Source organism: Mastacembelus armatus, chromosome 16 (genome assembly GCF_900324485.2).
Source record: "Mastacembelus armatus chromosome 16, fMasArm1.2, whole genome shotgun sequence".
Classification (NCBI taxonomy): domain Eukaryota; kingdom Metazoa; phylum Chordata; class Actinopteri; order Synbranchiformes; family Mastacembelidae; genus Mastacembelus; species Mastacembelus armatus.
Window position 1 is genome coordinate 11,159,190 of NC_046648.1, and position 121,896 is coordinate 11,281,085.

At 38.7% G+C, this 121,896-nt stretch overlaps 3 protein-coding genes across 15 annotated transcripts; 1 reads left to right on the forward strand and 2 right to left on the reverse strand.

Annotated features, from left to right (window-relative positions):
• The first annotated feature begins 39,261 nt into the window (after window positions 1-39,261).
• Window positions 39,262-68,937, forward strand: cep162 (centrosomal protein 162). 11 transcript variants are annotated; one of them, XM_026293746.1, is made up of 31 exons: window positions 39,262-39,352; window positions 41,480-41,581; window positions 42,048-42,186; window positions 46,515-46,574; window positions 47,489-47,764; window positions 48,321-48,443; window positions 49,703-49,862; window positions 51,191-51,291; window positions 51,386-51,447; window positions 51,935-51,965; window positions 54,651-54,725; window positions 55,138-55,338; window positions 55,651-55,732; window positions 56,790-57,039; window positions 57,452-57,683; window positions 57,927-58,090; window positions 58,984-59,118; window positions 61,435-61,566; window positions 62,231-62,343; window positions 62,564-62,663; window positions 62,751-62,877; window positions 63,035-63,198; window positions 64,003-64,110; window positions 64,212-64,448; window positions 65,062-65,274; window positions 65,448-65,733; window positions 66,778-66,910; window positions 66,999-67,140; window positions 67,227-67,325; window positions 67,676-67,810; window positions 67,928-68,937. In XM_026293746.1, exons 2-31 carry the CDS (start codon window positions 41,522-41,524, stop codon window positions 68,132-68,134), a joined length of 4,347 nt encoding a protein of 1,448 aa, XP_026149531.1. In that variant the 5' UTR covers window positions 39,262-39,352; window positions 41,480-41,521; the 3' UTR covers window positions 68,135-68,937. The 11 variants fall into 11 exon arrangements, with proteins under 11 accessions (XP_026149531.1, XP_033181518.1, XP_026149530.1 ...); XM_033325627.1 differs by having other exon boundaries at window positions 39,269-39,302; XM_026293745.1 differs by having other exon boundaries at window positions 39,291-39,544.
• Window positions 68,938-70,097: 1,160 nt separating this feature from the next.
• Window positions 70,098-99,343, reverse strand: cyb5r4 (cytochrome b5 reductase 4). Of its 3 annotated transcripts, none has more exons than XR_004463257.1 (17): window positions 98,894-99,343; window positions 98,442-98,595; window positions 96,954-97,054; window positions 96,283-96,367; window positions 93,578-93,659; window positions 93,415-93,472; window positions 92,612-92,705; window positions 92,193-92,225; window positions 91,976-92,098; window positions 91,521-91,661; window positions 91,137-91,283; window positions 88,647-88,797; window positions 88,308-88,394; window positions 87,402-87,563; window positions 86,660-86,764; window positions 80,084-80,183; window positions 70,098-70,141 (listed from the first exon to the last, which is right to left on the reverse strand). XR_004463257.1 is itself a non-coding variant. In XM_026293775.2 (15 exons), the coding sequence occupies exons 1-15, from the start codon at window positions 98,975-98,977 to the stop codon at window positions 86,710-86,712; spliced, it is 1,557 nt and encodes a 518-aa protein (XP_026149560.1). In that variant the 5' UTR covers window positions 98,978-99,343; the 3' UTR covers window positions 85,820-86,709. The 3 variants fall into 3 exon arrangements, 1 of the variants encoding a protein (XP_026149560.1); XR_003294861.2 differs by lacking the exon at window positions 70,098-70,141 and adding an exon at window positions 78,489-78,981; XM_026293775.2 differs by lacking the exons at window positions 70,098-70,141; window positions 80,084-80,183 and having other exon boundaries at window positions 85,820-86,764.
• Window positions 78,549-82,440, reverse strand: mrap2a (melanocortin 2 receptor accessory protein 2a). Its single transcript, XM_026294191.1, has 3 exons — window positions 82,323-82,440; window positions 80,084-80,183; window positions 78,549-78,981 (listed from the first exon to the last, which is right to left on the reverse strand). Exons 1-3 carry the CDS (start codon window positions 82,438-82,440, stop codon window positions 78,549-78,551), a joined length of 651 nt encoding a protein of 216 aa, XP_026149976.1.
• Window positions 99,344-121,896: the final 22,553 nt, after the last annotated feature.

Here is a 121,896-nt window from a genome sequence, read left to right on the forward strand (position 1 = left end):
TCATGTTTTTTTTTTATTTCCTATTGCTTGGACTTTCTGTGTGTGTTGGAACATGGCTAAACTGCAGATTCACTGGTATTAGCAGAAGTCTTACCCCAAGGCTGTTTGCTTTATTCACCAAGACATACTCACTGTTTTGGTGGTATTTCCCCTATTTCCAAAAATTCTTTTAGTTGTAAGCAGTTGTCTTTAGTTTTTTATTTTCCAACACTGAAGACAGTGTTTTGGAACTACTATCTGACTCCATTTCTGTCAAATTACAACAAGGTCCTAATTGTTCGTGACTTTAACTTTCATGTCTGTTGTTCCTCAAAGCCTATTTGTAAAGGACTCTCTTAATCTTTTTGCTTTGTATGACTTGGTGCAGTCTGTGATTGGCTCGCTGCACTTGGTTGTTAACTCCTTTGATTGCACAACTTTCTGTTGCATTTAGTAATGCTAGATATTTATTATTTGATAAAATATCCTTTTTAAATCCTGAAGATTTAACTTTTTTCACTGTCTGTCAAGGCATTTTAAATTTAATTGCCCCCCTAAAGCCAGTCTATAGAAAAAAAAGCAGGTCAGGCCTGGCTTAATGATATTACTTGTGCAGTTATATGTATTTGCTGTAAGGCTGAAAGAAAGTGGAAATAGGACAAGCTTCAGGTTTCTTTTGAAATGCTGAGTGATAGCACAGTTAACAGAAGATCTCCAAGGCAGAAAAGATTAAATATTTCTCCAATATCATGGAGAACCTGTTTAAGCTTATCATCCTGAATGATGTTTCAAATCCCCTTTCTGACTCCCTTGACCCTACACCAGATGTTTGTGAGAAATTCCTTTTTTTTGTCGAGACAGTACTCAATATTAGACCTCAGATTTCTCCTGCTATTCAATTTTCTCCTACTGCTCACTTACTGGTCCCCCTCTACATACTCACTTTGAACACAGTGGATCTCTCTTTTTTTAAAGGTGACCATTATTAAATTCAAACCATCTAACTGTCATATAGATATTTTCCCCTTCACCTTCTTAAAGAGGCTTTCAAGGCATTTCACATCATGCCACTTTTAAATTGTAGCCTTACCTCTGAGATGGTTCCTTTAGTGTTTAAACATATCATTGTCCACCCACATTTAAAGAAACCTAATGTACACATCTCTCTCCTCTCTAACTTCAGAACTATCTAAGGTCTTGGAGAAGGCAGGTTTGTGCTACTTTATTGTTTACCTTGACAGCCATCGTATAACTGAAGTATACCAGCCTGGTTTTAGCACTTCTTAAGGTATTTAATGATGTCTTGTGTGGTACAGGTACAGGTTTTTGACTGCTGTCCTTCTTTTGGATCTTAGTCTTTTGGATAAGATCCTCATGGGATCCCCATGGGTCACTTCCTGTTCAGGCAAATGGTGAACAGAGCAACAGTGGTTAACTGCAATGTCATGTTGCTCCCTGAGTCTGCTGTTCAATCTTGAAGAGCTGCTGTTTCTGACTCACTCCTGAGCAGGCATTGCTGCATCCCATCTGTCCCTGGGGTTTGTGATCTATTGGAAGAAGAACTCCCCCTCAACGGACTCAGGTCATTGTTTAGCTCAGAGTGGAGCTGAAATCATCCTCCCTACAGAGAGAAATATTATGCTCCTCTCTCTTTTGTAGTGCTTCTCTGACCACAGGGTGGTGACAGCACTGTCTGCTAGGAATGATAGCGACGACTGACATGATAATTCCCCATGGCGTCCTGTATATGAGACAATTATAGTGGTGGTTTTCTAGAAGGAGATGCGGCACATAGTTAAGCTGGAGTTGCTCACCATCTGAAAGGTGGTATAGCACTCTGCTCCGCTGCTAGTGGGCCACTATGTTGTGTTTTGGATGGACAACTTGACAACAGCAGCTTACATCAACAGGGAGGGCCAATGCTCATCTCCTCCACATTGCTTGGCAGTTGCTGCTTTGGGCAGACACATGTCATTGTCATTACTGCAGTTAATTCATTACTAGCTTGGCCAAATAAAAGAAATATTTCATGTCCCATCCTGAGGAGTCCCTAGACTTTATATATATATGACTAGCCACACCATCCAGTATTTATATTTTAAGACATACTCTATCTTGGTTTATTAAAACCTACCTTAATAGTTTGTGTGATTTTTCACATTGCTCTCTTGCCCTGTCTGACTTATTTAGCAATTTCCCTGGCATTGTTCCCAGACCTTTGCAAGAATAGACTGTGTAAAAATGCATTTGCACCTCCAGAAAAATAGAAAATAAGTATTTTTTTGTTTTACATCTGTGAATGTTCAGAAGAACAAAACAGTTACAACAGAGTTGCATCACAGCAACACAGTTTAGTGATAAATCTTCTATGGAACCAGGTCTCAAAACACAAGTGATTGAGTAAAGTTCATATCAGCCTCCAGTACTGGTTTGTATTTAAATTTGTACACAATATACATGTCAAACATGAATGTGTTGCCGTCAAATTGCACTGTGGAGGATACCTATACTGTGGTATGTTCAAAATTGTCTAAAGCCTGAGGAGTTCAGTGAACATTCACTACATTTCACAAACTTCTTTCAGCTTTCAGAAGCATATAATGACTGGTCATTACAAATACTGTTAGGGGACCCCTCTCCCCCGTGGCAATTACATGCTTGAGTACACTGTTATTACAGGCCAAGATGACAACCAAAGCTATTAAAAAATGCCTCAATTTGTCCAAACAGTTTTAAGAAGGTGTTGGCAGACTTGTCAAGTCTCAATATCCCCCATGTGTGTTGTTATTCTCAGCAATGCCAGAGACTGAGACATCCTTTGTGCTCTCTACATAAATGATAATATTTTGTGTAGAGTCTGCAGTATCTGGGAGGTCTGAATTTGGCTCAGTTCTCTGGTGCAAGTACCTCTCAGAAGCAAGGACCATTGAACTAATCAAAGCAACCCTTGGAGGCATGACTAGAACATCCCGATTGGGTCTGGGGGGCCAACTTTTAACTATTTTCATTGCATTCTATGATGATAGATTTAACTGATAATAGTTTACATTTCAAACAGTTAAACAGGCAGATATTATTAAATGTATTGTAATATGACTGCACAGCATTGCTAATCTGGTAGCAGCTCATGAGATTTCATGTGAATACTAATAATTCTCCATTTTGGTACAATATGTCACTACGTTAAGGTGACCTTGATCTTTCAGTGCATATACAGCAGTTCAGACTTTAGTGGTTATGTTGTTTAATTTATAAATAAAATATCCAGCCTTTTCACATAATCATCACATTTTCACAGACGTGTAATGAATACGGATAGGGAAGCAAACAGGGGAATAGATTGTAGAAGGAGAAGAAAAAAATTAGCTGCTGCAGCTCTATGTGTCCAGCTCTTTGCCTGTAGACTCAGCACTATCCAGTGTTACAGCCAATTCAAAATGTCATACTGATGGTGGCATTGCGTTCACCTGAACCTGAACCATTCCAGTTATTTAGTTATTGTTTTGATTCCTCCAATGACACACACAAGTGAAAGGTATAAAAACACTATTTTATCTTGACTTATGTTTTACCACTTCATCACTCTGCAAATGTAAAGCGCATTTGTAGCGAAAATGCCTGGGTCATGTATAGCAACAGTCTCAGTGGGACCTTCCCCCCTTAATATAATCCAGTTTCACACATACATATAATTACATACATTAAATTTTTTGTATCTCATGAGTAATAAGTGATCAGGACTGTTACTATACCACATCTAGGGTCATGCAATCTGAATGTGCTTTTAGTCTGAACAATCTGAATTCTTGGCTTGTCCTGCGAATTATATGTGTCTATTCACAGTAATTTTTTGAGTCACTATTAGTCACTAGTGTTAGATGGCACTCTTGGCACTCTTGAGTCAACTGAAGATAATACTGTACTGCCAAAAAAGTTAAAAAACGTAGTTAACTCCTAGTGTAACACAAGTGAAAATGCTGCCCAAAAGAAAGCTATACTGCAGATTTAAAAGTTCAGCTAATAAAGTATGCAGCTGAAACAAAGTTTGGAGTGAGTGTTGGCATTCACACAACCTGAGAGAGGAGGAGGACACACTGTTTCATCTTCCCCCCTCCCAGATATTGGCACAGTTGTTTAAGATTAAAGGATGAATAAATTTTATAATGCACTTCTTGTATGCCTAGCCTACATTCTTCATAGACTTATTTAGACTATAATTAGTATAATGTTTTCCTTCTTGCTTTTTTTCATTTTTTATTTTTTTGAGAGGTTTAATTACCTGGAAGCTATCTTTGTCACCAAACTCAATGCCTGTAGGTGCAAAAACTAGTTAGATAAGGTGAGGCACAAGAATGATGTTTAGGTTGGGGTGGCATAAAAAGTAGGTTACAGATTGTGGTTTGACAATATTTAATTCCTTAAACAAACAGCAATCAATACATATTTGAAAAGTTACAATTTCTCTGTATTCCAGCACATTAGACTTCAATTCAGTTCAACTGTGCCAAATCACAATAAAAATCATCTCATGGCACTTGACATGGTGACAGTGGAGAGGAAAAACTCCCATTGATGGAAAAAACCTCCAGCAGAACCAGACTCAGTTTGGGCGGCCATCTGCCTCAACTGGTTGGGGTGAGTGGATAGAGGAGAGAGAAAAGAACAAGAACAATACAACAAGTAAACAATGTGCAGCTTGGTGGGACCAGTAACTGCACATCAGCAATATACAGCTCCAGGACCAGGGACACCTGCAGAAGGTACAGAGAGAGAGAGGACGCAGAGAGCACAAACTACAGGAGAAAGAAGGCACAAAGTTAGTGACATGAAATGAAACAATGCCTGAGAATAAAGCGCATGACACTGAACTTTAAGGGACCTTATGATAACTGCACTAACAGGAGCAGCAATCTTTTTTACACAATTACAGTTAAAGCAATTAAAGAGTGTTTATGATCTAGCAGTGGACTATTATTGAGCAGCAAAGTTAGTGAACAAAACGTTCACCAGATAGTGGCTTATCACTATCAGGATTACACGAATCAGCTGATGACTGTATGTCATAGATTTCTAGTGTTTTACACAAAACATCAGTGAACCTTGGGTACCCATGAACCTGTCTGGTTCACCAGATATCCTTCCTTGGACCACTTTTGGTAATTCCTGTTGGCTGCATATTCTGAATAACCCACAAGACCTGCTATTTTGGAGGTGCTGTGACCCAGTAATCTAGCCATAACCATCTAGCCCATGGCAAAGGCGCTCAGATAGTTATGTCCAATCCTCTTTCTTCCAAGACATTAACTTCAATACTGTCCACCTGTTGCCTAATATATCTCACCCCCTGACAGATGCCACAGTAATGATGGTGTTATTCACTTCACCTGACAGCGGTTTTAAGGCTGTGGTTGATTGGCTTATGTTTTTTCTCGCAACATAACAGCCCCTTGTTGTCTTGTTCACTTGTGTCACCCTGATGACCATTACTCTGGCTGAAACCCTAACCTGTCGAACAAGAATACTGTATGAAACCTGAATACATGCAATATTAACACAGACAGCAGACAGCAGGGGGCAGCTGGGGTGCCAGTTTTTCAGTGTTTCAGTGAATTGTTACTCCAGGTTTAAACCTCAGAGCTCATCTCAACAATATCAGGTAGTAAAAGAAAATAAAACTGAATATAACACTAGTAAAACAACAGTAAAGAGACAAAAATGCAAATGTTGAACACCAACAGGTCATGCTGATCATTAAGTAATCTGTTTACTGTAATTCAAAGTTTGACCTTGTATGAAAATAACAGCACCTATATCTTTAAGTTAGTTCACAGGTAAATTGTCCTTCTACAGATTTGAGCTTAAAAACTTACTGATGGGAGTAAACCTTCAGATAAATGTAAAATGGATCTTTAACCTGTTAATAGTCAAACTGATGTCACCAGGTTTGCAATTGGAGAGAACCATCCAACAAGAGACTATTTGTCCAGCATAAGACAGGCAAAATGGCCCCCGCAAAAGAATGTGAACCTGTTAAGAACACATAGAAATAAGAATAATCCATGGCAATGTGTAAATTATTCTTTCATGATTAAGTAAATTAGTCTTTAAATTTTGGAATCACAATTGTCATACATGGCTGAAGTACTGTAAGTACATCTGTAATTTCTGTGTATCCTTGATGAAGCATTGACACTGACTCATTCAGACGGGTAGTAAAACCTCCCCTGTAAGCCAGTCTGACACATCTATTGAGGAGCTGCCAGGCACCCTGGGGCTGTCATCCCTTTACTGCAGTGTCAGCCCACTGCGCAGCCACTTCTGAAATTACCCCACACACTGAATTTACACCAAGTTTTCCTGCTACAAAATGTACTCCAATTAAATCTGCAGCATGTCAGCCCCATCAATGAAGCCTGAGTGTTTAGTGTCACTGCACATGATAAGACTGCGATGTGAATGTGTTTATACAGTACTCTATCTTTGGAATACACTATATGTGTCAGATAAGTACTTTTTGTACTATACATCATACAGTTGCCTGGAACTGGATTTGCACCCATAGTTCACAATGCGAGTGAACTGTGGGTGTGTAGGGGCAATATTTCACCAATCCACTATAGTCTTTGTGAGGTGTGTTTGTTAATCACTACCACAAATTAAGAATTAGGTACAAATTTGAGTTGTTTGAGCTGACAGAGCATGAGACTTGACTAACGTAAAAAAAAATCACCTGCCCTGAAATGTTTTTTTGATCACATGTATCAGAGCTGAAGATTTAAACCTTAACAGTCTGTTTGTTTCTCTAAGCTGATAATTAAACTCAAAGCAGAAAAAACAGCAGTCATCAAGAACACGAACATAGAAACAAGAGACAAAAAGAAACTGAGGTAGTGACAGTGTAGCAGCTACCAGTGTGTGGAGACACACATGATTTACACATTTAAATTTTGATAATTATTCCATTATATACAATTCTTAATGACACCAAAAGTTCTTGTTTTGTCGGTAGCCCAGATGTATATATCCTGACACACAACCAATGCCCTTGTTTTATATAGGGTTTAAAATAAAATTAAAAAGTTCCTGTCACCAGACAGTGTCAGCATAATCTGTTCTCTGCACTTTCCACGACACTCTCCACGATGACACAGCTCACTCTCTGTGTGTGACGTACCTGTCTGTCTGGTTAAATCTCTGACTGACTGATCTCACCTCCCTGAAGCACACACTGCTTTGATCACGTATTAGGGCTGAAGATTCAAACCTCCACCTCTTGTTTGTTTCTCAAAGGTGACGATGAAACTCAAAGCTAAAAAGCATTTATTAAAAAACATGAGGGGGTAAGAGCTTTCAGAATCATAATCAGCTTTATTGGCCAAGTTTATGCAGACAAATAAGGAAATTGACTCCGGTTCACTAAGCACTCTCTATGTACAAAAATTAAGTGAAGTTAAATTACAGACTTTTGTATTTATATACAATATATACAGTTTATGAACTAGTGCAATAGGAGTCCAAGGATTTGACTATAACTCTAAGTATAGGTTTGATAGTGGTGTGACACCTTATATGTGACTGTACTGTATTTTAAGTTGGCATGTTTGATCTTGTATACTTTCGATATTTACCAACAGACCTGAGCCACACAACATCCTCTCCACATTAAGGCCTGGAAAGAAGACTGACTTCAAAAACAGTAAATAGGCAGGTTTATCTAATTTTGTTTTTATTGTGTGACCTATTTATGGTTTATTTCAGTTGTGCTACTTTTGTTGTGTAATGTATTTTTTACAGTTCATTACTAGGTGAATTCCTGTCGGCTGAATATTGAGAATAAATAGTGTACAACTGCTGCCCAATCAGCCATATTGTGTTAACACTGGATATTATTTTGATGTATATGCCATTGGAAATTTCATCAGTACTCAGCAATTTAAACTCTACGATATGAAGCTGGCATAAGAATAACAAACAGCAGGTCAATTATTACCATTGCTACCTAAAACTAACTCGAACATTAGTTGACTTTTTATTAGTCACCTTCCTAACATTACGATATGGAATCATTGCTACAAACTGAACAGGAAGAATGTACGTAAAATCATTGAATGAGCCTAAAAACTTCAACATAATAAGCAATTCAGAGCAAATGTCACTATCAGATGTTGGGTTACCAGTTACATAAAGCAGATGTCATCAATTATGAGTCTATCCAGAAACCTAGCTCTTTTCATTGCATCTTTCCATTATGTCACTGTTGAACCAAGATCATTCTTGTCTCACGCCGACATTTGTGACTTTGTTTTTGACCTGCTAAACATTGGTTGATCTCATTATTTTCTTATTGCTTTAAAATTCTAAATCCCTATGGCTGTCCCCTGACATGTGTTTGTGGTCAGCCTTCTTGTTCTTCCTTTTTATGTTTTGTGGTGGCCTTTGTTTATACATCTTTCATTCAGTATATCTGGAGAGTGGTCATACCCAACCATTTAAAAAAACTATGCTGTTGCAGCTAGAACAGATGCAAGGGTGCATCTGGTTCACTATTTCTTTGCTTAGAAATCCAACACAGTTAACTGTAGTTATTATCTATTTTGAAGTTACATAGCTATTACTCAATTACAGTCTCTACTGTGATCACTTGATCACCTCACAAACTACAGGCACTTTGTGAATAATTATGTTTTTACATTGTGATTGTATGTTCTCTACACAGAAGTCATTTATTGGTGCCTAGAGAGACATATACAGACCTGCATCAGTATAGTCTGACTGCTGCTGCCAGTCCTATTTCATGCAATGTAACTGCACATACACATCACCAACGGGTGCTGCCCTCCGTCTGTCTGGATGATTAGCTGTGCATTAACTAGGCAATTTATGTATGAGGGCACTTATTATGACCTGAGCCTCTTACCACAGATTGCCATGCCACATCTCATTTATTGTGAGCGACTGCCAGAGTCCCCTCAGAGCAGCCATTTCTTAGGCTGAGAAAACAGAGAGCTCTGATACAACGATTGAATAGCACACACAAATAAAACCATAATGAAGAGTGTTACTGGGGGAAAAGGGAATGCAATGGAAACAATAAGTGACATTTGCTCTTACAACCACTCTCCATCTGCGCAGAGTATATGAAGGCATAATGAAAAATACAATTTCAATTTAAGATCCATTTCTCATGAGCTCAGTTCATGAGTGTTGTGTCACATGAGCAATTAACTTACAGCAATGAAAACATTTTGTTGGACAGAGGCTTTGAAATATGTAAATATATCTCATAAAAACAAAACTTAAAAATGTCTCAAAGTTTAACATTGTCAAAGGTCGATAAACCTGAAACGTAAGTACAAAGAGACACAGAAATGAAAGCAGAAATTTATCATGTGGAAAATTTGACTAATGTCAAAGAACAAATCTTAAAATATGAAGAACAATAACAGGCATCAATGACATCTTTCTTCATTAATTTGTAACAACGGCATTTATGAAATTGAAAGGTCAGCAGGCTCCTGTAGAGACTTTTAATGGACTTTAAGCTTCTTGCACACACACTTTCACTCAGGTTTGAATTGTTCTTGGACCAAATAAATTGGGAATTTTTTTAAAATGGGACAAGCCAAATAAACACTGCAGCGTTATCACTGTCACATGAGTAAGAAAACCGTCTGCTGTCTGTCCACCTCTGTTGACATGAGAAGTGGCTTGTGATGTATTGTTAAAACTGACAGTAATGTGATACAAGCATCAAAACCGACAGTACTGGGGTAGCCAGCTTTAATGCGTTATGTTGAATATGAAAGAAATCGTTCATTAAAACAAACACATTGTCATGGCCATATCACTCACCTAGATCTTCTCCTGGTTCTCATGTCATGTTCCTAATAAAAAAAAAAAAACAATGAAAGACACTGTGTTGATAAAAGCTCTTGTAGTGAATCTATAAACATATTTTATTGTTATACTAATAACGTGCGTCCTTGAACATAGCAAACTGATCAATGATCAATTCAGAAGCAGTACTATTAAGACTCTATTTCTATTAACTGATGTGTGTTAGGCACATACACTAGAAAAATAGCCTAATCTCTGTAATGAAGTAGCATAACTCTACTGCAGTGTAATGTAATACATTTTTTAAATGTGTCTTTGTCATCATGAATGTCGTTGATAATAAAGTAAAACCAAAACTCAGCCACAGTGCCAGAATCATCCTCCACAGTAATGTTCTCCATCCTCAGCACCCTATAAGTTGATGTCATTTTTGTGGTTCTCATACTGCACCTTAATTATAATTTTGCAATCTTTAATTTGTCTGTGGAGTAAGAAAGGACAAAAGGGACATTTATTAGATGTCACAGTATCACAGTAATGCTACAGTTTAAATGATATTTTTCCCTGAAGTGGCAAAAACGTTTAGCAGGTTCAAACTCTCTAATCAATCAATAGGTCTAGTATGCTTTTTGGAACTGAAACTGGCCAGAATGAGATCTTCTCTTCCTGTCTTAGTGATCTAGAAAAGGATCTGCTCATCATAGTTGTTGTGCTGGCTGCTGTACTTTTTTATTTTGTCTAACAAATGTACTGAAACACCATTGTGATTATAATTAACAAGGGTAGCACAAGTCTAGAAAAGCTTAGACTACCACGTACAGCACCCTGTGTATGCACATACTATACTGTAGTCCGTCCTATAATGAATGTGTACTTAGTAAAGGAAAAGCCCTGTGGTCAGGGTTTGCTGTGAACTGTAATTAATGTGTGTGGATTGATCCATCCATCTATACCCACTTATTCATTTATAGGATCACGGGGCTCTGCTGGAGCCTATTGAAAAGAGAAAGGCAGGGGTACACCCTGGACAGGTCACCAGTCCGTCACAGGGCTGTGTTTGGATCTTTGTCCCCCTCTTTTCAGGGTCACCTAAACCAGCTCTAACTATAAGCTTTGTCAAAAAGGAAAGTTTTAAGTCTAGCCTTAAAAATATAGAGGGTGTCTGCCTCCTGAACCCAGAATGGGAGCTGGTTCCACAGGAGAGGAGCTTGATAGCTAAAGGTTCTCCCTCCCATTCTACTTTTGGAAAATCTGGGAACCACAAGTAGGCCTGCATTTTGACAGTGAAGTGCTATGAGTTCTGTAAAGTATAAAGGAGCTTGATCATGAAGGGATTTGGATGTGAGAAGAAGGATTTTAAATTCTATTCTTGATTTTACAGGGAGCCAATGAAGAGAAGCTAATTTAGGAGAAATATGATCTCTGCTGATATTGCACAAGTGAAAGAAGGCAGATTTGTTTTATGTGTGAATTAAAGCCATATCTTGGTCAAAAATGTCCTTTAGACATGATTGAAATCTGGCTAACTGCTGTGTCATTAGGTTTCATAGACAGATACAGCTGAGTGTCATCGACATAACAATGATAATTACTAGAGTGCTTACTAATAACATTGCCTAAGGGAAGCACGTATAAGGCGACGAGAATTCGTTCAAGATCATCAGAAGGGGGGTTTAGAACACAATTAATTTTCTTTGTAAGTATGAGTCATTTTTGGTATTGTCTGGATCATCTGAAGAATGGCAATGTGCACTGTGATGTGTCCTGGCTTTAGTGTATACTGTACATGAAATACCACAGGGCAATTTTGTCTCTCTTCTGTTGGTTAAAGACAACTTTTGACCTTTAGCTATGGCACTGACAAGAATGTTCAGTGCCACAAGTCTAAAATATACTTGCAGTGGTAGCCAGCACAATGGACAAGCATCACCTGTTGGCATAAAAATGGTCTACTACATACAACAAACATGACCTTTAACACAATAATTTTGTTTATTCGATAGTTCACAACTGAAAGATAAAACCTACAACCCTTTTCTTCCAATAAAAGTCATTTAGTCATTTGTGAAGAGTAGGAAAAAGTAAAAAATTAAAAATTCTTTTGTGTACAAAGATGGCACTGTTGGTCAAAGCACTTAATCTTCCTGGGTTTTTCAAAGAAGAGCTTGAGTGCCTGCACATATAGTAATGTCTCTGGGACATGCAGCCACCCAGTTTCTTTTAGTCTGTTCCTCAGGTCAGTTTTGACTTGAGAAACAGATGGAAAAACACTGATTTTAATTAAGTAAACTTGGCCTTTGATATTTGACTTGAAATGTTGATATTTGATACTGCAAAATAGTGTATATTTAGTGTGCAAAGTTAAATTTCCCATCCTGTGATAGAATGTCACTGAATAAGGTGACATGCATCAGCAATTTGCTTGTTCTTAATGCTTTTTAAACTTTTCTGTCTAAAGTCTAATAAATCAGAGGACGATTTTTGAGGTTTTAATCATGAGATAGCTATAGCACAGGGAACTGAGTATAAATATAAAGTATATTTATAAAGACACAATTGAAAATCTGTTGAGCTGTGGAAATTCATGCCCTGCTTGGGAGGGGGTTAATGTAATGGGGATGAAGTCCCAAAAATGTACTGTTACTTTAAAAAGGACAACTGACAGCTGCAAAAGGTCCCTCATTCTTGGAATGACTCAATAATTCTTCCTGTGCCTAAGAACACTACCACAAAGTCACTCAATGATCTTAGACCAGTGGCATTTACATCTCTTGTAATGAAAACCTTTGAGAAAATTATGAAGAATGCACTTTTAGACATTGTACAGGATAAATTAGACCCACTTCAGCTTGCTTATAGGTCAGGCAGAAGTGTTGACAATGCGACAGACAGTCTTCTGAATATGGTTCTGGAACATCTTGCGGGGCCCAAGTCCCTTATTGGTTTGCTTTATATTGATTTTTCCTCTGCTTTTAACTGTATCCAGCCTCATGCTTTAGCAGATAGGATGAAGCGGATGCTCAATATTGATACTGGTATCATTGATACTGATTTCCAGGCTCACTGCATGTGAGAGCAAATGTTGTGTTATCAGGTGCCATTTTTTATTCCACTGGATCTCCTCAGGTATTCCTTCACCTTTGTAATTTGTTTTATATACTAATGAATGGCAAAGTCATTGAAACGGTGTCACATCATTCAGTTCGTACATAATAGAGTTATTGTGTCCCCCATCAATAGTGACCACTCTGAGCAGGGTCCTGTTGTCTGTGATTTTATTGATTGGTGTTAATCTGTTTTAAACATTAATGTGGGAAAAAAAAGAGATGTGTATTATTTTTGGTAAAAGATCCACTTTCCCCCTGTTTGTATGGATGGTCAGGCTGTGGAATAGGTGTAACAGTATTTTGGCATGCTGTTTGATGGTAAATTGCATTTTGAACCCAAAGTGAATGCTATATGCAAAAAAGCACATCAGCATATGTACTTTGATTAAAAGCTTTGTAGTTTTAAAGTTAATAGCACTTTAATTCACTTTCAGTCTTGTTTCATTGTATATGTTTTGAGTTTTGTTTTATCTTCTGGTACAAGTTACTTTCTGTCAAAAAGAAAAACTGCCTGTGGGTATTGTGAAGGAGTGTGGTAAAATTGCTGGTATACTGCTGGATGACCTTCAAGAATGCTTGAACAATATTGACTAATCTGAGCCACCCCCTGTGGTGTGAATTTAGGCTGCTACCATCAGGGTGTAGCTATATCCTGTCATGGTGCAGTATGTGTTCATTTATTCCTGCTGCTATTGATCTGGGGAATAGTATGATGTAATTTTGTGAATGTTGTGTATTTGTTTCTTTATGTTTGTGTTTGCTGCTGGCAGTAAATAAAACAGATTACCCTGACCTGTTTATGGTTGAAAAATCTCTCTCGTAGTTAACAAAAATGGGGATGACTGGTCCTGCTGCAGATAGAATGCAGAGGTTTGGGTATACAATGCAGTTAGGAAGTATTCAGACCCTCTTCACTTTTGATATGTTGCAGACTGATACTACAGTTGTTTAAACAGGTTTTTGTCTTATTAATCCACACTCAGTGCCACATAATGACAAAATGAAAACAGAATTTTAGGAATGTTTGTCAATTTATTAAAAATTTAAAACTGAACTATTTAAAACTATCACATTTACAGACCCTTTACTCAGTACTTAGTTGAAGCACCTTTGGCAGCAATTATAGCCTTGAGTCTTTTTGGGCATAACAGAACAAGCTTTGTACACCTGGAATGGGGGATTTTCAGAGCTCAGTCAGAGTGACCATTGTATTCCTGGTCACCTCTCTTACTGAGGCCCTTCTCCCACGATTGCTCATTTTGTCTGGGCGACCAGTTCTTGAAAGAGTCTGGGTTGTGCCAAACTTTTTCCAGTTGCTCTTGGGAACCTTCAGTGCAGCAGAATTTTTATTGTAGCCTTCCAAAGCTCTGTGCCAATCAACAATCCTGTCTCTGAGCTCTGCAGGCAGTTCATTTGACCTCATGGATTTTTTTTATTCTGATATGCATTGCCAGCTATGAGGCCTTCTATAAAGAGGGAAGTGCCTTTTCAAATCATGTCCATTTTTACCACAGGTGGACTCCAATCAAGGTGAAAAAACATCTCAGCAGCAATTAAGAAAAATGGTGCAGTACAGTACACTTCAGTACACCTCTCATGCAGTAGCAGAATAAACAGGTACAAGAGGTGCAGATCGAGAGGGAACTGAGCTTGTCTAGTTGATTGCAAATGGCATTGTTTTCTTGGTCTGATTTCAAAAAAGGACAAATGCACTCGCTGTTATGGTTCCCTTTTGGGACTTCCTGCCGGGGACCTTTATTTTGTGTTGGCCTCTGTTTTCCCTGTACTGGTCCCCGGCAACCTTATGTCTGTCAACCCTGATTGTTTTCATCGGTTCCCGCTCTGCCTTTTGTCTCGTTCCATATATATATACCTCCTCCTGTCTTTTGTGTTTGTTGGAGCATTACCTGATGTATGTGGAGGTTAAGTTTATGTTTGCCTTTCTGTCCACGCCAAGTGGCATTTCATTCTCGTACAGACTCTTTGTTTTTTGCCTGAGCCTGGTGGAATCCAGGAGAAATAAAGACTTGTGTTTGTCCTGCATTTGGGTCCTTCGCCTCTCCTTCACACTACACCCCATAACACTCGCAAAGTCTGTAACAGCACTTATTAACTCATCAAAAATAGTTTCACTAAGGTATCATGATTCTGTAACAAAGACGACAAAGCCATTACTGTGGCAACAATAATGACTAACCTCAAACCTGGAAGTGGGTTTGCTATGTCCATCCCTTCTACCGTCATTGGGTATAGTGCTACTTGGCTCTTAAACTGTCAATGTCTCACTGACTCTCAACCTCAGAAAGATCTCATGCATCTGCTCTCTCACACTAAGCAGTTGCTTCACCAGCACAGTCAGCAGTAGTAGACTGCGACAGTTATTTTCAACTGATACAACTTAATCAGTAAAGTCTGAATGACTTGCATATTTCCTACTTTCATGTGCATTAAATTGATGACTACACAATTGTACTGTAATTGCCGTTCTTAAATGGGCATGGACACCTTATGACCTCATTAAATGACCGTCTGAGGACTACGTAGAGTTTCCTCAGAAAAGGGATGTTTAAAATCCCCAAATTTACTGGAACGCCTGAGTTTGTTTGGAATTCTTTTGAGAATTGTAGCAGGAGGAATAAAACACGCTGAGGACTACAACAAGATTTACCCTATTTGCTCCTCTGTTGAGCAGACGTTTCTGGATCCCCCCTCTGCTGTTAACAAGGACACAGCTGCTCAGGTGGTGAATCTAGTTTCCTCAGTTCATTCCTTGCTGCAGCAGTGTGAGAAGCAACATATACCCATTGAAGCCACGCGACCCTGTTTTTCCTTGTTCATTACATTCACTCACTGTAACACAGCCTCTGTGGTCTCTCTTGCTTCTCTGCCTGAACAACACCTCTGCCAGGTTCTCCAGTCCAGCCTGAACTGCAGCCTGCCTTCCAGTTACCCCAGCTAGCTATCCAGAAGCCATTCCCCTGACTAACTCCCTGCCACAGCCTGTTGCCCTGGTTCTGTCAGTTTGGTCAGGTTTATAATGCCTGTCATGACAGCCTGCCTTCCAGATACTGCAGTCTGCGGCTCAGCCACCATCTCCAGCCCAATTGGCTCAGCCACTTTCTGTGACAAAAGCTTGAGCCATTTGGTGGGAACTTAAATCAACATTATGTAACTTTTGCTCACGGAAGCGATCAATTTGCCTGTTACCAGTGTCATAAACACTGTTGCTGTATGAGCTTCCCTGTGGGCAGTGCAATACACACGAAATTGTTGACCGAATCTAGAGTGTAAGCCTTCCCGATATTGATTTGTGTTCGGGCTGCTGTTGCAATCGATGCGAGGTCGCTACATAATACTGCTTGGGTTTACAGTGTGATAGGCACATGGACAGGACCTACCAGCTCGCTTAACTGCTAGCATATCCTTGGGGGATTGTCTCCTCAACCCAAGGACACAATTTGCCCCAAAAAGGAAAATCTGCCACTGACCCATAGGTGAGATCATGGGGAATCCATCCATAGTCAGGCCAGGCACCTATATAATTGATGGAAAGGTGGGGCCCAGTGCCTCAAGTTTTGCCAGTTCTGCTTTTGCAGCAGAGAGATAAGCCAGGGAGCCTGCAGCAGATGAATTAAGTTTCTTGTTTCTCCTGGATCAGCTTGAGGGGAACCAAAAGCCAGAAATACAGTGACCTATAGCAGCCCAGTCTGCAAAATCATTGTTACATGTATTTTCATCCATCCATCCACTATCTATACTCACTTAATTCAATTTAGGATCTGCTGAAGCCTACCCCAGCTCTCTTTGGGCAAAAGGCATGGGTAAGTAAGTATAATTTGAGCATTAAGGGCTTGTTGAAGGGTGTAGACAGTGTGTAAAGTCACCACCTGTTGGCAGAAACTATAGGGTTAGGTTTCTTTTTCTGGTATGCAGCTTCAATTCCACTATACTGTTAAAAAAGATGCACAGCAGAAGTGAAAGCAGAAGTTCAGCATTTAACCATTCATGGTCATGACCACATATTTCTGTGAACTTCTGTCTTGATATGTACTTGCCCCCCTGCTGCAATGCAAACACAGTGCCACAGTTGAAAACAACAGAATTTATTATAAAAAATCTTTTATTACAGACTTGCAGTCTGACACCTCTACATGGTTAATATGGTTAAGATGATTAATCCAAGCTAAGGGTTAACCTGACTAAATTATAATAAAACTTTCCACAGACCCCAGCTGTGCAGCAGCCACTTCCTCTTTCATGTTAATTAATAGTGAGAATGTGAAATGTACTGCTTTCATCATTGACACAGAAGACAGAGCGAAGTCAACTGCAGGGCTGCAACTGGAAGCACTGATATAATCTGTAGTTGCAAGCGCATTTGAAGACGCACGCATTTAGTCCTGTTATTATCAACAGAGGTAAGTCATCGAAGGTGACAACACTTTAGGATTCACTGGAGGTTTACTGTAACATTTGAATCTTTCTTTATAGACAACCTCAACACGGCAAAGAGATGAAGTTCATGTTTTACTTCACGTTGGTGTTGTCATTTGCTCTGACTTCATCTCTGAAAACCCTCGACTCAGAACAAGAGCTACAGGACAGCGGCTTTGGTCAACCACCACCTCGACACGGCCTGAGGTTGCTGATGTGGTACGTCAAGGAATGCATAGACAACAATATGCTGGCTCTGTGTAATCCCATAAAAGGAGAGTATGGGTTTCATGTGTTTAAGAACCTAGGGCATCTGCTTCCAGTGATTAAGGATAAAACGCAGTACACGTACTATACCATTGGAAATCTCAATTTTCCTCATGCCAAAGACCTGCCATATGAAGTCAGGAAGGACTACAACCCTAGAAACCCTGAAAGTAACAAGGACAGAATTTTGGTGAGATTCAACAATAACAATAAGCACATTGAAGAGATCTATATATCTGCACATTATGTGAAAAGCGAGACATACAAAATTGGCCCCAGACTTCTTTCCTCTCTTAGGCAGCCAACAGCCTTTGCTAGTGTATTATATGTGTGAAATACTGAAGAATTTTTCTGACGACTTTAGTACATAAATTCATGATAGAATCTGGAATGGAAAACATATTTAAACAAATTTTGTTCAATATATTTGACGGTTTTCTTTGTGGTTAAAAAGGGAAAAAAATGTGTCAGAGTACTGTAATAAGCACATTTCAAGACGTGTGTGATTCAGAAAAGCCTATGTAATCTTGCTCTGCTTCTAGAAAATATAGTATCCTTAGGATAATGTTTTTTAACTCTAATCTAAGTATTATTATTCATATTATTAATCAATCATATGGCCTCTGTCACACCACATATTAGTCACCCACCTCCTGTTGTTGTGCAGCTTCTTTTTGTTTTTTAAAATTACAATTCCAACTTAGAGTTGTACTTGTAACTACCATCCTTTTTTTAATGTACAGTAAATAAAAAAGACATATCACTCTTTTTCTTGGAAAGTTTTCTGTGCCTTGAAATGATTTGTATTGTGATTTGGCGCTATACAAATAAAATTGAATTGAATTGAATTGAATTGAACTGATAAAGTTTTAATGGAATTTTTGATATCACATTGATAAAACAAGGTATATTTTAACAGTTATGTCGAAAGTGTGAGATATGCAATATCAGTAGGATATTGCATATATGTCATTGGGATGAATACTTAATCATCAAAAATGCCCACAAAATGAATTACTAATTAGACCAATCAAATTTGATAATTCTCTGTGACCATTAAACAGTAGTGAATCTGCCACAAAAAATGGGCAAAAAAAGATCCAACATGTAGTCTCTCGTTCTGCCACAAGGTGGCACAAAGCTTAATGGCCTGTTTGTGGATGTGCAAATATACAGGCACTCCAGCAGATCAATAATTATAATCTGTCACACAGGTTTTCATGTATTTAGTATATTAAACATGGAGCACAACACCGTAACTTACTAAAACAGTAAACACCACGTACAGTTTGCTAGAGTGAAAACATCTTTGTGAACACTCATTTCAAATCTGATATGTCCCACAACCATATGTTTACTAATTTTATCATCAAGAATATTGTCCACTGTGCTTCATTAAAACACAATATGGCTGATCACAGAGGGGTTAGAGGTGTACCATCTATCTTAAATCAACTCTCCCAAATGACTATTTTCTATTCTACTTTTTCAATCTGAGTTTTTTTTCTTGACAGTAAGTTGGAGGTCAATTCCATCCATCCATCCATTTTTTTCCGCTTTATCCGGGACTGGGTCGCGGCGTCACTGGCCTAAGCACAGATGACTTCCTTCTTCCAAGACACTTCCTCCAGCTCTTCTGGCGAAATACGGAGGCCAGGCGAGAGACATAGTCCCTCCAGCATGTCCTGGGTCTTCCCCAGGGCCTCTTCCCAGTGGCACATATCCAGAACACCTCCCCAAGGGGGCATCCAAAACAGATGCCTGAGCCACCTCAGCTGTCAGTGGCTCCTCCAGAGCACAGGAGGAGCTGACTCATTTCAGCCGCCTGTATCAAAGATTTTGTCCTTTTGGTCATTCGCTTTGGGCCAGAGCAAGAATATAGATTGACTGGTAAATCAAGAGCTTCGCCTTTTGACTCAACTCCTTATTCACCACAGCAAACCGCATTGCTGCTTCTGCTGCACATATCCGTCTGTCAATCTCACCGTCCATCCTTCCCTCACTGGTAAACAAGACCCCAAGATACTTAAACTCCTCCACTTGAGGCAGGATCTCTCCTCCAATCCAGAAATGGTAAGCAACCTTTTTCCAGTTGAGAACCATGGCCTCAGATTTGGAGGTGCTGATTGTCATCTCAGCCTCTTCACACTCAGCTGCAAACTGCCCCAGTACATGCTGAAGGTCCTGGCTCAATTAAGCCCACAGGACAACATCATCTGCGAAAAGTAGAGATGGTCCCCAAATCTGGACTCCCGTCAGCCCCTGGCTGTGCCTCGAAATTCTGTCCATAAAAATAATGAACAGAACCAGTGACAAAGGGCAGCCCTGCTGGAGTCCAACATGCTCTAGGAACAGTATAACATTGATTTACCCCTAATCTCTACTCTTTCTGTTTTCAATTTGACGAGCGCAGAGGAAGTGACATGCTGTATTCTCAAATCTAAATCTACTACATGTTGCTGGGACCCTGTTCCTGTTAAAGCATACTTACCTTCTCTCTCTTTTTTAATTACTAAGATCATACATTCCTTGCTTGTTTCTGGTACTGTTCTGCCAGTACTCAAAACTGCTGTAATAACTCCTATACCGAAGAAACTCAAGTAATTTTGATAATCTGAGGCCCATTTCAAATTTACTGTTTCTTTGTAAAATATTGGGAAGGATTGTTGCTGCACAGATTCAGGATCATCTTTCGGATAATAGTTTATATGACCAGTTCCAATCGGGCTTTCGTCCTCACCATAGTGTTGAGACCGCACTGATGAAAATTTCTAATGACTTGTCTGCTGCTGACTCTGGACTCTTATCTATACTTATCTTGTTAGATCTGAGTGCAGCATTCGACACTATTTCAGATAGTATTTTGCTGAACAGACTTGAATCCATTGGTATTATGGATACTGCTCTGACCTGGTTTCGATCCTATTTAACTCAGTTTGTGCAGTTGATGCAGTTTATAACCAAGCCATCAAATGTCACCACTGGCGTTACCTATTGGTAATATTTTTAAGAAGTATGGTATTCAGTTCCATTGCTATGCTGACGACACCCAACTTTATCTGTCCTCCAAAACTACCTCCATGATTCCTCCTTCTATTCTCTCAGACTCTGTAGCTGAAATGATGACTGGTATACATCAAATTTTTAAAAATTAAATAATAATAAAACTGAAATTCTCCTGGTTGGCTCAAAAACAAATCTTGCTAAGTCAAATTGTTTCTCAGTAAACACTGATAATATTCTAGTGCCTGTATCTGAACAGGTTAAAACTTTGGGTGTCATCCTTGCTAGCACATTGTCATTTGAAGCACACATTAACAGTGTGAACCGATCCACATATTTTTTAAATACGTTACACAAACATTAATCGACTTGACTATGTAATGCTCCTCTTTATGGTCTACCTTCAAAACTTCTTCATAAACTTCAGTTAGTACAGAACTCAGCTACACGAATTATCTGCAGATCTCCCATATCTGAACACAGTACTCCCGTATTACAACTCTTACATTGGCTCCTGGTTAAATACCGTATTCAATTTAAAGTACTTCTACTTGCGTATAAGGCACTTAATAACCTCGCTCCTTCGTACCTGTCTGATCTTCTTCATATTTAATCTCCTACTCGTACTCTAAGATCATCTTCTCTACCCACTCTTGTCATTCCTTGTATTCGCACAATTTCTATGGGCTCTCAAGCCTTTAGTTATGCAGCTCCTTATTTATGGAACTTGTTACCACAAGATGTGTGAAATAGAGAAAGTCTTACTGTTTTTAAATCCCGCCTAAAGACACATCTTTTCAGGAGGGTGTTATGTGATTGTTTGTATTTAGTCTGTTATTTTGTAACAATGATTTTGTTTCTTCTTGTTGTAAGGTGTCCTTGAGTGTCATGTAATGCGCCTATAATTAAAATGAAATAATAATAATAATAACAGATCTGACTTACTGCCGGCAATGCGAACCAAGCTCCTGCTCCAGTCATACAGTGACTGAACAGCCCTTAGCAGAGGGTTCCGGGCCCCATACTCACAGAGCACTTCCCACAGAATGTCACGAGGGACACGGTTGAATGCCTTCTCCAAGTCAAAAAAACACATATGAACTGGTTGAGCAAACTCCCAGGGACCCTCAAGCACCCTGGAGAGGGTATAGAGCCAGGTGACCACATGTTGATCAGGGACCTCAGAAGGAAACAGGAAATCCAAACGGTGGAACGGTCCACTTCTTGTCACCCACATCACAGTAAAGATCACTGAGAGAGTCACCCGTTGTGAAGACAGCTTCTTTAAGTAAAGTTCAGCAGTGTGTGCTGACCAACAAGAGGGGATGCTGATGCAAAGAGCTCCGCTTCATCAGCAAACAAATATAGTGAGAACATCTTGGGGACAGCTCATGTTAGATGTATTGGAGAAAAAGCCAGGGAAGCCAGATTGAGGTGGTTTGGACATGTTCAGAGGAGGGACAGTGAATACATTGGTAAAAGGATGGTGAGGTTAGAGCTGCCAGGAAGGAGGAGGAAGTACTTGGATGTAGTGAAGGAGGACATGAGGGTGGTTGGTGTGGATGAGGATACAGAGGATAGGGTTAAATGGAGGCAGATGATTCGAGTTTGACCAACTCAGAAACCTTCAAGAATCCTAAATTACACTAGACATAAAACAACATCTCTTTCAGACATGCTATTAGCACTAGACTAATGCATTTCTTACAACCAGTAGAGATTAACAAAACAACTCCTAAGAGAAGGCGACATACTTGAATTGCATTTTGAATTGCTGTTTCATGATTCATGTTATACTTATGTCCAATAACACAGTACCTGATGGTTCTGGGACCTGTGCTCTGGAAGGACTGACATTTCCCTGTCATGAACTGGCAGAGATGCCAAACATTTTGACGCCAGCATTTGGGGAAGGTTTGACAGTGTTTGGATGGTGGAATGCTATTCCTAACTAGAGTTCAATCAATCAAGCTTCAAATGCTTTTATATTGAACATTTGATGACATCTTAAGCTGGATCAGTGTTAATGGGACATTTAGATTTGATTTTTATGTACAACCTGTGTATACTTGAGTGATCAGTTAATAAACATCAAAAGAGAGGACTGTAGTGGAAAATCTACTTTATGAACCATATGAAGATGCCCTTTGGTATGGAATTATTGTTATGGTACCTGTTCCTCTTTGTTTTGCATTTCTGTCTAGATTTGAGATTCGCTTAATTAGTCTGTTCCCTGTCAGGGACAAAGACTAGCCCTTTCATGTTCTGGACTTCCTGTGTGTGGACTTTTATTTTGGGTTTTATTTCCTGTATTCTTATCCCAGGTAGCTTTATGTTAATCTGTTTTTATTGTTTTCACCTGTGTCTGCTCTGCCTTGTCTATGTATGTGTCTTCCCTAGGCAACTAGGTGATTAGCTCTACCTGATCTAAATTATTTATCAGTGTAGTATATGGACTAGCTCTTTGAGTCACCAAATTGCTGGATTGTCTGTTGTGCTGCCTACAACCTGACGTAATCCCTGTGTGGCTTTGTCCTGTTCACTGCATTATGTGAGTGTTTGTTGAGTGTGTGTGTGTGTGTGTGTGTGTGTCTGTGTGTGGCTTATAGACCCCACAGACCCTGTGCTGTGACCTCACCATTCCATGTGTTTCTCTACCGTTTCCTGAGCTTCATCCTGATTCCTGATGGCCTAATCTGATTCTTGATGGTCAAACCTGACTGTTGAAGGCCAAACCTAATCCCTGAAGGTATAACCTTACTCCTGGTGGCCTTACTTGATCCCTTTTCATTGGATTTCAACTTCACTGCCACACTCTCCTGAATCTTCTAGGTTCTCCCTGTGTTCATATGTTCTGCATCCGTGGATACCAGCTTCCCTGGTTCATGTTTTCTCTTGCACCCAGTTCCCTACTCCAGTTTTCCTGGCTCCATGATTTCCAGATTCTCATGTTCCCTAGTCCAGCTCCTGTCTGACCGTGACCTCTTTGCAAAGAAAATAAAATATTCAAAAGACATTTGGTTCTGTTTATTTCAGATTCTCCATAGAAAGTTAAAGTTTCTTAAAATGTCCACAACAAAAGACATTGTATTAATGCTGATAAAACAAAGCTCTAGTGGTGAATCTATAAAAAAAATCTTCATTTTGACAATATAGGCTGCTTTAAACAGTTTCCTTGAACACAAACTGATCAATGCTCAATTAAGAATTAATTCTAAGACAATCTATTTTACTGACAGATAAATGCTAGATGATTGAGCAACAAAACAACAATAAATCCTAAAACATTGTAAGAGAACAGAGCATATAAACGGACCTGAACCACAGAATAACCTTTACTAACCCTGCATTTACACTGACTCACAGAGCTTTCAAAAATTACATCCATACAGAGCAAAATCGACAGGGTTAAATAAATTTAACACTAAAACTGGGGTTGAGATCTTTTGCTGAAGTCAACTTGAGCTCTTGCCAATTATCTCATAAAAACATTTATACAACATTTATACATACATACCTTTATGTTAAAAAATGATTTTTCTCATGATTACTTTTTTCTACATACTTTTATTTTCTTCTAAGGACATTTTCTCATAACATGAGCGTGGCAGGGAGCTTAAATCCAGGTACAATAATAAATCCAAAAATTAATACATAAATGTTCATAGTTCACTCTGCAGATCACAGGCTGACCTCTCTTTATCCTGTCTTGAATTAACAGTCAATCACAGAAACATTTTGTCTTGCTCCCTTTATTTTCATGTCAAGTTTAAAGACATTATATTATATAACTTTTAGTTACAGTGTTTCAGTCTGTCAGGTTTCATGATCTGTCTGTACTTTAAAGAAACATTTTGAAACTTCATTCGTAAATGAAAACACATTTTCAGTTTATTATATGATAAAGCACATAATTGTGAAGTGGAAAGAAAATGATAAATAGCTTTCAAAATCTTAGACAAATAAAAATTGTGAAAACCGTGGCGTGTTCAAGGGGTATCAAAACTTTTGCAAGGTACTCTCTATATTAATGAATTTTATTTGAATGTCCTCACTACAATAAATGGCTTACAAAATACTATTACTGAAGATACACGATACAAAATACTTGCACATCATAGATACACCACTGCAAAAGAAAATTCTATCGTAACATATCATAACATCTTTTACAATAGACACATCTTACTTCAGTCAAACATCTCCATGTGCTTCACTCAACAAGATAAAGCACTCTCCATTCTGAAATTTTGCCGCAACAAAAGATTAATTTTGGAAATGCCAGCTCAAAATATCAATGTCCTTTTAAAAAAAACAAATCTGGCTTTTTCAATGAAACATATTCAAGCATTCACTTTCTTGAATCAAAATACATAGGACAATAAAAAAAAAGTCATCTTCCAACAAACCAAGGTCACATGAATCATGCAAAGAATTTTCCTCAGGCAGAGCTTTATCTGTCCACCTCCAGAGCTAGTGGCAGAACACCAGCCCTTAACTAGGCTTATAGTGACCTCTTTAGACCTCTGACCCCCTCTTTGGTTGTACTCTCTTTGAAAGCCTAGTGGCTCTGTGGTTAGCACTATTGCCTTACAACAAGAAGCTCCCTAGTTTGAAACCCAGCAGGGGCCTTTCTGTGTGGAGTTTCCATGTTCTCCCCGTGGTTGCGTAGGTTTTCTCTGGGTACTCCGGTTTCCTCCCACAGTCCAAAAACATGCATGTCAGGTTGATTGGTGACTCTAAATTGCCCATAAGAGTGAGTGTGAGTGTGTGTGGTCCTGAGATAGACTGGTGACCTGTCTAGGGTGTACCGCTGCCTTTCACCCAAAGAGAGCTGGGAAAGGCTCCAGCGAATCCTCATGACCCTAAATAGGAATAAGTGGGTGTAGATCAGGGGTCACAAAACCTAGTCCTCAAGGGCTACTGACCTTCCAGTTTCTGATGGACTGAACACACCTGATCCAGGTAATCAGTAGTGGGCAGGGCAGGGATATCTGGAAAATAAGCAGGACAGTGGCCCTCGAGGACCAGGGTTGGTGACCCCTGGTATAGGTAATGGATGGAAATCTGCATTAATTTTTCTTTTATCATACAAATTCTGCATTGCTAACTGTGCAAAAGCACAAATTGTTGACCAGCCATCAATAGGACAACAGAGTCCTCTTGAGCCCATGGATATCTGTGTGCTCTGTCCCATTTAAAGACTTTCCTGTTGAATCTGTATTCTGACATTCGTACAAGTCAAATCACTGCTCATTGCAGTTATTGTTGATGATAATGCAATTAATACATGCTCCCTGCCTGACAAAAAGAGAGTTCAAAAAGTTAGGCAGAAGATAACTTTGCATGCAGCTTTATTGAAATAAATGAGAAAAGTACAGGGAATAAATATATTTGCTGTATTTATGGGAGACTTGTTTGACTTACCTAAATGTGATTAGCTTACTCTCAAGGTCAAAAAAAGTGGCCCCCAAAATATAAAAAAATCTCAATTAGAAAGCTCCACAGAGCTTTAGGAATTTGTATGAACTCCAATATCTGCTCAAATAGCAGGTAGTCAATCAAAATGTTGACTCTAATGAGTTGTGAAACAAGGCAGTGCACACCTTCATGGCCAAAAGGCACAAATTCTTGCAAAACTCATTTTCAATATTATGATGACAAAGCACCCTCATGCCGGCAGTCCTCAAAACCCACAGAAAGGCCTCATTCATCTTCTGTTCTCCTGTGTTCCCTATGGGAGGACACCATTTTGAGTGCTGTATGCTCACAGGTTGAATTCAGATTTGATTTGATACTCCCACTGAAAATATTAGAAAGCTCTTGAAAGCGCCCCGTGAACAAGCAGGGCCAATCTTAGCAGATAAGAGAGATTTATAGGGCTCTTGCTCTGTACAGATATATGTCGAACAATAAAGACATACACCCTGATGTTGTTACAGGACCCAAAGTGTCTTCTCTGAACTGTTGTATACATGTCCAATTAAAGCTATAATACACCTACACCTGTGGGTACCTTTGAAAATGGCCATGTTGCAGTGCCACACAGAATTGGCAAACCAAACATTGGCTTTCGATAGAGAATCATGTTTTGTTTTAAAGGTGAAGGACACCGTATGACTGGACATGTAGAGCGGGGTGGTCAGAAGGTTACATTCTGCAGTCTCACTACCACTACCGCTAAAGCTTTCACATTTTACACATTGCATCTTTCACATTAACTCCAATTTTCAGCATTAAAGTGATGAACACAGTAATGCATAGATAATTCTAGTCATATAATAGCACAGTATACTTTTTATTTTGGTTTAACAATTTAAATTTATGCTAATATTTTTGTGTTTTTACTGAAATAGAAGATATGAGTAATGTTGCTGGCAACACTAAATCAATCATTAAAAAGTGTGTTTTTCTCTTGGCTCTAATTTTAGTACAATAATTACAGTACCAACAGCCAAGTAGCAATGACTGTCTCTCTCATATGTCCATTGCCATTCCCATTGTAGGGATCCCTTGAGAGTCACAGATAAAATTCATTCAAATACACTATGGGCTTTGAGAATGATCACATTTTTATAAACACTAAAGAACAGTTTATGCATCCTTTATCTGTGAATCCTCTTACATGTTTGTATGCAGTTTCAGTCAAGGAAACCTGGACCTTGGCAGTAACAATTAACACTTTGATACACTGGTAATATAACTTGAAAAAAAATAAATGGATATTGATTAGACCAACGTCTGCATAAATAAGTTTAAATTTGGAACTAACTATTCAGTGTTATTCAGGTTAACATATACAAATACGTAGCTGGACAGACAATTTAGTTACTGGGACAAATAATATTGCCACAACTTTTTCTTCACATGTCATTTTGTTTTGTTAAATTATGACAGTTCATTATTTAATAACCATTTCATGGTCAAAGAGCATAACGTAATACTGCAGCAAATACACAGCATAAACTTTTCAGTTTAGGCTCATGTCACAAAATGTTGTGCTTTTTATAATGTTTATGTAGAAATTTAAGATAAGATAAACTTTGTTAATGCCCGAATGGAACTTCTGGCAGTCTTATAGTAAAAGCAATAAGTAGTCAGTAGTAATGGTAGTCAGTAACAGTCCAGTTGATGTCGATTAGTCATCTGCCATTGGCTAAGGTGTTGCAGACCCTGATGGCAGTGGGGATAACGGAGCTCCTGTATCGTTCAGTCCTGCAGTGCTGTGAAGACGGGGATGCCTAGTCCTGTTGCAGTCCACTGCCGCTGCTTCTCTGCTCCATCAGGACATTGTGAAGGGGATGGTCGGTGTATTCCAGGATGGCCTCTACCTTTTTCTGTGTGCGTCTCTCCACCACAGCCTCCAGTGAGTCCAGCTTCATTCCAACAAAGCATGTGGAGCATTTTCCTGCAGATGGCTATGGACCTAAGCATTTTGAATTTTGTGAAATATATCTAAATATTGGCAGATTCTTTTTATTATAACTGTATTCATCAGAATAATAGGTTCATAAGTTACTCAACATTCGTGTGCTGGCAAAGTACAGTGCATTCCAGTTGAGCTCATAGTAATACTCAAAAAAATGAACTGAAGTTAATTAAAGATTACCGTATTTTCTGGATTATAGATTACACTTTTTTACTAGGCTTGTCCTGTGACTTATATTGTGAAGTGACTTATATGTGTCTATTTACATTTATTTTGTCAAGTAGTCACTAGTAGATGGCACTCTTGATTCAATTGAAGATAGCATTATACCGTCAGAAAAGTCAAAATGTTTATGTTCACGCTAAACTAAAGTGTAACAGAAGTGAAAATGCTGCCCAAAATAAAGAGCTATACTGTAGACTTCAAAGTACAGATAATAAAGTCTGCAGCTGAAACTAAGTTTGGAGTGTCGGCATTCAAGCAACCGGAGAGAAGAGGAGGACACACTGCTTCATCCACTCTCTGATGTTGGCACAGTTGTTGAATATTATTTGACACGGATTAATGAATTTTGTAATGCACTTCTGCTTGTTGTTATATCTAGCCTATGTTCTTCATAGCTAATTTAGACTATAATTAGAAATGAAACTTATACACCGAAGTGACTTATATATGTTTTTTTTCTGTTCACCAAGGATGATTTGCTAAAAGCGACTAATATTCCAGTGAGATTTATAGTCTGGAAAATATGGTACATGCACAAATTTTGCATGTGCAAGTCTGTCAGCTTAGGACGTGCACATGCACGGCTCTTTGCTCCATGACATGCAAGTCTCTTGCTCGATAAAAGCAGCCGTCTGCTGATAATAACACTGATTTACACTCTGCACCTTTGTCCCTGTGTTTTTTTTTTTTTCATCTTAAATGGGCTTGAATGGAAATTAAATTGAAGGCGGCTTTTAGAGGGTAAATCTGATGTTTCACTCTGCCTGTCCATGCTTAACAGAAGACAGGTTTTTCTTTGAATGGATGGGTGGTGGTGGTAGTTGGGGGGGATAGAGTGTCCCAGCTCTTTGACAGAATTGTAAAGCGGCAGAATGAACAGATGTCTCCCAATGATTAATGTTCCTCCCTGCCTTGCCTCAGAGGAGCTGTGTGTCCATGCATCTCTAACCTATACCTCCTCCCCAGCACTCTATAAAGCTAATTTCTTTAACTCAGAGCTCTCTCCATCTTTTCTTTAGGTTTGTCTCGCCTCTTCCTCACTTACATTTCTCGCTCTACAAACTTCAATTTCTTGCATAGTTTTTTGTGAAATTAGAAAGGAGTTATACTACTCCTGACTAATGAATTTCACAGGGAAACATTTTTGTTCCAATCAGTGTGTTTAGAGCTAAAGAGCATTACATACAGCCTAATTCTTACTTACTGTAAGTTTAAGTGGAAATCCCCTTGTACTGTTATGCGGCAAGACTGTGTGTTAAAGGGATCAATCAGAGATCAGAGATCAATCAGAGAGAAACAAAACTGAAACAGCCAGGCACATCTCTCTCTCCCTGCTGTACAGTATTGTGAAGCCTAGAACACCTGAAAAACCTTTGTCAGGTAGTATATCTATGACCCCTGCTGGCTGATGATGGAATGTTTATTTATTTGTTTGTTCATTCATTTATTTTTGCTTGAATGAACAAAAGATAAATTAATAATTTCTGATTGTCAGTTGTTCATGTATCCTCACCTGCTCCATGTATTCAGTGAATGACATGAAAACATGCTGAGGTGATCTGCTTTGTTAGAAAAATCTACTCCAGTATTCAATAAACGTACAGCTGTAGAATTACCTCAACGCTAGACATTTTGACCTATGACATGAAAGAAGAAATAAATAACTGCAAAAACTGCATCTTTTATTTTCTCAAAACATGTCTCAATTCATCTCCTCCTTTTTTATAATTTATTTTGTTTTCAGATGACCTCACCAAATAAAAAAAGAAAAGAAAAGAAAAGAAGTGGGGAAATAAAAGAAAACAAATAAAAAACGCAGCTCAACAGTGCCCCCTGCTGCACACACACTTATACACTTTGTGAAAATTGACCATTAAAATCCAACACTGAATGGTAATGAATACCAGGCCTATGGTAAAGGGCTTGCATTAAATATTTACACTCTTGCTTAATATTTCATGTGGTAATTTTGTATTTAAATTGGATTTAATATTTAATATAAATACAGAGCTAAGTGGGGTATGCTGTTCTCAAACACCAATTCAGACACCTTCTATATGACCTGGGGAGTAAATCTGGCATGAACTGCATACATATGTCTCTACATAGCTCCTCAGAGCTAGAACACACACATCCACTCCTCAGGCAGAGAGGAGTAAGGTCATATCAGCTATTTTAATTGAGATATCTTAAGAGCAAGGTGATCCCAGTGAGACAATATTTGGTGTCTCAGATTAATCAGGATAAGGGGATATGAAATGTTAACATATTTCAGCACATGATGTCTAATGGGAAAATACAGAAAAGTCCACAGATCTACTACTTCCAACAGGACTTAGGCTTATGCTTACAAACTGTCAAAGCATTCTGGAGGTACTGTAACAGATAGGTTGTATTAAGCAAAACATTACACCAAATAATATGAAATTGCAAAGTTAGACAAAGTAGGACCCCGTCCATCCATTATCTATACCTGGTTATTCCAATTTAGGGTCCCAGGGATCTGCTGGAGCTTATCACAGCTCTCTTTGGATGAAAGGCAGGGGTACACCGTGGACAGCTTTCTAGTAAGGTAGGACTCATTTCCTTGAATTAACTCAACCAGTCTTGCATGGTGACTACTAGGTAATTCAATCTATTCTCAAAACAATTCAGACTAGGTTTGAAATCTAAATATATGAATATTTGACTCTGGAAAACCAGAGCTTCTGGTATGCATGTATAATAGGGAAGCCCCCTTTTCAGTCCTTGTCATTCTTTGAGACAACACCTATCCGTAAATACCCTTCTCACCTTTCCCCATGCAGGGGAGGGAACAATTCACACATTAAAGCTTTCTCATACAAATCATTCATTGGTTGAACTGATCAGGAATGTGAGAAAATGCTGCAACTACACATTAAACCCTCAGCTTGATGGTACTGCGTGTCTTGAAACTTCAGGTGCCATGTTATTCCTGTTTCTTTGATAAAACTGAATTACTATATTCAGTGTAACTTTAGCTGCCATCAATTTACCACTCTGTGATGAAGCTGGAAGGAGTACAGATTATGTACTTATCTTAGAGGTATAGATGCATTTACACCTTTTTAACATCTAGCTAGAATGCTTCTCAAACTACCTCTCTATGTGGTTTAAACAATTGGATTTCAAATCACCTTGACTGGTTTCTGGCAGTATTTATACTTACTATAGCTTTCTTAAGACTAATTAGCTATTTGTCCACTGATAGTGGCTATGATCCATTGCTTGATATGATCTATCGCTCTACTGATTCAACTCTTCCCAGAAAGCCAAAGTTGTACAGTCAGCCAATATGCAAAATACCAGGACTCTGTCACTGAAAAAGCTAAATGGAATTAAGTAATTCCTTATTTTCTTATTTACACCAGAAAAACAGATTCTATAAGCTAAATTTTTTTAGCATTATGATGGAAAATTAATCCAGATGTCATTACATTTCCTATAAAACATATTTATTCATGCAGTTATGTTATTAGTATAACATAATTGTTAGTAGACAGGGAGGCATCATTAGTCATTGAGAGCATCCTTCTAACAGTTCAGCTGCGTAATTGCAGCATTTAAAAGCAGTGTTATTTATTTACACCTGTATTAATCAATATAATTTATATTAATAATGAATGAAATAACTACGTGCAATGTAAAAGTATCAGCAGGTGGAAACAACATCACTCCAAGTGAATACTAACACATGAATATTAAGTTTAAAAAGGGTTGTCTTGCATTGAAGTAGACAACAAAAAAAAAAAAACATAATCAATTAAATAAAATGAACAACTTTCAAAATGTGTATTCACATCACCAATTTTATTACAGTTTTCAGGAAACAGAAGGCAAATGGCACCACTTCTTTATCAGCTTTAATCACACCACTGTCCCTTAGGAAAATAAAACTAATCATTTCCCCATGTGGTATTGGCAGGAATCAGTATGAATAAGAAATGGTAAGAGATAGCAAGAGGGAATGTGATCTGCTTTTGATAAAATTTCTGTTAGTAATTTCTTGGATAGTACACACAAACAGCATGGAGTTTGCACAGATTGGTCAGGATTACTTTGAATAAACATATGACCTATTTGGCATAGCATTATATGTGTGGCACAGCACCAAGAAAAACTGAGTGACAGCATCAAGAAGATTTTTCAACACGACTAGAGCTGAGATACTATACGAGGATGTCTGAGGGTATGTCATACACGTCAGTGGCCGTTGGGTAAGCTATTGCAAACACTGAGCCCAGAGGAGGAAACAGGCAGAACAGAGGAGCTCTGTCTCTAGGGAGGAATGTGAGGGAAGCTTCCCTACAATCAGCTTTTTTTTTTTTTCGCTCAGCAGACATTATGTGGCTTGCCCACGAAGAAAATGTTGGAAGAAAGTGATGGAGAGGATTCGCCATACTTGAGCTTTCCCATCAAAGTGAATAGTGCAGACAGAACTACAGCAATCTATCACTGGAATGAGCTTCAAGTTGATGAGGTCTAGACAGATTGTTAGTTCTCTAGTGTGACACATTTTTTTTCACCCATTTATCTCTTCATTGTGTCATTCATCTTTATTTTATCCTTCAACTTAAAGATCAGTATTTCAGTATTGGTGTCAAGAACAGATCAGATCAAATCTAAAGTAAGGGAACATTTTATATTCCCCCTGTTATGAGCTCCATTTTTTGTTAGTTATTCAGTACAGTTTCTTGCTCTGATAGCAAAATGATTTAGGCCTCATTAGTTTAATTAGTTAATCTCTATCAGTAATGAACCCATGCATTGTTTACCAGCGTCACAAAATGTAAGGGCGTGGACACTGAAACATCTGATTATAGCTAGACCCCGTCAAAAAATGGGACAGATTAGAGATTTTAACTCATTCTTAATGTAAACGAATCTGTAATATAGGCAGAGCACAACTCCATCTAACCATACTTTAAAGAATAACAGTAAAGAAGAAAACACATTTTTCCTCCTACCAAAAGGAAAATGTTGAATTCTCTATAAACATAAAACACTTACAACGATTCAATATGCTTGTGGGTAGCCACTGTTCAGCAAAAAAAGTCTCACTTTGATCTCTGTGTTTAAGCTGTTGTGTTAGGAACATAAATCAACTCAAACAAATTATGATACCAGGGTATATTTTTCATGTTTTCCCTAATGAAGAAAAATGTACTTGCTACATCATGAATACAGCTAGTCGGTTCTAAGCAAGGCGAGATACACTACATGTAAAAGCATGATGTTCAGATGACACAGTAGCTTTAAAGGACAACACACAATTTATTTTCTGTTTTCTCAATTGTGATAATTAATGTTGCCTGGCCAGCCAGACCCACTCCTTTCTTAGCGAAAGAATGTGGGTCTGGAACCTCTGCCATAGAGAGGCTTTTCCTCCGGCTTCAAATGAGCCAGGCCAATCACAGCCATTTATCTGCAATGGCGCAGGCTTTATGCTCTGGCTGTTCAACCAGATTTAAACAAACCTAAATCTAAAATATGCACAGAACTGGTGATAACACCATGTATTATCATGTTTTTACAACAAAAACAACAACAGTCATTCATTCATTTCGTTTATTCTGCATCCACTGGCCCACTCCTGGAATTCGATCTCAGCCTGAGAACTGCCAGACTAATTCTTTCTATAGAATAGAAAAGAGTTAGTCTGGCTTGCCAGGCTAGAATTTATTGCCAACATCAGAAAAAGATCCAAGAAACAGAAGTGGTCAGACAGCATGTTATAAACAAAAGCCCCTGTTACACTACCTTCACTAATTTGGAAAATAATATAAAGGTGAATGGGATACTATTTGTTTGTCGATCACTTTACAAATCCACTTTTTGCTTTATGTTTAACTTGCTCTGTATTTGCTTTAAGGTTCATATTCTGCTTGATGCCCCCGAAATTCTGGGTTTTGTTATTATGTGCCACAAACCATGCTGCAGGTCTCCTTTCCTTTTACTTTTGTATTCAGCCAGTGTAGTATTGTATAAAATTGGATAATGTGATGGTGCTTTTCCCTGTTTTCTTTCAGTGACCAGCATTTCTCAAGCAGCACTTTAGTCTGCTCTGCAAATTCAATAGGTCTGACCTCCACACATGCTTCACGTGTTTTTTTTTCTATTTGAAATTTCCTTGGTGTTTTCACACTGTATTTCATGGCCATATCAAATTACTCACATTTTAGGACATCAGTTATTTAAACCTTTACAAGTCCAGGCTTTATTTTGTATGTATACCAAGTTATCTTCCTGTTTTCCCTGTTTCAGTAGATTGAAAAGTTTGAAGTTGAAGGGATAACCTGAAAAAGGTGTTGCTGCCCCCTCCAAATGGCCAACCTGGAAGTACAACTCAAAGCCGTTAAATTAATCCAGTGTTGTGAGGGTGTCTCAGGTAAAGCATGCAATCTACCAAACTGCCAAGGGTAGTCATACATACAGCCTCCACTACCTTAAATTACAAACAGGAAATTGAATGCTGAAGGTAAACTTATATCTCACTGAAGGTCACTCCATTTATTGGTAGTGTATCCTCAAAAGCCACTTTTCTACAAGAAGCATCTACACATGAATATAAATCAGAACCGGTGGAGGATGAAGGTGTCCAGTTTTCACAGTGAAGATGGTGATCCCAATGTCAGTGTAGCAGCAAAGGACAAAGCCTTCATTAGGGAAGAGAATGGGTGAATTTATATCAAACATACACATGAAATACTACTGAGTCAACTGAGCAGCATTTCCATCTCAGTCAGTCAGCCCGTTAGTATAGAGCATCATGCGGACTACGATACTGATGGCGCTATCCAGCCCTGGAATGCAATATTAGAATACATTAGGCATTCATTTAGATAACTGAGGCGTGGTAATCATTCTTAGTTTCCTCTGTTGTTGGTCTAATTTCTGTGTATCACTCTTCCCCCTTAATCACCTACTTGGGTTTAGAACAGCTGAAATAATGCAGCAGGTGAAGGAAAGTATATTTTTGTCTGGCTACTTAATGAAAGGTAAGGGGTATTTTAGGAATTAAATGTTCGTAGAACACCTGACTTGTCTCTATTCAAATTTAAATAGTAAGAGCCCAGTTAATTAAATAAGTCACAAAACCCAGATTCTATTAAATTTTAATGGGCTATATTTAGAGCAATCTATTAGCAAGAATGGAATATAATGTTCATAAATATGTTGTCATAGCAACTGTTGCATTTGCTTAGTCCTAAAATAAGCCCTTTCACAGAGGCAATCATGTTGCACCACCATGTTTCTACAGTACCTCTGAATGGACAAACCATGTTCTAGCACAGCGAATAACATTTTGTCTTAAAAGTGACAGCCACCATACAGTCCCTCAGGAGTGTGGAATGTGAGGGGTGCTCAGAAGGTTGCATTCCACAATCACACCACTAGATGCTGCTAAATCTTTCACATTTTAGACAGGGCACCTTTAAGTAAGCTTTTTATGTGAATCTGTAGATTGCATAGAACATGACAACTAGTACGTGATGGGGTAACAGCAGCGCATACAACGCGCACACATACTTACCACACTTTTTCTTTCAGTTCTTGATAACTAGTTCAGAAACTGCACTTTTGTCTCCATTTAAAGGACACGGGCCACTCATTTGAAGACAGTGATGTACATAATTTGGACAGTGAAGATAAATGGTTTGATAGAGGAGTCAGAGAGGTAATGCATGTCCACGTGTAAAAACCCCTCCCTTAACAGGGTGATGGGGCTCAGACAGAACTTGTCTTCAATCTACCAGGGTGCCTGTTCATCCATTTCCAGGAAGTTAAGGAACACATCAAATGTCTTTCAGGGAGGACACATGTTATACCAAGTTTATGGATCAGAGTCAACCATTAGATCCTAACAACCCTCACTTCTGCTTTCTTCCATTGTTCACCTAATGAACCTCTTCAGGCCAGGTATGAAGTGAAACCAACCCAGAAGTGTGGGTCTAATGACTGTAGCCCCATTCACATAGTCTGTGTAACAAGTCTGTTCAGGCTAAGGGTGGAGAGAAATCAACCCAGAGGATAAATTTAAGATCTCTAACCAGCTTCGTTTTAGACTGAAGACGCCACTTGGATTAGTGCTAAAATGTTTCAAATTTACCTTAAGTCTAGTTGCCATGACTGAGCTTCTAGATAACTTCACCTGGACAACTGAGATTCTCCACAGACATATTCCCCGACACTGATTTACATTAAAGCTGAGCTAAGAAACTATTTTCTTACTAATTCCATTAATTTGTTTAAAACTGACATGCAGACATGCATGCTAAAATGCTGATGTTAAAAAAGTAAGATGTCTGTTAAGTTCGCCATCTAAGTAAGCTACTATTATTACCAAACAAATATTTGCTCCGTAGCACAATATAGGAGATATAGATGAGACGGGAGATGGGAATGATATAGTTTTTGCAATATTTTATTGTACACCAAAGTACTGGACATAATCAAAATTACATCAAAGGTCATCCAGTTGCTGTGTGTTGGATTATGGGAAATGCAGTACTCTGTTTTAACTTTCTCTTATATCAGGCACTACAATTGAGGATATCCTGACATCTATTGCTTCAGTTCTGAATATTTTTTTAAAAATCTGACTCACTTGAGTTCATAAACATTGTGTAAGTGCAATTAAAATAACCAAAATAAACCTTTGAATAAACAGGCTTAAGCATTAAATATATTTAAGTATCCCTTGTATACTCATCTTAAACAATTCTTCCTTTCAGAGAGCTACATTATTGATATCACCCTGTCAACAGCATTTGGTGGTCCAGATGCTACTCTGTCTGACTATTTCATAACGTTTGATAGATTTAAATGCAACCATCCCTCATATTTTTGACTTTATCATATATTTTACATATTAAGTGTTAATCTGTAAAGTCACGCTACAATACAATCTGTAGACTAATACAGTAATAATGTATTACATGATAAAACACTTTAAAATAATAATTTCCAAGCACAGTGCAGCAGTAATTCTCTTGTCCAAATAAGTCCAACTGTGCTATATACAGGACAGATCTTCTGTCTATTTTCTTTCTTATACCCTTGACAAGAGGTGTGAGTGTTGGAAGATTTTGTGCACTGTTATGAGCCAGAGCTATACACAGAAGCATGTGAAAACGGAGTTTATATGGATCTTTCCTGACCTCTGAAAGAGAGAGAAAAGCAAGCAAGGCAGAGTTTATTAGATTACTACTGATCTCCACTGATGGACTGCCTTTCGAGACGCATAGACACAAGAAGGCAGACTAATATTTAGCTCAATACAGCCACCAAGTGGAGAAAATAGGACAGGTTACTTCCACAACAACTTCCCCGTTACTTAACTGCAGTCAAATCCAATGCTATTGAAAAAAATACAGTAATACCTAGAGATACTATTAGTAGCCTAATTTTGCTTTGACACTTCAAGAAGAAGAGCTGAAGTACTGTTGGAACTTCATGGGGCTACAGCGATCTGACAACTTTAGATTAAATAATAATAATCAATTTTAGATTTGTTAAGTGTTTTATTTTCTGTATTAAAAGACTTGTTAGTCAGTTTGAGAGTATCCCCAGTGTCTAATCTAGGTATGTTTACAAGTGTGTGCACAAAGGCTTATTTGCTCACTACTGTCAAATTACCAGTTCTGGTCTTCCATAAACGTGAAATCTAAGTGCAAGTGCAATCTAAGTGCCAAGCAGAAAGTAGAGAAACATATCCATCATGATTTCTCAAAGCTTCAATCAGTATCTTGTGGTGTTTGACGAAAAAGTACTTACATGTGAGGAAAACCAGAAAAAGTTTAATATTTTGCCAGTCTGTCAGTTAACTGACTAATCATTTTGGTAGAATGCAAGACCGTGCTTTATTGTGTATGTGTGCATAGTTTTTTTTTTCCATCTGATATGTCAGGGACTGATTCAGGCTGTCTCTGTGTGTCATCCCTGTGATGCGCTGGTGATCTTTGTAGGGTGTACCAGATAGAGAGTGTATATGAAGTGACAGACAAGCAACAATGCAGGGGCCCAGACGAAGGCATATAGAGAATGCATTAAGAATGTGAATTTGTTACATGCATGTGGGTACCAGCATGTTTTGCTAACCCAGGAAATAAATTTAAAAAAAAATATATATATATATACATTGACAAAAGAAGCAAAAGAAACTGTGGACTAAAGGAACTAGAGAAGTAAAGGGTGAAAGCATAGTTTGGAGAAACCAACAGTGGCAATAATTCTGGGATAGGACAGAGCATGAAAAGGACAACACTGACCCACAGCCCAGAATAACAGAGATATGAAGAAGAAGGACAAATAGAAAAGAGCAAGTAATAAGCAGATAAAGAATTGGACCTAACAAATTTAACATCCCACTATTCATCACTGGTACTGCAAACATAGGGCAGAGATAAGAGAGCATGTCCTAGCACTGTGCAGGAAATTTACAGAACAAAGGAAAAAGATGGTAAAAAAAAAAAAATATATATATATATATATATATATATATATATTTCTGCATATATATCTATAAATAATTACTTTATTACTTTTCTACATACAAGTAAATTGCTTTATTACTTTATTAATTCCTATTAATTTATATAATTTAAATAATATAAAATTTTATAACTTTAAATGAGAATAACTGCTGTAACAATTTAATTTTATATATATATATATATATATATATATATATATATATATATATATAAATAATATGAAATGTAATAAAATATAGTTACTGTGTATTGAGGGTAGAAAGGCTGTTGGGGGTATTTAATAGCGAATTGACCAATTGTAAGAATCTAAATATTGAGGAGACATTGTGATGCGCTTTATTGAGGAGGACGGAGTGTAGTAGGGGGCAGTAAAGCAGGATAATGGGTACGAACCCCAAAGAAGAAAAAGAAGCAGAAGAAGAAGAAGCAGCCAATCAGGTTGATGTTGCCAGTCGGATGATGTCGCGGGAACAGCCAAGACCCTCAAAACAACCAACCGAGAAGGTTGTGTGTCAACAAACGACCTGTTGAAAGAGCTGCTTTAGCCTAGTTATGTGAGTTGTGTTGACACAACACTGATACACTCTGCACGGTAACGTTAGCTTCTGTTCTAAATAGTTAACGTTGCCAGGGTTACATAAGGAGAATGTTTTAATTGGCTTACGTTGTCAGGGTTACATAAGAAGACGCAGCTAGCTAACGTTACTATTAGCTGCAACTACCGGCTTTCCTCCAAAACATCGGAGGTAAGACAATACTACGAGGTCCATGCTGCTAATGTACATACTTTGTGCTCTCTTAAGCGACTATAAAGCATTTACAATAAAAACGTAATTCCAGAGTGTTTTCCTTTAATAACGACTGCACTGGGAAAATAATTAGCTAACTTCAAATTGTACCATAGGTTAGCATTGTAACTTAACGTCTGTTAACGTCACTGTTCTTATTTTGAACGTAGGTTAGCGGCGCGGAGTTCAGGTCCGTCCTTGAGATGTGTCCACAGCTAAAGTGGAATCCAAATTGAATTGATTGGACATAGTTTAGAAAACCACACACCTCACACCTGTGGATGCAGAGCCCCGTTGGTCACACTGTGAAACTTACATGAGACCCAAGGAACTTTGCTGAAACATAGCGTTAGCTAGATCAGGACAGGACTAGGAGTAGACTATAAACAATTTGTAAACGTGTGTGTAAAAGTGTTCCACTTGGAATCTTTATGGAGTGACTGTATTTTGACTTACCATATCATAAAGTCTGCAGGTGTAGTAAATAGAGTTAATTGTGGCCGTATTGCATCCAGGTGAATCAGTTCCTTGGCTCCAATAATTGTGATTCAAAGAGGAGCCAAGCTTACAATCCCACGCTTTATGCTGTATTTGTGTCACAGTTCATAATTTAACTATTTCTGGTTGTGATTGTGCCACAGTAAACTGTATTGTACAGATATAATTGTGCAACCAAAAACAAAAAATTGGGAGGTGGTTGAATAACTACTGAAAGTATTGCAGTTACACAAGCAAAACTTGCTTCAACTCAAATTACCAAGTGTGGTGAGATTCAGTGTGCCTATGAACTTGCTGAAAGTTTTACAAACCTTCCTTTTCCTGAAGACCAGCTCATCACATCACAGATACAACTGTGGTTTAATGAGGCCTTGTTTGGGGTGGTCATGTGATTTATGGCCCAATGAAGTGAGGCATCAAAACACACATGGAGTTTGCTTAGTCCAGTGCTTCCAACTTTATCTGCAGGGCCTCCCTTTTTGGCCTATAGTTTGCCCTCCTTTCTATTGTATAGAACTTGGCTTAATACTTGGCTTAGTACTCAAGCACACCATGCACCCCCCATGCAATGGCTCCACGTCCCCACCCACCAATTTGAGAACCACTGGCTTAGTCAGTTGTGAAGGAGTTGACATGGCTTGATGATGAAAGGTCCTAACCTTAACAACTAAGAAATCTATTCACTGAAGAAGACAATGAGATACTGTTGAAATATCCTAAGAAGTTAGTAGGTAATAGGGGTGGGAATCTTAAGGCATTCTACGGTTCATTTCGATTTTAATTCAGAGACCCATAATGTTGATTCAAAAATAATGCATTGATGCATACACCAAGCTAAGCTGCTTAGCTGGTAAATTGTAAAATGCAAAATGAAGCAGGTGCTACTCATATGGTTCTTGTCTGTTCTGCGATTTTCATACAACAACATATGAGCCTAAACAACCTTGCAACAACGTGCATTTAGGCCGTTTGTAGTCTGGTAGATGCAAATAGAGAATTATTTGCATTCTAACATGTCTGATTGGCAGATTTTATTCAATCAAATATTAAAATTGATTATTAACTTTTCCACATCAATTCAGAATCATTTTAAAGTGAATGACAGTGCATTGAAAATATGATTCTTTTTTCCACCCCTAGTAGGTAGGCCTTTGTTGTTGTTTTTTTTGTCAGACTATTTTAAACTTTATGTTGAACTGTATTTTCAAATGTTGTTTTTATATTTACATATAGTGTGTTATATCTCAGTATTTTGTTTTGGTGCCCTAAATGAAATGACCCTATGGTACTTGTAACATATTGAACCATCCCATTTAGGCATTTTAATGTTTTCAAGATATACTACTCACATCAGGTGTCATTTCTTTCTCCAAATTGTTGTTGTCCTTACGTCAGCTGTCTGGATACCTATTGTCTTATGAAGTGAAGCGCATCACAATGTCTCACAGACTGACCCAGGAGGATCAGGATAAACAGTTTGAGCTGTTCTTAAAGGAGGTAAGAACATCAAATTGGCACTGCATGAATTGAACAGTATGAAATGTGTCATTCATTTGTGAGGGTAAATATGCTTCATGAACAACTTCAGAAAGATAATGTAGCCTAGAGTGTGTGTCTCTGAAAGTATGTGCTTCCATCTGACCAGTCCACACCAACTACAACGCTTTTACAAATTTAAAAACTGACTGGATGTTAATTTATTGTTATTTAAAAGTATGGAAATCCCAAAAGGAGAATAAGTAGCTGACTTTTACTTAATGTCAGTCTTTGATAGCTGAGATTCCATATCAAAGCAATAGCAAAGCAAAACTATCTTGCTGATATGATTATGGCTGGCCAAAAGCCACAGTTATGATTAATCTTTTCAAAGGACAGAAGAGTATTAACATCAGAGGAGACAAAAGTTTAAAACACAATCTTAAGCTAAAAGATTCTCTCTGACTCAAACCTGATTCCCTGTCAGTCTATTTCAGATGACTCGGTGGACTTGGGGGGCTCTGACAAACAGCCCCTTGCTAAAGGCAGTCAAAAATCAGCACAGAAACCAACAGTATCATGGTGGCAAGATGACAATGAACTCAGCAGCAGGGGAACAGGGGAAGGTAATAATGAGGAAAAGACTCCTCATGGCCACACTGGACATGTTAACCTTCAACATTTTTTGGAATGACGGTGTAAAGTCAGTGGCTGCATCAATTCAATTCAATTTTATTTGTATAGCGCCAAATCACAATACAAATCATCTCAAGGCACTTTACAAAAACTAAAACTAAAAACCCAACAATTCCCTTATGAGCAAGCACTTGGCGACAGTGGAGAGGAAAAACTCCCTTTAATGGAAGAAAAAACCTCCAGCAGAACCGGGCTCAGTTTGGGCTGCCATCTGCCTCGACCGGTTGGGGTGAGTGGATAGAGCAGAGAGAAAAGAACAGCAACAATAAACAACAAATAGACACTGCAGGTTGGTGGGACCAGTAACTGCACATCAGCGATATATAGCTCCAGGACCAGGGACACCTGCAGAAGGTACAGAGAGAACAGAGAGAGAGGGAGAGAGCACAAACTAGGGGAGAGAGAGAGCACAAGGTTAGTGACATTCAATGGTGGAATATACATGAGGTGGGAGGAGAGGAAGGGGGGGGGGGTTAGGGTAGGGGACCCAGGCTGGGAGCTGGTTCCACAGGAGAGGAGCTTGATAACTAAAGGCTCTGCCTCCCAGTCTGCTTTTGGAAACTCTGGGAACCACAAGTAGACCTGCACTCTGAGAGCGAAGTGCTCTATTGGGATAATATGGTACTATGAGGTCTTTAAGGTATGACGGAGCTTGATCATGAAGGGATTTGTATGTGAGAAGAATGATTTTAAATTCTATTCTATATTTTACATGGAGCCAATGAAGAGAAGCTAATATAGGAGAAATATGATCTTTCTTGCTAGTTCCTGTCAGGACTCTGGCTGCGGCATTCTGGATTAATTGGAGGCTTTTTATGGAGATATTGGGACATCCAGATAGTAATGAGTTTAAGTAATCTAGCCTTGAGGTAACAAATGCATGGAGTAGTTTTTCTGCATCATTTTGAGACAGGATGTTCCTAATTGTGGAAATGTTGCGCAGGTGAAAGAATGCAGTTCTAGAGATTTGTTTTATGTGTGAGTTAAAGGACATGTCCTGGTCAAAAATAACTCCAAGGTTTTTTACAGTAGTGCTGGAGGCCAGGGTTATGCCATCTAGCGTAGCTATAATTTTAGAAAAGTTATTTCTGAGATTTTTTGGCCCAAATATAATGACTTCTGTTTTCTCTGAGTTTAAAAGTAAAAAGTTACTGGTCATCCAGGCCTTTATGTCAGTTAGACAGGCTTGAAGTCTGGTTAACTGGTTTGTGTTAACAGGTTTAATAGATAGATATAACTGAGTGTCATCTGCATAGCAGTGGTAATTAATAGAGTTCTTCCTAATGACATATCCTAAAGGAAGCATGTACAGGGTGAACAGAATCGGTCCTAGCACAGAGCCTTGTGGAACTCCATAACTAACTTTTGTTCGTGTGGAAGGTTCATCATGGACATGAACAAACTGGAATCTGTCCGATAAATAGGATTGGAACCATTTTAACGTCCAGTCCACGATACCAGTCACATGCTCTAGTCTCTGTAATAAGATGTTGTGGTCAATGGTGTCGAATGCAGCACTAAGGTCTAGGAGGACAAGTGTAGAAACAAGTCCATTATCTGAGGCTAAGAGAAGATCGTTGGTAACTTTTAACAGTGCTGTTTCTGTACTATGATGAGCTCTAAATCCTGATTGAAAATCTTCAAATAGTTCATTCCTGTTCAAGTGGTCTGATAGCTGCTTAGCAACAGTTTTTTCTAGGATTTTAGAAATAAATGGTAGGTTGAATATTGGTCTATAATTAGCCAAGACTCCTGGATCAAGACTAGGCTTTTTGAGTAAAGGTTTGATTACTGCAGTCTTAAAGGCCTGTGGTACGTAGCCTGATACTAGAGATAAATTTACCAAGTTCATTAATGGCAGGGTGTCTTTAAGCAGTCTAGTCAGGATGGGGGTCTAAGTGACACGTTGATGATTTCGATGAAGCAACTACTGATGTAAATTCAGAGAGATCTATGGGAGAGAAGCAGACAGAAAGTCAGGGAATTCAGTTGAAAACTCTGAGTAAGGGACAGGTGGACGGTACACAATGACAAGTAGAACTGGTTTTTGTGTTTTCCAGTTTGGATGCGAGAGACTAAGAGTGAGGCTCTCAAATGAGTTATAACTGTTCTGAGGATGAAAGTTTAATAATAAGTTTGAGTGGAAGATTGCAGCTACTCCTCCACCTCGACCTGTGCTTCGAGGAACATGATAATTTTTATGACTGAGGGGGGTTGATTCATTCAGACTGACATATTCATCCTGCTGTAACCAGGTTTCAGTAAGATAAAGTAGGTCAATTTGGTGATCAGTTATCAAACCATTTACTAACAGAGATTTAGATGAAAGAGACCTGATACTTATTAATCCACATTTGACAGTTCTGTTTTTCTGTTCAATAAGAGGAGTGGTCTTAATTTTTATTAAGTTTTTATGAATAACTCCTCTTCTGTTAACTTCTGATTTATTTGATTTATATGTTCGAGGGGCAGACACAGTCTCTATGTGGTTTGAGGGCGGCGGCGGCTCTAAGGAAACTGCAGAGAGGCGTTTTAGACTGAGTCTCTGCATCCCGGTCCCTACCCTGGATTGTCAGGCTTTAGGTCGGCTAATAAACTCGGCCAAATTTCTAGAGATGAGAGCTGCACCATTCAAAGTGGGATGAATGCCGTCTCTCGCTACCAGACCGGGTTTTCCCCAGAAAGTGGCCCAATTGTCTATGAAGCCCACATCGTTTGCTGGACACCACCTAGACAGCCAGCGACAGAACGACCACATGCCCATCTGAAATAAGTGCCTTTGGATCAGTTTACATGAATGATTTTTACAGGTGTGATTTTTTTTTTCCTGTGCTCTTGTCAGTGGTGTACAGGGCCTGAAGAAGGATTTCACTACATTTAAATCAGAGAACACACAAATGCCTACCGCACTTCTTGTTGTTGAGTCAAAACGCTACACCACACCAACTCTTCAGATTTCTTTCAGGGAGGACACTACACCCAGTTTGTGGATTAGAGGGGTTACAAGAGTTGACCCTTTGATCATAACAACCCTCACTTCTGCTCTCTTCCATTGTTCACCTAATAAACTTCTTCAGGCCATGTGTGATGTGGAACCAGCCCAGAAGTGTGGGTCTAATGACTCTCTCCCCATTCACATAGTCCACATAACAAATCTATACAGGCCATGGCTGGAGTGAAACCATCCTGCAGGATAAATTTGAGATCTCTAACCAACTTCCCCTTTGACTGAAGAAGCTCCCCAGATGAGTGGTGAAACTTTTTGACTTAACAACCAGAAGTCCAGTTGCCATGACGCATGTTTTGCACATGAACTAAACTGTGGATGATCTGTTAGTATATGATTACCAGACCCTACTTAACATTCATTTTTCAGTCAAAAAATTTCTTTGGACCATAGACAAGGAAAGCTGCCCCCACCACTGCTATCAGCTGTTCCATCACATCATTGTAATGGCATCGACCCTTCATCCCTCCTTGCAATAAACAGCAAAGAATACACTGTTGGAGAGGAGGAGTACTTAGGAAATTGAAGCTCACCTGTGGCTAAGTTAGGCAAATGTTCCTATGCATTTGTATAATGAAGAAGGACAGCTCCTTCCTGCAATGATCTATGGAGTGCTGTCATCAGTGGCTCTGCCCGGTGGTGAATGTCACTGAGTCATTGTTTTCATGTCGTTGGTCCCTGAGGATTCACAGGCAGAACAGTGATCTGAGTAATATATGGCAGTTCAATCATGCTTTTCAACAGCCAGAAAATCTGTGCCTCGTTTGGTTTACCCTACTTGAAAACAAAACCTTTATTTTAAACAACTTTTTTATTTCACAGGATCTGTATCTCCCCCTGTTGACTGACACCTGAGTATAGGAACGTGATGATAGCACGTTTTCTGAGATTCTTCTACCAAATTTTTTTGGTCTTTAATTCACCATCAGTTTCATGAGTTGTTTTATACAGGAGAATAATAATGGTTTAGAAATGTTTTTTTTTCTCTTTCACTTTTATTTATTTTCTCTCATAACACTATCCCATCTACCTGCCTAACTGGATATTAACTTTCTTTCCATTAACAGTTTTTTTTAACTATTTATTTACAGGGTTGTGAAAATCTAGCCCTTTTTAAATGTTTATCTTTCATTGTCTTTCTTGCATACTGTGACTTTATGTCCACTGAACAGTGAAACATGTGTTCTTTTCATAGTTCTTCCAACAGTCTCTTAATTTGAAAACTGTCTTTTTTTTTTGTTTTACCTGCAGAGACGACTAAAAGCAGATTTATCAAAGCCAAAAAGTCCCAGCCTGAGACTGAGGGTGAGAGTAAGTTGAGAAAAAGTCCCGTATTGAGAGTTCTTTTACTCTTCACCACATGCAGCTAAAATGATTTGTTTGAAATCAGCAGTCATCCACAGTAATGTTTCCATGTTGTTTCTGTAAAGATCATGATCAATGTGTTCCAGTCAGACCCTTGTTCAGTTCACACCTGCTTGCTGACCTACACGGTTAATTCAGTCAAACTTATTGATTTGATCACGTTTACATTTTTTTTTTGTTTCTGATCTAATTCAGGACAATGACTATGAATTTGTGATTTGTTCTCACTTTTTAAATGCTACTTGTTAACCAGCAGTCACTCCTAAGGTAATGAAAGCACCATTATGGTTTTGTTATAGTGACATTGTCTGACAAAATCATTGCAAGTACAAGAAAGTGACAAGAGTGAGATTACCACTAATACCACAGCTGTTATCTCTCTACCATTATCTACAGTAATCATGCCATAACTATAGGAAGTTGCAACAGTAATTTTGTATCATAGCTATTGTTTATAGTCCTAGGGTGGATAATTCAAAGGTGATTTTAATCCAATCTTGCGTTTTAAGTTATCTCTGCAGTAATAACGTTGCAGTTGTTTCTTTATACCACAAATGGTGTAGGAAGTTATATCTGCTGCTTCTGTCTTCATTTTTACACTGCTAGCCATAGAGGTGGCAGCAGAAACCTGTTGTTTGAAATGAAATTAAAAATGATACTGATTATTGTTTTTTTTTCTTCTCCGTGTTTTCAAATGGGCAATCCCATATTGTAAAAGCACATTTGATTGCAGGAAATGTTAATGAATGATGGCTACCATATGACTTGTGTAGTTCAGAGATGTCACATTCAAATTACACAGAATTTACCTGGACTGTGTGCCTATTAAGTTTGTTCTTTTTTCTCCTTGCTGTCTGAAGTTGTCAGTGTGGAACCCTTTTATAAGCCAGTCCCCAAACCTCGATGTAAAGCTCTGGATAAAATGAAACAGTTGAAAGACACTCACAGATATAGAGTTTCAGAGGTTTCCCAGACTGTGGAAAGACACAGAACTCTAACAGGTGACTCCGGCTCTGACACCCTGAGCAGTTTTACTCATGAAAACCTTCAGTGTGCGTCAGGAGAGAGCAACCCACACCCAGATGATACTCCGCCAGCCAGCACTTATAGTCATTCCCAGGGGGACAGTGAGGATGGTAACTTAAACTCCCAGCCCCGCTTGGTAGTGTCATTTTAATCCCTTAGCATTAGTTATAGACATCAGTGACTAGTAGTCACTAGTCATCACTTTCTGAATCATGCTTACATAGAAACACCCTGAAAAAAAGCAAAGGCATCAGATGTAATTCAGTGGACATTTTTTATCAATCTTAACATAAAAGAGGACATATAAGGTAATTGTGACATTTTCACCATTTAGTATTTTTTTATTCAGTTGGAAAGGAAACAAAGTCAAAGAACATAGATATTAACTGATGGACCAGTTACAGAATCAGTTGTGGATGCATTTTTGTGTTCACAGTCAATCACTGTGTGTTATATTTATCTTTATGTAGAACCTGTATTAGTAGTGCCAATGTAAAGAATCAAACACTGGTAATTTTAATAAATAGACTGTATTTATAGTTTGTAGAATTGTAGATTTGTTAAATCAGCTGCTATAGTATGACCTACATGTCTTGTATTAACTAGCACATGCTTTGTTTATGGTTTTCTTTTTTTTTAATGTATGCGTTTCAATGACATTTTCAGGACTGCTGGGATCTGGGAAGTCTTTAAGGAACTCTCAGACTATTCGAGAGGAGGATGAGAATCCAGGAGTGAATAGATTAAACAAAGAAGGTCTAGAAGGCAGAGGAAACACAGAGTCAGAAGGTCAGTCAGATTCATATCGTCATTTTCAAACATATACATACAGGGAATTAGAATTTTGTTCCTTGTGAACCTCAGAAATGGTATATGGCAGTAATACTTGGATGTAAACAAGATCCAGTTGTACCCGTATGTTTCTGTTACAGAAAACATACTGCTCGTAAAACCCTATTTAAATTTTCAAATCCTGCATTCATTCATGGCTTCAAGTGTTACTGGCCAGGCTTGATTTCTTATTCCAGCAAGTTAACCTGTCTATCTGGATGGCTATGTCTTGAATGTTCCTATATTTGAGTGAAGACAAAGATGTAATTACAGTTGAAAACAAGTGCAACAAAATCATTTTGATGTGTGTACAACGGACTTCACCTTCATAATTATGATCTTGCTAGGCAACAAAGAGACAAGGAACAGAAAAAGGTTAGGAGAAATAACAGTAAAAAATTGAGTGAGGGGACTATTTGCTGTTCTTTTGTAAAGGATAGCTATGCTGATTTACAGTGAAAAATACTTAGTAGATGCTGCTTCTCAGGATTTAAAATCATTATGTTTACAAATTTTTAAGTCTTTAAGCATTAGAAAACTAATCTTACTGTGCATACTTTTTGTGTTTGCTGGATCTGTAATTATTGGCAGTACAAACTGCTACTGAAAGTGGAACTATTTGTACTGAAGGAATTGCACCAGCTTTCAGTCTCACATGGTTCTGGCTTCGACATCCCATCGCAAACTCCATAATATGGTTAGGAATGTACCATAATCTTCCTGTCTAAAATGATGACAAACTGCGCAAATGGACCCAATTATGAAAGACACTTCATTCCTCTTCCCATTAAGGAAACTGGAATTTATGGGTAGAGTTGTGCAAAACAACAATTCACCTGAAAAATTATGTAATAAAAGAAAAGCAAGCAACACAAAGAAACTCCGGCTCACTAAATTTGAAGTGCTTAGACTTATTACCACCCACTACAATACAATGTGCTTACTCCTTTTAGTGATGTAATTAAATGCATTGTGAAAAAAGTGGTTTTTATGTCCTCAAAATACCTAATACCTAATTATCAGAATGACTACCATTTATTCTCATGAAACCTCATCAAAACTGCATTTACTTTTCAAAAAATGTCCCCCAGTTTAATGATTCATATCCTATTTGATTCTGTAATGTTGCACAGTAGAGTTATCCTGCTTCATCTATATTTTCAGTTTTTCTGTTCATCAGTAGTGATGCACTCATTACATGTATGTGATGGTTCCAGCTGTGAACGTAATCAGTATGGGCTTGGACACTCTGGAGGAGGAAGAAGAGAAAGCCAGGTTTTTTGCCCAATTTGAAGCAGAAGCCTCATCGACTATAGATTATTCTAAGCTGAACCAAGAGCTAGACCTATCTACTTCTACCACTGTTACCAGTCTCAGGTATGGAAATTTCCTTGGTGTGATGTTACAGTGACTAAAAGACTGAAACAGATACATTTAGGTCAACCAGGTGACAGTAAAATACACAGAATTTGTTTGGTGCCACCAAAACATTTCCCTTAACCCACAGTTGTTTCTTTTTTTGGTCATATTTCATACTTAACCCTTTGTGGATTAACCTATCTGAGGGTTAACCTATCTTTTTTGGTCATATTTCATACTTAAGAGAGCATTGTTCATTTAGAAGGCCATATTGGTTTCTGAACTCTTCCATAGCTTTTCATTCTATTCAAGTTACTTTTATTATGCCAATTCAATGTTCACTTTTAAAATTTGATTAGCAGAGCTGTGAATGGCTTTATGCACAAATCAGGCATCATGCAAGACTGTTGTCGTACTCTTAGCCCTCCTACTTTTGAGACTTGTGATTTGAGAATCACAATTGCTCATTCTCACTCACATTCATTAGGACTGTACCTTTATCTGGGTTTTTCAAACTATTCTGAAATATCAATGTAGGCTGCATATTGAACTTATTAGTCAAATGGATAGGTCAAGGCTGTTCCCAAGTAGTAGTACAGTTCATCTGCCAGCTGTTAACCTATGTTTCCTTTTGTACAGTAATACAAAAAAGACTGATTCAACTAAGAAAATTAGGCGTTGACTCTGAGATGCTTCAATTACTGAATTGGATAATATTTACAATTAAAATGTATTCAGATTACTGTAATTGATACCTTTTTATGATTCTGTAACTTAAGACAAGAATTAAAGTCACAAGTTTAACATAATTAATACTTCACACTAACCACTGGACACTAAACACAAATCCAGCAAGCTCCCATTACAGAGGATCTTCAACCTGAGTCTACATTTGGGTAGGGTCCCAGCTCTGTGGAAAACATTGTATTGTTCCAATACCTAAAGTAAAGTGTCCATCTGAACTAAATGACTGCAGGCTGGTGGCTCTCAGATCCCATATTATGAAGGTCCTGGAGAGGATAATTCTGCACCTACTGAGACTCAAGGTTAAACCTGCAAGTAATGTGAGGATTATGTTCTTTGGTTTTTCAAGTGCATTGAGTATCATCCAACCAGTTATCCTCAGAGACAAGCTCAAAGGGATGGGGGTGGACCCCTCCTTTGTTTCCCAGACATCTTAGCTAATGGCAGATAACAATGGACTACTGACTACTCTTTACTACTGACTTACTAATTAACTACAAGACTACCTGAATTCCTCATTGGGCATGAATAAAGTTTATCTTATATTATTATCTTATCTTTGTAAAAAGTTCAGTCCCTGAAACCTAACTTTAATATTATAGGGATGGCTATTTTCTCTCCAGGAAAACTGAGAAAGCAGTGGAGCTGAGTGAGGATGATCACAGTCAGGTCAGAGTCACAGAGACCTTAAGAACATATCCAGGTAAGAGAAACAAACCCATGAAAAACCTCTTATTTTTTTATCACTCTGTGTGTCTCAGTGTCTTAACTAGGTATTTTCCTGTTTGCATTTACAGGCTCTCCACAATACAGTGATGATTTTGAGAATGAGGAGAATGGGAAAGAGCCATTGAAAGAGGTTTGAAGTTAGAATATAGAGTATGATGAATACACTCAGAAAGTCCTTTTAAGTGACTAATCCAAATGGTAGAACCAAAGTTCTTTCTTGATCTTGGGAACACTGTGGTGACAAAATAACCTAAGTTCCACATACTAGAGAAGTTCAATCACATGATCATAGATGGTCATAAAAATTGTGGGAGATCATGAAGCTCGTTCTCCTCAAATCTGGTTGGTCACACAACAACCAGAACTGCTCAGCCCCTCCTGAACTTGACAGTTTAATAGTCCAGTTTGTTCAAAATCAGCATATTCCAGTCATTCACTACAGCTGGTAAAAACAGCTACACATCGTAGGTGTCCATTTATCTTTGGACTCCAATATGCTGATACTGGCTGGATTGATTCAGCTTTATCTTTGTTCATTTTGAAACATCACAAGCTGACATACTTCAGTGTGTGACATGGTTTAGTAATTCATGCTTTCACATTCATCTTTTTTGTAGAAGTCTAAGATGTCTCCAATTCTTGCTAAAGGTAAGAAATTGATGATTGGGAAGAATAACATCTTTTTGTCATATAGAATATGTAATGGATTTTCATGGCTGTTACATCATTTGAAAACATAAGACAAGCTACACAGTAGTAGCAGTTCAAAGTGTGACCCTACCGCGCTAAGTTGCCACTTTTACCGTGGCTGGTTTTCATTTGGACCATGGCTCTATACACTATAATGTCTGTAGGTGGTGCTCAGCTTACACTCTTATATACAGCACCCTGTGCATTCACAGACCATACTGTAGCCCATATTATAATGAATGTGTAGTTGCAAAATAGCAGTAAAGAAAAAGCCCTGTGCTCAGGGTTTGCTGTGAAAGATGGTTATTGTGGGTAGATCTTGTGTTACTTTACTTTAATATTTTTGAAAAGTTTCATTTGACATCATGACAACAATCAGCAAACCCTCTTTCCTAAAACATCCCTGTGCATCTAAACTGAAAATGTAGATACAGATATTTTGGCAACTTGGCAGTAAATATGTACACAGCAAAATCACCAGTGCTAAATCAACAGTATAATGTGTTTAGGCCTATATCTCAACAGTGAAAACATATAAACATGTGTTAGGGGAGAGAACATTTACAAATTATCATGAATGAGTACTTAAAATTTTTGAAGTGTGTAAAAAAAAATTTTCCATGTGAGAGCCTAATATAGATAGATAGATAGATACTTTATTCATCCACAGTTCTCAGAGGGTCCAACCCCCTGCCTAGCACAGAACTGGCCTTTTTCACCAGTTTGTCCAGGTGCCTACAGTCTCTGTCCGTAATGCCACTCCCTCAACAGACAGCAGCATAGAACAGTGTACTTGCCATGACAGTGTGGTAGAACATGCACAGCATGTCACTGCAGACACTGTACGAACCGAACCGGCTCAAGAAGAGGGGCTCTGCCCTTTTCTGTACACTGCATCCACATTGGCAGACCACTCTGGTTTTTCATCCAGTACCACCCCCAGGTACTTGAAGATCTGTACAGTCTCTATCTCCTGTCCATCAATGCAGACTGACTGGCATGGTGCTTTTGATCTCCTGAAATTCACCACCAGCTCCTTAATCTTGGTGGTGTTCAGGAGAAAATTGTTATTCTTGTTCCAGTCAGTGAAGGCCTCCACTAGGTCCCTGTAATCCCCCTCCCATCCACCACGAACACATGCCTCAACAGCTGTATCATCAGAATACTTCTGAATGTGGCAAGTCCGATGTGTAGACCGTAAACAGAAAAGGAGCAACACAGTCCCCCTGTGGAGCCCCAGTGCTGCATTCCAGTGTCCCAGAAACACATCCCCCCAGCCTGACATACTGCATTCTGGATGTCAAATAGTCCATAATCCATGACATCAGGGAGGGGGCCATCCCCATATATAGAAGCTTGTCTCTCAGTATGGGAGGGCGTATAGTATTGAAAGCACTGGAGAAGTCGAAGAACATAATCCTCACATATGAACCAGGCACATCCAGATAGGCATATGCTCGGTGCAGCATGTAAAACACTGCATCTTCCACTCCAATGTGTTCCTGATAGGCAAACTAAAGGGGATCAAGATCTTCCTCTACCTGCATCCTCATGCGACAGACAAGGAGCCGCTACAAGGTCTTCATGATATGGGATGTTAAAGCCACCGGTCCATAGTCATTTAGCTCCACCAGCCGCCCTGTTTTGGGCACCGGTATTAGATAGTAAATCTAGATAGTAGATTTAAGACAAGAGGTCTTCCACAGCACCGGGACTTTTTCCAGCCGAAGACTCGTATTAAAGAGCCTCTGAAGAGGAACAGCTAGTTGTCCTGCACAGTCCTTCAGAAAGCCCTGGACATACTCCATCTGGTCCAGCTGCCTTCCCTGGCCAAAGTCTCCTGAGCTCAGCTCCAACCTCTTCTATTGTTAGAGACAGAAGGAGTTGTTCAGATTGTAACATAGGGATGGTGGAGGTAGAGGGAGCAACCATACAGGTGGAGATAATAATAATATATAAATTATAATGATGGAGGTAGCAGCTATAGAGTTAATAGTGGAGGGAGCAGCCGTGGAGGTAATGGAGATTCATAGATTTTGGCCAGTCTTTCCTTCGTGTTGAAAATATTCTCTTTCTTGGGCTTTGACAGTGCTACACTTTGTACCTTCACCATCCTTCCGGACTAAAAATCGAAACATCTGTACACAGCATTTAAACAATAATGTACAACACTTCTACAATCACTTTAAAGGACAAGGCCATTATTTTGTGTGTTTTATCATTTTCATCAAAACCCATACAAAAACTAAAACCAATGATGAGCTTGGTGTACTCCTGCAATATCTGTGAATCCAGAGCCAAATTTAGCTTTTCATCAGAAAATAACTGAGCTTACATTTGAATAATACCAATAAAGACCTTACAACCAACATTGTGTGACTAAAACCAACATGAGTAGGATTAAATCTAGGCGGGACAAGTAAAGGAGCAGGGTCTCTGATCGTACTCTGTGTGCCTGTGATCAGGATGTTAGAGGTAGCCTCTTTCCTGACTAAATGTTAAGGCAAAATGAGTGTGCGTGTGTGTTTAAACTTATGTCTCAGAAATTCAAAATAAAGGTTTACTGTATAAATAAACATTTTTAGTATATAGGAAGTTAAGCACTTCTTTAAAATGATTATCCTAATTCAACATTTGTCTCAGTTTCTTTGTATGATTCTTTGGATGACACTGGAGGAGAAGAAAGTAGGAAGGACAAACTAGGATTGCTTGAAAAAGGTAAGATATTGCAAGTAAAAGTATTTACAGTGGGGTTTTTTTTGTTTTTTTTCCTTATCTTTGTTAATGTAAAGGGTGCATAGGGCATAAGTAATAGATAAAGAGTATTGGGCATATTTATTTTTCATTTTTGACACTTCTCCACCAGGTGGCATCCTAGGCTTGTGCATAAGAATTCCTGTGCCCCTCCAAGTATTCCGGCTTCCTCCCACAGTCCAAAAACATGCCTTTTAGGTTTATTAGTGACTATGGGTGGAATTGGTTTTCTGTTTGCTCTTTGATTGACTGAAAAACAGTCACTTACAAAGAATCATTAATCTGAGCTTCTTCCTTTTAACATACATGTCCAAAGAAGACTTTTTTAATTTTGCATTGTTTTTTATTGAATGCAGTAAATTTGTTTTTTGTACAGACATGTCATATGTGCAGAGTGGGGGTTCAGAAATGGAGGCTCTTCATGAGGCCTATAAGCAGATCCATGTTGCAGAGGATTTAGATGACCATAATCATCTTTATATACCTGTGGAAGAGAAAATTCACAGACCTGTGTCTCCATCCTCCCCTCCTCATCATGCCAGACAGTCTCTTCAGCCTGCTTCTACTAATGAGTCAGGTAAGGAGCTACAGAACTGGTGGAATGTTAGAGTCCCTTGTACAGTATGTTTGTCTGTACAATTCTACATTTTAAATGGTTCATTTATGTCATAAACCGTGGGTGGAAACCCCTAAAAGCACTGTGACAAAATGATTGGGGTAGGTTGAAGGTTCAGCCTACCAGCTTTTGTGTCATCCAAGGGTTCCACAGCATTATAGCCTATGTCAGTATAAGGAAGCAGTCTTTGAAAAGTGATACACTGTGTTGACATTTTTATGAATACCAGTCATGACAGGATGTATGTGGAATATTTTTTTTGTGTGTATTTAGAAATTCCCACTGCAGAAGAGCTGATGAGGCCTATCCGACTAGATAAGGACCATATCAGAGGGTTTACCCTGCAGCCTGTCAGGTGACGACTGAAAAACCATATAATGGGGCATACCGAGTTAATTAAAGGTCAAGTAAAAAAAGAAAATAGCAGGCGTATTGACACTTATTTGTATCATGACAAAGATGCTAAATAGTGAACCTCCATAATGAACTAATTTTAAGATACAAATTATACCAATTATTATATTATTATAATTCACTTTCTTAGATTTATAATGAAATTGTGATCTAAAAATAAGGGATGAAAGCATGCAGGTTATTAACAATATAATCTAAATGAATTTAACCTCACTTTGCTAAAAGTTGTTTATGCAATTAAAGTTGCTGTTTAAGAAAAGGGATAAAGATTTCCTTTTCAGAATCTCTCAAATAAGTAGATTTAAATGCAATGAGTTGTGCAATCATCACTTAATAAGTGGTTCTATTGACCTTAAAGAGAGCCTTTTCATTGAATCTGTGTTTTTGATCAGTAAGACACGATCTTTTTTTTATAAACAGACTTTTCTGTTTCATATTTGATCACTCATGAATATAGATGTTTAAAATGTGAAGCATAAATACATCAACAGTGTTTCTTTAAATTTCTAAAATGGTGAGCTATTTGTATCTAAAAATAAGTTCATGTATGGTTCACTCTAAAATACCATGATGTTATTATCCAACTGTCAATGAACTGCACTTTGGTAGGTTTGGGTTTAAGGATTTTTTTTGCTCTGACAACAGCACCTGATGAATTTTAAACCAGTTTCAATGAACCAAAAAAAAAAAAAAAAATCCAGATTCATGTCAAGGATAGATCTTCTCTGTCCGGTATTTGGTCGATAACCTCCGTAAACGCATAAAGTCGCTGCCGAAGTTGTCCTCTTGTGATCTGGATAACTTCAGCGACCCACCAAGCCGACAGCAAAGAATTCATGGTGTAATTTCAGTGAGAGTCCGTTGAAAACACAGATTAAAATTTGAAGTTTAATTACACACTTTTTTGCCGGTAGGATGATTAGCAGAGACCACAGTGAATTGGCTTCATTTGAGCGCCTAGTCTGACAAATTACTTGCTCTGCATTTCCTATTTACAGTGCTGTGGAGCTTGACCAAGGCAAGACATCTTGCACCTTTGGAAGACCTTTTCCAGATTTGACTATTACAGAGTCTCAACTGAAACAACCAGAAAAGGCTGACTCTGTTGCAGGGATAAAGGGATTAAAGAGACCAACACAAAAACCTCCCAACCATGATCTGACATGGAGCATCACAGAGGAAGTAGACAGGCTGATGCAGGATCACAACAACTCTTCCTACACGACTGGCAAAGTTAAGAAACAACTGGTGAGACAAGCTTCAACTCCATTTCAGCAATGAATGGATTTGTAGTTGTATTTAGAAATTACAGAATAGTTTTCACACCTTATTCAGAAACATCCCATTACAGATTAAAGTTACACTTTAAAAGCTGCCGCTAAACTGGAATTCTGGTTGAGAAAAATATCTTTGTGTGTAGGTTTTTGTAACATAGGTTACAGATTTTTTTCATAGAAATTACATTCTTACAATATATTGTCTTCAGTTCTTTAATTTGTTTGTGTATCTTGCCACAGGAGAACACTTTTCTAGTCTGACATGCAGTCCTTTTTAGACATAGCTTACACACCATTGCTGGCTGAATCTAGCTGTTAAAAAGTAGTAGCCCAGACATATTACTTTTACTTAAGTACAATGTGAATTATGGACATTTTTCCAGGCCACCCGTATCTCCTCCATTTCCCAACCCTCTGCATCTTCAGTGAGGAAAACCACTGTGGCTTCAGTGAGAGGAAGGAAAGTGCAGGGGAGAACAGCAATGACTTCCAGGTCAACAGGGATCAGTAGCTCTACTGCTGCTACAGCCAAAACCCAGTCTTCGATTTCCCGTTCCCTACCGCACTCAGTAAAAGGCAAACCCACACACAGCAATGAAAAAGATGACTACACAGGTAATTAGTGGTATTCACACAGTAAATATCAAGCAATTAAACTGTTCAAATAATGAAGACAAGGGTCGTTGTCTCTCTGATGATACTGTTGTAATTTATACCCTGAGGCAGATGCTACAAAAGATTTTTGTACTTTTGGGTTTTATTTTATCTTTTTAATATGGGCACATACTGTGGATTTGGTGTGTCATATTTGGAACCGTGTGTTTGATGTTAACGTACCTTTTATGTCTGTCTTATTAGCTGAGTCGGGTTTGAATGTGAGCAGTGAGCTGGTGGCATCTGTTCAGTCCTTGGTGGCTGTCCTCCAACAGCAGATAGACCCCAGCAGTTACCAGGGTAATACACATGCACAGGATGTCCGAGGCCCTCAACAAACCAGACCGACCTATCTTCCAAAGAACAGTGTAAGAAAATACTTTATCTCCAGCTGAATTTAGAAATGAAAACCCTTCCAAAAGTTCTTCAGTAGGAGAAGGAAAGCAGTCATCATTATGCATGTTAAGACAAATACAAGTTATCCAATACAGCTGTGGTTTGCTTCAACTAAATAGAATGTTGTTCTCCACCTTAAAGGTCAGTTTTGTCATAGAGAAGAAAAGTCAGCTCATTAATGCGTGTGCCTCTGCTGTTTTTGTTACTTAACTGGACTGGACATTATTCTGAGACTGCAGACAGCTATCTATCATGAGCTGCTGAACATAGTAGAAAGGGACAGACTGAACAAAGTGGCATCTCCATGCAATTAATTTCAAGTAGTAGCCCAGTTCATACAGTATGTTGTTAACAAACACAAAGCGAGAGTTCAACTGTGAAGATGTGTTATCCAGCCTGTCCCATTCTCAGATGAAACAGCAGTTGTTCTGGCAGTTAGCCATCTGGTGTCAGGGATCATACAGTATTGTGTCATACCAGAACAGTTGTTTGTAATACAGACAATATCATCTCTTTTATGCGCACATTTTAATAACTTGATATTCTGTATGTAAACTTTTTATGACTTGTGCAAAATGCATATTTGAATTAATCAAAATTATTCAATTTAGTGCCCAACCCTATTTGTCAGTGTTTGGAGATGGGATGTCACTGAGGGTTCATGTCAATGTTGTGCTAGTGAATCCTCCAGTTGCAGTGGCTGAGTAGATAGAACAGGAAGGGTAAAATGTGAAATTTGTGCTGATAAACAATGTATAATGATCTTCTTCTATGACACTTTAGCCATTACTAACTCTTTTATGTTAACTTTCATTCACTACATTTCATGATCCATCTAACTTCTATGTTGGTGTCTGACTTGCAGAGAGATGAGGACAGCTCTCTTATAGAAGAGCTGAGAGCCCAGCTGCTTCAGAAGGAGAGGGAGCTGCAGATGATGAAGGAAGGAGCAGAGGAGCTCCACTCACTCAGACAGCAGAACTACTTACTGCAAAGCAAGGTGCACACTCACTGCCCTTTCAAAACAAAACACTGATGGGACTATGGATGATTGACATTCAGGATGCCTAATTTTTACTTGTAAGGTTGTAAGGGTTAATATTCAGTTGTGACTGTAGTGCCACTCTCACAGCTCCCTCATTAGGCTCAAGACAATGTGTTGTGCAGTAACAGTAGTGTGGATGTCACTATGTACAGCTATGCAAAGTACATGACTGTCTTTCCATTCTTTTAAATAAATACTAGGCCGCATGGTATATCATTCATGATCATCATCATGATATGTTCCTCTGCAATAGTCACACCGCAGTGATGTGATGTCGAGTAGGCATGCTTTAGCCTGTAACATACTTCAAACATGTACACAGGCACACAGCAAGCCTATGAAAATAGTCAACTGAAGGGCATCTGATTAATCGGTTGGCCAGCGAATCCCGACAGTTTTTAACATAATCAACTGGCCGAAGGCTGAGCATATTAAGGCCTATAACAGACGGATCCATCCACAAGCAGCAGATTGTCTTTGTGGAACATGTGTGAAAATGCCCCTTGTGACAGTACCCTTCAGATTCTGTGGTTTAAGTTTGCTATTTGGTTGACAGCACAAGGAGGGGCAGAGCAGGATGTAGTCAGCAGAAAGACCACTGGGCATAAGGCCCTGTCTAAATGTTACATTCTGCTTAGGAGATGCACACCCCTAAAAGTCAAATCCTAAAACTGACCAACTTTTAGACAGAAAATGTGAAAAGACAGTGAAGGAAAATTAACCCAAAATATCAGCCAAAAAAATAAATAAATGGCATCACATATCAGCCATCAGGTGCCCTGATTTCTAAAAATCAATATTGCCATCGGCCAAAGAAAAACGCGTATCAGTCTGCCTCTACCTATCCCCGACCCGAAGGCGCAGGGAAACAACCCTTTCATTCTGGGGGGAAAACTCTAACACGTGGCGGCTGAGCTGGGGAGCTATGAGCAAACCCACACCAGTTCGCCGCCTCTCACCGCGAGCAACTCCTTGAGTGGAAGAGAGTCCAGCCCCTCTCAAGGAGCTGGGTTCCAGAGCCCAGGCAGTGCGTGGAGGTGAGCCCGACTATCTCTAGTCGGTAGTGCTCGACCTCCCGCACAAGCTCAGGCTCCTTCCCCCCCAGTGAAGTGACATTCCATGTCCCTAGAACCAGTTTCAGCATCCAGGGATCAGGTCGCCAAGGTCCCCATCCTCGACCACTGCCCAGTCCGCTAGGCACCAGACTTGTTTTTATTTAATTTTAATTTAGAATATTTTGTATATTACAATAGTTTAACTAAATTACACTTAAATTAAACCCAATATATGTTAGTCGACTAAAGCTACAGTGGATTTAGTCTACTAAAACTAAAACAAAGCAGATGACTACTAAAACTAAAATTGCATTTTAGTCAAAAGACTAAAACTAAATTAAAATCTTTTTAAAAAATGTTCTTCTTCTTCACAATATATTGCAGAAAAAAAAAACACTGCAATGTTTTCATAAATTCTTAAGGTTGAGAAAGAAGAAAAAGGATACAACCAAGGTAGTAGTTAAAATGCTGACAGTATAGTGGCAATATTGGTTGCAGACCCATGTATTAGTTACAATTACAATTTACATTGTAAATAGTGACATTTAATCACAAGACACTGAGCCCGGTTCTGCTGGAGGTTTTTTTCTTCCGTTAAAGGGAGTTTTTTCCTCTCCACTGTCGCCAAGTGCTTGCTCATAAGGGAATTGTTGGGTTTTTAGTTTTAGTTTTTGTAAAGTGCCTTGAGATGATTTGTATTGTGATTTGGCGCTATACAAATAAAATTGAATAAAATTGAATTGAATTGAATTGAATTGAAGACAGTGTGAGCCTAAAAGTGATGCAAGCCGAGCTGCCCTGACTAAGAAATAATCACTTGTACCTATTGTTAGCTCTGCTTGAAAGGTGTGCGTTACTCTGCTGTGCTGCTGTCTCTAGAAAAGACTAGGTGAACTTTGCTGTTTTAATGCTTTAGATAAATGAATTATTCAGTTACTGTCCAAACCCTGTGGACATCAAACAAATCTCTGTAAGAAAAAATAGAAGAAAAAAAAAGTAACTCGTAATGCAGCTGTGACACTGCTGTAGGCTTAAAGTAGGCTTGGTCTGGCCTGTGTGATGGTAGTGCATGTAAATAAACTATGTTGTTTAAGGTTTGCAAATGGTCGGCATTGAAGGACTCCAGATGTAATAAAAGAGCTGAACATCCCAGTGGTGGATCAATTTATAGTGAATAAACTGTTTGATTAATTATTTATTTATTTATGCTTTTTAGCTGCGAAGTGCTGAAGAAGAAAGTCAAAAGACGAGATGGCCCGAGGCCACTGACTCTGCAGTAGAGGAAAAATTCCAACACATTGATAAAGAAATGAAAGAGCAGGAGACACTCATAAAAGGTTACCAGCAGGTTTGTTTCCCTGAGCTTTCTTACTGTGAGTTTCCTCACTCGTTCATTTTTGTCCTTAATTTGTATTTCTATTTGACATCATTTTATCACATTTGCTCTGAAAATCTACTGAATCTCCAAGCTCTAGCACTCGATTCTGTGTTTCTGTCCATTTTGTGTTTTAAAAGATGTACTTAGAATGCGAGTGATCAAATGTGTGACCAGAATTTGGTCTTACTGAGAATTTTTGACCTGGTTGGTCTGATTTACTATTCTGAGACTTAAAAAAAGGGGTTCAGACTGAAACATTACTGCAGTGGGGTCACTGCCAAGTACAATGGGAAGATGAAGTTATTGCATGGACACAAATTTATCTTGCCTCTATGCTGTGTCAAAAATCACTCCCAAATTTGTGAAAGGTATCATTTACATGAAGATATAAAAAATGTAGCATCTAGTAAATACACTATAATACGTTTGTGGTCTGTGAATAGCTTCCATTGTGCAGTATCACAGGTAGACATCATAACAAATCTGTATTAGGTTTTTAATCAAACTAAAGAATGATGGCACTACACTATTCATCTCAATTGCATAATGTATACTTTATCTTTCATTTTTTTTCTTTTAATGATAATATTTTTAAAATTAAATCACAGTTAAAAGTACTGTTTTTCATGTACAGGAGAATGAGAAGCTGTACTTGCAGATGAAGGCCCATCAGGCCAAGAGTAAAGCAAATGAGGAGGCCATGTTTAATGAAAACCAGAGGCTGCTGAATGAACTGGCTTTCACAAGGTGGGTTCAGTATTGGTGTGTGCATCAGAGGTGTGACCTATTTTTAAATAGATTATTGCTATTACATGTCCATTTACAGTTCATGTTGGCAACTTATGAAACCACACGATTTTATTGTTTTTTGTTTGTTTCTTTTTTTATGTAGGTCTTTTTTCTTTTTTAAATGTCAATTTCCATGTTTTTTTAAATTCTCAAATGCATTTTTTTTTATCTTGACCAGGGAGCAGCTGAATAAAACCCCCAGGCCTGTGGGTAATGTCCCTTTAATTGATCACACTCAACGCATTACAGATTTGTTAGCTCAAATAAACACATTTCAGGTAAGTATCACTGTCAATGAAATACAGATAAAGGTCTGTTTCAATTCCCTCACTGTTCATTAAAACTTCCCATGTGTCTGTGCGCAGAGAAATGAGGCTAAGCTATCTGAGGAGATTCACAGATTGAAGCAAGAAAAGCAGTGTCTGGAGGTAGACCTACAGCTAATGAAGAAAGAGAGAGACCTGGCTAAAGCCCAGGTCATCTCCACATCAGGTAAGACTGGATAGAGAACAGTGCTAGTGGTGGAATTTCAATACAGAGACCACTGAAAACCTAGAAATGTAAAGATTAGAGGCCGCTCCAAATTTTTACCAGCCCTTTACAATGCATGTTATCTTTGGATAATATGTATCTATTCTGAATATGTCAGGTGATAAGACTTTTGAGATGTGTGTATTGGAAGACAAGCACAGAGAGGAAGTTTCAGCCCTGAAAAAGAAGCTGCAGTGGTTTGCTGAGAACCAGGAGCTGCTGGACAGAGATGCCAGCAGACTGAAGGCTGCTACAGCAGAGATACATCAACTAAGAGAGCAGGTGAGTATCTGCTACCTTATATACTGCTGCCATTACAGGACAGCTCCATTTGGCAAAGTAGGAAGGAAGTCTTCCCTAGTTGAACAATCCATTTATGTAACACAAATGCCTTGAAATCTTTCACTTCACTAAGAAACACTGCATTTTAGTCCCCTAACCAAATACAGTATGTTGATTCCCTAAATCTGAATTACCCCTGGATAGAAATATTCATGACATCAATACATCTGCACTGCAGCAGTAACAGTATGGCCTGCACTACCCTCATTGTTCTAGCCTTACTATAGCATGCCTTTGTTCACTCCATCTCTTTTTCAAAGTCTAAATGTGAGTCAGGTAAGAGTTATGTACTAAGCTCTCCGTACTGCTTGGTGTGGATTTCTATTTTTAGGCTTTCACAGTGTACCCAGATCAGAAAGAGGGATGTTTTTTGGTCTATAAGAAAAAATTCCTAGATTTTCTCTGCTAAAGACTGCATTTCTGTTACAGTGAACACCATATGTGCAGTGTACTTGAACCAGAATGAACTAACAGCATAGTAAACTTATATAAGTGACTAAATCAGGTGGGTGTAGTGTTAAATTACACATTAAAAGTCTTTAATAATTGAATAAATTGTTCTTTACTGTAAGTTCATATGCTGATGCCACCAAGACAACCATCCTTTCACATTCAAAAGTTTTCTGAGCACTACCTGACAATAGAAACACTGCCACATTGTACGTTTTAGTTACATTGTTGTTGTTTAGAGAACAATTTAGTGTTGCGTACTGTGTTGCAAATAACATTTTACCTTAATTTCAGGTTGACAAACTGAAAATGGAAGTGAGCAAAAGAAGCAGCAGCAGTCAGCTGAGAAAGGCCAAAGACAAATCCGCAGACACAAAGAGAATGCAGGACCTTGAGCGACAGGTATCTCACACAAACAAGCAAGCTAACTAATCAAATGTGTCACCCCCAACTCGCTTTCACCACTTTCTGCCTCTTCACCCTTCACTTTCTGCCTTCACTAGGTGAAGGAGCTGGAGCACATATTAAGACATAGAAACCCAAACTCCCTGCCTGCTCTGATCTATGCTGCAGCTAGTGCTGGTGATCAGAGGGATGTGGTTGCTGCTACATCTCCGCCCAGCCGGATCACTGCTCTGCTGGAGCGCAGGATTCAGCGCTTGGAGGCAGAGCTGGAGAACCACGATGAGGAGGCCAAACACAGTCTCAGGGCCATGGAACAACAGTTCCACAGGATCAAGGTGCAACTGAAGTCAATACAGCATTTGATCAGCTTATAATACTGACAATACTGATGTAACAACTGGTCAGCATTTATATAACCATTAAAAGTACATAGATAAAAATATATGCAGGTGTATATTATACGGTGGCTTCAGAAAGTATTCTGACTCATTCAGTCTGTCAAAATACACAAACATAGTTTCTCTTTTTTCTTTTCTACTGGTTTCTCTCTTTACTCTGTCTACAAGGCATATACCAACAAATAAACTTAAATCTGTCTTTATGGATTGGTAATTTCTGGGTGCTTCTTATCGTCCAAAGTAGTGCATCCTTATGAATAAAACAGTCACCTTAACAAATGATTTGGCACTGGGGAACTTATTGGTATACAGTCTTTTACAGTAAAGCATGGGTGTACCCCAGATTGTCTTGTGTGTAAATCTGTAATGAAAACCAGCCCTTTTCACTAATTTTAGAACTCATTTATGTCTGAATGTCCTTTTATTGAGCTGTTTTTAAGTCATGTCTGGCTAATATAAACAAAAACGTTCACAATATTAAGTGCCTTAACGTGAAATTCTAAAAGAGAATGACACTTCTTACAATGTGTGTTTTTTGTGCTTTGTGTAGCTCCGCTATGAGCAGCAGATCTCTGAGTTGGAGCAGCAGCTGCAACAGAAAGAGCAGCTTGATGTAACAAGCTCAGCAGCTGGGAACAACCCATGGATGACTCAGGTTCAGACTCTGCAGGAAGAGCTACAGCAGCTTAAGGAGACCCATCAGGAGAGAGAAAAGGGACTTTGTGACCAGATTGACTTTCTGCAGCAGCAGCTTAAACAAAAGGTCAGTACAGCAGTTACTAAGGTTTTTAAAACACAAAAACCATTTCTTTGCTTTGAACTTATGACATGCAATCACAAGCTTATCTCTCGTGATTTTGAAATTATAGACAGAAATGTTACTTCTTTTAAATCCAGTCTGCCTGTACAAATTGATGTAAACCCCTCTCCCTTCAGCCCCAGCCAAGCCCAGGCCGACACCAGCGTCAAGCTGAGGCAGCGTTTGGTGCTAGGATAGAGCGCTTGAACCAAGAACTCGCAACCAAGACACGAACCATCCAGGAGCTGAATCGCACTGTGGAGAGACTGCAGAAGGAGAGGAGGAGCATGCTGTCTGTCCCCAGCCCACGACCAGAAACCTGTTCTGCTGAGGCCAAACGACAACCAGACCTAACGATTAGAGGGGAAGAAATGTTTCCAGTTGCTCAGTATGAGAAGACCTACCAGCCCACTGTCTTTACAGGTGTGAACATAGACAGTTTGTCATGGTTTACTTTTTTCAAAATGATTAGATGAATGCTAATATATGCTGTGTGATATCCAAAAAGATGCATAACAACAATGGCTGAATGAAGCAGTTCTTGTTTCCACTCTCCTAAACCCACTGGAACTCTCCAGTTCTTGAGGCAAACCTAAACTAAATTTCAGATGATGTGTAATGTATTGAAATTGTGATCATTTCACGTCTCTCCTCATAATCCATATATGTCTCATTGATAAAAGGAAGTACGTTTCCAGAGAGGTGTGTTTGCATCAACTAAAGAAAACGCACCTCCCTATTTGTATTATTTTCTACACAGAAGTCCATTGTATTAACCCACTTGTTTCAGTAGAACTGATGGCTTATTAGCTTCAGAAAGTTGTTACTAAACCTTGTAATAGCAGACGTGTCAGTTGTACAAACCCAAACACCTATGACATCAGGACAAGACCAAGGTAATACATTAACTGTCAAGCCCAGACTTGAGCACTCTAGTTCTGTTAAAAGAGATGAAAGTGGCCAGTTGGCTGTCCAATAAAGGGATAAGTCTTGACAACATCCACAGCTTGTCATCTACAACTTTATGGGACTTAAAAAACTATCCGAATGCTTTACATGTATTGGCAGCATATACCTTTCATCTGACCTAGAATAGATGGATTCCTTTTACTTAAATTATGTGGAGCCAGTGCACAATTTAAAAGGATAGGTTCAGAGAGCAATTATAGCATCCAGGAACCTTTTCAATACTCACAGAGCAATGACAGTAGTGTTTTTATACAAAATAATAGTGTAAATATCCTTATATGGTACTTTAATAATGGTACAACAACACAAAATGCATATTTTCCTTTATTTTCCCCACAGAGCATACCAAGTACATGTATGTTACTAATATTTCTGTACTCCATTTCGGTTATGTATACCATGCCTGGGGGTGCCACATTTGTGCTATATTATATGCTATAGCTGAAGGCATTAGAAAATATTTGAAAACTCCATTGCAATGTTGCATCCTTTTGACAGGGAGTCATATCATAGACGTTCAGCAGGAGAATGAGGTTCTGAGGCAGCGTCTGGAGCTTCTGCAGCTGCAGAGTGAACGGGAGAAGGAGGCATTGCAGGCTGATGCTGTACAAGCCAAGGAGGAGCTGGGCAGGTCCGTGTATGTGTACGAACATATTAACATTTAATGCATTTCTCTGCATGAATGTGAGTGAACAACAAAATGTGATGTGATTATTTAGACTGAAAGAGCACCTTGCAGAGCAGTTATCCACTATGAAGGCAGAGCACCTCAGGAAGCTGGACCAGTTGCATGCCACCTATGCCCTGGAACACTCATCCTCAAAGCTTGCTGAAGTGACCAATAAGCTCAACACTCAGGAGGTATGGGCTCACTAGCCAACCTGTCTCATGTCATCAGGTAGTCCCGAAAATGTTTCTGTTGCTTTAAACTTTACAATTACCTGCAGATAATGGTGAAACATTTGCAAGACCAGCTAAAAGAGCTACAGGGAGTTAAAAATGCACTGGCAATTTCCCAGACTCGAGAGGATGCTTTACAGACGCAGGTGAGATGGTGAAGGTTACATGATGGGTTTTGCATTTTTTTCTGCTTATGTCTGCTGTAACATTGGCAATAAAAATGTGATCCCAAATTTTAAAAAATCCAGAACACAAACAAATGAAAACTGTGGCTTCCATTCCAGCAGTGACATAAAGATATCCAAATATTTAGCTATAGTTCTGCTGTCCTCCCAGCTAGCTTTCATTCCACTGGCATCATCAGTTACTTTGGGAAACTAATGTCCCTGGGGTTTATTTCTAGATAAACTGATATCTGTCACAGTAAGGCTGATCACATTCACCTTAATGATGATAAAATACTAATATTTTCACCTTAATGTTACCTTGTCTGTAGTTGACCAGACTGCTGAAGGAGCTGAAAGAAGCTAAAGAAGCTCAGAGCCCAGAGGTGAAATTGCTGTGTAGTTTGGAGAGGAAAATCCTCAATATGGAGGTCAGACATCAACACAGAGAGAAAGAACTGCAGCAGGTAATATATTTATATAAAGTTAATGTTTTTTTGTTGTTTGTTTTTTTTGGGGGGGGGGCTGTTAAAAGCCAAACTTTGATTCTGACATTTTGCATTTGTGCAAAACTGTGCCTGCAGGTGATTGGTGGGTCGTGGCAGACTCTGGAGGCTAATCAACAGTCAGAGGTGGAGCGTTGGAGGCATCTGGCACAGGACAAGAGCAGAGAGCTGGAGGCTTTCCGTCTGGAACTTGACACAATCCTAGATATCCTGAGACACCTCCAAAGTCAAGGTGTGGTCTTTTCTACTCCTGACCCCCTTGTACCCCATCTCACCCAGAGTTGATGTGCACACAAGATTTTACTCATGGATGTCAATGAAAGCCAACGATAGGAATGAATTCAGGTGAAGGGCTTTCAGTTGATAAGTAGTTGAATGAATACAGGTCAACATATCTGAGATGGACAATGCTCTGTTCCAGATAAATAGTTGCCCTAATATCAGCAATGTTAAGGCACCCACGATAATTTAGATGAAAACACAGAATGTCTTTATACAAATACTGCACTTATTTCTTTCCATTTACATATTTATCTCTAGCTTCTATGTTTGCATGACCTAAATTACTGTAATTTATTTAAAGTGCAGTGAAAATATTTTAAATTAAATATATTTTTTCAAGTCTTGTTTAACTGTGATAAATTGTATTACTCCTTCATCTACTCTGAACCACTGGCGGTGCTGGAGTCAGTTCCAGCTGACACTGGGCTGATTATACTACAAATCTCCAGTCTATCACAGAGACATATACTCACATTCACACCTAATAAGAGTTTAAGTCAATCGAACCTGCATGTCTTTGGACTGTTGGAGGAAGCTGGAGTACTTAGAGAACCCACTGAGGCACAGGGAGAACATGCAAACTCCACACAGAATGGCCCTAGTTCACCAGCAGGTTCAAACCTAGAACTCTCTCTGGTATCTTCTGTGATGCTTAATATCATATCAGTGCTATAACAAATGTACAACAGGTGCTCAACAGCTAAAATGCATGTCTAATAAAGGGACACACTGAGGTTTGATACTGTAAAATGATGGAAAACTAACACAGTTTAAAATTGCTGCAGTAGAGGACATACAGTATGTGTGGTATTTAACATTTACAGCAGTAATCTTATGGTGAAGACCCAATATGCCACTGTAGCACTGTTTTACAACAGCAATGTTCAAACATCCAATCAACTGTGGTGAGGATTTTTTTAAGACACTGAGCAGCGAGGCACAAGTTTATTTCGTGTTTATGGTTGCCACCTTGTTGAAGTGACGTGAGCAGGTGAAGATCTGAATGTTTTCAGGGGAATTGAAGAAACAAAGTAGTGAAACTGCTGCTGGGGATAACCAAAGTGGTGTTGATCATGAGAGCAAAACCGATTTACCCTCACAAGCTGGCCAAATGTTTCCACATCCTTAAAGGTCCCCTATTATGTTGGACATTTATATGGCTGACACAAACAAGCACGGTAACGAATGCGCCACCTCCTTTATTTTTCAATATTATTTTTTTTTTTTTTTTTTTTTTTTTTTAAGAGCAGTCGTGAAACGATAGGTTTTCCACTTCCTTCTCTTCTATACGTATACAAGAGGCAAGTCCCTCCTCTGGCTCTGCCCAAACACCGCCCCCTGGCAAACCGCTACCAAAACTGTGCTGTCCGCCATTATTGAACACTGGCTCTGGTACCGAGAGGGTAAACACAAAGCTGCTTTGGTGTTAACTGGAACAACAGGAGTCTGTTCTCACTACCATAAGCACAAGACAAGAAGCCACAGTGGATTACTTTCATTTACAGCAGCGAGTTTATATATATTTTATTTCTGTTTTCTTATAACATCGACATGTTGAAATTAGCCACATTAGCTGCGTAGTTAGCGCTAATGCTGCCCAGCTAACATACTCTGGTTACTAATAGTCTCGTTTTACAATGAAACAGGAGAATTTTCTTGTGGTGGGGTGCAAGATCCCTCCTGGATGCTTTTTCTCCTTTCAGGTTAGAACATGTAGCAGGTGGAACTGTTGTTTTGGTGTCAAAGCATCCCGAAATCATTTTAGGCACGTAGCTAACGTTACCACAACGAATTCTCATTTGACTTGACGTGGAGGTTTGTGGAGAAGTATCTCAGCCATGTCTGTATCTTTTCAAAAAAAAAAGAAAAACATGCGGCATTTCCGAAACCAACAGGACAATGGTGGCCAATGTGAACGATTCACCACCAAAATCCAAGACGAGGAAATATGTTGACGTGTATTAGTCTTCGATTCACAGCGAATGTGGTAGGTGATGCAGGAAGATCACTCTGTGTGTTATGTCTCAAAACTCTGGCAGCAGACAGTATGAAACCTAATAAATTGAAGAGACACTTAGAGACCTTAAACCTCTGTCACATCAGTAAGCCACTCGAGTTTTTTGCAATAACAGTCTCACTACAGCTACTAATACCAAGATACAGTGACTTCACCCTGCATTATTATATTTGCATTACCTCTGCTTGTTTTGCACAGCTTGCCCAGGGCTGGGCAATAAACCGATTTTATCGATTAACTCAAATGTGTAGTTGACATCGGCTTATTTGAATGAAAATCGGTTTTCTCTTTAACATCTACCGATATTCCTCTCTGGGTTCAGCCCCTCCCCCGCACACGTTTTCCATATTAGAGATACACGAACAACATGGCAGCAAGCAGGGAAGAACTCGTTCCCAAGAAAGGCACGGTGTCATCCGTAATTTGGAACTGGTTCGGTTTTGCGGCGCTCGGACACAGAACACACAACACCCCGCTGCAAAGTGTGTTCTGGCACTTACAAAGGTAGTAGTACAAGCAATTTACTGCAGCACCTCAAACAGAGGCATGCTGCCGAGTTGCGCTCTACGAATTGAATAAGACCGCAGCAGCACAAGCACACCATGTAGGCAAAAATCGATTAAAAAAGTTGATTAAAATTTTAAAATATATAAACTATGAAAATATTCATGTGTCTGCAAAATACTTATTTAAATATGATTTACATAAAAATCTAATATGAACATAAGTCATTGCTAATTTGCTAATAAATAAAGTTTTATATCTGAAGTTATAAAGTTTGCACTGTTTGGGCAACCATAATCACCATCACACTGAGGCAAAAATGACATTTGACATCTGTGACAGCACCCCACAGATCAGACAAATAACATTGTTTTTGTCTTATTTTACTTTTTTTTTTTTAAGGATCATGACATGATAAACAGTAAATCTTTGTAAACTTTGAAAACTGAAAGAACTGTATATTTAACAAAAGAAGATTCAAGTGATTTCTGGTTCCTTGAACATAATGTTAATATATTAGTATATTATATATTAGCTATATTAAGTTAACCCTGTAAAGTTCATTAGAAGTGTTAACATGATTCCCTTGGGGACTCAGATTGACTCCTATGGGCAATTTAGAGTCACCAATTAACCTGTGTTACGGCCCCAGGCCTTCTTGGTTCTCGCCCCCCCCCCGTACTGTTTTCTTGTGCTCTGTCTGAGTGCGCCACGAAGAGGATGATTGGGATTCCTGAAATACACCTCCGACTGATAGGTGCAGCTGTTCGGGATTGTCATTGGCCGACGGGGTTGCGAAACAGCAGCTGCAAGAAGATCAACCATGGATCGCGCCTCTTCGCCTGATTGGCCCACCGCTTCAGCCTTCCACCAATCAGCGATCCACCCCTCAGCCCATCGCGCATTTAGAGCTCGGAGAGTTCACTAGCTCGGGGTGAAACTGTGCCTTTGTCCGTGGTCAGTTTCACCCTTGATGTTGTGACTCTTTCTCAGACTTCTGTGTTAGATTAAATAGGTTTGTACACCGCGTGGCGGTTCTAGTTTGTTACCCCTGTTGTGGGATTGTGTTATCTGTGTTTTGGCAATATTTCTTAGCGCTGTTAATGTTATATAGCAGGCTGGTCTAGTCAACCTCCTAGCTCTCCCTTTGTTACTTTATAAGTTGACTGTATTGGTTTAGACCTGGAGTTTGGGGTTGTTTCTGTTTTCTTCTTTGGTTCTTTGTTATTTATTGCTGTTAAAATAGTGTTTACTCCAGTGTCACACCATTTTCCTATTTGTATTTTTCTGTAAGAATCGCTGGTTCGTACCCTGTAAATAAATACCTGATTACATTCCCGTGCCTGGAAACGTATGTTACTCCCCAAAACTTCCCCTAGACTATATTGGGTTGTAACAACCTGACATGCATGTTTTTGGACCGTGGGAGGAAACCAGAGTTCCTGGAGTAAACCCATGCAAGCACGGGGAGAACATGCAAACTCTACACAGAAAGGCCAGGCTGCGAACCCGGGACCTTCTTGCTGTGAGGCAACGTGCTAACCACTCATCCACTGTTCAGTACGGTGGCTGCTATTAATTCATCCTAGGAATTATGAAAAAGTTGGAAGTAATGAACTGTGATGTACTGGACAGCAGACCACACTTTCCAAATCAAAGAAGGGGCAGTGCATTGCCAAACCAAAACCAAGTGTAAGTATAACTGGCATTTAGTGTTAAAAAATAGCAATATTTATTACTTTGGAGGTATTGCACATCCATATTGTCATATTCAGAGGAAGAAAAGAAAATTGCAAAAACAACCCATTACTTGAGCAAACCTTCCAGAACTGTAATTAAAATTTGAATAATAATGGAAATAAAAATGTACTTATTAAAAAGTAATAAAACAACAAAAATAATCTTCTAAAAATAGTAGTCGTCACTGTAAACACCTACAACACGTTTTCTTCTTGTACTGCAAAAGCTTCAAACAATATTTTTCTCTGTTGTGTGATGAAAACCATATTCAAGGAAATGTGGAAAGGTGGTACCTGTAACGTCTTCCAAAAGTCACACAGATACAGTATTAGATAAGTGGCAGATCCAGTGGGAGGCTGGGGACATTGAGTCCAAATGGACCATGTTCTCCACCTCCATTGTTGACGCAGCAGCTCGGAGCTGTGGTCGTAAGGTTTCTGGTGTCTGTCGTGGCAGCAATCCTCAAACCCGGTGGTGGACACCAGAGGTAACGGATGCCATCAACCTGAAGAAGGAGTCCTACCAAGACTGGCTGGCTTGTGGGACTCCTGAGGCCGCTGACAGGTACCGGCAGGCCAACTGTGCCGCAGCTCGGGCGGTGGCGGACGCAAAAATTCGGGTATGGGAGGAGTTCAGTGAGGCCATGTGGAAGGACTATCGGTCAGCCTCGAAGAAATTCTGGCAAACCATCCGGTGACTCAGGAGGGGGAAGCAGTACTCTGCCAACACTGTTTACGGTGGAAGCGGAGAGCTGCTGACCTCGACTGGAGATGTTGTCAGACGGTGGAAGAAATATTTCGAGGATTTCCTCAACCCCACCAGCGCCTTCCATAGAGTAAGCAGAGGCTGGAAGGATGGAGGCTGATCTGTCCATTACTCAAGCTGAAGTCACTGAGGTAGTTTGGCAGCTCCTCAGTGGCAAGGCACCGGGGATGGATGACATCCGCCCTGAGTATCTCAAGTCTCTGGATGTTGTTGGGCTGTCATGGTTGACACGCCTCTGCAACATTGCGTGGTGACTGGGGACAGTATCCCTGGATTGGCCAGGTCTCTGTACAGCCGAAGCAGGAGCTTGGTTCGCGTTGCCGGCAGTAAGTCAGACCTGTTCCCAGTGCATTTCAGACTCCGGTAGGGCTGCCCTTTGTCACCGGTTCTGTTCATTATTTTTATGGACAGAATTTCTAGGCGCAGCAAGTCAGACGGAGGGAGTCTAGTTCGGGGACCACTGGATTTCATCTTTGCTTTTTGCAGATGATGTCCTGCTGGCTCCATCGAGCCAGGACCTTCAGTGTGCACTGGGGCGGTTTGCAACCAAGTGCGAAGCGGCTGGGATGAGAATCAGCACCTCCAAGTCTGAGGCCATAGTTCTCAACCGGAAAAAGGTGGCTTGCCATCTCCAGGTCAGGGGAAACATCCTGCTTCAGGTGGAGGACTTTAAGTATCTTGGCATCTTATTCACGAGTGAGGGAAGGACGGAGCGTGAGATTGATAGATGGATCAGTGCATCGGCAGCAGCAATGCGGTCAATGTCCCGGTCCGTTGTGGTGAAGAAGGAGCTGAGCCAAAAGGTGAAGCTTTTCTATTTACCGGCCAACTCTCACCTATGGTCATGAGCTCTGGGTCATTACCGAAAGGACAAGATGTCGGATACAAGCGGCTGAAATGAGCTTCCTTCTCAGGGTGGCCAGGCGCTCCCTTAAGGATAGGGGTGAGGAGCACAGTCACCCAGGAGGAACTTGGAGTAGAGCCGCTGCTGTTTTACATCGAGAGGAGCCAGCTGAGGTGGCTCGGGCATCTATATCGGATGCCTCCTGGGTGCCTCCCACCAGGAGGAGACCCTGGGGAAGACCCAGAACACGCTGGAGGGACTATGTCACTCAGCTGGCCTGGGAACTCCTCGGTGTCTCCCCAGATGATGGAGGAAGTGTTCAGGGGAAAGGAAGTCTGGGCATCGCTGCTTAGGCTACTGCCCCCGCGACCCAGCCTCGGATAAGCGGAAGAAGATGGATGGATGGATGGGCTGAGCTGTGTCAGAATTAGTTGTTACAAAGCAAACATTTACAAAATGTATATTTTTTGTGTATTTGTTTTTTGTCTTCTATGCCACATTCAAACACACATTCCAGCTCCAGGTGCTCACCATGATGGTACGTCTGGAAGCTGTTCAGCTGTTGTGTGACCTATTTAGGAAAGGGTAATGATGGTATTACTCATACAATAACATTTGTAGCTAATAGCAAACACAACGGACAGACTTTGGTCTGTCTCTGTAGCAATAATTCAATGGTGTCTGCCTTGGCACATAAGGAGAAAAAAAGTATACTATGATACAGTTTAAACAATATTTACATGCTTTACCAAGTGAAAAATGAATATATGTAATACTTATAACAAACAAATTGTACAAAAAATTTCACAGTCTTTGTGCTTGTGTTGAAACATAGTACATTTTGGTTAAATCTCCAAAGTACAAGATTGAGAGTTACTGATACAAAAAAAAAACATTCAAAGTAAATTTTTGCCAAGTTATATTGAAATATCATTACTTAATGAGTAACACATTTCTTAAAAGTGTGCTTTACCTTAAATGTATTTATATTTAAGTATATTTATATTTTCCAAAAGTATTTTGTTTTATAAATTGTGATTTCTCTTCAAAATACTATGCCTACTTTAACATTTAATACACTGGAAGTTGCACTGTAAATCTGCTTTAGTATGTTAAAAATGTATTTTTCTATTTAATGGTTTTAAGCACTGCTAAATATTTCATGAAATCATTAGTGGACTTATTTTCAGAAAAAATACCAAAAGACTTCTGAAAAAATTTCATACATATTTAAAATTACTTGAGAATATTTTAAGTACATTTACTTTGGCTCAAAGTGTATTAGTTATACACTTTATGTCAGTATATATTTTTTACATTTGCAACAAGTATAAGTAAAATGTTTCAAGTGTATTTTATAACAGTAGTGCATTGTTTTGGTAAGCATAAGTACCCAATAATTGAGAAAAATATGTTTTTAATGTACTAAAGCAGATTTATAGTGTAGCTTCCAGTGTATTCAGCACAACTTAAGTGGTTTCATTTTTAACACAATTTCAAGTATAATGAAATGTAACATTTAAAAAGTATACTCAATATACTTTTAGAAAATATACAAACATATATTTTTTCACTTGGGAGAACACAAGGAAGCTAAATCAACAGAGGTGAAAACAATCAAGACAATAAGGAAGGCTATCGGGTGTCATTGTCGTTGACGTCAATAACAATCTTACCATATGTACAATTAACCTTAGCCAGCAGCCTCAAATTTGACTCGATGTTGCCCGCTCTGGCCCCGGGAATACATTTGACTATGGTCTATGGTGTCTCTAACTTCACATTTCAGACTATGGACCAGCCAATTACAATAGCCGGTGCTATGGGTCTTTATCCCTCACTTGGTGGAGCAGGACACATACAGTGGGTACGGAAAGTATTCAGAAATTTTGCAAATTTATTAAAAAAGTAAAACTGAAATATCACATGGTCATAAGTATTCAGACCCTTTGCAGTGACACTCATATTTAACTCGCATGCTGTCCATTTCTTCTGATCCTCCTTGAGATGGTTCTGCTCCTTCATTGGAGTCCAGCTGTGTTTAATTAAACTGATTGGACTTGATTAGGAAAGGCACACACCTGTCTATATAAGACCTTACAGCTCACAGTGCATGTCAGAGCAAATGAGAATCATGAGGTCGAAGGAACTGCCCAGGGAGCTCAGAGACAGAATTGTGGCAAGGCACAGATCTGGCCAAGGTTACAAAAGAATTTCTGCAGCACTCAAGGTTCCTAAGAGCACAGTGGCCTCCATAATCCTCAAATGGAAAAAGTTTGGAACGACCAGAACTCTTCCTAGACCTGACCGTCCAGCCAAACTGAGCAATCGTGGGAGAAAGAGCCTTGGTGAGAGAGGTAAAGAAGAACCCAAAGATCACTGTGGCTGAGCTCCAGAGATGCAGAAGGGAGATGGGAGAAAGTTCCACAAAGTCAGCTATCACTGCAGCCCTCAACCAGTCGGGGCTTTATGGCAGAGTGGCCCGACGGAAGCCCCTCCTCAGTGCAAGACACATGAAGCCCGCATAGAGTTTGCCAAAAAACACATGAAGGACTCCCAGACTATGAGAAATAAGATTCTCTGGTCTGATGAGACCAAGATTGAACTTTTTGGTGTTAATTCTAAGCTGCTCTGCTCATCACCTGCCCAATACAATCCCTACAGTGAAACATGGTGGTGGGAGCATCATGTTGTGGGGGTGTTTTTCAGCTGCAGGGAGAGGACGACTGGTTGCAATTGAAGGAAAGATGAATGTGGCCAAGTACAGAGATATCCTGGAAGAAAACCTCTTCCAGAGTGCTCAGGACCTCAGACTGGGCCGAAGGTTCACCTTTCAACAGGACAATGACCCTAAGCACACAGCTAAAATAAGAAAGGAGTGGCTTCGGAACAACTCTGTGACCGTTCTTGACTGGCCCAGCCAGAGCCCTGACCTAAACCCAATTGAGCATCTCTGGAGAGACCTGAAAATGGCTGTCCACCAACGTTCACCATTCAACCTGACAGAACTGGAGAGGATCTGCAAGGAAGAATGGCAGAGGATCCCCAAATCCAGGTGTGAAAAACTTGTTGCATCATTCCCCAAGAAGACCCATGGCTGTACTAGCTCAAAAGGGTGCTTCTACTCAATACTGAGCACAGGGTCTGAATACTTATGACCATGTGATATTTCAGTTTTTCTTTTTTAATAAATTTGCAAAAATTTCTACATTTCTGTTTTTTTCGGTCAAGATGGGGTGCTGAGTGTACATTAATGAGAACTAAAATGAACTTTTTTGATTTTGGCAAATGGCTGCAATGACACAAAGAGTGAAAAATTTTAAAGGGTCTGAGTACTATAGGGTACTCACTGTACATCGCCAACATGAGCATCACAATTGAAGAAAGATATTATTACCAGAACAGGTCTCAGCAACTGATGTTCCATGTTTTTTTGTGAGCAACAACAACAGACCACAGCTAACTTATGGTTGAGACTTTTTAGCTAATACTTGGAAAACCTCTTGTCGGTGGTTTAGTATAGAGCCTAATGGATCTCATTTTGGATCTATCCACACAACACAGATCAGATAATTTTGGAGCTGCTCTCATCCCCAGATATTACTGGAACGGAGTCACCCTGCAGACTCCCCTCAAAGACAAATCTATCCTACAAGGTTACACTGTACGAGAATAATACATGGACAGACAGCAAGATAATACTGTTATAACCAACACATAAATGTGAACTTATAAAATATTAAAAGCATAGCAGCTTCACTAAATATGCTGATAATCAATGTAGGGAACAAGTTTCCTATCAACACTATTGCCCTATAATTCTTTTACACTGTAAAACATGCTAGAATTTAGTGGCTTTAACTAAGCTTTTCTCACTAACTTAATCTAGAATGTCTAGTTTAGAAATTAGACTTTTATTATAAATTAGTTGCTCTGACTTTATGTATTTTGACTTGAACTGTTTACCCAATTTTAAAAATAACATTTGCAGAATTCCCAGGATGCACTGTGAGTTACTGTTTCTTTTCATAATTTGAAGAGTAATTGGACTAGGAACTGGCTGTCTGTCTTCCTTACAAACCCTGGCCTACTACTTCCAGCCTCTCCTGCGCATGACTGTGGCATTGTGACCGTAGGCCATTAGAGGTTGGGACGTTATCACACTTCAGCCATATTTGAGGAGGACCATTCTAATTGAAAAGAGATCAGGTTGATGTCCACTCTGTCCCCACAATTGGCCTGGTGTCTAAGATTTCCACCAATACCCCAGGGGGAGTTCCACAGAAACCAGATAATAAAAGGGGACTTCCAGGGGTGCTTGGCTGACTCATAACAGGCAGCCAGGCCTTGGCACACAGACTGTAATCCCTGCTGTGATTCTGTTGTGCTAAGTTACCTGGTAAGGTTGATAGTTCAACCACATTAATATCTAATGTTGTGTTCAGAATAATGTCATTCATTCTCTTCACGTTCAGTTGAACTCTAACCAGCGGTGTCTTCAGAGATCCCTTGGGTTATCCCATTTGATGAGTAGCAGCTTTCTGGGCTTATGTGAAATCAATGTCATCATTACGGTTGCTGCTGCTCTGATCCCGCCTCTCCAGAAAGACTGGCAGCTCTTGCTTACTCAGCAGCAGGCTGTCCTCTCCTGAACTTGAGCTTTGCTCAGAGTTCACACAGTTAGGAATACTGAAGTGTGCCAACAGGATGTCTTCTTTCTGTGTTGCGTTAGCTGTCACTGTTAGCTCCTGCAGAAATGTACTGTCCCCCACCTCCAGGCTACTGCTTGCACTCATGTAGCAGCCACCTAATGCCCCTCTACCCTCACTTCCAACCGAGGTCCAGAGCTTTCTCGAGCTCACCTGACCCTCCTTGGAAATATAACACTGGAAGGGTAGGGACTGGCACGGAAGGGCTCCATTGTTGAAGCTGGCATCCATGTAGCCAGTCAGACATGGCTGCTTTTCACATGGTTGTCTACTGTTGCACACAAGGAAACGAGAAAGGATACAGATTGTGTTTACTTTGGAATGTATTGTGCCACTAAGGACAGAAAAATCAAAAAACATTAATATCCTTCAATGAAATATTGCCCGTGTGTGCGCGTATGTATATAAAAAAAAAAAAAATCCCGTCTCACCCCTATGGGTGGTGTGTGTCTTCCTCAATCTCAGAGACCCGAGATTGAGGAAGACACACACCACCCATAGGGGTGAGACGGGATTTTTTTTTTTTTTTTAATATACATACACACACACACACACATATACAAAAAACACAATGTTTTTTGACATTAATATCCTTCAATGAAATATTGCCCTTGTGTGTGTGTATGTATATAAAAAATATATATTTATATATATATATATATATATATATATATATATATATATATAAAGTGACCAAAAGTTGTCTAAGGAAGGACAAACAGTGAACAGATGACAGGGTCATGGACGCGTGTGACTTGATGACAAGGTTGACCTGCTGTAGATTGAACTTTTGAATTTCATGAATCCTCTGATATAGGATTTTATTTGTCTTGAATCTTTGTTAAAATGATTGAAAATAAGAAATACTGTGCATCGGTCTCTGTGAAGAGAAACATCCAGCAGATATAGTGGTGGTATCACAACTAGAGTGAAGAGGCTGCTGAATTTGTCTAAAAAATGTTCTCTAACTTGTCCTCATGGCCACAGTTTTTACTTTTCTTACATTCATTTTTCACTGAGTGGCAAACAAATGCTTCCAACTATTGAAGCAAACAGAAGATGCACAATGAGCTGCAGAGTGACATGAGTACACAGTATTAGGCTGGGGGTCATAATATATATATATATATATATATATATACACATATATATATATATATATATGTTATGAACATAATTTGTTTTTCCTCTGTTCAGTCAGTCCTTGTCAACTCATAAAGTCTAAAAACTAGAAGTGAGAACTCATGTCTTCCTGTTCCTTTCACTTTGAACTGTTACCATTTTTACTTCACTGCATTTAAGTAACTCTTTTCATGTAACAGTGTTGCTAGTAAAGTGGTATGCACTGATCTGAACTGACTCAAGTGACTCACTCAAAATGTGGCGCTCCAGTCTTGGTCAGAAGTGTGAGCAGAAAAAACATGAAGATGACAAAGACAGCCAGGCCAACCCAGAAGCCAATCACTATAGAGTCTGCAAAATGAAAAAGATACTGGATATAAAAAGAGATGACAGTGATAAATTCACTCAGTAAGTCTGTCAACACAGCCTTATTACAAAACAAAGGATACTGTGGTTTGAGAGGAATGATATATAAACATGAATTGTGTTGCTATTGTTGCTATTGAGAGACAATTACACAGCTTGTATGTCAAAGACACACCAGACATGTGCCCATAGTGCTGTTATAGAAATATAACAGTAATGCCATAAACTGAAGTACCACAGAGGAGTGTACATTATATGAACTCAATTGTGAGCCACCCAGACCCATTGTATGAGCATGTCTGTGAACATTATATATTAGCACACATACCTCATGGTTTGAAATAAGAATGATCAGTTGGCTTCAAGATGGTATGAAACCATGAATGATTTAACCACCATTCAAAAATCATTATTGGAATGCTCAGAAAATGCAATTATTCACAAAAAGAGTCTTGCAAATGAAGGGCCATAGGGTCTCTGTAATAAGTATTTTTGAGGTTTGTCCTCCTATTTATGTCCACAGCAAACTTCATGTCAGTTCAAAGCCCTGTCAACAAAGCTGAACCCCTGATCTGATGGTGGAGCTTGTCTTACAAGGGTTGGACAATGAAACTGAAACGCCTGGTTTTAGACCACAATAATTCATTAGTATGGCCATGGATATTGACCCTGTGGAGCTCCCGATGAACAGTTTTGGTGGAAACAGGAGAGTTGAGGTGCACATTTAATTCTGCAGTGAGTTGGGCAGCTGTGGTTTTATGTTTTTTGGATACAATCCGGGTTAGCACCCGGAAATCCCTTTCACACAGCTTCCTCTTGCGTCCACAGTTACTCCTGTTGGATGTGGTTCGTCCTTCTTGGTGGTATGCTGATACCATGGCTCTTGATACATCACAGAGACTTGCTGTCTTGGTCACAGATGCACCAGCGAGACGCGCACCAACAATTTGTCCTCCTTTGAACTCTGATATGTCACCCATGATGTTGTGTGCATTGCAATATTTTAAGCAAAATCATGCTATTACTCTGCTAATTAAACCTTCACACTCTGCTCTTACTGGTGGAATGTGCAATCAATGAAGATTGGCCACCAAGCTGGTCAAATTTAGCCATGAAACCTCCAACACTAAACTGGCCAGTGTTCCAGTTTCATTGTCCATCGCCTGTATATACAGGGAATGTCCAAAAGATTGTTCCCTCCATTTCTTGGGAATCTGTATAGCAGAGCCATATTTCAAAACAAATAAGTGTTATTTGACATCATTGTTTATAACTGTTCTGAATAGCCACACTTTGGCCTGAAGGTGGCGCTGGAAAGGAAGACAAGGACTCATCATGATTATAAACAACCATGAAAAGTAAGGCACAGCAGTTTGTGGGGTTATGAATACATGTGTCACTGAGCTACATTAACTTTACAAGAAACGTGAACTGTGATTAATACACTATACTTTCATGTGGTTGCATACAATGAGAATTTAGTTAATGTAGTACTGAATAACCTCTACTCCTAAGAGTTCATTCTTTTCCTTTAAATACAACTATCACCCTCACAAATGGACCCAATCATCCCGATTTTCTAGAATTTTATAGAGAAGACAATTTATTGTTCACTATAAATAATTACTGGCAGATTAATCCATGTAAAAACCATGCAATAAAAATATCACTTCACAACAAAATACCCTGCAAGAAAAAGTAGGACTATTTTCATCCCAGCAACCCAAGTCAATCTTGGTCTTACTGCCTCCTGTTAAAAACCCTACAACATATTGTAAAATATAACCCAGAAGAGTGACCCTGATGTTTAATGTTGTAAACTGTGGAATTGTAAGCTAATGGAATAAAAGGAGAGGTGTGGAGTAATGTAGGGCAGTGAAAGAACAGGCGCACGAGCTGGAAATAGTCCAGCGCTTTAGATTGTAGGGTAAATGCTATTTTCACAACTTACTGGCCCCTGAGGTCGAAATGCTTTGTCAGTCAGTATACTGTAGTATTTACCAGGGAACACACTGCTGTGCGCATTATCATATCTAAAGGGCATCAGCGCTGCTGTGACATTTCAGTTTAAATTAGACTAGATTCTCTTTAGTTTTACAGTGAGGTACATAAAGGGCTACTCACAGTGACGCGCTTCCACACCTCCAGAAGACACAGGCTCCTCGTCATAGTATTCATATCTCCACTCATAGTCCGGTACCGGAGACGCACCGGTGCCGTTTGAACTGTTAGACCCTGGCATGTCAGTGAGAGCGCTCTGACGCAGACTGAGCTGCACTGTCTGCTCTGATGCCTCGGAATCACCTCAGTGTGGAAAGGCACACGTTCGCGTGGAGCCTGGAGGCGCGTACGCGCGCACACACACCCAAACCAAAACTTGTTTCCATTTCTTGTGCGGACATTACATCGACTTTTATTTTCTGGAGACTTATCCTAATCTTATCCATTACCACTGCCTGCCTAACCCTAGCAAACAGTTGGGCTACCACTTGTGTTAGTGGGTAACAGTAAAGACTAAACATATAGAAGTAGCATTTCAGTTTTATGCAGCTAAAATCTGGAATAGTCTTCCTGATGATGTTAGACAAGCCTCATCTCTAGCAATGTTTGAGTCCAAGCTAAAACCTTTTTTTTAGCTTGGCATATGACAACTGAAAGTGTTTTATGTAAAGTATTTTATCTGCGCTCATTTTCCTTTAATTTCCTTTTAAGTTCATTTTTTACTAGTTGCTGTTTTGATTTTTGCATACGTACTTTTGTCTTTTATTTCTGATCTAAGAGGTGAGGTAAGGACAGGAGAGGGGATGAGAGTAGAGGAGATGGAAGGAGAGGAGAGGACAGGACAGAAGAGGAGAGGAGAAGACAGGAGAGGAGAGAGGAGGAGAGGAGCTCAGTATATGATGGGAAGTCCTCAGGCAGTCTAGCCCTATAGCAGCATAACTAAGGGATGGTTCAGGGTCAGCTGAGCCAGCTCTAACTATAAGCTTTGTCAAAAAGGAAAATTTTAAGTCTAACCTTAAAAGTATAGACGGTGTCTGCCTCCTGAACCCAGGCTGGGAGCTGGTTCCACAGGAGAGGAGCTTGATAGCTGAAGGCTCTGCCTACCATTCTATTTTTGGAAACTCTGGGAACCACAAGTAGACCTGCAACTCTGAGAGCAAAGTGCTCTACTGGGATGATATGGTACTATGAGGTTTTTAAGGTATGAAGGAGCTTGATCATGAAGGGATTTGTATGTGAAGACAAGGATTTAAAATTTTATTCAGGATTTTACAGGGAGCCAATGAAGAGAAGCTAATATAGGAGAAATATGATCTCTCTTGCTAGTTTCTGTCAGAACTCTGGCTGCAGCATGTTTTAGTAGTACTGGAGGCCAAAGCTATACTAAAGTAGCTATACTGTTAAATAAGCTATTTCTGAGGTTTTTAAGCCCAAATACTATAACTTCTGTTTTCTCTTTTTGGGTTTGTTTCCTGCATTCAGGTTTCATAGATGGATACAGGGAAGTTATAATCGGAAAGCATGTAAAAGGTGAAGAGAATCAGTCCTAGCAAAGTACCTTGTGGAACTCCATAAGTAACTTTTGTGTGCATGGAAAGTTCATTATGAACATAAATAAATCTATTCTGTCTAAAAAAAATTTAAAAAAAAGATCTAAACCACTTTAATACTGTTCCTTTAATCCCAATCACATGCTCCAGTAATAAATAAGATGCTGTGGTCTATAGTGTCAAGTGCAGCACTAAGATCTAAGAGGACAAGTATAGAGTCAAGTCCATTGTTTGAGGCTAAGATGCTATTATCCATAAGAAAGTGTCTACACTTACAATAACAGTGTGTACATCACCAGTTTAAGGTTCAAGATACTTTCCTATTGAACTGAATGACAAAATGTGTCCAAACATTTGACATATAGTGTATAATTATTCTGTTCCCTGTCCATGGTCTGCTTGCCTTCATTCAAGACTTTGTTGTTCAACTAGAAATTTGTTTAAATGTTTTCTCAGCATCTGTGTCTGGGTCTTATTTTACACTCTCTGCACTCTCATTTTTAAGTGACTTTATAAATGCCTTTATCAAAGCATCATATAAATTTTTACCACAGTGCCTTTATCAGCAAGGTTTTATGCAGTTTTTAAATGAACTAAATCTTTACAAGGTCTTGAGAGGCAGCCGCTAAAGTAATGATGTGCAGACACAACAAACAAAGTTCCTGTTTTGAAATATATGAAAAGCTTTTATGGAAAGGTGATTGCTAATTCTTCTTTGTCATGTAATTACAGAAGCAGCATGCATTCTACACTACAGTCATCCATCCATTTTCTAAACTGGTTAGTCCAAGGGTTGCGGTGGGCTGAAGCAAATCCCAGGTGACATTGGGGGTGAGGTGGGGAACAGATTGCCACTGCAGGCATATTCACCTTCGTATTCTGCAGCTGAACAGTACGACTCAAACTAAAGAAAATGAACAATTTCCTTTTCTAGACTGTTCAGTTCATGAACGAGACAGGTCATATAGGGAAGCTATGAGCCTCTGTTTTAACTTTTAAACTATTTTTTAACTCCTAACCCTTTTTAACCCCCACTTTTTTAAACTATTTTTAACTCTGTTTCCTGTTAAAGTGAAAATAGGAGACAACTCACAGAAGGAAGTGCATCTTTATTGAAAATTTCTATGCCATAGGTAATTGATTCTTGAGATGGCAGTAAGTACTGGAGTTTTGCTTACACAGGATTTTGAAAGTTGAAGCTTCAAGAACGGTGTGCCATGAAAGGCTCTTTCTTACAGAGGCAGTGTAGTGACTGGCAGAATATTAAGAGGCCAATACATGTCCTATGCATTGATATACTGTATACCAGTATAGCGCTCGTAAGCAGTTGTGTGAAACCATATATGAAATAACCACAATCAAGTTAAAGTAACAGTGGAGATACAGCATGTAGCACCTTAAATACATAAATTACACTAGTTCTAATAAATAGTCAACCACAGAGGTTGATCCTGATTACTCTGAGCCTCTGGTGTCTAATATTGTGCCAGCTGACCCAGCTTTGTTTTTAAGCAGTGAAAAAAATAAAAACAAATTTTAAAAAAACAAACATTTTCATATGAGTTAATATGTCTTGCTTCTCTTCATGGTCAACATTAAATGCAAGCCCATGTACTAAACTAATTGGCCCTGAGTCTAACAGTGGAACATCAGACCTGCAGAGATGATGCCTTAGAAACTAAGGAGCCTGTGTTTGCCACAGTCCTTTTGAGGAAGAGACAGCTAAAAAGACTTCTACATAGTCTATCTTAAAGGACTGACCTTCAAGTACTGCTTTATTATTAGGGAGCTTCCCACTCACTCCTGTGAATGCCGTCTCATCTGCCAATAATGAAGCAAGAATGTGAGAGAAAGACCTAGCTGGCAGAGTGCATATGAGAAGCTTTCTTGACAGGACAATGGGCATGCCAACCCTCATCACATCAAATTCATGGGACAGGCTGTTGGACATGCTATGATACGTCTGTGTGATAGGCTGATGGGAGGACATTTACTGTATTAGCTGTGAAGGCTGCCTGCAGTTGGAAATACATTGCTCTCATGAGAGCTAATGAGCAGCCTGATCCAAAGTCCAGGTTGTCAACAGGCTTGTTTATTACAGTGGGTAAATCCCAAATCCTTTAATTGTATCCATATTTCACTCACTTCCATCTTGAGTCTTAGTCAACCCACATATGATAGAAGAAGGGAGGAACTGGGGAAACACACATGCTGCATGTGGGGTAAAACTGCAGAACACAAAGCTGTGGCTGGTCAACTTTGACTAGGTTGAGATGTCTGCCATGCTCATTCAATTTAATAATTTAATCACCTTAGAATTATTTGCAATTTTGTCTTCCTCCTTAAATAGTGTGTTGTCAAAAATGGATTACAAAAGTTCTACTGCAAAGTGAAAAGTTTCAGTGGCAGCAAAAAGCCTTCTAAAAAGGTAAAATTAAAATTGAGAAGCAACAGTGAAAATCACCCCACTCTTGATGAACAGGAGACTAACATTTGGAGATTAAGATAACCATAATGCATTTTGTTTCATCGCACTGGCCAGAGGTGTTGTATTACTGCATTCATGTAACAGAAACACTGAGAGCCACATGTGTCTGCAATACAGTTCAAGGCTCATATTCATTCTCTATTTATATTGCCTATACTTCATCAATTTACAAAATCTCATTAATTTCACTTTGCCTCAGTATATTTTACTCCTTTTATTTTACACACCTTTCAGCATTTCTCATGAACCCCAACCACTAAGCACCTCGCTGCCTTGACTTTTATTACAGCCCAACTGGAGCATGTTGTTTATCTGTTGTCGGTATCAGGTTCTTGGTACACAGAAATGCAATGTTCCTTTCATTTCTCACAAACACAGCATTATAAATTAATATTGACTTTCTCTCTCTCTCTCTCACTCACTCATAAGTGCAGTGTCCTTGCAGGGTGGAGCTGGATCAAGGCAGAACTCATCAGCCCTGGAAGACATGGAGCTCCTCTTCACTAAAACCCTGCTGCTTCAGGAGCCTGAAACATGAAAATGAAAGAAGGTCTACAGCGTTTACTATTATAAATAATGATACACGTCTGGACGACAAATCAGTAATTACTTATTGTTTTTCCATACATTATCATCTCCATGCTTCATCTTCGTAATAACTTCTCATGTGGACATACAGTGGTTCACTATTCTCATCAGTGCATGGTGAAATGAATCTCGTGCGTCACAGCATGAGATACTAAATGAATCATATGAGATTTTCAACTGCCACTAATTAAAAAACACATTAGAGCAGAAATGGGATGACAGAATATCAGAATAGCAACACTCAGGCACCTGAAAAATCTGTGTAATCCTGTGACTACAACCTTGGATCACTTCTTTGCTGGCTTCTTCTGATGTTTGCAATGAAGGATCAATTTTCAAAGTTTGTAAAAATAACAATGATGATTCTGGCTTATATGTACAAGCCAAGTAAAATTGCGGCGATGTGGAAACAGAAACAGTTAGATAATCAGATAGGTTGTAAACAAACTTAAGGTTAGCTGAAATCATTTGGAAGAGAAACCAACAAAGTGAGAATACTACACATGATTAAAAAAGGATGTGATTTTTTTTTTCCTCAGAGCACAAGGACAGTACAGCAAAGGTTATAGTACACACCTTATTGTTAGCTCTGTGAAAGCAGTGGGGCCACAAACACATACATAACATTTGGATCCATCTGGCTTGTTGATGAAATCCTGGAGCATTAACTCATCCACTTGACCCTTCCTACCAGCCCAGCTTTCACACGGCTCAGAGAGGACGTACTCCACCTGAAATCTGACATGCAACATACACACACACACACTTTAAAGATGTACACAGACAGCTTGTTTACAATGCACAGTTAAGTTGAGCTACTGTTATAGTTCACCAAAGCCATTTATTAGGACCAGTATACAAGTCCCAGTATACAAAAACAGGAGGGGAATTGATTTTTTGACTGAAGTATTCATGACTCTGCTATGATAAGTGGCAACATGCTCCCTTTCAGCTTGTTAGTATTGGACCTTTTTCCGAGTGACAATCAACAAACAAGTTAGCTAGCAGCAAACTGGCAGCATGTCGAGTAGTGAAAACATGTACAGCCCTAAAGTACTGTACGTTAAGCTAGTCAGCTGTCTCAATTAGTCACAACACGATGTCAAATATACGTGATCACTGAGGTCCAGATGTAGCAGACGAATTTCTAAAATTTGTACATTTCTACTATTACAGATGTGGATGTGTCAACCCTAAAAGCAGATGTGCCTTAGAGTGTCACATTTCACTCCGTTACACACACAGCTCATATTGTCATGAGAAATAAGAAAATATGCTACATACATTCACATATTGCAAATTCTGACCAGGATATATGTGAAAAATTGGATGCTACGTCATGATGTTGTAATCATGTCACTTTTGGTGCACTGACAAAGTAAGCATTTAAATTTCACAATCTAATGGAAGACTTATAATATAAGTAACATTTGCAGTTTGTGACAGGGAGAAACAGTAAACACAAACATACAGCCGCAGTACCTCTCATTATTAGCAGCTAGTTCATCCAGTTCAGGGCGCCACAGAATGTCCTCCTCCCGCCGGTTAAAAAACAACAGCTTTGTTTTTCTGAGGACACAAACATTTAGTGTATTATCAGCAGAAGCCTTGGATTAACGGTTAGTGACAAACAATAAAATGGAACACACTACGCTTGTTTTCTCATACTTATTACCAGACAGAGAAATACACCTTCAGGACTGCGTTTCATTAGTGTGCTGTAATTATACCTTGTATTAATTGTTTTTAAATAACTTTAACAACTCATGCCATTACTACTACTACTATTACTAAGAATAACAGTCTTATGATGTTTCCCACCTGATGGTGTCTATGTCCTGCGTGGCCAGTCGGATCACCCGGGCCATGGGTGTGAATCCTGTGCCTGCTGCCAATAGGTAGAGGTATGTAACATCACGAAGAAGGCGGATGCTAAAAGAACCCTCTGGACCACTAACAGATATACGGTCACCTATAGAGAGGAACAGTTTTTTTTTTTTTTATTTAAGGGTATACATAGACAATTATAGTGAGTTACAGAACACACAGTTTAGAAATTATATCATAACCACATTGAGAGCTCAAAAACAGGCCCACAACAGCTCCTGGTAGAGGTGTGAAGGAACAGCAGGGAACGCAACCAGGGAATAATGGATTTCAATGGATTTCACAACAGATTTCATATAATGCTGGGTTCTGAAAATGCTTGAAAACAGCTGCTGGTATGGTTAAATTTAATATTTTACACTGTGGGTAGCCTGTCCTGTGTAACTAACAGCAAGTGCATTCATCAGCTGTCAGCTGTCCTTCAGCAAGAAGTAACAAGGAGACCAAGGAACAATAAAGCCAGTTGCAAGAATAACAGAAAAACCTGGCCCTTTCCGTTCACATGATAACAAACAGCAACTGTGTAAGACCATGTTTTACAGTATTTTGTCAAACCTACACAAAAATACAAAGAATTAATTCAATTTCTATTTGCACAGCGCCCAATAAAAGATTACAATCATCACAAGGCACTTAACAAAAACAAAAACAAAAAACCAAACAAATCCTTTATGAGCAAGTACTAGATGACAGTGGAGAGGAAAAACGCCCTTTAACAGAAGAAAAAAACCTCCAGCAGAACTGGGCTCAGTTTGGGCGGTCACCTGCCTCGACCGGTTGAGGTGAGTGGATAGAGGAGAAATAAGTATTTGTAATAATAATGAACTGTGATTCTTGTCACTAATGAAAACTGGAGGTTCTAATTTGTTTAAATATCACTTTTTTACGTGATAACCCAAACAATCATACCAAACATAGTAAGGTAACCTCTGTAATATCTGAAATAAAAATGCTGTAGCAGGCATCTCTGAAAATAACAATATAAAACAGGTTTTCCAACCGTAAAAGCATGTCATGTCCACCTTGGAAGAATACATGACCTTTTGTCTGGATAATTTCAGGAGGCTTAGTTAAACAATTAAGGCTCCCTACTATTGATGCCAATGATATTTACACATTCGAATCAACGCTACACAGTCCCCTTAAACAATGGTAGCCAGACTTGGCAAGATGATATATCCATTCCGTTGTCAAAATCATTGGACCATAGTGCACTAACAGACACACCAGGTAGTCCCTCATTGCCAAATTTATTCAGCATTTTGTGTGTCATTTCTTAGGGTTTCTGCTCCATGAACAGCACAGCAACAGAGCTCGGCTGCCTTCTGCTGTGTACGGCAAAAAGTTTTTAGGGAAGACTAGCCAAGTAATTTTAGTAGAGATGCTAAGGATACAATATAAATGATTTTCTGCCACTAAAAAGCATTTGCAGAAGCAAATTATATTAATATTAAAAAGGAAAATTATGCATGCCAGAACCATCATTCATCCTTTATGTAAAACAATTGGATGAGAAGTAGTCACTTTGTTGTTTGGTATCATGGTGTGTACCACACTGAACATGGAGCACAGAAAGCTAAGGAGAGAGTTGTCTCAGGAGATTAAAAAGAAAATTATAGACAAGCATGTTTACGGTAAAGGCTATATGACCATCTCCAAGCAGCTTAATGTTCCTGTGCCTACAGTTGCAGCAATTTTGTCCATGTGTTTAAATTCCACAAAATCAGTTCACTTAATATGTGAGTTTAAAAAGATAACTTGAAACAGATTCTTAATAAGAGCAGGACAAATGATAAAACCCAACACAGAATAGACATTTTACAGTAAATAAGTACAGAAAGTACTGGCACTGTAGTACAGTTCCACACACTAGACACCCCAGAGGGCCTAATGGCCGGTGGCCTCCCTCAACATCACAACTAAAGAAGACATATAAAAACCTGGGTGTGTACCTAAATAATAAATTGGATTGAACAGGCAATTGGATTGAATCTGTTATTGTTATTAATTACTTAATAATAATAATAATACTACTAATAATAATAATAATTATTATTATTATTATATTATAATAATAATTATTATTATTGGGGATCAGTACAATTATCACAATTGGGGCATTCAGCATGTCTTTAATCTTTACATTTAATTTTATACTTAATTTCTGAAGTTAATTTAAAGCTTTTTATTGCATTAAAAATAAAAATATGTAGGTTATATAAAAATAACTTATGTTAGCATGAGAAGTTATAAAAATAAATGGACATGAATGAATGGGCAAACATATGTATGGCCAGTGCTACCATGCACTTTCATATATGTACATCTCACCCTCAGACTTCCTCTTCCATATTATTTTCTCTCTTCTTTCTGCAGATGACACACAAATACAAAGCCTTATGACACAGCTTGGCTGTGACTTACCAGTCTGCAGGTTGTTGAGATATTGGGTAAATATTCCATCAGGGTAGACCTTGATCATGAGGTAGAGGTCTGATTCCTGTGAGGAGTGGTGGGAGGCTGCAGCCAGAGTCTGATCTACTGGAGTGTATGGCCTCACTATCTCTGTGTCTGGAAATCGACCAAAAGCATCATAAACAAATGTAATAATTGTACAAGGTCTTCAGTTCAGTCCACTATGCTCCTTCAGTGCTTCAGTCACAAGGTCAACTATAGTGGAATCTTTTTTTGTAGACTGTATTCCTTGAAAAACTGTAAATCCTCAAGTCACCCCTGGCAGGATCATAGATTCCCCCATCTTGCTTTATTGTACTGGGTACAGTGTAGCCCACCTACTTGGTTGTTTACCTTGAACGTGGGCTTTGAGGTAGACATGTTTTCCAACAGGCATCTGCATGACAGTCCCATGTGGGGGTTGTAGTCTGAATACAAGGGTGTTATGGTTCACGACAATCTTAGACAACAGCACACAATCCCGATAGTGGGCAACTGTTTAAAGTAAAGAAAAAAAATAAATAAATAAAAAAATCAGTGATGTAAGTATGTAAGTGCATTATTGACATTTTCTTTGGATTCCTAAAAAGTAAGCAAATAACAGTGTTATGTGATAAAAGATTATAAAGAAAAGATGGAAGTAGCAGTGGGATGCACAAACAGAAACCATCTCATACTTTTGATATTAAGCAACTAAGAACTAATTTTTGAAATACAATATATGTGCATAACATTCAGATAACAGCCTAAATCAAATGGAAATGGGTGAAAAAATACTGTAGAGTGATTTCTTTGATCTTAGACCTCACCTCTGTCTTTTTGGTGTATAAAGGTATTGTGGAATTCCAGTGGTTCACCAAAACTTGCCCATTTTCCTTTAACCTGCTTGCGAATGCTAACCTGGATCTTTCCCACTGAGAAAGCAGTGTGAACTGTTGAAAAAAAAAGTATTTTAAGAACAAGCCACTGATGTGTTAGATGGTGATTTTGCAGATTCTGTTTAATCAAGTAAAACAGTTGTCCTACCAGAAACATTTCCCTCAACTTCACCAGCCAGACCTGAATGACCATGAAAACAATAGTGATTTTATGACCAAAATCATGTGTAAATTAGCATAATCTCCCCAGGCTATACACACACATTAACACAAATGATAATTAGTGCTAACAGTGTCTGTACCTTGACTAACTGCATTTTGCAAGAAGCCATATTTCAGTGAAATATGAAGAGCAGACACTCAACTCTGTAATGGAGTTGTGATTTACTGGTGCTAGCAAGCAAAGAAATACCAACAGAAACTTTATTTATATAATGCTGATTAACAATGTCAAAAAAAGAAAAGAGAAAGAGTGAGTACCCTACATGTGCTGCACCTCAGTGTGCCTGACTTACATTGCTGTAGAAGACGACAATGTAAAATATGGAGAACCATATTTGTACTCACGTATATGTATCAAGTAGGACATTTTCCCCAGTAGTACTTCAAGTCGTAAAATGCCCACCTTAAGGTCAACAACACTACAGCCTGAGCTGGGGATCTGAAAAAAAAAAATTGTATGAATGTCACCTTCAACCATTGATCCAGAACCCTCTTTGTATTTACCACATATGGGCAGGTCCGGCAGGAATTGTCGGTGCGCAGAGTGAATAGCCAGCGTCCTGTCCACCCTCAATGCCATGACTGAGGTGAGACCCTTGAGCAAGGCACCGGACCCCCAACTGCTGCGGATGTGTGTGCACGGTGTGTTTGTTCACTACTGTGTGTGTGCACTTGGGTGATAACAGAATTTCCCCATTGTGGGACTAATAAGGGACTTAAGTTTAAGTTTAAAAGTTATATAAGAATATATTTCCCAAAAAGGACAGAAGTATGGTAGCAGTTTTGTTGTTGTTGTTTGTGGTTTTGCTTTAAAACCATTATTTGGAGCAGGAAGAAAGCACAAGAAAATAACAGCTAATACAAAAAATTATTAGGGGAGCCCAATCAACATCCCTGCAGCACAACCAACCCTTATATGGAGGGTAAGGTTAAGGTTACCCTGACTTGTGATTTAGTCTGCACACACATGACACAGCAGGGGGACACACATGAAGACTGACTGAGTGGCATGTGAAGATATAGTCTCTGTCTTTGAGCACACAATCTGAACAATCGTATCAGCAAAAAGCTGGAAATGTCATCTGCTGATTCCAACATATACCAGCAGATGTAACAGCTATTTTGTTTTTGAGTATATGAGTGATTACCTTTCTTTTGGTATAAACCATCAGGTGAACGCTTAAATCAGTTTGGAACCAGTCATACCTATACCAACAACAGATAATAACACTATTATTTATGCACAATTTTGTTCAACATTGTCATATGTGTGTGTCATACTTGTTTTTACAAATGTACGGTCTTTCGTACCGAGGCCGGGAATCTTTGTTTTGAGGAGGAACCACTGAGGTAGACTGGGTGAGGCCATCTGGTGGTGGTGGTGGGATCATAGCTAGTTAAAAAAAATGAGAAAGAAAAAATATTTAACAGGTCACTTAAGAGTTTGACACACTCTAATTATACAAGTTGAGGGCAATAGTAACTTTTCATTAAATTATTTTGTATGTTTAATCTAATTTAATTTGATTGAATCTAATTTTAGGCTGTACATTAAAGGACAATTCCACTTTATTTACATAAATGTGGCTATTTGTGGCTCTACAGGTCATGTTGACTTTGAACTTTTCCCACCTCTCTGAGGCTTATCAAAAGTAAACACAGTGAGGTCAATTCAATTCAATTCAATACAATTCTTCTTTAGATGGATTTTCTAGGCAGTCATTGAAACAATCCCTGCTTGTTGTGCAAGTGTTCATAAGAAATTCTGATTTGTAGACTTGAATTGTCTGCTGTTTAGGACATAACATTTTAGCTTTCATTTGTGGCTCATATTTATCAAGCATCTATGAATTGGAAATTACCTAGCCAAATACTCTCAGTGACACACACCGGTGACTACTGTAATTACAACAAAAATAAGAGAATTGAATCTGTCACCTTGTCAAACAGAGGCATTCTGGGTAAAAACAAATATTTTAGAAACATTCTGTTACACTGAGATTATGTAAAGTTTAGAGAAAATTAAACACTTTCTGTGAGTGACCTTATGCTCTATTCTTCAACAAACGTCTTGCAGCAGGGAATGGGGTAATGCAGCTTTGTGAGAGTGATAAATTACGTATCACAACAGCTTGCCAGTGTTTACTTACAGTCTTTGATACATATGGCATATAGTATCAACATGAAGTTCATCGTATGTGTTATTCCACAGCTGACAGATTTTTGGAACAGAGGCCAGTGTAAATAGATGAGAGTTTACATTGTAATAAAGAATTACTAACAATATTTCAAACTTTTTTTTCAAATCTTCTTACATAAACACACCATGTAAACATTTCTGATAAAGATCCCTTTGATTATTTAAAGATTAAAAGGCACGTGATTTAGTGAGCAATCTCATATAAATTTTTGAGTCTACAATAGTAGTATGAGGAAATGGCACTATTATCTGCATTTCAAAATCTTTTATTGTCTAATACCAATAACTAACACATTCCCATAATTTCAACTCTCCAGCTCAAAGATTCGTGAAACAGTGATGATACTGAGGACATTCCTCTCCTGCTAAGAGGTAGTCTATGCTGAACTAGTCCATGCATTTGTTACCTCAAGGCTAGATTACTGTAACTCATTACTATCTGGATGTCCCAATATCTCCATAAAAAGCCTTCAGTTAATCCAGAATGCCGCAGCCAGAGTCCTGACAGGAAATCGCAAGAGAGATTATATTTCTCCTATATTAGCTTCTCTTCATTGGCTCCCTGTAAAATACAGAATAGAATTTAAAATCTTTTTTCTCACATACAAATCCCTTCATGATCAAGCTCCTTCAAACTTAAAGACCTCATAGTACCATATTATCCCAATAGACCACTTCGCTCTCAGAATGCAGGTCTACTTGTGGTTCCCAGAGTTTCCAAAAGCAGAATGGGAGGCAGAGCCTTTAGTTATCAAGCTCCTCTCCTGTGGAACCAGCTCCCAGTCTGGGTTCAGGAGGCAGACACTCTGTACTTTTAAGGCTAGACTTAAAACCTTCCTCTTTGACAAAGCATATAGTTAGGGCTGGCTTCAGGCAACCCTGAACCATCCCTTAGTTATGCTGCTATAGGCCTAGACTGCCCGAGGACCATCGGTGCACTGAGCTCCCCTACCCTACCCTACCCTACCCTACCCTACCCTACCCTAACCCCCCCCTCCTCTCCTCCCACCTCACATGTATATTCCACCAATGAATGTCACTAACCTTGTGCTCTCACTCTCCCCTAGTTTGTGCTCTCTCCCTCTCTCTCTGTTCCTTCTGCAGGTGTCCCTGGTCCTGGAGCTGTATATTGCTGATGTGCAGTTACTGGTCCCACCAACCTGCAGTGTCTATTTGTTGTTTATTGTTGCTGTTGTTTTTTCTCTGTTCTATCCACTCACCCCAACCGGTCGAGGCAGATGGCCGCCCAATCTGAGCCTGGTTCTGCTGGAGGTTTTTTCTTCCGTCAAAGGGAGTTTTTCCTCTCCACTGTCACCAAGTGCTTGCTCATAAGGGAATTGTTGGGTTTTTAGTTTTAGTTTTTGTAAAGTGCCTTGAGATGATTTGTATTGTGATTTGGCGCTATACAAATAAAATTGAATTGAATTGAATTGAATTGAATTGAATTGAATTGAATTGAATTGAATTGAATTGAATTGAATTGAATTAGTGCACAAAGCTTCATAAAACACTCAGTCCTTCTGTGAGGCAGGACTGGTTTTACACCTAGTTTAAGTATGAGCACAATTTCTGGGAGGGACTGTAAGAAACTTGAGCAGGTCATGTACAAAGATAATCTGCAATGACTGCATTAGTGGGAAAGCTGCTGTTGTACCTCAGATAAAGTACAGTCTTTACTGTACGTTACTAGGTGACACATAAGATCCAAGGCAGCCAACGTACAAAAAAAAAGCTGGTTACCACTTGGGTAAAGCTGCAGATCAACTACAGAGATAGAGTCAGTATGTGAGCACAATACTATTGGCTTTGTGTGTACCTTTAATAGCTGTGGTGGCTTTAGTAGCCATCCTGCCCACCAGGCACTCTTTCAACATGGACTCATAGTTCACCCAACGATGGACCTGTTCACAAACACATACATATTACAATAGCATCACATATAAATCCATCGAGCCACCCACAACCATCAGCTTAATAACCTGTAACAATTGTTCCGGTGCTCACTAGGCCACTAACACACAACATGTTTCTGCTTTACTTTTTCAAGACATTAGATTCAGTTTGGGCTGGTATCCTTTAGTTTGGCCCCAGTGAGTCAAAGAGTAAGCATGTCATGTAAGAATAATACATTTTCATAAAAATGACAAACTCTGTCCCACTTTAGCATTAAATCTGTTTATTTTAGAAGAAAACAAATCACACAAAAGCTGCCAACAATTAGCAGTAAATTAAAAACATTTTACAATTCAAGAAATTTGGATGGCTACCAATAATAAAGTGTGACCTTCAGCATGACTTAAATGAGAACAATTTGATTTGTACCAAATTAAACTTCTCAGACCAATGTCAGAACTCCCACATAAGTATACTGTCTTTAAATGGTACCAACTCTTGAAGCACTCTTTACCATTACTGTAAAAAATCAATTTTAATACGATTTGAAAAGTAACATGAAAAGTGCTTTACATCCTTCCTAACCTTCCATACCTGGTCAAACAGGTCAGTGCCATCTATCCCTGCTGCCTTCATCAGCTCCTCTTCTCCACCAGGATGGTAGTCCATGTAAGGGGTCACATTATAAACCATACCTGAAAGCACAGAGAGAAAAAGAGCTTTGTGCGTATACACATTCAGTGCCCTCTGCTGACAGAAACTGATTCCAGCACACTGACACGTCTGAAATTAAACCTCTTTAATCCCTCTTTAATCTCTATGGAGCAGCGTTAATTTCATTCATAAGGACAAAGATAAAAAATGTTCATTGATAACCACTTTTCCAATGACTAGGACTACACATTGATAAAACTCTTCTTTTCCTTTCGGCTTCCTTTTTTTCTTCCTTTTCAGCCACAGTGAATCATCCCGCCTCCATTCAACCCTATCCTCTGTATCCTCCTCACCCACACCAACTATCCTGATGTCCTCCTTCACTACATCCATGAACCTCTTCTTTGGTCTTCCTCTAGGCCTCCTTCCTGGCAGCTCTAACCTCAGCATCCTTTTACCAATTTAATTGATAAGCTAAAACTAATATCTAATAATAGAAGCTATCACGAAATGTTTGTTTTTTTCTTCACTGACAAGAGACGACAGGACTAGAATGTTATTTGCAGCCATTCAAAATGGGCTACGTAGTCAGTCTACCCTGAAGCAGTTCATCCATGTCATTGGATCGGATAAGAGACGTACAGATGGAATCTCAGGAGGTTGACAATACCGTTAACAATGGAGCTGCAAGCAGAGGTGAGCTACGTGATTTGTTAACCAGTTACCTGCCTGCTACACCTGTGAGATTTGGTAGGAAGAAAACTGCATTTAGAATAAAAGACTAACTAAAATAGCCCGAATTAACATTGCTCTGGAACAAGAAGCAAGAAAGACTGCACCACCTTCTGTATCAGTTATAGAATAATTTTATTAAAAAACTGGACAAACCCAGATGACAGCAGAAAAAAAACACATAACTGTCAATTTGGTGTGTTTAAGTGCACTTTGAGACTAAAGCATTGGAAGCCCATTATTGTGCATCAGCATGTAGACAAAACTATGGTAATAAACAAAATACTTTTGCAAGTATACCAAATGTTTGCATACTTTTAAGAAGCTATACACAATAGTGAACTCAGAAGCTGCCACCAAATTGATTAACTAATGAGGAAATGTAGTAGATTCTGAAGAATGACTGCTGCACCTTCTCTCATAAAACACTTTGATCTTGTTGCTCTACTCTCGCACACTTGCTAAAGGCACAAGATGTTAGTTTAAATATCAGGGCTAAGTGGTGTAGTGGACATTAATTGTGGGTCTTCCTTATGGGTCGCACCTCTCTATAAATTCCACTACAGTCAAGACTAAGCAGGATCAAGCACCATGAAGCTGACATTAACTATCCCACAAACCTGCTAAACACTACAACTACCTGCAAGGTAATTATCTGTTTGCTATATCCCCTGTCAGGTGACTATGTGCACTCACCTCTTATGCAGGTCCAGCAGTCATCTCTTGAGTTGTGTTTCTGCAGCTCTTCCTGGGTAACTTCGATCAGCCGCCCTCTGAGCCCGGTCAGATCTTTTCCACTCTTGGAAAACCGGATCCAGTCCATTAAACTGTGCCCAGGCTTCAAGGCCACCTAGTAAGGCAAAGGCAGTGTGATAAACTGGTTATTTCTTCTCTTCTGGAAGTGCGTGAAAAATCAAATTTAAGACATGATCTACATTACCTTACCTAGTGTACAGTGCCTACATATCATGTTGGTGACACATCTATAATGTTGATTATATGTAACGCTACGTCCAAATGACAACTTCACCATTATCGGGGATATTTAGGTTATGCCATTATAAGAAACTTTAAACTGACAGGTTTGGCTCCAGTTTCTGCAAACAGAGGAAGTGGTTTTCATCTGTCAAAACGTTACTTCGTGTTACCTTGTTCCTCCCGGACTGTCCGGACGGAGCGACCCGCTGCTGGGAGCTGGGAGCAGGGAAAGACTGGGTCGGGATGTTCAACATGTTGTCAACGCTTCGGACACAGTCCCAGTTTGGACGGAAAACTGTTCAGTCACAGGGCAGTTTAGCGGTAACACTAGATGCTAGGTGGTAAAAGTTCCTCCCTTCATGTGACACATCTCATTCAACACTGTGTGAAACAATGCTGCTTAGCTAGAAGGCTAATTTAGGCTAGGCTAATAAAACATTACTCACTGACAGCCTTACTTATAACAACAAATAATATATCGTAACATTCAACCATTCTTAATTCTTCCCGTGTTTATTAACAAACTAAGATGTCAGTTAAATTATTGTTCGATATCTAGTGGACAACTACGAGCTATCTCCTGCCTTTCAGCTTCCGCTACTATAAAGACTACAATAACCGGCTCACGCTCTGACGACGTCAACAAATATCGTCATCAAGTTGCGACGGTCCTTTATGGCTTACCTATCGCCTTTTACTGTTCATGTTATACGTTGCAAACAATGCCATTACTTACAAAATCAACAAAACATTAGTGGAGTACTGTGGAGTCCATTGAGTTAAATTGCAGTGGAGTTAAATTATGCTTTTGTTAAAAAAAAGAACAAAAAAGAAGCACAGGTCTATTTCATCCAGCTGTGCCAGGTTAACTGACAGGGTAACTCATTACTACTGTTAATTACACTGGTCCGTTTAACTCAGACTTACTTGAAAATTGTCAGTAACGTACCTGAAATTAAGCTGTTGAAAAAAAAGGCGAAAAAGGAACAACTGTGTCCTCTGCTTGATCCAGTTTGACTGTCACTCTCATCCTCTTCTCTCTGGTTATCTGACATGCTTGTGGAAGCATGGCTTTTTTACACAGCTTTGATGTAGTATTTATTTACTGTCTTATACTGTACACGTCTTACTTCAACTGTGGTAAATAAAGGGTTTGCTTTTGAAAGGTTAATCTGTTAAGAGGATTCAAGGATGAGTTCTCTGACTTCAAAATAAAAGTATAGTTTATCCAGTAAAGACAGAGCTTTTGTGTAGGACTGCAATTTTGTTCAATTAAAGTTAATATTAGTTATTAATTATACTTATTTCTTTTGATATTTCCTGTATAGGCGATGGTGTCATGCTGTATGTGATTATGGCTACAGTCTTGCTATGCCTGAGATGTGCTACGGTGATAATGTTAAAACTTAAAGGAATTCAAACATATGGCTACCACAAAATGTCATGGCATACCTGGACTTCACTCCAAATCATTGTGCTGCAGTGCACCATTTAGAGCCACACCATTTGTATTATAGTAATAAGTTTTATTGAAGTTCATCTGCAGAGTTTTTTGTTTCATTCTTAATTATGCATAATTTTTTACAGTTTTTACTGGTAATTGTATCTATTTTTGTGCTAATATAAGGTTTTCTGCTTTTCTGAAATTGCCTTTACATTCTCCCAGAATCCATGACATATGTTACAACATGCTGTGCTGTGTGTTCTACTGTGCAGCTCCCTGCAGATGGCAGCAAATATAAAAATTACTGAGTCAAGGGCCAAAAACTGTTTTGTTGGTGTTGAGCATTAACACAGAGTTATGGTCTGTAGGCTACTGTCAGAAGCACACACACACACACACACACACACACAGAGAGAGAAAGACACACACACACAAATATATTTTAAGATACATTAAGGGGAAACAGGAACAAAATGTTTTGCCAGTGATTTAAATAGTGTATCTGAAAATATGTTCATTGTTAGTTTGTAAAATTGTTTTCACTATCTTCCTGTTGCCTTTTTACATCTTTTTCTTGTTTTCTTTTGTTACTCCATCAGTCTCTTCCCCTCTCCCTGTAGATCCAGCACAGGGGCAGGTGATTACAATTTCAAAACCATTTGCCAGATCATTACCAGCTAATCCCGTGTTTGGTCTGATGAGTCACGCGCCTCATTTGCCACGGTGCGGGACAGCTTGAGGCCCTTTCACAAACACTAGCCAAGGACCACTGGCCTGGCCTGTGGGACTATCAGACTGCTGGGGTTGGGGGTAGTTGTGGGGTGGTCCTCTGGGACAAGCAGGGATGGCAAGACCCAGCAGAGTGGAAATGAAAGTGCAGTGTTAAGTAGGAATCTAGACAAGATTATTATTATTATTATTATTATTTAGACTTATCCACTGTGACAGATTTGTTATCTTCATCATGTCTGAAGTATAAAAAGCTCTTCAAAGGTACAGTCCATACTAACTAAATTTAAAATGTACGATTTAAACAATATTTTTTTTCTGTGATCCAAATATGCTTTGCAATAAGAGTGTGAGGGATGAAAGAGCTTAAAGAAAAGGTTTGCTATATGCAGAATGTTAAATTAGTGGTAATTACAAACAGTTTTCATTAGTCAAAGGTATGTTCAACCTTCTTTTTTCATACAGTATCTTAACAAGTTATCAATGGCTTTCGCTTCCCAAAAGACTCTCCATCTATGCCAGTACTTTATATTGGAGCTGTGAAGACAGGCAGCATGGGATATGGTCGGTTCTTACCAGAAGCAACCCATTAGATCTTAATGTCCATCTGTTTCTTTGTCTACATTTTCAAGTCTTATTCCCAGTGTCTTCTTGTAAACATTCACACCCAATGGACTGTTTGCTGTTGTTGTCAACAGTTATTTCCCAGAGGCACACTAGTTGTCATTGCACACACACACACCACTACACAGTTGTATGTGTGGCATACCGACTGGTGTTTCCTCCAGTGGATCTGGTGACCAGATATCTCATGATGCCACGTCTCAGTTTCTATAGCAACCTATGAGGTGAAGGCGGGTGGATCAACAAATGACTTTGGCAACCATTTTATTCCATGGGCTGGCTGCTTGCTGTCGTCACTCCAATTTGCCAAAAACATCAGTTGAATATGATTTGTTTGCCCACGTTCATCTGTCCTATCAAAGTCTTGATTACTGCACAGGCCAACATATCTTCTTATATATATGTGGCATCTTCATTTCAAATTAGAATTGCATCAACATGATTTAAACTCTTGACTCATAAATTAATAAATTTAAATGCCCAAATATTTATACATTAAAATAAACCTGAATGTAACATCCAATTAAGTTCAATTGAATTTTATTTGTATAGCACTAAAGGCATTTTGCATAAAATCCCTACAAATCCCTCCTGAGCGAGCACTGACTGGAGAGAAAAAAGTCACTTCACTGTTCAGAGACTGTATGCACTTAACCCATTTTTAAATGTAACAATTATTAGCATCTGCATTTATTGATATTGTGCAAATTAATTATTCAGAAAATCCACTGTTTTGTACAAATTGTTTTATTAGCCCAAATATTTTAGTGTAAACTGTGTAAAGATATCACAAACTATTTCTAGAAATGTTGTTAAATAGTTAAACATTTATTGCTGTATTTATCAGTCCAATCAGCTACAGCATCCAAGCATTAATAGATTTTTAATAAATAGGCGTGTTAGACTGGAAAGAATTCCATGGAGGATGGCTTTTTTTTGTCTTTGTTCATGGTTCCTAAGAGATTCATCCTTGCTCCTCAAAGCAGAAACATTTTTTTAACATTTTTGGAACTTTCTTTTTTGAATGATGAAAACAGACTATCACCGCCTACTGGCATTAACAGTTATTTCCTCTCCTGTGAATGCAGAACATACATGCTGCTTAGCTATCCGCTGTAGTTAGTGTGGTATGTTCATTCAGGGACTTAATAGTTGCTGCTCATCACTGCTGCTTCTTAAGTGTAAGCAACTAATTATCAAGAGTGGTGGCCTATGACCTGAGAGGCAAAGTATCATCATAGAGGTATGGTAATCACACAGGCTCCAGACCACCATTTTCACCAACATTTCTATTAAAAATACAGTATAAGATGCCTCTAAGTAATGTAGCTTGGACCATCAAAAGCTGATAAACAGCAGATGACTGTCAGTTCATTTACTGATAAATGTACTGATTCCTGAGCATAGTCGGGATATTGATAGTTTATGTCAACATGAATGAATACTTATATGGCCTAAACCTAATATTTTCCTAGTATTTCCCCATCTAAGTACAGTACATCAGTGCCCATGTTGCTTGGGCTACTGAACAAGCTGGTGGTGTTCTCTTAATCAACAGGTCTATTTTTAATTTAATATCAGAACTTATTTTTACATATACAATTTTGAGGCACTTCTATCAAAATAATCTACATCAGTCAGAAATTGCTTTGTCCATGAAAACAGACTTCAAACATTCCAGCTTCGAGCTGTCTAAAGACCATGGGCTATATTCACCATAACCTTGTTACTCATTCTGACAACATTCTTGCTATTGGTGACTTTAGTATTCACTTTGATAAGGCCTGTAATATCTGAAGTACTTATAAGAAGTATCCCCTGCTGACACCAGACTCTGTAGAGACCTTTAAATCTAAATGTAAAACTCAGCTTTAAAAATTACCATTTTGTTATTGGTTTATTCTTCATTTACATCACATCTTGTAGCTGCTTTTCATTTTTCTGCTGGTTGATCGATCCCAATGAATGTACTGAACTTAGTTATGTAAAGTCGATGTTTTGCCATTAGGATTACACTCTTATGTGCCTCTCATTCTCGCTATGTATTTTTTCTTCCCTGTACTCTCTTTTCACTCAGACTCTGTATCCTGGATCATCAGAAAATTTGTGACAGGGTAGAGTTTAAAACAAAATCTCTCTTTCGCTCCTCTGGATCTTGGTGCAACTTTCAGACCTCGAGAGCTCCTCTCTCTGCCTGGTGTGTACATTGTCCTTGTGTCTCTCTCCTTGTGTGTGTTTGTTTCATTCTGTCGTAAATGCTTTGGTTTTATGTTTTGTGCATTTGTGTAGTCTTTCTTTTTTTAGTGTAGTCTTCATGACATTGGAGAAGAGGATCTGGCGGCTTAGTTCGTACCTGCTTCCAAATTGTTTGACGTTCTCCTAGATCATATTCTTCTGACGTGTTTGCTGTCTGTCATTTTGTCATTGTTAGTACTGTAAATGGGTGTTGTGCTATTTTGTACACAAGGCACCTATTGTCTGTCTCATTTGACCCATTGTTCATTGAAATATTCATTAATGCTTTAAATATCTGATAAGATAATTAATTTCAGGGTATCAGCAGAAAGCTTTGTTCAACTTCTAATAAACCTGCCTTCATCCAGTCTGAGGAGCAGCAGCCTAATACATTTTTTACTTTGGGACATCAGTGGATTGCTTTTGTGTCCAGTGATGATCTAAATTCTCTTTATATCCATTTCTGTAAGAGGTGAGATCTCTAAACAAGCACTGCTTCCCAGCTTCTTACCGGCTGTCTTGCTGACCCTTCACCTCTAACCTCAGCTCACAGACTCACTTATCACCAAACCAATCGATTCTGCCTCCGACTTTTGAAGTGAATCTGCTCGACCCATTGTGTCTGACGCAAATACATGAATATGTCATGGGTCAGCAGCCAATAAATCACTTAGACGTGAAAATGGAATTTTTTAAAAATAGTTTACTGAATGTTTCACAAGCACTAGATAATGGAAAGATTCCAAACTATTTGAAAATGCTAAGGTAAAATACATATTAAATGATTACAGAAATACAACATGTTAAGGAACAATGTTCACTTCTTACTATATTACAATTTATATGCATGGCTTCTCTAATAACAATGCACCACTGAGTTGTAACTTTTCAGTAGCTGCCAATGCCATAATTTAATGTGAGCATAAAAGATGTTTCCCTGGGCTCTTCATGGTTTACCTTGCCACAGGCTGCTCTATTGTGAAATGAAGATCATTTTAGCCAGTAGCAGAGCTTTTACTTATAAAGAACATGGAATGTTATGTCGCTGGATTTGTAGTCAGACAGGCTCTTAAGGATAAGAATGTGTTTAAATGTGTCTCTTGAGACCCAGAGATGTCAGTTCAACCTAACTGGCATGGCAATTCCCCATTTGCCATGGTGGGTCAGTAGGAAGAGGAGGATGAGCAGGAACGGCCCTGTCAGTGTGAAGAATATACGAGCAACCCCACAGAGAAACTCTCTGCAGGACAAAATCAACAGAGAGGCTATTAGACCTGTGGGAAGGCAGAGACTGCCTCTGTGAGTAGGCTTCTGTTTCAAAAAGGGCGAGATGTTTAGTGCCAGCTGACACTAAAAATATCCCTTGGTTAAATTGTTCAGTTGCTGCTTGTCTAACACAACACATAAAGATGAAATTATGAAAAATAAACATACAAACAATGAATTAAAAGTTGCTTGCAAGAGAAGAATAATGCCAAAAAGTGACATAAAAATATAAAGAAAAGAATGAATTAACCATACATATAAAATGTCATGGCCACAGAAGTATGCATTTTTGATGTGATATGAAAAATATTTTGTTTTCAAACTCCAAGAAAAATTAGACCGTTATTACAAGAGCTCTGTCACCCTAATGGTCCACCTATAGTACAAAAAATAACCACTGTGGTTTGGTTGCAATACTGTCTGTTAATGGTGAGCACTATAATAGCATCAAATTGTTTCAAAACAGAAAATAATAGAAGTAATCTCCCACATGGTAGACAATAAAATCCCTGCCTGACACCCTTGCAGAATAATCAGCAGTAATAAACAATCATAATACTTTTTTGTGTAGATCAGAATGATCTCCATGGATACTTTTATATATTTTTCCATTCACTGTAATATAATGTAGATATTGTGAAGCTAACTATATCCCATGTCATTGTTTAGATGTAAGCAACAGATTTTTCAGCTGTCTTTGAACTCTGCAGATGGTGAGTGTTTGGTATATTTAGTGTACTTTTAATGGTGATGAAACATCCAGAAATAATTTTTTATACTATACTAAGCAATGTCATGTACTTTATAGAATTTTGAAATCTATTTAAAAAACAAACAAATTAGCACATTATAGACACCCAATTTACACCAAATTTAAAGTTCCTTTATTCAATTTTTATAGAGTTTTGGTGCATAAATCTGTATGAAAATCTTCACTGAAATTCCAGTTTTCTTTGTATCTACAAATCCTATGTCCAGAGCCAGACTAATACTTAGTTGTTCCTAAGTCATGTTTATGTACGTATCTATGCCTGCTATATCTTATCTGTTAACCATGCCAAGGTTTTAAATCTGAGTTGACTGACTTAATGACCCTAAAAGTTGATTTTCAGGGCAGAATGATGCAAACATAGATTATAGTGATTAAAGTAGTAACTTTGATGCTTGTAATTCTCATCTTTAATCCTTCTTTAATTGATCTTTTTTCAAATACTATACACTGTGGATTTTTCCACAGGTGCCCTGTCAGGTCCTGTCTCTTTATAAATAGTCTAACATTAGTGTTTGTCCTGACAGGGTTCATTCATTTTGCACAACAACAATAGGCAGGTAACAGTGGAGCTGAGCTTTAATACTGTTCTACATAATGAGTCTGACCTTTGATAGCTTCTTATATGTTCTGCACTTGTGGTAATTAATGGAAGTATCATGCTCTTTCTAATTGCTTCGTGCCTTGTCACTGACAGTCCTAATAAAGTACAACAGGGCTTATTAATTACTGTTTACAGGGTGCTAATGATATCACATGCAGCCCTGAGAGGTATGGTCAGACAGTCTAATCACCATTAGAGTAAAGGTCTAATTTAGGCAGTCGACTTTTACATGGAAAACTCTGCTTGGCTGATGTAAGTTTCAGGAAAAAGAAACGCTTTCTGTCAGTTTGATGAGCTTTTTCTTCAAAAAATCCAGAGCATTCATCAAATTTCATTTTATGACATGATATTTCAGACAGGCCAAGCTTTTGCAGGGCCATAAGAATGAGTTGGTTCCCTATTTCTTTCACTAAAAAGTAACACAATATTACAGTGTACGGTTCATATAAAACAGGTCAAAACCTTTGATAACAAATAAACTACACCAAATGTAAAAAATATATTAAGGCAAGATCTGAAAATAACCAGCAGTTGCAGCAGGAAATTCCTAAACCTAAATGCTTTAATTTACTTCTTTTTTTGTATCTCAGTTACAGTCTCAATTATACTATACGTTCCCTAAATATGATATTAAAATAAAATTAATACGAATATTTAAAAAAACTTTTAGAACTATTATTATAATCATTAGTTATTGACATTACAAAATGTATGTGAACCTTGTTTGTTTATTATATAATTCTGTAATTTTCATAACAAACAAAGTCATCAATAAGCTCCAAGGACAGAAAATGACATTATTAAGTGCTTTTAAACCAATGAAATAAGAGTTGAAGTTGACTTTAAATAACATCCAACTGTCAGCTTTAATAAGCACACAACAAAGCTGCTGGGATTTGGAAAATGATACAATATAACAATATAACAATAATACAGTTTAATTTATAAATAGAGCCACACAGCCACAAATATCAAACACTGTACACTTATCACAACATTTACATATAGTTATTTATACATAATATAGTAGTTAAATATATTGTCCATTTGCAGGGGAGCAATGTTCAATGTTTGTAATGAATGAGGGAAAACAATCAGTGCATCTGTCCTGGATAGCTACAATGATGCAGGGATTTTAAATGGGGAGCCAATGACTTTGGATGACTTACTGACAATCTGCTGTACTCTTTTATAGGTTTGACTGTCAAAAGGCTGTATGTATAATGTGAGAATTTTTTCAATTGTTTTTGTGTGGGAGCACAGCAGGAGGTGGTGTTGTTGCTTTGGAGAGTTGGTTGTGCCAAGAGCATATGATAAGTTAAGAGCTTGAGCTGTAGCATTTTGTCTTTTGCATCAGGTAACTGTTTGATTACCTTGCTGCAGATGAGAATGGGTGTGCTGTCTGTGTGCTTTACAGATGTTAAAACTTTGAAGTGATGTGATATACTGTTACTCACCTTGACCTCAGTTATTGCAGTGCACTCACACATTATATCTTTCCTTTGTGACTAATAAATTCTGTTTGTCTCTGATAACAGCCATGTTTACCAACAAGTGATGGTGAAATTTCCCACCTTTCAAAGGTAAATATGTACTCTCCCACACTTCACTATCTCAGAGAGAGATAAAGAGGGGTAAAGAGAGACTGATAATGACTTAAAGAGAGAGCGGGAGGCCCCATTTGGGGTGTAAACAGTGGTTGAATAAGCTGACAGTGTGAACACAGCTGATAGTGTTTAAGTCACGCTGTTTCCCTCCGTAGGTCCTGCATTGTTCTCTGCTGCCTCTGGCTATGTTTTACAGCATAATTAGAGCTTATTTTACTTGAAAACACCCACGTGCTATAATTCCCTTCTATGTGGCTTTCACTTCCTCTCTTATCCACATGCTGGAAATAATGTGGTGGGTTTTTAAGTAACTTGATTTCTAAGATACCACTAAACCTTTCAGCAAAATATATAAGATGGATCTTCATGCATAAATCTATAATATTTCATATCAGCGGTATAAAAAAATGAACTTGTAAAATATATTTTTTTACTGCTTCATATGTTTACATTCTGTTACTTGGTATGTCTAGTTGCTTAAAATAGTCCAACAGTCCTCACTGACAAGTTCTGACTAATCTAAGTGTTCCTCTATGGGGAGGTTTTGCTAAATTTAGCCAACTTTGTTAAAGTTAAGAAAATAATGGTCATTGCTAAAAGCAAATAATCTTTTTGATGATGTAAACTGATGTTTTTCCTGCTGAAATCACACACACTGTAGGCACAACTATCCACCTTTGAGTTTTAGCAAGGGTGTACCACAAGTAGGCATATCAAAATTTATTATAAGTGCTTTCCTAAACATCAATTATGATGGTTTTGGACTTGAGGCTCAGTCATCTAGGGGTTCTTATTGAAGAAACCTATTGTTTTAGGCATTCGAAACAATTAACATATGTTACGTGTTCAGGTCCTTTAATGTTTGCAGGAAGATGTTGGAATTCTGTTGTGGGGAGTGCAATATTCTTCGCTGCTGTCTGCTGGGCAGTAGCATCAGAGTCAGTGACACCGACAAACTAAAAATCTGAAGAGGAATGCTGGGTCAGCGCTGGGGATGTCTCTATAGCCTTTGGAGTTTGGTGTGGAGAGGTGTTGTGGTGCTTCACAAACTGCTGAACTTTGTGGAATAAACATCCATAGCTATTTCTCTTTGGAATTAATAAAACACACTAATGTGATTCTAGGTGTTTGAACAAACAGCCTCAAAACGTCATCTCTAAACACGCAAGACAAACCACAGTACAAAAATTCCTGCCACCCTAATTTCCATTAGCTGCCAAGCTTATCCATATCTGTTCTGACTTTTCTTCCACCAAGCTGTTGAGTCTCATAATCACAACACAAATATAGCCTCAGAGGTCAGCAAATTGGATGATGTGACTTAAATCAGCTCTTCAGAGCTAAGGAAATGAGACCAGCCTGTCCTCAATGCATATGCTGGGTGAGTTTAGGCTATCATCACTTGATAAAAGTGTGTACTCAAAACATTAAAGCATCATCACCTCAGTGTTCCAGAGCCACCTCTGTAGAAAACCTCTTAATACGTATCAGCAAATACTAGTTTCAGTAGTGCCTGTTTTGACATGTTTTGACACTATCATTAACTGATTTTTGGTCAAAGTAATGTTAATGAATACAGTAATGCACTGATGTTTAGCATGTTAGCATGCTAACAATTGGTAATTAACACAGTAACACAGCTGATGGAAATGTCTCTTGTATTTTACAAAATCCATTCAATCCTGACCTTCTACTAAAAATGTCGAGTTCAAAGTGGTAAAAGAGGAAATGTCAGAAGACCACAAATGTCATTCAGATGTATGTTCTGGGATGTCTAAATCGCATTCTGTGCCTATCCATCCCTTACATGTTGACATACTTCAACTTGCCCCATGATTGTCTAATTCTCTTGAGACTTGAAATGTTCTCAAAGGAAGCAATGAAGTCAAAAATGGTCAAATTTAAAGACACTGTCAGCTTCAATGACAAATGTAATCACTGTGCTGGTACTAATGGAGCCATACTGCTTAACTAGTTGATCATCACTTGCATCTGCAATGCTCAGATGTGCCAACATGACAAATGCCATCTGCCATTTTTCAGATAAAGTATTTTTCTTTATTGTCAAACATCCCTCTCAGCTCCATCGTTTTCCCTCTGCCTTTATGTTTAGTGCTGTACATTTTAGTATCAGTAAGGGTTGAGAGATGACCTCAGTCACACACGCACACCCCTCTGACCAGCTCACCACAGACAAATACGCATCAATAGCAAACCTATGCTTTACTAATCAGCTTAGCATTTCTCACTCTGTCTTTCCCCACTCTGGTAGTGTAGGGTTGATATCTGATTATGTCAGGTCACTGATCCAGATGGAACCCCACCCCCCAACACACATACGCGCCATACCTGACCTCTGACCGCCTGTAGTGTTGTCTTGGAAACCTGTTTCGTGGAGATGAGAAGGGTGGGGATGAAGAGGTGAGAAGAGCCCGGGAGGAAGGAGAAGGAGGTTGGGGGAAGTATCTGTGTTTGGTATTCTGGGCTAATCTCACGGCTGGTTAAGCTCCATGAATAGAGAGTAAGCTGGCCATGAACGTCTTGATCCCCCACCTACCCCCCTCCAAACCCATCCCTCTCATACCTCACTGTCTCTTATCTGTCTTCTTTTTTGCGTACTCCACTTCTGTTATACTCTCTTTATTTCTCTCTGTTCTCTTTCTGTCTTCTTCTTTTCTTTACTCTGGTGCCAGACAGATGGTTTAGACAACAAACATTTCTCTGAAGTTCAGAGAGCATCCCTGACCACCCCAATAAATAAAATGAAGGAAACATAAGATTTTCTAAAAAAAGACCAGTTCTTACAGTATGCAGATGCACTTATTCATTGCATATATACATAAGATTACAGCCTTCCTTGCCAGTTCTGCGACAGTAAAAGGATTTATATGATTATCATATACAGTATTTTGCAGATGTTGCCACAACACAACACAATTTGGAGCTGTAAAATACTGGTTTGGTCTTATTATCGGCCATCATACTGCTTCCATACTGATCACATTTAGTAGCATTACTAATCCTGCTATTGCTTACACTCACCAAAGTAAGTAAGTAGTATCTTTAAGATTATGCTAAGGCGACATTTGGAGATGGAAGAAGGAAGGTCAGAGGATCAGCAAAGTCAGTATGTAATAGGATTAGGAATCAATAGGAATCCATCCAATACTTGATAAGACAAAACCAAAATCAACCTCTTAGAGGTAAAATCAGTAGGGCTCATCCTCTGGTGATCATGAATACCTGTACAAAACGCCTTGGCAATTGAATTAATAATATTCAACGTATTTTATGGAAGAAGCAAAAAGTTTTAATTGTTGGTGATAGTCAAAAACTAAAATGATTGAGGATTCACACACTAGCATATAGATATTTGTTAGTTTAAAATCAATTCAAAATAAACACATTCAGGCACAGTGGGCGATGTCAATGAAGAGGTATGACCAAACCTCCAGTGATCTAGTAAATAATCTATGCAGTCTTGAGTTTAATGTGTATTGTTTACAGTATAGGGTAGTAATACTGTGTTTTCATATTGTTTTTGTATGCTTTGTATGCTAGTGGATGCTTGAATTTCCTAAGGGATCAATAAAGTGTCTATCTATCTATCTATCTATCTATCTATCTATCTATCTATCTATCTATCTATCTATCTATCTATCTATCTATCTATCTATCTATCTATCTATCTATCTATCTATCTATCTATCTATCTATGTTTTATTAAACAATATTCTCTCCTCTGTAAACAAACAAACACAGGAGTCTCCAACGTAATGTAATGACACTAAACATTGTAATTTTACTGTAACATTACAAAGTTAGTTTCTGACAAATAAGAGTTTATGTAATGAATTCATGAAAAGAATCCTTATGAAAGCCTATAATTAAACCAAATTAGGAGGATTAAAACACTGAGAAGCAGAGTGTTTCCTTTGTTGTGATTTCCCAGTGTTGTTTTGTTGTATGTTAACATGCTATTCTACTAACTGAGGCACCCTTGAAAAGCCCTTCTTCTTCTGTGTGTAATCTATGGAGAAGAAAGATGACTTTCAGATGTGTGTGTGAGCCGTTCCAACAGCTCTCTGAAACTAATGACGTTTACTCACAAATGTTGTGCTCTTATGGGACACAGAGAAGAAATAAATGCCAGTAACCACTTATCATATGTAATCAATTACCACCCCCCACATTCCTAGCACATATATACCTCCAATACCTCAAATATTCAGTGTCTTCAGTGCTACAGAAAAAAACTCTGTAAACATGTAACATTTTGCACAACCTCAACAGTGAATTTAAGCTGAAACTCTGCAATAGTTTAGGAAAAAAAACCCATCAAAAACCTTTTTTTCTCCATGCAGTGCATACATGCAGGTGACACACATGGAGGGTAACAGTAACAGGGCTGTACTGACAGCAGCCTCGTTGGTAAATATTGAATTTAGCCAAGCACCCTCAGTCTAATCTCCCAGCATGCACTAGGCTGATGCTCAGTTATCCAGATGGACAGCTTTACTGGGAGTTATTTTGTAAACAGCTCTCATATGTTCTGATATGTTGCAATTCAAGAAATACATGAAAAACCTAGGCAACAAATGGAACCAATGACTTTATCTTACTCATATTCTATGAGAACTATCTTTTTTCACTTTATTTGTACTAATACTTCATTGCTACAGTATTTGTACTTATATTTCAAGTTACTGCAATGAGGCTTTTTGCAGCATCTTTAATGCTTGAAAGCACAGAGCAGAGTAAAATACTGACAGTGGGCCTATTTACTATCTATTTATTAGTATCTGTGTAATATATTGTTGTATGTAGCACAATGATGCCCTGCATGATGTCATTACTATCATAAAAATTCAATGACTACATTTCTTTATACTCTGTAACAACTGTCTAGCAACAACAGGTAGGAAAACTGTGAGGCATATTCCAGTGAAATTTCAGCCTCCACTCCAATACAGTGGAAATAAATGGTATTTCGTTTTTGGTGCCCACAGTATTCATTTACTTTGTTAGCAACAATTTCTCTCGCCTTGAGGATGAGATAGGTCAATCGTACCTACCTTGGAATACAGCCCAGCAGCCATGGTTATAATTATGGTTTAGGAGCAAAACCAAATTGGCTAGGTTTATGAAAAGATTATCTTTTGGCTCAAAATAACATGGCCATGGTTAGAGTAACCAACACGCATTTAAAGCTGTGGAACTGTGATAGATCAAAAATGGTTAACGCTACCTAACTTCCACTTTTTTTTTTTTTTTTTTGAAATAAATACTGTTGTTAAACTTATGGAAAGGAAAAAGTGAAAAAGAAAATGTACTTTTTTGCCTCACCAGAATCTCTAGAATGTCATTGTTTTGTAAAACATGGCCCACAAACAATACGAAATTGTTTGTCAAGATGTCACTTAGAAAAAGAACCGCAACATGATAAACCACAGAATTTTGTAAAACATCTACTCTGCAATTAACGTTCCCAGACTTTTTTCAACATTTACGCTTTTTTTGTGCAACCACACACTTTAACCACACACTTTATGTAGCCCCTCCAGTCTTTAGCTTTGCCCAAATTTGTTCAGTTACTATTGCTTTAAGTAACTTGAGGTACGAGATAAGAGAAAAGAGAAAGAGACTGGCTGAGTGAAATGAGGAAGGACAAAAACACATTCTGGATGAAGAAATTAGTAATTATGGTCAAGGTTTTCTCACATCGTCTTTCAAGTCTTGAAAACACTGCTTGCTCAGAGTTGAGAGAAAAGCAGATTTGTGAAGCAGAAGAATAATTATGTACTGCCTCATGGACATTCCTGCCAAGGTTGAAATTTCCATTGCTAATATGAACTTTGCATAAGTGCTTATAATGGTAGCGTTGATTCAGCCTGGTTATTGTTTTTCCACTAAAGTAAAGCAAAGCTGAGAAAACTCCTGGGTAAATATAAACTTTGCTTAAGTACTTATACGGCTGTTTTCTCTCTCCCATATGGCGGCCAAAGGCACAAAGCCTTGGGTGGAATACTAAGCACCTTGGGTAAGCCCCGTCACCAACCACTAGACAAAGTGAAATCTCTTCAAAGCAGTGCTGGGCCTTTAAACAGTTAACAGCAGCAAGCGTTTCTAAACGTGACAGTGTTTGAGAATACTTTGCACCACTAAACCCTTGAAGATCTCCCACACTCCTGCTCACGGCCATCAAAATAGAAAACTACCAAGAACAATTTGTGGCTATCTCCTGAATTTAGTTTTGATATTCTTTTCTCTCTGTCTACTTATGCTGATGCTGTGTTTGTGTTTCCTTTATCTGTTGCCAGTAGCTTGTTGTTTTGCACACTTCTCTTCCTTCGTATCTTTTTTGCTTATCTCAACTCAAACTAAATCAAAAATAAAACACATTATATACAACTATCTAAATTTAATAAGCTTTAGTTGCATGAATTTATAATTCGGAGTCTGCACACAGTATAAACTTAATGTTTAGTTCTACACATTGATCAACTGTAAATTGAGCTTGTTATGATCACTTGGACAATCTGTGACTTATTATGAGTTCTATGTAGGCCTACGATCTTCAACTCCATAACACAGTGTCTGTGTAGATTAGAAACCCAAAATGCTCTGTTGTACACTGACAAACATTATTACATTATTACATCTATAGTTTATAAGTTATCATGAATTACATTATGAAGGAATATTTCTCCTGTTATATTTATACCTCAAGACCTGTATAAAGTACACACTCCATTCAAAATTTTAAATATTCAGTGTCACACACTGATTAACTGTAAAACAAAACTCAGCATGATTAAGTAATAAGCATGATCTGTAATGAGATTACATTTTACAAGTTAGAAATTGCTGTGAAGTGTGAAGACCCCATAAATCCATTTGTATTTAAAACTGTATAGTGTAAATTGCATTTACATTGGTAATGCTCAATATTGCACCCTGAGTGTTTAGCTCAGTATGATTTACAGTACTGTGCAGAAGTTTCAGAAGTTTAGATGTTTTAGATTCTTATCACATAACACCATCATGTGCCTGTGTTGTTAAAGACAAGTCCATCAAGAACGCATTAGTGTTCATGAAGCACTTTCTTAGAGGCAAGAAGAACCAGGAGTCTTACAGCAGATGGCCTGAGAACTGCTGCTGCTTTAAGGCCAACAGTAGGCTCTGCTGCATTGAGTTTCTTATGAAGGTTCTTAGAATCCAGTTGATGTTGTATAGCTCCAAGCATTCCAGGATCCATGTGTGAGGCATTGAGTCGTATGCTTTCTTGTAGTCAATGCAGGTGATGCACAGGTTGGTGTGTCTGGTCTTACTGTCTTGAGTGACTGCTTTATCTACCAGTAGTCAATGTTTTACTCCCCTGGTGATCTTACCCTTTCCTTTCTCTGCCTCGCTCATGTATTGAGGTATAGAGTGTTAAATGGACAGAGCTTATTATACTTGATGTATACATATATATATTTAAAATTCTATACCCATACTGAATACAGTAAAACAGCAATTATAAGTTATATACTGTACCATGCCACATTCAGTCCTAATGCAGAAGTCTTTTAAAAACAACATTTACACCCATTGCATGTATAACTCAGACAGTACATTTAAGTCAGTGACTTTTGCCAATCAGCAACTGAAACTTTTTAAATATGGTTTTAATGTCTAGAAATGAGAACAGCTAGAATGTTGCTAATACAGAAGTCATGTACAATCTGATGTGGACAGTGGAAAGACATGCAGGCTCAGCCAGGCATCAGACATTGCTGCTTATGTGCAAGAATAATTGCTGTGAGCTGCAGGGAGATTTAAGAGTCTGAGCCCTGCTGCTGCACGTCTTTATGGCGGGAGTGTGAAGTGTTATCATTAGTAATGTGATTAACACCTTCTCCACAGGGGCAGCAGTGGGCAGCGCTTTGTGTGAGTGTGTGCGTTTTGTGTGCAAGACAGAAAAAAGACAATTATGTGGTGGGTTTGGAGGAGGGGTGTATCTTTAGTCATTCTCACTCAAGCCTGTAATATCTACAAATGATAGTGTGTTGCATTTGTTGCAGCGGGGCTACCTCTTCCACAGTGTTATAATTACCTTGTTAATATATTAGTGACCAGCATTGATTATGCGGCTAATCCGATCACTCAGGCTGAAATTGATCCTTCTGCAAGCAGCTTGACAATAAGCACTTTGAGCAAAGAGACGCTCAATACCACATGCACAATTGGCTCTCTCACGGCTTAATTGGCTAAAATAAGCCAAACATTTTGGTTTCCCTCTCAACAGTCTGATCAATGGAGGGAATGAGGCCTGAATTCTGATGACTTTCTTAACAAGCTCTGCTGAGTGACCCCCCCATCGCTATCCCCTATCCCTTGTGTCTTTTGTTATTCATTTTTCAAAGATTAGTTTTTGTGCATTTCTGCTTCACAGCGAGGAGAGGCAAGAAGAAAAGTGTACATCGATGGTCACACAAAATGTCATTGCATGGGCAGAAGCTCTGAAACTCTGAAGCAGCTTGTGGACAGGTCTGCCGCAATCATTTGCTTGTCATTTGTTGAGGTACAGGTTGAGGCAAGAAAAACAACCTTTGTTAAAATGAAAATTTTCTTCACAATTCATGTTTTTCAAAAGGAATAATGGCAAAAATTATGGTTATAGATAATAAAAAGTAAAAAAAACAATGTAGTACTCTCCCATCTCACATATTAAACTTAGAAAATAAAGTTCACTTATAAAGCCATTCATCATCAACATTTGTTTTAGGCAGTGATTACTACAGATTTTGTTTATGCATGGCCAATGAGCATATGTTGTTTCATCTATTTGGAGGTAAATCTGCACATGCACATACAAACTAGTTTACTGATTTTAAGGTGTACACTCATTCTGTATGAATGCATTAATAAAAAAGAATGGATCTGCTACTTTGATCCCTCGGATCCCTTTTTAAAAAATTATTGCTTGAGACCAGACTACAGAAAATATGCATTATCCAAAGTGGCGTTCAACCTACCTAATTCCCTCTTATTTGTACTCCTTTCTTTCTTAACAAACCTGCGGACCTCCTTCTCTCTGTCTGTGTGTCTGTTGGCCTCTCTCTGAGGCCCATCTGAGCTCCAGCTGGTGGCTGACAGCAGCTGAGTACCATAAATCAGATGCGGAGGCAGAATTCCTTAGACTGCATTGGCATTCATTTTGTCAGCCATGAAATAAAGATGTAGCGGAGCAGGAGGTCAAAGTATACAGAAACCTCCACCTCCCCCCCCCAAAGCAATAACAACCTAACATCCACCCTTCTAAGATCCTTATCCTACCTCAGTGACTTTCTCTCCCCAGGTAGCTGCTCTCATCACCTCTTCATTTCTGTGGTCTGCCTTGTCTGGCTGTAATTTATGATGAGTTTTGACTGTTGATATCTCTGGAAGCCCACTGAATGTGGTAATGATTTTTTGTAGAATTTCTTGTCGGTGTGTTACCTTAAAATAAGTAAAAACTTCTAATCTTATGCTCTTGAGATTAATTATGTTTTGTTGGAGCTAATAATAACACTGATGCGCGACAGCATTAAAACCACTAGCACGTCATGTGCATAATGTTGATTTCAATGGCGACATTGGCCAGATTGTGAAGGCTAAATAGCTGGATCAGAGCAGCTTTACAACAGCAGGTGTTGTATGGTGTTTTCAGGGTGCATTGATCAGTACCTAACAAAAGCGATCAAAGGACAGGACAACTGTCACACCACTGACAGGTTCATGGGCAGCCAAGGCTCACTGATGCGTGTGGGGAGCGAAGGCTAACCCTTCTTTTCTGATTGCAGAGAACAAGGCAAAGAGGGGGACATTGTGTCAAAATGGCAACCCTTTACCGCATACCAAATACAACAGTTGCTATATGAAGGTTCGCTTTCTCTAACTTCTATCATTGTTGCTATTTTCTCTAAATGATTGTCCCCTTTGGCAAGAATAACATGATCATACATGTAAATCTTAACTTAACTACAGCATCACAATAGCAAATGTTTATCTTGTGATAGTTTTCACATAAAATAAATATAGGCACAATTAGTTGTGTGAAACATCACTGCAGTTTGCTTCAGCTCTGCAGCATGTTTACATGCCTTTCATCTCATTGCTTCAGTTTTACAGCTGCAACTTATTTTGGTTCACTCTCAACTCTCTCATCTGCATCATTACTTGTAGCAGCAGCAAGCAGCTGTTTTCAGTGACATAGCACAGATAAAGTTGCTGTACATGACACTTTTTCTCCAGCAGCATACAGCAGTGACTAGCTAGTGGATATAATGGATTATTTAACAATTATGCATTTTTCTCTGGAGTAGGTGGAACCCAAAACAGAAAAAACACAAGTTCTCTATAAAAGGAGGGTTCTTTTTGTTAACTGTAAATCTTGCAGTACTTATCAATCAACATTTCAAAGCAAAATGTGAATGAAACTGTGCCAAAGCATAGTGTAACAGTAGCATGAATGGAAAAGAGCCATAAGGTCAGCCAGCTGACCTTAATAACTAGTATTATTGGTTATGTAGCTTTATATACACTAATGCTCTTTTGCATAATTTCCCTGGTTTAACAGCAGCCTGCCCAGAAACTGGAGATGAAAATAAGCCTTTTTATAATCTGATACATCTACATTACTGAGTAATACCCTGCTGAGTTAAATAAATGAAATGAAGTTAATGCTCTTGAATTTAACATTTTGAGAAAAAGTTGTTCTTTTAAAGTTACATAGTATCAGTTTGAACTTAACCACAAATTGTGCCATGCACAGTGGTCTCACTTGTACATTTGAAAGAGCTTATTGTTGCAGCACACCTGCCTGGTCTCCATCATGACCACAGCAACAAAATGGAATCCCATGTAGGATTTTAGCTTAATCCATGTCCTGCTTGTTCCTTCATCAGTCTGCATGTCATGGTGGCATGTAACCCCGCTTCTGCCAGGCCCTGGCAGGAGAAGTGTGTTCACACGGTATGCATGTCAACGTATGTATAACACACGTACAGCAAACATCCACCAGCAGGAATGAACAACTGAACAAGTGAGAGGTGACAATATTAATCAGTGTTTGAGGATGCAGGGGCCAAAGGTTTAGTGTGTCCAATTACATGTATTTTGTGTTAACATGCCCTAATATGTTTAGACAACCGTAAATAGTTGAGTAAAGTATGTTCAACAAAATAAAACTGAAATCTTTAAAGATGTTTCCTATAGCTAAGGTGCCAGATATTATTTCACCATACAGCTGCAAATTACATGTGGAAAAAGCAGAATATGAGGCAGATAGGGTTACATTTACTGTGTTCATGTTTCTTTTCAGTGTGTGTGTTCCTATGCCAATGACGGTTTGGCACAGTGATCTGATTTTACCATTACAGAGGAAATGGCTGCAGAGTATTAATTGTATCAAGGCACTTGTTATATAAATCAATTTTAAGTAAATTATCATTAAATTTACCAAATTAAAATTTAAAAACTGGTCAAAATAAAATAACTTATTCACAATACTACCACTGTTTTTCTTTTTTGTAAAGTGCCTTGTGATGATTGAATTATGATTTGGCGCTATACAAATAAAACTGAATTGAATACTAATAATGACACTGTGTCTCTACGATAATAGTAATAATCATCATCATCATCATCATCATAATAATAATATATTTCTGGAAGCAAAATAGTTTTTTAGAGCCCTTTATCTTAAGTTCCTAACCTAATTACCCTATTAAGATATTATAATGAACATTTGCAAAATTAAATTTTAGAATTGCTCACTTCTGGGTTGAAATTACTGAAGAGATTGCCTCTATTTTAGCTCAAGGTCCCAAAAAGGAATGGCCCTATTTTTTTCAAAGTAACAATAGTTGTGGTCATTTATTTTATTTTATTATTTTTTCCCCTATTTTTAACCCTAACCCCAATGGGTGCATAGCAGATAGATGTGGAATTGTCGGTTAAGTTTTTCTTTGTTTTTAGTCCTAAAAAAATATTAAGGTTGTTTATTTCTTGAACCTTTTTTTGTAGGACATATGTGGGACAGAAGATGTATTGTTGCTACAGTGCAACATTTGCATTCATTTGGAGTTGGTTTCGTACCCATCTATTCAATGTATTTTAAAAAATCTGACTTAACACTGAATTTGTCTTCAGTTCATAAGAAAAATAAGTAGATGTTTAGCTGCTAAAGGCTCCAGTATGCTCACCAGCTGGTCACCATTATTGTAAACCAATAATGGACAGGTGGTTTACAATGGGTTTATCAAAGTTTCCTGTCATGACTGGAGGTAATGCACATGATAGTGATGATGAAGACCTAAAAGAGTAAAGCTGTGGGACATGAAAGCAGAAGCAAGGTGCTTTATAGAGGTGAGGGACTCTCCAGAGTTCAAGTTAATTCTCTGTGGATTTGCCCCTACAGGTGACCCCTTTTACATCACAACCAGTTGTATAACTTATTACTGTAAAGATTAGTGGAGCTAATCTGCTGCTGCTAAAATGAACATTGATGAGTTAAATTAATTAAGGGTTTACTTCCATTCACGTCCATTTACAAATTGCACTAAAATCCTTAAATTAATATTAGAAATAAATTTAAATTTGTTTGTCATAAATCCTTTAAAGGTGTAGTATGTATTGTAGTGTAAAGATAGTATGATGCTAAAATAAAATGTGGATGTTCATGCGCACGTTTTCTAAATTTTCTACTCAAATGACATTTTTTAGCAAATACTTTTTTCATAATTAATATGACAATGATTAAATAAATCTGTGATGGACTACTGACCTGTCCAGGGTGTCAGGGTGCCTTCCACCCGAAAGAGAGGTGGGATAGGCTCCAGCAGATCCCTGTGACCCTGGTTAAGCAATATAGAAAATGGGGTATAGAAAATGGATGGATGGATGGATGGATTAAATAAATTACAGTCTACTTCACATTTCACTACAAAGTAATTATTTTCTTATCTCACTAAGGTTGAATGGCATAATGAACTTATTGTTAATAATTATTTTTTCCCACTGTCAGTGTTTTTTCCATCACCACTTCAATTAGCCCCATTTCAGTTAGTTGCAATGAAGCAGTAAATTTAACATAACTTAAATACATTTTAAATCTCCAATCAGAGTTTTTAAACTTTTAAATTCTTTCCTGTTTCCACTCCTCTGTTTCTCTTGTTATAAGTGGTCAGGGTGGCAGCAGGGACTAGGTCAAAGGTTAAAAGAATAGGCCCGTGTTTGTCTAGTTGTATTATTATGCCCTTGGTATGTTCAGACAAGGACAGGAAGTGCATCTACCCCTCAGACATGCATGTGTCTGTATGTGTCTGCACACACACACACACACACACACACACACACACACACACACACACACATACACTGTCTAAGTCATGCAAAAACATCAAAGCCAAAGACAAAAGACAGAAGTAAAAAGAAAAAAACAAATCACAGTTTGTTGAATGTCTTTAATGGAGTGTGGATACTGGTCTCTGGTGAGGGGACTTGTCTGTTCTTTCTGAGGGTTAACTGTGGTTGTAAAACCTGAGGTGGATATTTCCCCTTCACAAATCCTTTGAAGAGGAACAAAGGGCTGAGCCTGTTGTGGAGATTATCATGTTAAGCCTCGCCCACCCAGAATGGCTGCAGACTGTATGGAGCTTCAGATCAGTGGCAACATCTATCCTGTGCTTGTCTGCAGACTGCGGAAACATCCATCTACATTAATGGTAACACCCCTGTCCATGAGTTGGATCACCCTTAGCTTATTCATGTTCTAGGTATCATGTCACAAGACGTAATTTTCCTTTGTGGAAACAGGGTGAGACAGCAAAAGAACAAGATGACAAGCCACACATGTATAAGGCTGATGG

Excerpts from the sequence above, each read along its gene's own strand:
- cep162 (XM_026293746.1), top strand. The coding sequence starts at position 41,522 with ATGTCTCACAGACTGACCCAGGAGGATCAGGATAAACAGTTTGAGCTG. Across the intron at positions 51,966-54,650 it reads GTCTCCAATTCTTGCTAAAG|TTTCTTTGTATGATTCTTTG; the intron begins GTAAGAAATTGA and ends CATTTGTCTCAG. Across the intron at positions 54,726-55,137 it reads ACTAGGATTGCTTGAAAAAG|ACATGTCATATGTGCAGAGT; the intron begins GTAAGATATTGC and ends TTTTTTGTACAG.
- cyb5r4 (XM_026293775.2), bottom strand. The coding sequence starts at position 98,977 with ATGTTGAACATCCCGACCCAGTCTTTCCCTGCTCCCAGCTCCCAGCAG. Across the intron at positions 97,055-98,441 it reads CTGCTGGACCTGCATAAGAG|GTATGGTTTATAATGTGACC; the intron begins GTGAGTGCACAT and ends CTGTGCTTTCAG. Across the intron at positions 91,662-91,975 it reads TATACACCAAAAAGACAGAG|TTGCCCACTATCGGGATTGT; the intron begins GTGAGGTCTAAG and ends TACTTTAAACAG.
- mrap2a (XM_026294191.1), bottom strand. The coding sequence starts at position 82,440 with ATGCCAGGGTCTAACAGTTCAAACGGCACCGGTGCGTCTCCGGTACCG. Across the intron at positions 80,184-82,322 it reads AGGTGTGGAAGCGCGTCACT|ACTCTATAGTGATTGGCTTC; the intron begins GTGAGTAGCCCT and ends TTCATTTTGCAG. Across the intron at positions 78,982-80,083 it reads ACTGGAGCGCCACATTTTGA|TAGACAACCATGTGAAAAGC; the intron begins GTGAGTCACTTG and ends TGTGTGCAACAG.